At 42.9% G+C, this 144,179-nt stretch overlaps 1 protein-coding gene across 1 annotated transcript; it reads left to right on the forward strand.

Annotated features, from left to right (window-relative positions):
* Positions 1 to 68,507: 68,507 nt before the first annotated feature.
* LOC147735006 (olfactory receptor 5J3-like) lies at positions 68,508 to 69,443 on the forward strand. The gene has a single exon (XM_086953737.1). The coding sequence runs from the start codon at positions 68,508 to 68,510 to the stop codon at positions 69,441 to 69,443; it is 936 nt and encodes a 311-aa protein (XP_086809863.1).
* Positions 69,444 to 144,179: the final 74,736 nt, after the last annotated feature.

Genomic DNA, 144,179 nt, shown 5'->3' on the forward strand with positions numbered 1-144,179 from the left:
CTTGGAAGCATGCGATGATTGTGCCCCTGTTGAAAAAAGCTAACTCCGATCCAGAGGTACCATCTAACTTTCGCCCCATCTCCCTTCTCCCAGTATTTTCCAAGATTCTGGAGAAACATATATATGTCCACTTGCTTTGCCATTCTTAAATGGCTTAGGAAAATCCTCTGGATGCTCCCTTTGTCCACCAAAAAAACTGTAGTCCAAGCCCTGATAACATCCAGATTGGACTACAGTAATGTTCTGTACTTGGGCGCAAGCAAGGAAGTGGTATGCAAGCTACAGGTTGTACAGAACTCGGCTGCAAGATTATTCTGAAAACTTCCTAATAAAACTGCTATCTCAGCCTCACTACGTGACCTTCACTGGCTCCGAATTGACAGTTTTGCCAAATTTAAAGCCCTATGCTAAATGCATAAAATCGACTCCGGTGTAGCACCCCATTACCTAAGGGCCTTAGTGCACCATTATCGCCCCGCCTTCTTCGATCCTCCAATCAACACAAGTTCCAAGTCCCTAGGGTCAGACGAGCCAGAATGGGTGGACGCTCCTTTTCCTATCTAGCTCCCTCACTCTGGAACTCTCTCCCCAATCACTTACGCTCTGAACAACACTATCTCAAATTCTATAAAGATTTAAAAACCTGGCTTTTCAATCAGTAGCCCCCCTACCACTTTGGTTGCCTAGCCTTTCATCCTTCTGTGTTCTCTAGCGCCGGTAAATCTCTGGATAGCTGTGCACTGTACAAATGTAATATTAATAATATTAATAATAATATTAATAATAATAATAATAATAATAATAATAATAATAATAATAATAATAAAGAAGAAATAGAGCAATAAAAAGAAAAGAAAAGAAATCCAGGGGTGGGTCTTCTCAACAGGAGTCTTATGAAAGGAGGTACAACCTTAGGAATCATGATAACATTAAAAAACCTGACAGGTATTGGGATACTGATACATGTTTCTCTCATTCCTTTCAGGGTTCATCAGAAAACTCTGAGTGGGAAGGATGGTCAGAACACAGACATACACATCGTATTTCGGACTATGATATCAAGAAAGAAAGAAGATAAACCAAAATCAAAACCTGAATTTAAAAAGCCGGTCTTAAAGTTAGACATGCCAAGGATAACTGAGGACTCAACTTCTGAATGGGAAATGGGCTCTGACGATGCTAGACAGCTCCGCAGAAGCAACAATAGCTCACCAGAACCTTTTGGAATTTCTGGTGACAGCGGAATTGAATGAGGATATCATGGTGGAGACACCTGATACTAGGATAAGAGTCCCACACCTGCTACAAGTAATAACATTCCAAATGAACGGGGACAAACCCAGGAAAATGAAAGGTCTCTTTTTGGAGAACCTGTCTTACGGTTATGACATCCTTTTGGCTGAAAAAGTTTGGCAGCCTGAGATTGTCATGGAGTGCCCAAAGGGAGAAACAGTAATTTTACCAGCTTTACCAGTATACTTAAAACATTCACATGCACAGAAGTGGGATGGTGAGTCACCTCACCAAGTAATACAAGTAAAACTACTCCAACTCCACAGAGACAGTACCTCATCAAACAAGAACAAAGAAACAGGTCAGGGAGATCTTAGATCAACTTGAATACCAAGGTGAACTGAGGAATTGCACCTCTTTAATGAATAATCCTTTGTTTTTCATAATGAAGCCTCACAATTCACAGCATCTGGCTTTAGACTACAGACATCTGAAAACATGCACTAAGACATTTGCAATTCAGAATGCAAACAGTGCTGCATTAATGAATAACATTGTGTGGAAAAAATACGAAACAACACTAGATGTCTCAAATGGATTTTTCTGCCAAAAAGAGCACCTGAAAGCAGATATGTGACAGCATTCTCAGCCTTAGGTTCTCAGAATCAATTCTGGCAACTGCTGCAAGGGTATGAGAATAGCCCAGGGTTTTTCTCAGCAAGGGTAACAGAGTTATTTCTAAATGTTGATGAAGAGGCATTGTCCTATATAGATGACATTTATCTGATGGATGATGATTTAATGGATCATTTGACCAGGGTGAGCAACCTAATTTTGGGGATCGCTTCAGAGGGCTACACATTCAACTTTAAAAATAGCAGATCTCAAAGTCATATTTTTGGGATACAAGTTATCAAGTGAAGGGAAGAGCCTAGCAACTAACTTTTTAGAAAAGTGTGCACCGCTCCAACCTCCAAAAACTCTGAAAAACTGTTAACCTTTCTTTGATTTAATCAGACCTGATTTTTAATTAAGACATTGGACACAGATATCCTATGTTCCGTACAAGCTAACATGATAGCTTGCAAACATCTACATATACAAGTAAATACTACAAATTTGGTGATCCGTGTAATCGCAGATCAATCAGGGTACGCTTACCTAACCTTCAATGAAGGGGAAACAGTGCCCGTAGCATACAAATCACACTTGTACCCAAACGCCGGAACAGGGGAAACAAATACTTGTCGTAACTCCAGTACTGGCCTTAGCGGTTGTGACAAAGACAAGCGTTCCAAATATGAAAGCTTTACATCCGAGACGGATACAATGGGCTAAATTCTCTCACTGCAACAGATGTAGACTACAAATTTGATTCTACATTAAAAACACAAGTATTCTTGCAAAATGAACAAGAATATCCTCCCCCAAATGAAATAATCTAGATCAATATGAATACATTATTTACACTGATGGTGCTGCTCAGCTTGCCACAGGAAGTAAACGGCAATACAGAGCATCGTGTACGATTGTAAAAGGACGTATGCGGAATGGCAAGTTCCATTCTAGCAGTATGAAGACGTAGTCTTTAGGAGATTGCACGGCACAGTTGGCAGATTTAAAAGCCCTATCACTGGCACTAATGCAAATGGATCAGAAACTCCCCATACTTATAGTGTGCCATTCATTTGACTGTTTCCAGTCTTACAATGTCTATCTTCACTACTTGGTTAAGAATAGACTCAAAAGGTTGCACAACAAAGCACAAAAAGCACACAAGGGTCGGGGTCTGCCCACACCGGGATTACCACAGCAGTTTAATTACTGAAACAATGCTGTTGGTGGCCAGGTTTTACAAAACATACAAAGGGATTTGTTCTTAAGAGCGTCATCTGTCAGCAGATGAAGGGTTTCACCGTAGCACGTCCACTGCAAACACCACTGCAAACACCACTGGACCTCTCGCTTTTGTCTATTTGGACCACTGCTGCCCCTTGCATTTTGATGGGGCTTACAAGCACAACTTGGTGGCAGTGGATTCATGCTCTAAATTCCTGTGGGTTTGGCCTCAGTGCTCAGCTGATGCTCGAACTGCTATAAAAGAGTTGCAAGTCTTATTAGGCAAGCCTTATAAAAATTCTCTCTTGGAACCTAAATGGTTTTAGGGTGCGAGGGAGATGAGAAAGAGTATTATAATACTTGAAGGACTGCCCAGCTCAAATTTTAATAGTACAGGAAACGCACCTAACTGAGAAGGAAGGTATGTAACTTTTCAAGTCCAAGAAATGGATTGCCCAGGTGGCATGTACATCTCAAACAGCATGTACTAAAGGGTTAGCAATACTGATTAAAAAAGGAGCGGAGGTGATGTTAGAGTCCTTTGTCTCTAATGAAGCAGGAAGATGGTTAGTGGCTAAGGTTAGGATAGTATCCCGCCTTTTTACTCTTGCGGGCTAGTGCGGTCCAAATCAGGATGACGTTAATCCCTTCGGAGAATTAATGGCTGAGTTATTGAACTCTCCAACCCAATAATCTTAGCTGGAAATGTTAATGCAGTTTTAAACCAGTCCCTTGACAGATCATTTCACAGTAGGGCACTGCTAAACCCGAAAATGTCAGAGTTGATAAAACAGATGTTGGAGCAATTGTGACTATGCAACTTATGACGTCAAAGAGCAGGTACACAAAAAGGTTTTACCTTTTGTAATAAAAAATATAAACACCCGGCGAGATTAGATTATTTTCTCATTGATGGTGATATAAAATATGAGGTTCACAGGAGTGACCATGTGGGAGTTCACCTGTCCGATCACTGGGCAGTGATCCTGCAATTAAAGCTCGGTGAGCAGCCTGATCAATATAGGTGGATCTTAGACCATACAGTTCTCCAGGATGAGGGAGTTATAGAAATGTTGAGCAAAGAGACTGATGAGTTTTTTAAATACAATTGGGGCTCGGCTACTCCAGGTGTAACCTGGAATGCTTATAAGGACTTCCTAAGGGGAATATTAGGAGCTCTGGCGGCAGGCAAGAGGAGGATTTATCATGAAGCAGTGTAAGTACAAGAGAAACGACTCCGCTCTTTAGAAAAGGTTATAATCGACCCAGGGACAGAGGAGGATGTGAGGGTAAGGCTGCTGCAGGAAATAGCTCAAGTTAAGTCCAAGTTAGAAATAGTTCATGAAGATAAGGTGAGGAGTCGTTTAGCTCGTTTTGAGTACAGTGAAGGATGTAACAAGCTGATGTCCTGGAAGAAGAAGAAAAAGCAAGTAAGGAACCTAATAGACCAGTTTATATGCAAACAAACTGGGGCCCTGATTGAAGATATGTGAGGGATTGAGCAAACCTTTCCTATCCACTTCAGTAAAGTGTCCCGGAAAGACCAAAAACCAACAGAAGAAGAAATAAAGGAATGGTTAGGACAGGACTGTGCAACCGCCCTTCCACCAGACAAAGTTGGGCTCCTGAATAAGGGAATGGAAATAGGTGAAATAGATATGGTAATCAGACAGCACAAGAACGGGAAGGCTCCAGGGCCCAATGGCCTGCCTCAAGCAGTTTATAAGGGCCTTGGTGATACATTAACTCCCATATTGGCAAGGTTATTTAATGACCTGTTTATTTAAAGGTCCAGAGCATCCTGCTTCCTGGAAAGAAGCCACTATAGCTTTAATTCTGAAGCCAAGGAAATGCCCTGAAAAATATGACTCCTAACGGCCAATATCATTGTTAAATAGCGACTATAAAATCTATGCTAAGATCTTAGCTGACAGGTGGAATGGGTTAATGGCTGGAATAGTACATGTAGATCGGAAGGGTTTTATACGGGGTACAAAAATAAAAGATCTAACATTTACCTTGGTTGGTTCAAAAGAAAACAAAAATATAGTCAACAAAAACATGGATGTAAAAATATTGATTACAAAAATATTGACTCCCTATACTTAAAGAGGGAAGTACATCAATATCAACTCAAAAATATCGATGTAAAAAATATAGATGTAAAAAATAGCAACTTTAAAAAATAACATAACCTAAATTAAATTAATTAAATAATATTATTATTTTTATTAATAACAAATTAAATTTAATGTAATATATATGTTAACTAATAACAAATAAACCTAATTTAATAAATATTCACTTAAAAAAAACATAGGTGTCAGGCCTTGTATAGTTAGGAATTAGCATTTAAAAAACCATTGAAATTGCTCCTATACAGTTAGTTGTACTAACTATATTTCGCGCACCCGCAATCCACTGCTGGTGATGTCACATATTACATCATTCATGACATGGTCAGTGACATCACTGATGACATCACTGATGACATCTCAAATTACATCACTGATGACATCTCATTTGACATCACGGATGACATGCAATTTCAATGGTTTTTTAAATGCTAATTCCTAACTATATAAGGCCTGAAACCTATGGTTTTTCAAGTGAATTTGCAAGGTTTTTTAAATGCTAATTCCTAACTATATAAGGCCTGAAATCTATGGTTTTTTAAGTGAATTTGCAATGTTTTTTAAATGCTAATTCCTAACTATATAAGGCTTGAAACCTATGGTTTTTCAGTGAATTTGCAAGGTTTTTTAAATGCTAATTCCTAACTATATCAGGCGTGAAACCTATATTTTTTCAATAAAATTCAAAGGTTTTGTAAATGCTAATTCTATTAGCGGATAACGTTTATATATGTTATTATCCTTCTGGGACCACCTGAGCAGCCATCTTGTTTCTCAGGAGAAGTGAGGCACAAGAGAGCACAAAACAAGAGTGGAAAATGCAAAAAGGGGGCAGGGTTGAGACCCCCTGACCCCCTAGCCCTTCTCAGGGGGTCCCAGAAAGACCACCAAGTGCAAAAAAAAATCTTTTTTTTAAAATTGTGGGGTACTTGCACTGTATGCTTACCGTACGCGTGCGGGTACCCCGTGATTTTTTTATTTATTTTGCCCTTGGGGGTCCTGTTGTGACCCCCTGAGAAGGGCTAGAGGGTTAAGGGATCTCTACTCTGCCCCCTTTTTATGTTTTTCACTCTTGTTTTGGGCTCTCTGGTGCCTCAGTTCTCCTGAAAAACAAGATGGTGGCCAACACTTCCTGGGTTGGACAGTTTGGAATGTTGACAGTCGACTGCCAGCCAATCAGAAACTCGCTCGCGCACAGTGAGCGCATATAGATATATAATTTGCTCAAATTCAATTTTCTCAACAACTACTGTAGGGATTTTCACCAAATATAGAAAAAGCACTACTGCATACCTGTCCCTAGGATTTTGCCAAGTTTGGTGTAATTCCGTTCAGCCGTTCGGGCTGTAGCCATGTCTGAAGGTCCCATGGAAAATGCCATTTGAAAAATTTCAAATTCAATTTTCTCAAGGACTACTGGAGGGATTTTCACCAAACGTAGCAAAGGCACATCTGCATACCAGGCCCTACCATTTTTCCAAGTGTGGTGTAATTCCATTTAGCCGTTCAGGCTGTAGCCGTGTCTAAAGGTCCCTATGGAAATTAACATGGGGAAATCACGTTTTGGGACCCCCCTTTCGGCCCCCCCTTGACGAATCCCCCTGAAACATTCAGGGAAGGAGTGGAGCAGAGCTGGCCAGAATTCTGGAAAATTACACACAGATTCCTCAATCGGCGTGAAAGGTATTCCCAATAGAATGTTGAGCGCATATAGATATATAATTTGCTCAAATTCAATTTCTCAACAACTACTGGAGGGATTTTCACCAAATATAGAAAAGGCACTACTGCATACCTGTCCCTACCATTTTGCCAAGTTTGGTGTAATTCCGTTCAGCCGTTCGGGCTGTAGCCGTGTCTAAAGGTTCCATAGAAAATGCCATTTGAAAATTTTCAAATTCAATTTTCTCAAGAACCACTGGAGGGATTTTCACCAAACATACAAAAGGCACTGCTGCATACCAGACCCTACCATTTTGCCAAATCTGGTGTAATTCCGTTCAGCCGTCGAGCTGTAGCCTTGTCAGAATGTCCCTATGGAAATTAACATGGGGAAAACACGTTTTGGGAACCCCCTTTTTCTCAGCCCCGCTTGACAAATCCCCCCGAAACTTTCAGGGAAGGAGCGGAGCGCAGCGAGGCAAATTTAAGGAAAATTACAGGCAGATGCCTTAATCGGCTCCAAAGTTATTCCCAATAGAATGTTTGGAATTTCCTATGGTAACTAGGTCCTAACTATATATACCTACTGGCTATCGCCAGTAGGTAATAAACACAAAAAGAGTACATATACATATATTTACTTCAAATCATTTTATTAACTGTTATCTTTATTTAATTTATAAAAGTTATTAATTATATAAAAATAAAATAAACACATATACAAATAATTTAAAATAAAATAAATTATTCTATATTTAATTAACACATTAAACTATTTAAAATATTCCCACTCCAGCGAGTGCAACAGTAGGGAAAGGGCAGGATTGCGTAGGGGTAAAAATGACTATTCCCACTCCAGTGAGTGCAACAGTTGGTAAAGTGCTGGATAGCGTAGGGTTAAAAATGACTATACCCACTCCAGTGAGTGCAATAGCAGGGAAAGCACTGGATAGCAGAGGGGTAACATTTACTATTCCCACTCCAGTGAGTGCAACAGTAGGAAAAGCACTGGATAGCATAGGGGTAAACATTACTATTTCCACTCCATTGGGTGCAACAGTAGGGAAAGCACTAGATAGCGGAGGGGTAAAATGTACTATTCCCACTCCAGTGAGTGCAACAGTAGGAAAAGTGCTGTATAGCGGAGTGGAAAAGATTACTATTCCCACTCCAGTGAGTGCTACAGTAGGGAAAGTGCTGGATAGCGGAGGGGTAAAAAATACTATTCCCACTCCAGTGAGTGCATCAGTAGAGAAAGCGTGGGATCCAAAAACAATAAAAAACAAAACTATCAACATTTTTATTAAATGTAATTTCCAATTTTAACATAATAAATATATAAATGTAAATATATTATTAATAACAAATATATTAAAACATAATTAATTATACATTATTTAGCACTATAATATCCACAACACACACCTACAATTAATTACACAATTACATTTAATGTTTACTAAATAATTAATAGTAATTAATTTGAAAATATTTTACCACCCTTCACACCATTTACACATATAAACACCACAACACACACATAAAATTAATTACACACTTACCTTAATTCATTATTAATTGACTAATCGAAATTAATTAATAACTAATTATTAAACTATTATTAATTAATACATTAATTAATCAATTAATTTCATATAATTAAATTACTTCCCACCCTATTCTCCTATAAACCCACAACCCGCTACAGAACTCATAACACAAAATTAAACTTAAAATAAATGAATGACTAGAAAAATTCTAAAACATGTAATAAAATAACAAAGAATTTTTATTAAAAACTCTAATATGTCAACTATATTTTTGTAAATGATATTGATTGCAACTATATTTTTGTAATCGATATTACTCACCTGTCAGTCGATATTCTTGTCAACTATATTTTTGTTGTCGATATGTCTTCCAAACGATATTTCTGCGGAGATATTAATGTCCTACGATAATCCTTCTCTGCACTAACCCTGGGTGTAGTTTGTGTAGCAGCACTACATGTAGCTTCATGTAGCATACTTTAAACTTCACGTAGTACATGTAGCATAGCTGATGACACCGTGTACTTGTCTGCACTGTGAAAAAATTGCTAAATAATTGCAAATGGCATCCTGCACAGTGCCAGTTATGATAAAATAAGTATCTCTAGCTTTATATGCTAAAGAGCATATAGTACTTTCACAAAAGTGAAACTAAAAAATTAGCAAGCAGTGAGAGAGGAGATGATTTTGGGATCCTCCCTAACCTAGGGGGAGTACCAAACAGATGCCTTGAAAACAATAAATCACATCTTATTGAACAATTTGGTGGTGATCCCATCCTCTTAGGACCACCCCAAGCACAGTTATTGGCAACAAAAACATTCCATCTAAAGGCCCTGCAAAGCAATATGGGATGAGATTAGCAGTGGGCAGTGAATATTATATAGTATCCAATATCAAAATAATTCTACAAAGAGCTGCAGTTCAACTGGTGGTTACTAGATGTCCCTCACAAGTCAAATGCAAATGCTTGATGAAAGGGTTTCAATGGTTTTGCATTTGACTCATGAGGGACATCTAGTAACGACTAGTGGAACTGCAGCTTCATGTAAGAATAATTTCAATGCGTTGCATTTGACTCGTGAGGGACATCTTGTAACGACTTGGTGAACTGAAGCTCTTTGTAGAATTATTTTGATATTGGATACTATAATATTTACTGCCCACTGCTAATCTCGTCCCATAATGCTTTGCAGGGCCTTTGGTTGGGATTGTTTTTTCGCCAATACCTGTGCTTGGGGTGGTCCTAAGAGGATGGGACCACCACTGAAGTTCAACAAAATGTACTTTTTTGTTTATGCTCTTTGTTTTCAAGGCATCTGCTTGGTCCTCCCCCTAATTTAGGGGGGACTCCAAAATCATCAGCTCTCTCATTTCCTAATATTTTCATTAAAAAAAGTTAGCTTTTGTGAATTGGTCATATGCTTTTAAGCATGAAAAATTGCTTTTTCAAAATATCTGAGGATATTGTTGATTTAGCTGCTACGCTACGTGATTAAGCACAGATTTTGTACTGTGCTACGTGCAATTTCGGAAGATCTAGCCACTTCATACAAGCTCTCTCTGGCCTTTTTGGCTTTAGATGCCTCACAGGCTTTTGATCGGTTTAACTGGGCCTATTTAAAAGCTGTGGCAACATTTTTGAATCTATGATCAAACTTCTGTAATGCACTGGCGGACATTAATAAATCTCCAGAAGCCAGAGTTTTAGTTAATGGCTCCTTAACAGAACCTGTATGCATCACTAGAGGCACGAGGCAGGGTTGCCAGCTGTCACCCCTCCTTTTTAACCTCTATATTGAGCTGTTAGCCAGGAAACTCAGGGAGGAGCTGGCTATTTCACCCTTCAAGTTCAATGATTGGAATTAAAACCTGGGTCTATAAGCAGATGACATTCTCATTTATACCACAAATCTGAAAGATACTCTAGATCGAAATATGACTCTGGTGACCGATTTTGGGAGGATCTCGTTTTCTGAGATCAATAGGGGTAAAATGGAGATCATTACCTGGAATTTATAGTCAGGAGGGGCGGTCAAGAAAGAAGAAATTAGATATTTAGGAGTCATGATAACACAGGACATCAATAAAATCACTAAGGTTCATTTTGAGACAGTTAAAAAGGAGGCCTGCAGACTTCTGAAGATATGGTCCCACCTTCAGTTATCTTTTTTGGGACGGGTTAATTTAGTTAACATGATAATCCTCTCGAAGTTTTCTTTTTGATTAAATACCCCTCCCCTTCGGGAAAGAATGGCTAAAGAAGATGCAAAGCCAAATCAGAACTTTTATTTGGTGAAACAAACTTCCCAGAATAGCATGGAAAAAACTAAGAAGGAGGGTAGAGAAGAGGGGCTTGGCATTGCCGGACCTGCTTTTCTACTCTTGGGCCTTTCTTTTAAAGAATGGAAGAAGATTGTTTGGCAGCCCAAGCATAACCAAGATGGGAGGCATGTGGGCCACAATGTCAAATTTAGAGCCAGGAGGCAAACAAGGGTTTCTGTTCAAATACGCAGACCCAAAGTATTTTTAAAAAGTAAGCCAACAAATCTTAAAATATTTGGCTGAAATTTGGTATAAGGTCAGGAAAGTTTTCTGAAATTCCTTACCAGAGTCTGCTGGCCCCTATCTGGGATTCACCAGGTTCTCCAGAATGGACTAAAGATGCTCTTGCAAGACCACTATTACAGGCAGGCTTAGTATGTTGGGATCATATAATCATAGAAGGGGAGTTGATCTCTTGGGAAGGGTGTAATCAACAAACAGATCACCAACTATCTAGATTCAAATACTTGCATATGAGAAGCTGGTATCAAGCCACGGATACAAAAATTAGGAAAAAACTATCTGGAAACACAAGTCATGTTAGAGACTGTATCTAAGAAGGAGCCGGCGGCTATCTATTGGCTTATGATCAACTCATAACAAGGAGATTTCACTCTGTCAACAGAACTATGGGGAAGATACTTGCCGGAAGCATCTGTAGATCATCAATGGCAAGTATCTATGATCCTGTTATTTAAAATAGTTAAGCCTGCATACTTAGAATGAATTATCTCTTTTCCATCCTCAGAGCTTATTAGTCCCCCAAGAGACTGTCAAAGTTTGGGAGAGGAGGGGATGTCACCTATCCATAATGTGTTAGTATGTTGGTATGAAAGAGGATAATGTTCACATGCTTGTGGCTTGCCCAGAACTTCAGGTCTTTTAGAGAGACATGAGTAGGACTCTGTCTGAATGTATGAAAATCAACATCGAGGTAAGCGTTATGCATACTATTTCCTGCACCCCCCCCCCAGCGCCTTGAGACCCTACGGGTATGTAGCGCGCTTTATAAGTGTCACTGATTGATTGATTGATTAATATTTCTGGGCACAAAAAATCAGGCAAGGCTGATCTTTTATAGCATACTACTGGCACGCAGGGAGATCTGTAAACAATGGGTGGCTGCAGCTCCTCCAAGTTTTGAAAATTGGGTGCATTCTGTCAAACATATAGCCTCCTTAGACATGTCAGGCTCAGCCACCAATTTTTTTGGCTCCCGTTTCTTGAATAGTGTAAAAGATAAGTACTAGAAGTTAAAAATAAAGGGGGACCGCGGTGGACGAAAAAACACTGTCTGCCACTTTTTTTTTTGTCCGTCCGCCACTTTTTTTTCCTCCGGTCACCTTGCGGCCAGGGCTGAAAAGGGTTTATATGGTGGCGGTGTCTGATAGGATGGGCTGTTGCAGATGCCTTCATTGCCGCCACGGCGGGAATTGCTTGTGGGGTCCTGATGCAGGCCCCCAATGACTCCGGGGGGTGGGGGGTGCACATGGGTTGTACCAATGGTACCCCCCAGCAGTTCCATACTTAGAATGGCAGGCACCGCGTGGTGCCTGCCATGCAGTGCATGGAAGTGCACAGCATGCCTTCCTGCCATTGTGGCGGGCGGTGCTGAGTGCACCGCCCGCCACAATGGTTGGAATGCTGGATGCGCCTGCCACTGTAGCGGGTGCATCCTAATGCTGGCAACCGGACCCCCGCCCTTATGGCGGGCGGTCCAGATCACCGGTAGCATGACGGGCGGACAAAGTCCGCTCGTCATCCCAACGGCCCGCTAAGAGTCTTCAATTCGAAGTAATGAAGTTTCCAATAATGAAATGGAACTCTCTAAAAAAGAGAGGGTTTTTTTGTAACTCAGGAAGTGTGACTATCTGCTCAATTAACATAAATTTGTGGTTTACTCTATTCCTTATGGTGCAACCAGGTGAGGGGATTTGCCCTGTAACCCCTAGAGTTAGTGTAGGGGAAATCCACACAGTTACATATATAACCAAGTCCTGGGCACACATAAAAGTAATCATACACCAATAATGTATCAATACAATTCCAGTAGATTTGAAAGTGACAATCAGAGTTCCTGGTGGGTAGAAAGTTTCTGTGCCTTTATTCTATATGTCATTTGCGAAAGAAAGAAACCAGCCAACACGTGTTTCGTCACAATTGGAAATTAATTCCGCAACTTCCTCAGGGCTGTCTCATAGGAAATCCTTTTGACCGTCCTTTCTACTTTAGGGTAGATGAGAATTATTTTGTTCACCCCTGTCCTGATGAAATGCCACTCATCCTTCAGGAGAATCAAGGCATGAAACATGTTGACCGACAGACCACTTTCACTTTTCACCCCACAAATTGAGCTGCAGCAGATTTCATTTTCCTCACCAGCCATGACTCTCCTAATCAGTTTTTATTCATAGCATCAGTATCCTGTGAAAAAAGCATCTTCGGACACTCATAGTTATTTTTAGATTCACTTTCACTCTCACTCTACTCACCACATATCCGCTCCAACACCCCATCTTCAAGGGCCTGTCGGCAATCAACATTGAAGACCACCGGCAAAGAGCCCCTCTTCGGCTAACGAGGAGTTGCCCTATGATGAAGCATGACACCTCTCGGGGAGTGTGAGGTCCTTTGCTCCTTATTGGAGCTCTCCACGTCCTACCTTCCTTCTCCCACCTGGAATCCTGCTTTGCTTTGACCCTACAGACTCGTTTCATAGGAACTGCATACATTCTGTTTCACTTCAAGGTTTATGGGCATGTATGCTGGACCTACACTTAAAACACCCTTGTACGCATTATTGTTGTCATATATATATATACCTTATACTTCACTCCCCAGCACACGTCAAATTGCAAACTGGTTTCCCTATTATGGTAAAGAGCATTTCATTATATCATCATCATGCAACATAAATTTCGAAACAATTCTGTCTGGTTCTTTTTTCCTTTTATTTCCGTGTGCTTGTATATCAGTTGTCAACAGCCGCAGCCAACACGTGTTTCATCACTTTTGGAGGTGTAGTCCCGCGACTTCCTCAAGGCTAAATGCTTCAATTCAGTGTTCGATGAACAGCTGAACACAGTGGAGAGCGGGAGCGGCGTCTTTCTGAATAAGAATATACTGAGAACCCAGAATTAGAGTTGGAAAGGAGACTGTACATCTAATTGAATATCATGGACACGCTGCATACATCGGAACCCCAATGTGGTCGGAAGTATCACCACATTTCAAAATTTACTGAGGGAGTGAAGTATATTGTGCACAGAGTTGAGGCTCGAAATTTGTAGAGTTTTGTGGTTCTCTACACCCTTTAGCACTGTTTTGTATAAATGTTATATACCCTAATCAACCAGCGTGATTCTACCGAGAGGCGCCATAATTCTATTTGTAATACCACGTTTCGAAGGCCATATCTATATACCTGCCTATATTCATTGTTCTAGCACTATGGTAGAAATCTACCATCCATTTACTCTGTTGGTGCTTATAATCATTTACATCTGCTTCTATTTTATGGTTGTTTCAGCACACCAATTTTACACTGCAATGACACTGGTTCAATAAATGCTTATTGAAAATTCCCCCACCTTTTATTCTGTGTATCTCTCTAAGACAAAGTGAGCATGAGTGACTGAGTGAAAAGTACTGGACTGTTTCCTGATCCCTGATGGGACAGGGTTGTCATGCTCGATAGTTGCCAAGACCTATTCTCTCCTTGGTAAAAGGAGTTTACAGTGGCACTCTCTGCTAGCTGGTATACAGGCAAACATGCAAACATACCAGGTGGGGGTGTCTGGAATCAGCCTGGACACCAATCCCACAGTTTATGCTGTTTAAACAAGTAGATCCTATATAGATTTATAGGACCTACATGACACACCAACATGAAGGAATGACCTCCTATGTGAGCTACAACAGTGACTTTCTGTGGCCCATGACCTGCTACTCACATTAACCACAACCTCTTCACGGCTCCCACCAAAACAGATGGCAGATCCTCACAAGGACTTTAGAAGGTAAGTCTTCAGCAGGACAAACCTGGTCCCTATATCGAAAAAGGAGCTCCATGACTTTCAACCAGAACTTTTGAATTTACCCTGGTCCATCGCAACCATATAATGGGGAGTGGTGCTTTTTGCTTTATAGCACTATTTTCAACTCTATATTTCCTGTTCGACCGATTGGATTTATGTAACTCTGACGTCATTCTATTTTTTTCAAGTGGTTTACATTTAAAAAAAAGAAAATTATTTTTAGTGTTTGAGTACTAAATAAACACTTTAAATGTTGTCTCTGAGTTAATACTACAGCTTTTGTGCTAAGATACCACAGCATTAAGCACAGATTTAATTAGTGACTTTTGTGATTCACCCTGACAATAAATGTGTTTGTTTTTTGAGTGTGCATTTCACCCCTCTCAATTAATGACCCAATTTCTTACACTTTTATTTCCACTGTTCTGCGTAAATTACTCCACTTCACCTCACTCTCTTACTCATTCTACAAATTATATTTTACAACTTCTTATGTCTAGGCTGAGGCAGATAAATGTTGGCGAAACAGTTAGAAGGAAATTGGTGGCATTGAACTATTCTTGGTGTGGAAAACCTCAATACAAGATCATCTATTGACCACTGATAAACAGGATGAGATTTTTATTGGCAGATACTGCCAGCTCTTAAGGGCTTCTGGTCCACTGATTCACTCTCTGAACCTTGGGTACAGAGGCCTGCACAGGTGCTTCAGCATTTGCCCAGTGAATTAGGAATATCCCCCTCTTACTGTAATCCTTTTTAGGTGAACACTAATCCTCATCTCCACCCAACTAGGACATTCAGGTAATATGCTGAAATGATATGAAAATCAATTTCTTAACAGAGAATGAAATAGAACATATTTAAATTTAGGTTCACTGCTGAGTGGGCAAGAAATGGCAGCATTTTGAAGGGGCTTAGTATGACTGTTCACATTTAAGTTCCAAGGCTCCTTGTATCAGTTGGAAGTTGAGTTGGGGGGTACTTAGTACTACTAATTATGGGGAAAAAAATTGTTTAAGGTCCCATTTGGAATTCAACGCTCATGAGGTATATACCATTATTGTTGGATCTGGTCCAGTAGGTGAAAGAGAGGATCGAGCCTTAACCTGACATGAATCACACCGGCTAGAGTCATTTGCTGGAGGGACAAATGCAGGCTACATTAATAAGTATTTGGAACATCTTGATTACAGGGTGTTCCAAATAAGGAGAAGGTTGCTTGCTGACTAATATAAACTGATTCCATAAGTGGCATAACTGCTGCATCATCTGAAAGATCTGTTGTAACCCTATTGAAGTCACTTAAATTGATTTAGAATCAAATAAGCATGTTGAGATTAGCACAGAAAATCAAGTCTCAAGGTCCAACTATCTCGATTTGCATCAACTTACTAACCAATGTCTTGCAGAAAAGTATCAAAAGAAAATAATACAGTGGCATAGCGAGAACCTGTGGCCTCCCGTGTCGGCCCCTGAGTTTGCCATCTGAAGAGCATGGGAAAGGGGGTGGGTAGTGCTGGCGATTCCTGTGGTGGCTACCCAGCTATGGCCACAGGTAAGGGGGGGTCAAAAGCCGCCACCCTCAAAACATGTGCTATCTGGGGCAAAATACCCCTCCCATGCTACGTCACCGAAATATTTGCATATATGACAAGTAATCCCGAAAGAATTTGAAAATAAAATACAAATGCACAGTGTGTGAGGAGCATGTCTAGAAGTGCTTGACCGAAGTATATGTAAAAGAGTGCTTTAATTCAGCCCTTCTCTCAACATTGAAGCACCAAAGATAATTATGATGGTGTGAGCACCAGCTATAGATAGGCTGTATACTGCCAGAATTCAGACTGTCAACAAAATTGCCTCTTCCTGGTCTCCGTGATCGACATTCTCAAGGTGCTTTTAGCCATCACGTGACATGGACATGAACTGAAGCCGCATTGCACACTAAGGGCAGCATACTATTGACCATCATGGGTTGGCAGAGCTGGTGAATGTATCACTAACTCTTCTACTAACACTTACTAAACTCAATTTCTCCTAGACAGGGGATTCAATCAGAGAAATCATCATGTTGTTAAAAGCGTGTGCATTTGGGACAATACTCATTAGATTCCCAGAAGAAGCCAGTGGTGGTGCCTTAGAGGAAAGATGACAGAGAATGATTCCACAAGGACCTTACTGAGTGTTTAAATGTGCACTTCAGCAGGATCCAGGTATGCTTGAAACACAGGTGTGTCAAGATCATAGCTGTGCCTCTCTGCATATCTTAGAGCCTGCTGAGAATCGTGGTCCTCAGTCTCCTGTATCAGTTCTGATTTTGAGGATTTTTCAGTGAGTGGTGTTGTATTACTTAGATGCTTTTTCCGGGTTTCAATCAAAGCAGATAACAGCGAAATGTTTTTTATTACTATTGCTAAACTTGAATATCCTTGATTTGAATTGCCAGCACACCACACACATTGAATGTCCTTGCTTCTGAAAGCTCAGTCCACTTCTGAAATATATTTATTCCTTCGTAAAACATCAATATTTCTTTTTTAGCTACTCACTAGACTAAAGAGGAAATAAAATATATTTTCCAGCACTATTCAAGAGCACACACCTATGCAGTCAGATGTCTTAAATTGAAGAACTTTTGTTTTCAATACGTGTCAACTACAAATTTATGGAAACATTTTTAAAGTAATATTTTCGAGCGTGCATACAATTGATGTAAAACACAGTTTTAATTATGTGTTTTGGAAATTAAAATGCAAGACAGAGATACCGAATCTGTGACTATTGTTGTCTAGTTGCCTCTTCATCTGGAATACATTTGGGGATGAATCATATTTCTATTTTAGTTTCAAATATTTTATACGGCTCTCTGCACGAACTACTCGTTCTGTAGCTACATACACATCTCAAAGATGATTGAGATAGGCGGCACATAAAGATAATGACAAGGAATCAGTTTCAGTCAAATAGTTTTTCTTTTTAGAGCGTGGTCCATTAAAACCAACATAAATACAATCACAAAAACGGTAAATAAACATTAAAAATTCATAGAAATACATAGAGGGTTGAAAATGAAAAAAACACATAAGTAAACAGAATCCCAATACAAAAGAGTCTAATTCTGCACAACACAAAAACTGCTTATTAAACCAACAAATAGTTTAAAACACCCCTCACTGCAATAACACATATCCCAACGGCACAAGTGACCTTCAAGGATCTCATATTCATCCGTAGATTAAATGCTTGATTACGAATAACAATACCATATTTTACTAATGTTGACTTTACAAATACTTTCAGCACATTCCAAAACCATTGACACTCTAATAGTAGATGTGCCCTTCTCAACATACCGCAGATACACTTGCCCAAGCCACCGATAATAGCCGATTGTATCCTCTTATCAGCAAAACAAGGATGTATCTCAAATCTAAATTGTAAAACTGCGCACCTAAGCTTGGGACTAGGAAAGTCCTCCATGTATGGAAAGCAGTCCTCTTCAAACAAAGCCTTTATCAAAAACTGTGTGGAAGTTTCCCCCCCTTGATACCACAGTCCTCATCTCTGGCATATTTAGTAACCGTAACTCAGATTTGGAGATTTTTAACTCCATCTTCCTCTGATCCAGTTTTAATGTCAGCGTATCACATATTTCGATCATCGCTTGTCTTACCCGCAAAGGCTATTTGAATTCACTAGATTGGACCTCACCTTTGCAAAGGGAGGACATTTTTGGGATTCCTTCCCTCGCAAACCTAGCTGCAAAACCTAAATAGCTCCAAGTGGTAAGCTGCGTTTCCATCGGCATAGCCAGAATCCTAGCTGAAGTTGCCAGTGCAAGGAGTCTTTTCATGCATTTACCTTCTGCACAATTCCAGTCCAGTTTACCACCTAAGGTAAGGACTTCTGCTCTATACTGGAATCGAGCGTTGGCCATTGTGTTGTAGGGTGACAATATGGGGACCTCCCAACTTCCTGTTAAATTGCTGAAGGTCCTGCACTGAGGTCGGAGCTGTTGCTTTTAATGATTCTAAATGCTCTTTCCAGTTTAGCTTACCTTCAACCACATGCAATGGTAATAATACTTATCTACAAGCTCCACATTATTCTCTCACAAGCGCCAATTGAACCCAATATTTCCTTCCCCCAACAACATGATCTTTGTCTTTTTCAAGGTTACCGTTATTAACTTCCTTTAACAATATTTAGTACATTTCTTTTGGTATAATAACATGTTTCTGTCGAATCTTTATTGGTAAAGAGTATGAGTCTTCTCTTTGGAATCATAATTAAGGCCCCTGATAACAAACGCAGGTGGGCCTCTACCCCGCATGGACACAATGTGGGCCAGTGGGTAATATGTCCAGATGGCTGGCAAGAGGGGCCGTGATCCCTCTGTGTACTGTGTGCTGTGTTCTTATTGGCTGTGTGTTCCTAACTTTGTGAGGTATCTGACTTTATGATGTTTTGGAAATGCGTGCACCTTTCTGGCCATGTGTGCTTTACTGGGCCCAATCTGCCAAAAAATGGGGAGAGGATATAGCCTTGCAGCTAGAGCAGTCAACCTCGGACCTGGGGAACCGGGTTCGAGTCTCGGCAACGACCCTCAACATCCTGTGATTCTGGGCAAATCACTTAATCTCCCTGTGCCTAACAAAAGAATGAATGTGTTCATCTGTTACAAAACTGGTACTCATGTAAAGTGCTCTGATACACGCAACAACCCAAGGACCACCAACAACCATCAAACCCGCATCTGAGCAAGTGTGTTCGTGTGCTCATTGTGTTAGCATGATAAGCAAATGCACTACAACATCACAGTGTGCTGTCTTAAGCAGACATTCCCAAGTCACCTCAGTGTTAGCAGTGACCCTGGAAATTTAGCTACGCACGCATCCTCCTGCAAGCAAAACACAGGTGTGCTGGTCCGGCCTACAAAATTCAGCGCAGGTGTGTGCCTATCCAGCAAGGGAAACGGGGTGTCTCCCACAGGTCCGTGTGCAGGAAGTGCGGTAAGTGTGTCTCTATGTTCTGAAGTAGCCTGCCACAAGGTCCGCAGCAGACAATGTTGTACAGTGGCATCCATCACCACCAAACGAAACTCTCATGGTGTAGTTTGAATACCGAACGACATGCTGAAATAGGCATTACAATGCTGTACCGTATGAGTGCACAGGATACAACAGCGCACTGTAATAAAAAGTAGGAAGGCTCGAGGGAAGGAGGAGCAGCTGTTTGGTAATGTAACACACAATGAACCCGCCCATGTGCCACGTGCTGGACATCTCATCCATGATGACCGCACTCGCACATATCTAAAAACACTCACAATCGGCCTCTGTACACATCATATATGAATGCAACGTGATTTTCACTTCTATGCTCCTTCAGCGCTGTGATGTTGCCGAGTTCTGTGCCTTATGCTCCTTGTTGGTATGTTTCATTTTGGCCATTGTTTGTCTATACTTGTGCTGTACTTCACTGTACATGTATGCTATTGTGCCCATCTCCCCCGTCCCCCCGCTCCCTGCTTATTCCTCTTACTGCCACTCTTCTTTCTATAATTTTGCTCCTCGGCACATAAATACACATAAAGAACAAATCAGAATAGTTCCTCGATTCTTTTAGGTTTCAAAACCTCACTCTATTACTGTCTTTCTAATTTTCCATATAAAAAGTTTTTTTAATGTTCAAGTACACATAGAACTCAGAAAAGCGACGTATTCTATCAACACACTTTCTAGAACATTTTACAACACGTGGAGGTTAAAAGTTCACAATTGTTTTAAGTTTGAACAGTGCCTTCCAAATGCAAGTAGCAGGTGTGGTTGAGTTGAGAAAATGTTATCCTATAATATATACTCCACGTTCAAACTGCTTTTTCTTAACCAATCACAAAGATGCTTTTCCACAAAACGAACTTTTAAAAAACAATCCTTTTCATCACCCAATCAAGTACCATTTTGTATGCGTGAAGAAAATAGTTCCCCATCTTTAAACATATCTCTTATTCTACGAAGGAACTGCATGAGCTACAGAGGATGTACCATGTTACAACGCATACCGTTACAACTACCTACCATTACAACGCGACCATTACAACGCATACCATTACAACGCATAGCGCTTTGAGGTGCTGGATAGTGGTAAGTATAATTTACTATTCTAACTCCAGTCCCCGTGGACCCTAGGGAAGGTGTTGGATAGTAAATTATACTTATTCCCTATCCTAGAGCGCCCCCCAGCGCAATGCGTTGTAATGGTATGCGTTGTAAAAGTCGCGTTGTAATGGTAGTGCGGAGTAACAGATGCGTTGTAACGGGTGTATACCGCTACAGACATCTTTCCATACCTTCCAGCCATACCTTTAAAATGCTAGTGTGGATCATAGGACATAGCTATGTTTTCTGGTGCAAGAGGTATGCAGAACAGAGACGTATTGACTTAGACCTAGGTTTACAAAATGTGAACATTAAATTGTTTGCACATAGACGATTGAAGTGGCACCAATATTTTCTTTTGTTGTGCACTGTGGTGGAAATGACCTAGACACATTGACTGGGATAGGTTTGTAAATGCTTAAAGAGAACACCTTTGGACAATTGATGTTACGTTTGCATCAAACTGTCTTTGTATATTCCAATATATCCCAAAGACAAAAGTGGAAATGGTCCAAACAATTTTGTCCTCAGATTGAAAAATCTCGGAAGAAAGTCAACAAAGCTGTGTCTGCATACCTCAGAGATCACGAAATGGGGTCCATCTACAACGACAATATACGTTTTGATATGACTGATATCTACTGAAGTGATGGAGTATACTTCACAGATCAGGGAAATAGAGTTTTCCTGAATAACTTGAAGCTATGCATCTGCATTTATATGTAGCTCCAACTAATGAACACAAGGTCTCTTTTTAGAGCCACCCTATAACTTACAACTTAGGCCCATTATTTTAGGACCACATAACGGCAACTCCCGGACCCTCGCCAAAGAGTTTTCTCCACACAGCTGTGGCGCTGCAGCCAGACCATCTCACTTTCCAGCACAGAGCTCTGCTTTGATCCTTGGCTCTACTCACCCATAGGGGTGAGTAGTTTGTGCTTCACAAATACTGTTTTTACCTTCGCACTTCCTATACACCACTGCCTAAGCACCATATACAAGTTGGACAGGTGTGACACCCTGCCCAGAGCACATGACTTCACAGCTTAGCACACACAGTTTAGGCTCACGGTTTCATCCCCGACTCCAGCAGCAGCTGAATTGATTTTATATGCATGAATTTACCTTCGCACTCCCTCTATAACACCCAGTAAACACCATACACAAGCTACAATATACGTAACAAAGGTTTCTCCAAATAGCTATAACTACATGCTGATACTGCTTGGACAGATGTGGCACAATGACCAGAGAACATAACTATGGGAACAACAGAGGTCAGTTGTTCCCATATATGAACATAGCTCAAAAATACATATTGCTTAAGTTAGTCAATTCTTTTAGTGGTAGATTGTCTACGTTTCGACCCTTGAGGTAGGGAGGGTAATTTGTTCCTACCGTTGAGGTCTTCAGCATGGCAGGGCTGGGAAGTGCACAGTGGTAATGACGATCAGTGTGCATTCCCTTGTGGGCTATCATGTAGCTCCTGAAATCCAAAGAAACAATATGTATCCATTGAAAAGTGTGGTGATGGGACATCTCACTCCATGGACTTTATTCGGGTAATTGTTTGTTTTTCCTGGTGTCCTCCAGGAAGTATTACATTTTTGGGGGATACTGAGACTTTGGCTAGTGTTGCACCTGTGAAGTCCTGCCAAAATGGAAGTCAACTTTTTCCACCTGTATATCTACACAGTGGAGGAGATAAAAGCCTTTTGTAAAGAGAGGGTGCTTCCCGTGGAGAGAGGTTCCACAAGGGGGGATCTTGAGGCATGCCTGTATTCCCATGAGGCCAGAATTTGGGAAGCAAGACTAACAGATGATTCTGAGGAGGAGGACTTCTCTGACAGTGAGGGAGAGAAAGATGAGTGGCTCCTTGCGGCTGTGCAAAGCGTCAGAGAATTAGACCGGGAAAGCAAAGAGGGTGAGATCCGGTGGGCCTTAGCCCAGAAAGAAGAAAAAGGTGTAGCTCAAGAAGTGAGCTTTGCTGAGTTGGAGGTGGAGTCCAGCTCAGATGATGGCAGCATGGTTATGATATCTAGTGCTAAGAGAAAGGTACAAAAACCCAGAGATGTGGCGCCTGCCTTGAGGGAGGGGGTCAACATACACCAGGGGGTTCAGGTTTATGATGTAGTTCCAGTGGAGTGCAGTGTCCCTGAAGTAGATTGGGGGACTGGCACAGGGGACCATATTCCTAGTGGTAGGAGGGACACTCTATTGACTCTAGAAGAGAGGTACCAGGAGAGGGGTTCCCCCGTGGTAGACACCTTGGTGTGTGTGTGTCTGTGTGCGAAGACCAGCCAGAATAGTGTGGGTTATGTGACAGAGACAGCCAGATACAGTCTAGCCAGTCTCGGGAGAGTGGTGTGGGGTATTTGTGTGAGGCACTGGAGGGTGAGGCAAAGGGTAGCTTGGTTGACAACTGTGGGGGGCTGTGTGATTCATTTTATGTAGAGTATATTTTAAGTCCCTGTTTTCCAGAGCTATGCCAACACCCGGTGGAGTGTGAGTTCTCTGACCCCAGGGAGCTTGCGTTGGAGGCAGACCTCTTGGTGGATTCCAGAGAGTCTGAGGAGGCATTGGGGAGTGATCCCAAAAGGAATGGCACAGATATCTTCCCGACCTGTCAGGTGGAAGAGGTTCAGTGTAGCCCAGTTAGGTCCCAGTACAGTGGGAGGGGTGTAGGGGCTCATGTCCTGTCTAAGCGGAGAAGGCGTGAGTGTGGGACGGTGTGTCTCATGGTCCCCGAAACCCAGTCTCAGGGCCTGAAGGGTTCCTTAAGGGAACAACAGGTTGGGGACCTAGACTGTACTTGTAGGCCATTTGAAGAGGATCTCCTAGTGTCTGGGGAATGGAGAGTGCCTGTAGCCAGGCCTCCATCAGTTCTGGTGTCTGGCAGTGCAACTCCAGTTGGGAGGGTGCAGAAGTCCAGACTGAGGGGTGAGAGGGGGGAGGAGTCCCCAGTGGGAGAACCAGTGGGTCAGGGGCCAGCCAGAAGGGCTGAGTCTCCCAGGAGTGACCACGGTGACACCACTTCTGTCCTGGGGGATCTTCACGCACTACCAGGTGAACAGGGGTCTGGAGATCTGTGCCAGGCAGACTGTCACAGGACACATGAGGCATGTGTCACCCTCACTGGGGTAACAGTGAGTCCACAGAAGTCCTGGCATGCCAGGCAAGTGCACAACCGCAGATATTGGTCCCTGGGTTGGGAGACCAGGTTCAGGATCTGCCTGACATGGAAGGAAGGACATCTGTAACCAGTGTCCTGAGTAGTTTGGCTTAAAGGGGTACCTCTCCAGTAGGGAGGGTGCAGCAGTCTGGAAGGGGGTGCAGAGGAAGGGAGTCCTCGCCTCTGACCCCGGGGCAACCTGAGGGTTTAAACCCTAGGTTGGGAGACCAGTTGCTGGAGGGAGGTCCTGAACTGATTGGAGAGTTGTGTTCTTGGTTGTCCTGAGGGGCAGGAGTCTCACCCTGGGGATGGACTGGGCCACACCGTTGTATTGGCCAGGTGGGTACTGTCTACCAGTGTGGGCACATCAGTGAAGGAAATCCTGGTGCACAAGGCCAATGTTCCACTGCAGGGGTTGGTCCCTGGGTTGGGAAGCCAGTTTCAGGTGTTGTCTGACCAGGAGGCAATAGGAGCCTAGGTTTGAGGGTCAGGTCCGGGGTGTCCCCCCTGACCTGTAATACCAATTGCAGGATAGAACCCCTAAACTGGTGGGTGAATGGTGCAGGACACCTGCCACAGGTTTCCTGACTATTCTAGAAGGCAGTACCGCTCCAGGTTGGAGGGTACAGAGCTCCAAGGAAGAGGAGGACCGGGTGTGGAGAATCCCACCCCAGCTTCCTATCCAGCTGCCGGATAAAGGCCCGGGACTGGTGGGTCAGTGCCAGAGTGTCAGACCTGACCTGTCAAGAGAGGGAGTGGACAAAGGGTGCCAAGCACCCGGGGCTACTGCACCAAACCCTCTGACGCCACAGTGGTTTGAGAGCCCTGAGAGGCATAAGGCTTGGGTCTCATCCCTGATCACTAGCTGTGGTCACTGTGGCTTTCTGTCTGTCTGTTGGGACACACCTGTGAGCAAGTTACAGTTAGATGCTGCACAGGTGGTGTCCAGAGGTGAGGAGATGGGTTCCACATGGATTGGCATGGTGGACCCTGAGAGTATGGGTAGAGTGATACAACTAGGTTCAGGTCGGCGTAGAACAGGAATTGTGAGTGCCCTGCTGTTTGGGCCAGTTTCCGTGTTCTATCGCCTTAAGCAGGGAACCCCATCGAGGTATTGTTTGGTCTACCCTGGCTTTAGGCTGGAAGGGGGTTGTGTTGGAATTGGCTCTTTTTGCAGGGGTATTCCCAAACTTTTTGCTTCTACCTTCCTTATTTTCCTGGCTGTTGGCAATAGAACTCTGCACACTTTACTACTGCTGATCAGTGCTAAAGTGCATATGCTCACTGTGTATATTGTTATTGTAATTAGTTATCCCTAATTAGCATATTTGTGTTACCAAGAATTCCCTAGTAAAGTGCATTGAGTGGGCCTGCAGCACTGATTGTGCCACCCATATGAGTAGCCCTAAAGGGTGCCTCAGACCTGCCTCTGCAGTGCCTGTGTGCAGTCTGTGTACACTGCCATGTCCTCCTGCCTAGCCCTTCCCTTTTTGTGCATATTGGTCACCGCTATGGAAGGTCCAAGGTACCCCCCTGGGCAGGGTGCAGGGTATGTGAAAGGTAGAACATGTACTGGTGCAGGTGACAAGCTCTGGTAGTGAATTACAAAACATTTCCATTTTTTCACTATTGTAAGGCTAACATGGGGGACGTTGACTACAGTGGCTACCAGCAAATCTTTCCATAGGAACAAGATAGGACATAGAGTCTAGTATCCCTGGACTCAGAATTTAATAACACATCTTTTAGGAAAGGTTGTTTTTGAATCCTGTGTTTGAGAAAAGCACTTTTTAGAAAGTTGCTGTTCTCTTGTCTGACCTTCCTGTGTGCCTTGGCCTGTTTGTGCATTGACTGTCTGGTTTGAGAGTTACAGGGGCTGGGGATTCCCCAGGAGGCTGGCTGCGTCAGCCCTAAGCTGAATGACTGCATTTGCAACTTGAGTGGTGGGAGGAGATAGCACCTGGGCCTGAATAGGGCTGTGCCTGCCTTCCACAATGCTGGCTCCCCCTACTGATGGGCCGCTGACGACCCTGCCCCTTACTCTGAAAGGAAAGGAGAAGCCAGGAAAACAAAGTGCTCAAGAAACACCCAGAAATGGTTCAGACAGGGCTCAGGGCCCACTTGCACAAAGAGAACAAAGACTTTTAGGGGTATAAATACAGGACCCCTGACAACAGAAAATTAGATCTTCCTGGAATCAAGAAGGAACCTCTGTCAAGGAGAAAGCTGAAACTGAAGAAGGAAGATTGTCCAGCTGTTGCTCTGCTGGATTGCCCTGCTGTTGCTTTGCTGCTAAGGAGAGGGGAAGGACTTTGCTTAGTGCTGTGTCCCCTGGCTTGAAGGAATCTCCAAGGGCCTGAGAAGAGCTAGCTTCCTGTTCTGAAGTCCCATGAGCAAAAGGACTTCACCCCCAGCTTCCCCTGAGCTCTACCAAGAGATATCTGTCCTTCCTGGTGTGTGTGGCCCATGTGTGGTGCCTCTGGAAGTTGTACCTGTGCTGGGATGCTGGAAACCAAGATTTAAAGCCTTTGCTACAAAAAAATTATCACATCGCAGTGACAGTGCAAGGAAATTCTCGCCGCTACGAAGGCCGAGATCGTCGCAGCGCCTGTTGCTGCTGCCGGAGCCATCGCATCATTCGTTTGCGGGACGCACCAGACCAGTGCGGGAAGACTACCATCGCTGCGAGTGTCATCGCAGAGTCTGTCATCACTGGGTGAGATTGCCGCACCGCTTGCTTGCAGACCGCATCACGTCACTGCAAACATCATCGCAGAACCATCGCATCGAGAAGCTGGATCGCGCATCGTCGCCCCGGAAATCGTCGGGGCCCCTACGAGATCGTCGCATCGTGCCTTTGCGAGAACAAACTTCCTACGGAACCTACGCACCGGAATCCATACAAGTGGCCTTCCTCCCCATACAGACCGGGTTTGTCGCAACACGCCGCTGCCGCAGCGGGGTTGTCGCATCGCCTCCCCAAGGTCTCAGGAGCAACGCATCACTTGTTTTCCACCACTCCAGCTTCTGCTTTTGGAACTTTGTTGTAACTAAAGGTACTGTGAGCTAAACGTTACGCAACTGTGAACTTTTCACGCAACTTTGGGTTATTTTTATCGCAACCTTAAGAACTATTTTGCAATCATATTCTTGAACTGTGTACGTTTGATTTTTGTCATTTTGGACTTGTGTAGTTTAGATTAAATACCTTTATTTTTCTAAACTGTTGTGGAGTTTGTGGTGTTTTTACTGTGAGTGTTGATTCAAATACTTTACACATTGCCTTCTGATTAGCCTTGACTGCTCGTGCCAAGCTACCTAGAGGGTGAGCAGGGGTTATCTCAGAGGGTTTCCTCCTTACCCTGACTAGAAGCAAGGGTCCCTATTTGGACACCGGTACCTACCTCTGCCAACTGGAGACCCCCATTTCTCAAACCGGGTGACGGGTAGAGGATGGATTTGAGTGGGTTGTTATGATGGGTAGATGGATGTATTGGATGGAGGGTGGATGACATGGATAAATGAATGGGTGTATGGATGGGTTAGCTCATGCAATAGTGGATTAACTGTTAAGAGCAATCTGTACGTTCTAAGTTGCCTGGAGGTTTTGATGCAATATTGCAATAGTGCTATCATCCTGTCAATTATTCTAAAGCAAACACTGCAACATTTTTTAATAATGTACTTTATTTAAAGACTGTATCGTACTGTGTCACGTATATCATGAGGGACTTTGGAATAGGGTCATTTGCAGTCTCGCTGTATTTTCCGATTTTAATCAACAGTTGTAATCAACAGTCGCTTCAGACTGGGCACGCACCTGTAAAAAGAGGCATAGTGGCATGCACCAGAGGCATATTGGCTGCACGTGAAGTGTTTAATAAGCCCACGCAAGGTGCTGAGGTGCCTCCTTGAGAGTTCTAGAATTCCACACACATACGTACATGACGAGGAAGAATGGATGCATGCCGCTCCCCTCCAGCTTCGTGATATTAAAAATGTTTAACCGCATTTAAAATTCAACATATATATATAATAGGAAACCACCCTGGCTTATGGCGAAATTATAACATGCACAAAGAACCCCAGTTGTTTCCAGTATTGAAGCGGACGTCGCCACGTCACCTCAAGAGCCCTGCAGTTTATTGCGCACACAGTTGTAAAAGTGAATGCTGCAGTCATTCCATGTCACTTTGACATTGGTAATATTCTCAAAATTAAACCACTGGGAAATGGATTGCGCTTTTTCATTTACTTAGAGTTTCTTTACTGGCGCATAGCGCTTCAGGTCACACAAGTATCCTAGATGCAGTAACACGCGAAAATGGCATTGAAAATTCATGATTGGGCAACCTTTATTCTTGCAGACGCTTCAAATATGAACGTGTGCACATGGTTTCCATTTAAATGCTAGACTGTAGAAGAAAAATCGGCTTTGCATACTTTGTATTTGAGAATTTACACGGCTCAAATAAAAACATATTCTTTGATTTCATTAACAAAGCCAGGGCTCAGGCAGTGCCACATCAGTCTTTAGAGCGCTAAAGATAACAATGGAACTGTGAACTCCTGTGTCCATGGCAACAAGAGCTAAATCTTCTTTAAAATCATGGCGGCAATTCTCTCTCAAGTCATGAATCGGTTACAAAACAAAACACTCAGGGCCCGATTCACAGAATGAACTTAAGACTCAATCCTAAACTTACTACTATTTTGGAATTCACAGAATGCACTCACTACTTTTGGCATACACAGAATGAACTTACTACTTTTGGTATTCACAGAATGAACTTACTACTTTTGGTATTCACAGAAGTTATGATTCTGTCTTAAGTCTGTCTTAAGACAAAATCCTAACTTCTGTGAATACCAAAAGTAGTAAGTTCATTCTGTGAATGCCAAAAGTAGTAAGTGCATTCTGTGAATACCAAAATAGTAGTAAGTTTAGGATTGAGTCTTGAGTTCATTCTGTGAATCGGTCCCTCACAAAGAGTTTTTGAGCAAATAGCCTTGCAGCTAATCGGGTAATAGGAAATAATGTGCAGCTAATACACACATTCCAGTCAGCCGTGTGTTTTCTTAAAACTTTGCTCCGTAAGCCTCCCTTCCAAGCAAAGCATTGTAAAGGATAGAAAACAGACACTTATTAAATATAGAATAATACTACCTGGCCACTTTGAGTCACTATCATGCTGCAACACGCAAGCTTGTGACTCTTTGTGGGCGTTACAAGATACAGAAAAAGAATGGCTTTAATAAACAAGAAAGTGAACGAGTGGTGTGAGGCGAAGCTGCGAAAGTGAAAGCATTTGCAACCTGATACAACACAGATGGCGGCTGCAGGCGCTGCTGACTTTGAAGCTGGAGAACAGGGTTTGAACCTCTGCGTGGGCTGCATTATTTAATTATTAAGAAATAAACAGTGATCTTGGGGCGAGAGACAAATTAAAAAAAATATTACACATGGAGGGGGAGACAGATACAATAAAAAAACAAGGTTGAGAGGGACAAATGTAGCATCTGAAACTAAGTGCAAAAAACGGTGCCAGAAGATGTCTCAACAATAATGCTGCTGACTTTGGAACCGCAAAACAGGGTTTGAGCCTGGGCGTTGGCTACATCATTTGAGCATTATTTACTTATGAATAAATTAAAGGTAAATAAATAAACAGGGTCCGGTAAGTGCAGGAAGCTGTCAGATGTGGAAATTACCAGCAGCAAATAAAAAAAAGTAGTCCCTTAATAAAAGATAACAGCCAGCAGCGTATGTTATCTGTAGTTGGTCCATGCTGCTTCCTCCAGAAACCGAAGAAAAAGGAAGTGATGTATCGGGCCACAAGCCAACTATGAACAAGATAAGAACAGCAATGCCAGATTCCATCAATGGCAATCAACAAAACAAAGACAAATGCAATGGGTGGAGTTTCAGTAGGAATACTGATTACTTGATTCCTCGTAGAGGCAGCGCATGCGCTGTCTATGCGAGACCTAAAAAGGAAATGTGTAGAAGGAGCAAACAAAAATACATGAAGTTTTAAAAACATAAAGTTCGAATGGGGTGTCTCAGTGTATACAATCTTTTTATGCCAATTAGCATTAAGTCTCCTCAATGAGCTTAAGTGCCTAATTTTAGCCAAGGCCTTATCCCTCTCGAAAACTTCCACAACAATAGCCCACCACTCCACTAGATTGCATGGTTTAGGAAAACTCCAGACACTAGAAATAGCTAATCTAGGAGCAACCAGAATTATGGAAATTTGAATTTGAATTTTGAATTTTTAGTTATTTGTAAAGCGGACATACACTGAGCAGTTTCTTGACGCTATAGAGTTTCAACTGAGGGAAAGAAAGGACTAAGGATTGAAGGCTTGCTCAAACAGAAAAGTCTTTAGAGCTTTACGAAACTCCATATATGAGGGAGAGGATCTGAGAGGGGGGGAAGGGAATTCCAGAAAGTGGGTGCCAGTACCGAGAATTTCTGGCCAACAGATCGTTTTTTTCTGAACTGGGGGATGACTAGCAGAGACTTAGAAGAAGAGCGTAAGTCTCTGGCGGGGAAGTAATTAGTGATGGCAGAGTTGATAAACGCAGGGGCCGTGACTGCCCGAGCTTGGAAGGTAAGGCAACCAAGTTTAAAGAGAGCTCTTTGTTTGATTGGAAGCCAATGGAGAGCCATCAGGAGCGGGGAGGAGTGATGGAATTTTAGGAGGCCATACACCAGTGGGGCTGCCTGGTTCTGCACCATCTGGAGGCGTTGAAGTGCGTAGGCGGGAGCACCGTTGTAGATGATGTTCCCGTAATCGATCTTAGATAAGATTATGGCCATGACAATCAATTTAAGTGCGGAGAGGGAAAAAAACGGAATACTTTTCTAATGATACGTAAGGAAAAAATACAAGAAGAGACAACGGAACTTATATGGGTGTGAAGTGTCAAATGGTGATTGAGTGTGATACCAAGGGTCTAACGGCATTAGAAGGGGAAGGGGGGGTCCAAGGGAGTTGGGCCAAAAGGTAGGCGACCAAGGATTGCTGCAGCCTCCAGTCCAGATCAACTCTGTTTTATCCGGGTTGAGTTTAAGATGGTTTGCATTCATCCAAGCCCGGATAAACAGTAAGACCGACTGGAAGCTGGAGGCACCGAGTGAGGAGGGGGAGAAATTAAAGATGAGCTGGAGGTCATCAGCATAGTTGTAAACTGTGACCTCCATCTGTTGGAGTGCAAAAATGAGGGGAAAAATGTAAAGATTAAATAAAAGGGGGGAGAGGGAGGAGCCCTGGGGAACCCCACAAGGCAGAAAATTCGGCCAGATGGACTGCCTCTGTGCGCCCCTCCAGGAAGGATCCCATCCAGGCAAGGGCCTGTCCCTCTATACCCGCCGCCTTAACATGGGACAGAAGAATAGAGTGGTCAACCGTGTCAAAGGCGGTGGATAGAACGAGGAGGACCAAGGCCCGGGGGGTGTTGGTGTCAAGTCATTTCCTTAGTTGGTCCATGACTGAGATAACCACCTTCTCAGTGGAGTGGCGGGGACGAAAGCCCGCCTGACAGGGAGCAAGGTAGTTGCTGCTCTCTATAAAGGAGCTGAGTACCTGGGTGACGTGGGACTCTGCTACTTTTCCCAGGTAGGGGAGAAGGGATATGGGGCGATAGTTTGCAGGGGAAGAGGGGTCGGCTCCTATTTTTTTTAATATAGGAAGAATTGTGGCAGTTTTCAAGGGGGACGGAACAGAGCCTGAGGTGAAGCAGTTGTTTAGGAGGTCTATGGCGGGAGCTGGACACGCCGAGAAGAACTGGCTAAGAATATGTGCCGGGGCAATGTGGCTGGGGAGCCCGATTTAATGCGGCTAAGCAAGGGGGACAGATTCGCTGGTGAGGGGAGGGATGGAAGTGAGGAGACAGTTGTTTTCAGGGGGTTGGGGTGGAGTGAAAGTGGAGGAGGGGGGAGGGATGTTGGCTTTGATGAGGGCTATCTTGTCAATAAAGAATTCGTTAAGCGAATCACATAAGCCCTGGGAGGGGGGAATCTTAGGCAGTGTTCTGTCCGATGAGGCCAGCTCATGGACGGTGGAAAATATTTCACGGGGTTGGCATTCTGCTGCCAGGATGCATCCGGAGAAGTACTCGGATTTAGCTGTCAAGATGGCTACTTTGTATTCTTTAAACACGGTGACAAAATGTAGTCTGCTGGTGGTGCAGTATGTTCGCCTCCAGGCTCGTTCAGCCTGTCTTACCTCTAATTTTTTTGCTTTAATAGCAGGACTGAACCACTTGTTGGCATTATGAGAACGGTTGATGGTCAAAGGGGCCACCGTGTCACAGGCACTAGTGAGCCACCGATCAAGAGTGGCAGTCTGGGAATGGGGGTTTAGGTCTGAAAGATCAGGACAGGTTGTAGTTAACGTATTGCAAAGGGAAGGAATATCAACTTTATGCCAGTTCCTAGACCAGGAGTTCTTGGGGGGAGGAAGAGATGTTTTTTGGTTCAGGTCCAGGGAAAAGCAAGCAGGGAATGATCCGACCAGGCACAGGGCAAAATGGTAGGGGTGGACATTGGAATGTTGAGCGTCCAGATCTGATCTAAGATGCGGCCGCGGATGTAGGTGGGGCCTTGGACGTGCTGAGTGAAATTGAGACTAAGAAGTGATTGAGTGAAGTCTTTAGAGGTAGAATCCTCAGCGGGATCGGTGGGCCAGTAGTTGAAATCGCCCAAGACCAGAACAGAAGCATTATTGATCACCAAGGTGGCCAGTAAGTTCTGAAAGGCAGAGAGAAAGGCGGGGGATGACTGAGGTGGCCGGTAGGTTAGGACACAAGTAATAGGAGTCTTAGAGGAAATAGAGCGCACTACCAGACAGTCAGCTGCTGGCAGTGTGGGCGAGTCCAGGGACTGAAAGTGAAGATCCTTGCGCGTGATCAAGGCTACTCCGCCTCCCACTTTGCTCTCTGGACGATCGGCGTGGAGCATAGAGTAGTGGGATGGAAGAGAGGCAAGGTCGTTAGGCAAGGAATCAGGTTTATACCAGGTTTCAGTTAGAAACAAGAGGTCTGGGGAATTGGAGTCCAGAAGATCATAAATTTCAGTCTGATGTTTGACGGCAGATCTCGTGTTGAGAAGGAGGGCAGTTGTGGTGGAAGGGGTAGGAGTTAGTGGGATGGGCCCAGGGGAAGCAATGCCAAGTCTTTGGGCATAGGACAGAGTGGCCTGATTCAAATGCCAATTAGCTTGTAGTGAGCGCAGTTCATCAGTGGTATATGTCAGAGAATGCGCAGAGTGTTGTGCCCCGTGTCCCGGCCTGGCGCGGACAGGCGCAGACGGGCTTGCCTTAGGCGCGCCTTCGGCGCACATTCGGCGCGCCCGCTGCGCTCGTCCGCTGCGCGAACAAAAATTGCACATTATATAACGGACCGGAGGTAATGAAAGGGGGCGTGGCCTCTCGAGCAGCCTATGTGGGCGGCGCTGATGGCGGCAATGTCAGGGTCCCGCGGCACCGATAAACTCCGCTGCGCGGTAAAGTTAGAGACGAAAATGCACCCTGAGCAGTGGGGAATCAGCAGGTAAGAACAACAAGTAATAGGTTATAGTGACACTCAAATTTTAAAAGCACGAACAGATAAGACTACTCCCGGCTTCCGCCTCAGGAGGAAAACTCTATCAACCTGACGCTAGCATTCAGCGTCGGTTTTAAAGGTGATGGGGGCGTGGCCTCTCGAGCGAGGGGCGTGGCCTATGTGGAAAGTAGTGCACAGCATGCATAGCTTGGATCTCCCTTATAGCTCAACATGATCTCCTGTGTAGTAAAAACTAGATCTGATCCAAGGTGATATTTACACATCTGTATACCTCCTTGCCAGATGCTGATAGCTTTGGACATGTGGCAAACACATGTACAATATTTGCACCACATTTAGGGCAATTCCACCTATTTCTCAAATATTGAGTTCTTTATCGCCCCCAGCTCGCAATTATTTCAGGTGTGCAATATAACATGCATACTGTTTTTATTTCATTAGGTCCCGGGCATAATGGCAGAATATTTTCACCAGTAAGTAAAATCTGAATGAAGGGTTCAAGATACAGGGCAAACAGTAGTTGGTAAAGAGGGTATTCCTGACGTGTTCCTCTGTTTATATGGAAAATTGCAGATTGTGAGCCAGTATAATTCAATTTAGCTTGCAGAGTATAAGAAAGTGCCCTTACCCATGTAAGAATTTGTCCCTTCATTTCAAAATGACTAAGAAAAGGCCACAGACAACCCCAAGTCACACTATCAAAAACTTTTTTTGCATCTAATAGTATAATTCCCAAATTACTACCAAATTGTTTAGCCAAGTCAAAAGCAATTATGGCAGTATTAATATGTGCAGAAGTATCTCGGCCAGCTATAAAGCCAAGCTGTTGACAAACAACCAGTTTTGGCATCAGTGGAGCAAGACGATTAGCTAAGATTTTTGCATACATTTTGGCATCAGCATTGTTAAGCGAAATCGGGTTATACGAGCTGTAATCTTCCAGTGGTTTGCCCTTTTTCAGAAAAAAATACTATATTAGTAATATTCCAAGTTGACGGCGTTGTACTAATATCGCCTATCTCTTGAATGATCTTGGTAAAAAGTAGAGCTACTGTCTGCCTGAATATTTGATAAAACTCATTAGGTATTGAAACTTCACTCCTAGTTTTACCTACAGGGAGTGAATACAAAGCATCCAGAATTTCTTCTGACAATATCTCTGCACAAAGTTGGGCACCATCTTCTGCTGGGCGAGATGGTAGTGCTGCTTTCCCTAAATACTTAGAAACTTCTTCCTAAAATTATTATAGCGTCTGATGGAGCATAAATATCTTCATAAAAAGATATGCATTATCCAAGTATCATGTGAGTTTCTGTATAAAGTATGTTTCCCGATCTTTTAATGGCCTTTAATAAGTTCCTAGCCTTATTGTCGGTTAATATGTAAGCTAGTATCCTGCATACCTGCTCACTATATTCATATTGAGTAGATCAATATTTATTATAAGCAGCAACAAGTTTTTCTCTAAATATCCCTACTGCTGTTGCTTGTGCTTCTTCCAAATTAATATAAACCTGTGTCTGGATATAGATATATTGCCTAAGAGCTGTTGCATGACAATTTTCTAGGTTAGTTAACACTAAGCAAGCCACCTTGATGGATGTCTCCTTGTTTTTTTTTTAGCATATACATTGTTGTGTAATACCCCTTATGAATGCTTTCATTGAGTCCCAAATCAAACATAGTGAAGCAGGGTTAATAAGAAACTGAATAGATTCTGACAGCAGTTGCCCAATATGTTCAATATAATCATCATCAGTCAATCAATCAATCAATCAATCAATCAATAATCTTTATTCGATCATATTAAAAGGATCATAAAAGCACATGTAATTTATTTACACTAAACGTTTTATCCAAATTCTAACTTTAAGATTACAAATATTCCATTACAATTTCAGAATAAAGATGCAAGTACATAAAAATGTTAAAAAACAGATTCATTCCATGTGCTCAGTCTAGATACTTGTATTATTGTTAAAATGACTCCGTAACCAACAAACAATCCTTTTCCTATTCCTCATGCAAGCCCATAGAAATGATCAATGACCAAAGGAACAGAGTGTTTTAAAAAAAATATTGCTACCCGACACTGTTTAAAATTTATTTTCTTTCAAATTGGTTTAAGATGGGCAATCCTTTCCTCATCATATAGGCTACAAAATAAAAGTATATGCAGTTCTGGTTGTGCCTATAGCTTATCACATGGGCATGTACTAGATCAGAGTGATTATATGTTTTTTCAGGGTAGCCTAACTTGAGGGGAATCAGATTAGTGTGGAACCTCAATAATATAAATCTGTGATGCATCTTATTTACATTTGCTTCAGGTATTGGCGGGTTGAGGCCATATGGCCTGACTGCTTGTTTCTCTTTAGAGCATAAACATGTATCTAACCCTCTGTTTTGACACCTTTCTACAGGCTAGGGGTTCTTTGAAGAGTTCTTGGAGACCAATCTCCCTTAACGCTGAGTCCACATAGCTAAGCCACCAAGACCTCTTCCACATGTCCATTTCTAAGCAGCTCCTTAATATTATTTGACTCAGTGGAACTGTATCTCTACTCCAGATTGAGTGCCAGAGGAGAAGTGGGACTAGCTGTGTGTATTCTGAAATGTAAGGCAGATTCACTTTCAAGTGTAAAATACCATTTGTAAAAGAGAGAGGTAATCCAACTACAGATTTATAATATATATTCTCAACGGTTTATAGTGGTTAAGATTCAACCCTACCCCATACCCCAGCTCCATAAGCCGCTGCTGCCTTAACTCTGCCCTGGTAAATATTTTTTACCGGTAATAAGGGTTTAGCACCCAATTTTCTAGCAATGGATTTTATGGGATATATGACGGTACAACGCGTACCGTCACAACGCATACCTTTACAACGCGGCCGTGACAACGCAAGTCGTTACCACGACTTGCGTTGGGGGGGCGCGGATTTCGAATAGTTTAATTTACTATTCTAACACCAGTCCCCGTGGACCCTAGGGAAGGTGTTAGGATAGTAAATTAACTATTTTTAGACCTTGAGCGCCCTCCAGCGCAAGTCGTGGTAACGACTTGCGTTGTCACAGCCGCGGTGTAAAGGTACCGCGTTGTGAAAACATCGTTGTAAACGATGTTTACCGATTTTATGGCAACAATACCCTTTTCCATCACCATCTTTCTTCCCTCCATAAGTTTTGCCTACAACAGGTCTTTTCCAAAAAGTATGCCCATGTAGGGAAAAGAGTCTACTACCTCAATTTTTTCCATTTCTACACAGAAGTGTGGTACCTTTTCTTTTTATGAATCCCCTGCTATTAATACCTTAGTTTGGTTCACTTTCAACTCAAGTGCATCCATAAAAGAGACATACACAGTTATCATCCTTTGTAGCCCCTTCCTTGTTCTGGCGATTAAAACTGCATCGTCTGCATAAGCCAACAGTGATAGCGTTTGATTTTCAAAAAGCGTACATCCCTGTTAGCCACTGTAAGGACCCTTTCTTCTCAGTTTGCATACAGAGAGAAAAGGAAAAGGGCCAGTACGCAACCTTGCCTTACTCCTCTGGAGATTTTAAAAGAACGTTGTGCAATCTCCAGTTTTGGTGTAACACACTGATGCTGTTGCGTATGCATACCCCTTCCTAAGAAAATGTAGAAAGCTGGTTCGACCCTCATCTTCTCCATTATAAACCATAGCTTATCATGGGCCACGCAGTCAAACGCTGCACTTAGGTCCATGAAAGCCATGTATAATTTCCCCTCCTTCATTCTTGTATATTTTTCTATGATCAGTGCTAAGTTCAAGCACTGGTCCACAGTACCCCTTCCCTGCTGGAAGCCATACTGGGCCTGGATCAAGATCTAATTTTCTCTAGCCCAACCCTCTAGTCTAGAGAGGAAAATGTGGTCCACAAGCTTTAATGTTGTGCCAGGAGGGAAAATTGGTCTGTAATATTTTAGGTTTGCCCTATCCCCTTTCTTATAGATAGGTACTATAGCCCTGAGGACCATGAGGGGGGAAGCTGCCAATGCTATGCTATTCAAGACATTAGTTAATAATGGGATCCATAAATCTGGGATTTCTTGAAAACAATCTATTGGGACCTCATCAAGTCCTGGGGCCTTTCCCACACGACATGCGTCCAGCCCCACTTTGATGCTACATCGTGGGTTCTTAGGACAGGATTCAGGGAGAAAATATTCTCGAAATAAGATACCCATGCCTCCTCGTCGACATTTGTATCCAATGATGGATCATTAGTGCTCTTAAAATATGGTACATTTACCAGCTTCCAGAAATATGAGCTATTTCCAGAGATGGCTGCCTTATCCAGATTGTCCCATAAGTCCTCCCTGATTTCCTTTTCTCTAGTTTTTCTTGCTGTTTTATATTCTTACCGCAGCATTCTTATTTGGTCATAATTTCTGGGCTTAGCCTTTAAGGCACATAACAGAGCCTTCCTTGCTTTTGTGTATGCAGGGTCAAACCAACTCCTTTCTTTATCACTCCTTATTGCTTTTGTTTATGTTTGGGCTGTTTTTATATTTTCCAAAATGTTACAAAAAGCTGGTACAACTTCTCTTGCTTTAGCTTCTGGACCTAAGCATAATTGCATGTCTTTTTGAGTCTCTTCTATGATTTTTGAAACCAACTTAATTTTATCAATATGTGTCCATTTGAGCTGTACCCCATTCTTCCTAGCCACGATTGGTGTTTCAAAAGTGCTACAGTATTGTCTCCCAGGTACTAGTGTCTTCAGTTCTATTAAAACTATGGCGTGGTCGCTAAAGGTCGTAAATGAAGTGCCTATCTTGATTACCCTTACGGTAGGAGGAGCAGTCAAGAGTATATAGTCGATTGTTGAACCCGCCCCATTTTGTTGGAAAGTTTCCGGCAAAATACCTGTTTTGCGGTCTGGGTCAGAGATTATTTCCATATTTAAGGAGACTAATAACGTGTTTAGGCCGTTACGATAATCACTGTGTAAGAAGTGCTGGATGGAATTTCCCCTTGTATCCTCTAATCCACAAACAGGCAGTATATTATGGTTACAGGGGTGTATATTAAAATCACCTAACCATATGATGTTTATATTAGGAAACTTATTGCTATTTGCAATGTCAGAGATAGCTTTTTCAACTTTCCCCGCAATCGTGTGCATTTTTGCGCCAAATCTGTTATTATAGAAATGTATTAAAACTCATGTGCCTTCCTGTTGTATTTCCATTACCAAAATAAGGAAGTTTTGTTTTGATTTCGGATTCACTTTTACTTTGGCTGCTGTCTCTCCTTTTTTATGTTTGAAAGCTTTATTAAAGAACATTAAGGTAGGCAAAAGAAAACATCAGCAAAAAGACATAAAAGTGCTTAAACATAGTCTGAAGAAGTAACATTGCTAATGTCAACAACTAAGAAGCAAAAGCATTTTATGGGAAGTTTAAAGATACAGGGAAAGAAGGAAGAAGGGGAGGGGAGGAGAGAATAATGCTACAGCATATTAATACTATAAAGAATTACGGCAGATGAATAAATGATACAAATTATCAATACAAAATATACAGTAAAAAAAAAGGGTGATACAATATATGAAATCTGCAAAAAATAACAAATAAACAAGAAGGAGAGAGTGAAAGTCCTTCAATGGGGTTTAACATTTTTTGATTTGATGTGAGTAGTTTTTTTCAGAACCAATCGATCCAGGTACGTGGTGCGAGGTAACCAGTAAAGATCCACATTACGGATTGGTTTGCAGGAAGAAGCAAAAGCAACATCAAGCCTATGAAAATGGCATAAAGTGTTCCACCAACCGTTTATGGAAGTGTTTGTAAGAGATTTCCAGTTGAAAGAAATGCGTTGGAATGCAAGTGCAATCTGGAGATCATAAAGACCATGTGAGTGTGAAGGCAGATCTAAGGAATCTGAAAGACTACCCAGAAAAAGAAGATTGATAGAGTATGGAACAGAGAGGGTGAAAATGCGAGAGAGGTGAGACCAAACTGTTTCCCAAAAAGCAGATACAGCAGGACAGAGGAGGAACAGACGAAGAAGATTGGCATTTAAAGTACCACAAGTCCAGCATTTAGAATCAGAAGAAGATGTGAAACGGGATAAAGAGAAAGGAGAAAGATAAAGTCTATGTCATAGATAAAATAAAGACTGAGTGAGAGAGGCTGAACGAGAAGTTTTCAAAGTTCTGGACCAGAGTTTATCCCAGAGACCAAGTACAATCAAAATCCGCTTCCCAAGCAAGCTCCAATTTATTTTTGGCACGGTCTGGGTCAGGAGAGGAGAAGAATTTATAAATAAGAGATGCTTTAGGGAGAGAAGAGAGTAATACAAGAAGATGAGATTGAGGAATAAGTGAAGCTGAGGAAGGGAGAGAATAATAACGGTCAAGGCAGTACCCCATCAAAAAGATAATTGACCCACATGATATCTTTTAGTCTCCAAGACGGCCAACAAAGGGGTCTATTGTTTAAGAGAATAAGAGAATTATACCAAATGGGGGTGCTTAAAAATGATTCACACGTGATGGTTGTCAGAAAAATCAAGGGTCTTAAAAGAGAAGAAGTATATCTGAGTAAATCTTATATCCTGAAACTAGAAATTCAGATCGTAAAGGGGAGACAGATACTTTTGGGTTGGAAATAAAGAAAAGGATATCATCTGCATATGCAGAACGTTTCAGTTGATTGTTAATAGGGGGAAAGCCAGAAATTGATTTATTGTTATGAATAGAGGAAAGAAATGGTTCAAGAGCTAAAACAAAAAGAAGTGGGGAAAGAGGACATCCTAGATGTACACCCCGTTAAAGGTTAAAAGATGAGGAAAGCTGATCGTTTACAAGAACTGAGGCCTTGGACCATAATATAACAAAGAAATTAGGGATATGAATTTGGGACCAAAACCATGCCATCGTAATGAAGCAAACAAAAAAGAACAATCTACTCTGTCAGAAGCCTTTTCCCTATCAACAGAAATAGTCGCCAGAGGAATCAAGAGAGAAGAGGCTGTATTCAAGACATTAAGAAAAAGACAAGAATTATCAGAGGTGAGTCTGCCCTTAACAAAACCACATTGCTCCTTACCAATAAGATGAGGCATAAATGGGTCTAAACGTAATGCAATTAATTTGGCAAATAATTTGTAATCTACATTAGCTAAAGAGATTGGATGATAATTTTTACAAAATTTGGGATCACGGCCGTCTTTAGGGATAAGGCAAATGGTGGCGTCTTGAAAAGTGCCATCCACTTTACCAGAGGAATAGAATGATTGAAAGGGCATTAGAAGTTTGGGCAATAAAACATCAGAGAAGTGTAAATAAAATTCAACAAGAAATCCATGAGGGCCAGGTGTTTTACCTTTAGTAAGGAATTTCAAAGCCGTGGAAATTTTCGTGTAATGAAAGGTCAAGTTCAAGGTCTGGAAAATTGAGATGGGTAGTAGAAGGTTTAGGTAGTCTGTCAAAATAATTCTGAATAAGAGAGGGAAAAGGAGGAGATTCTGGTGTATATATCTGTTGATAAAACAGTTGAAATTGATCAAGTATTTCCTTATCTTTATGTAGGAGAGTATTATCAGTAGAATAAATGGATTCTATAGGAATGCATTCTTTACGAGATTTAAGATAGTTAGCTAAAAGCTTTCCAGACTTATTACGACCACCATAATAATGAGCAATACTATGAAGAAGAATTGAAGATGCATTATCAGAGGTAAGTTTATTGAAATCTGATTTTGCTCATAGAAGATCTGGTGACATGCATTTATCTGAATTATAACATTTATGTTCCAGAGTTTTTTTATGCGCTAGGGAGAATTTACATTTCTGAAGATATTGCTTCTTTTTACTAGAAACAAACTTGATACTAAATGCCCTGACAGTAGCATTAAAGGAATCCCAGAGGATATGAGGAGGGGTACTAGGGTCAGAATTAAATAGAAAGAAATCTTTAATAAAAGATCGAATAGAAGAAGAGAAGTTGGGTTCGGTGGGAGCACACAATTAAAATGCCAATGAGATAGCTTGGGAAGAGGCGGAAGTAAATCAAGATCTGTCACAATGGGGCCAAGGTCCGAAATAACTATGGGTTCAATGGAAGAAGATAGTACATTTTGAGATAAGGATTGATAAAGAAAAATATAGTCTAGTCAAGAAAAAGAAGTGCTAGGAGGAGAGAAAAAGGATAGTCCAAAGTATCTGGATGTAAGTGTCTCCAAGAATCAGCAAAACGTGACTGAAATGGTGTCTAGAAATTGTTTATGTGGTTTGTGAGGGATGAAGCTACCTGTGGATTTGTGATCCAGGAAGGGGTACACAATCTGATTGCAGTCACCACCTAAGAGAAACAATTCACCTCTATGTCAAATACCTTTTTCGTAATTGAGGGCCAAAAAGAATAGTCAGGTTGAGTAGGACCATCGACATTAAAAACAGTTAACGGTATCAAATTAACTAGCAATTTGGTCAAAATCCATTTTCCCTCACAATTTTTCTCCTCTAACAGAACCTTAGATTTCAATTTTTTATGACAACCCCATTCTTGGTATTGTTGGAGGGGAAAAATAAGACTGTACCAACCCAGTTCCTTTTTAATTTAAGGGATTCCATTTCAGTCAAATGAGTTTCTTGTAGATGGACTGTATCAGGGTTCAATCAATCAATCAATCAATCAATCAATCAATCAATCAAAGACATTTATAGAGCGCACTACTTACCCGTAGGGTTCAAGGCGCTTGGGGGGGGGGGGTGCCGTTACTGCTCGAACAGCCAGGTCTTGAGCTTCTTCCTGAAGGAGAGGTGGTCTTGGGTCAAGCGCAGGTCGGTCGGGAGGGAGTTCCAGGTCTTGGCGGCCAGGTAGGAGAAGGACCTTCCTCCTGTTGTTGCTCTTCGGATGCGGGGGACGGCGGCGAGGGCGTGGCTGGCTGATCGGAGGTGGCGTTTGGGAGCGTGGAAGTTGATTCGGTTGTTGAGGTAATTCGGGCCTTGATCGTGTAGGGCTTTGTGTGCGTGGGTGAGGAGACGGAAGGTGATTCTTTTGTTGACGGGGAGCCAATGCAGGTCTCTCAGATGTCCGGAGATGTGGCTGTTTCGTGGGATGTCGAGGATGAGTCTGGCTGAGGCGTTCTGGATCCACTGGAGTCTCTTCTGGAGCTTGGCGGTGGTTCCGGCGTAGAGGGCGTTGCCGTAGTCCAGTCGGCTGGTGACGAGGGCCTGGGTGAAAGTCTTCCTGGTCTCCGTGGGGATCCACCAGAAGATCTTCCGTAGCATGCGCAGGATGTTGAAGCACGACGAGGAGACGGCGTTGACTTGTCTGGTCATGGAGAGGGAGGAGTCCAGGATGAAGCCCAGGTTGCATGTGTGGTCCGTCGGTTTGGGTGCGGTGCCCAGGGCGGGGGGCCACCAGGAGTCGTCCCAGGCGGAGGGCGAGGAGCCCAGGATGAGGACCTCCGTCTTGTCTGAGTTCAGTTTCAGGCGGCTGGTCGTCATCCACTCGGCTACATCTTTCATCCCTTCGTGCAGGTTGGCTCTGGCGGCGGCGGGGTCGTTGGTCAGGGAGAGGATCAGCTGGGTGTCGTCGGCGTAGGAGATTATGTTGAGGTTGTGTTGGCGTGCGATGGCCGCGAGGGGGCTCATGTAGACGTTGAAGAGGGTGGGGCTCAGCGAGGATCCTTGAGGGACGCCGCAGATGACTTCGGTGGCCTCTGACTTGTACGGTGGTAGACGGACTCTCTGTGTTCTTCCGTCGATGAAGGAGACGATCCATTCCAGTGCCTTCTCCTGGATTCCGACGTTGCTGAGGCGCTGCACTAGGGTGCGGTGGCAGACAGTGTTGAATGCCGCGGAGAGGTCTAGGAGGATGAGGGCCGCTGTTTCTCCGTTGTCCATCAGGGCTCGGATGTCGTCGGTGGCGGCGATGAGTGTGGTCTCGGTGCTGTGGTTGGCTCAGAAGCCAGACTGTGAGGGGTCAAGGGATCCATTCGTCTCGAGGAAAGCGGCCAGCTGTTTGTTGACGGTCTTCTCGATGACTTTGGCTGGAAACGGGAGGGGCGAGATGGGGCGGCAATTCTTGAGTTCGGTGGGGTCCGCTGTAGGTTTCTTGAGTAGAGCGCTGAGTTCGGCGTGCTTCCAGCTCTCAGGGAAGGTGGCGGTGTCGAAGAAGGTGTTGATAATATCCCGCAGGTGGGGTGCGATGACAGCGTGGCGTTGTTGAAGACGTGGTGAGGGCAGGGGTCGGTCGGAGATCCGGAGTGGACGGAGTTCATCATGCGGATGGTGTCTTCGTTGCTGATCGGAGTCCAGGCGCGGAGGGTGGTGGTGGGCGGCGTTGCTGTGGTTGTGGCGTGCGTTGGTTGAATGCTGAAGCTGTTGTGTATGTCCGCGATCTTGTTGTGGAAGTAGGAGGCGAGGGAGTTGCAGAGGTCTTGCGATGGGGTGACGTTGTTGTTTCCGGCGTTGGGGTTGGAGAGCTCTTTCACGATGTTGAAGAGTTCCTTGCAGTTGTGTGCGTTGTTGTCCAGCCGGTCCTTGAATGCGGTTTTCTTGGCGGCGCAGATCAGTTGGTGGTGCTTCCGGGTGGCAAGCTTGAGGGTGGTCATGTTGTCCGGTGTTGGTTCCCTTCTCCAGACTTTCTCGAGGGCTCGGCAGTTCTTCTTGGAGCTCTTGAGTTCGTCGGTGAACCATGGGGCTTTCTTGCTGCCGAGTCTGCTGGGCGGGGTCCTCAGAGGGGCGAGTTCGTCCGCGCAGTTGCTGATCCACCTCGTGAGGTTGTCGGCGGCCTGGCTGGGGTTCGCTGGGCTGGCCAGAGGGTGCTGGCTCAGGGAAGCGGCGAGCTGGTCGGCTGTGATCTTGTTCCAGCTTCTTCGGGCAACTTGTTGCTGGTGGTGGTGGATCGTCGTTGTTTTGAAGGTGAAGTGGACGCAGCTGTGGTCCGTCCAGTGGAGTCCTGTGGCGTGGCTGAAGGCGATGTCTTTGCTGGATGAGAAGATGGCGTCGAGTGTGTGTCCAGCGAGGTGGGTGGGGGTGGACACCAGCTGCTTGAGTTCGAGGTTGGCGAGGTTGTCGAGCAGGGTGATGGTGTTGCGGTCGCCGTTGTTCTCCAGGTGGAAGTTGAGGTCCCCCAGGAGGATGTAGTCGGCGGAGGGGAGGGCATGCGGGCTGATGAAGTCGGCGATGTCCTCGCTGAATTGTGTGCGTGGTCCCGGGGGTCGGTAGATCAGGGTGCCTCTGAGGGTGGTCTTCGGGTCGGTGTGGATCTGGAAGTGCAGGTGTTCGGCGGTTGTCAGGGTGTTGTCGGTGTTGGTCGTGATGCGGATGGTGTCCCTGTGGATGAGGGCGATGCCTCCTCCCATCTGGTTGGCGGAGCGGTCCCTCCGGGTGATCTTGTAGCCCTCTGTGACCTTGAGTTATAAGAAGATAAATGGGAAAGTACTCTCTGACGTTTAATAGGGTTAAATAAAACCTTTTACATTCCAGGAAACAACTCTAAATTTTCAAATAAGACAAAATTGGTAAAAACAAAAAGTGCAAAAAGGTACACATTTATCCCACAGCCTACAGCCGAAAAAAGAGAAAAGTAATAGAAAGAGAGAGATATAACAGACAACTTGAAAAAGAGGGAGGAGGAGGAATAGAAAGTAAAAAATAGAACAAGTAGCATTAAAGGAAAAAGGAAAGGTGAAAACAGGGAAAGAAGAGGAAAGAAAGAGAAGTGGGGAGATGAAATAGCAGAGGAGACAGTACATATCCAAAAGGACGACTGAGAATGACATACCTGAAGGGGACATACAAGAGGGAGATGGGGCAATGGCAACACTCAACAAGACGGACTACCGGAGGAGTGGGAATCCAAATCGAACCAGGACATGAGTCAAAGGAAGGGCGCCACATGGAATTAGGGGACAAACATCACAAACCTGTGTAAGGATATAAAAGAGATAAAAACAAATGACAATAGTGAAACAACAATAAGGATGCAGATCATAATGGATATAACAAGCAAAAGTAGTTCATAACATATTCACAAAACTTTCAAAGGTAAATTAGAATGTGGAAACACCAGCAGGACCGCGTCAGAAGCATTGTAAGAGGATAAACAACAAATATAAAGTTAAGTCAGTTTGCCACTAGGAGAAGTAGAAGTATCCATGCCGCAATTGGATTGAATGTGAATAAAGTTCTTAAGTTCCCCAGGGTCTAGAAAAGTCCATGTGCGATTCTGATGAGTAACCTTGAAAATACATGGGTGGAACAAGCCATATCTAGCTCCAAGAGAACGTAAGGGTGCAAGCAGATTGAGAAATTCCTTTCTTCTGGATGTAGTGGCATTGTAGATATCTTGAGAGAGGAACACTCTCTGACCCAAACAAGAAACTTGACGTTTGGATCTAGCAGCGGAAAGGACTGAGAGAAGATCTGTGAATTTCAAGAAAAGGATGATGACTCCTTGTGGTTTTCGTGAAGTAGAAGAGTGTGGACCAAGTCTATGAGCTCTCTGAATGGTAAGAGAAGTTGTGGGTGGCATGCTCAGTAATTTTGGAAGAAAAGAAGTGAAAGAAGTAACAGGATCATCACCTTCCAGGAAGACCCTAAATACGAAGATTATTTCTCCTATTTCTATTTTCCAAATTCACAGTGTGCTGCTGGAGAGCTAGAACTGACTTTTCTAGAGAGGAAATGCGTTGAGCATGGGATAGTATCTCGATAACCTGTTGTTCCACAGATACAATTTTACTGTCCATAGATGACCATTTTTCCTTCAAAAGTTGCATTACATTGTTAGTTTCCTCGACAAATGGAATCTTCTCCAAAAATAATTCCATAGAGATAGGAGGTGACCATGAATCTGGAGACGGAGGATCCTGCTTCAAGCATTTGGATGAATTAATAGGAGGGGAGACTTCTATGCTGTGGACTGCGGTGAGGAGTAATGATTGGGCGTAGCGCCAGCCATTTGAATTACAGTAGTAGAAATAGGGGAGACTGAAGAGTTTGAAATCTGGACACCCTGAGAAGGTACAAAGACAAATATTAGTTTGCTCAATTTTCCCATTGAACCTTACAGTCAATTGAAAGATGAGTAGGTGAGCTGATGGTAGAGCAAGTTGAAGCAAGTTCCACAAAAATCTCCAATGATGAAAAGCACTGTTTGAAATTCCAATGCACTGCTTCTTGTTGAACATAGGAACCAGCGTGAGCAGCAAACATTCCAGAAGCGTTAGGTCCGTTAATCGTCAGTCGCGGGTGATTCTAAAAGGGCAGCGGACATGGAAAGCAGCACAGTAGAAGCCTTAAAAAGGTCTCACCAGTAACTCCAAAGGGCCCGGTGTGCATAACGGAGTGCCAGGTCAAAAAAAAAGGGAAATAAGCGCATTTAAAAGTCATAAGGTGGCATCTTGAACGGTGCCTTAACCACACCCCCCCCTGCTAAGTCATTCCTAATTAAGGTCAGGATGCCCCGCTTGCCCTCCCTGTAGTAGATGGAATTGCTTGGATCTGAAAGGATCTAAACCCGTTGAAATAAACTGGGTCCGGGGACCATATTTCTTGGAAACAGACTATTTCCTGGTCTTGGCTTATCTGTATTCAATTTGTGTCAGTCAGTTTTTGGGCAATACCAGCCACATTCCATGAAGCTATGTTCCATACATTTCTTAGTTTGTCCTGTTGTGTGACAAGAGGCTATTGCTCTTAGTATTAACCATAGTTTTGGGGGGTTGCCTTTCATTGCTCCTACGTGTACTTGTGTGTACTGACTGTAGTCAGTCACAAGCGTCAAGGTTGGACAGGGGCGCATATCTATTTTTGAGCCTCCAATCCATGGTCCCACTATTTTCCCAAGGTAAGCTCTCTGTTGGTTTTTCCTTAGGCTGTGAATCGCCCATCATCATTCCATGGATAGCGTGGGAAAGAAAAAAAACGCCTAGATTTACTTGTTGGCTGTAGCTGAAAAGAAAACAAAATAGTGCTGTGATCTAATGTCATTTTAGGATATACCTCTATCTTAGCTGTTTAAAGTAATGTATCATGAGCCCAGACCAAGTCTATCCTTTAATACTGCTTATGTGGGTGCGAATACTATGTGAAACCTGGGAGATTTCAATGTAAGACTCTTAATACATCCCTGAGTTGTGTAGGTGTGCTAACTCTAAAATAGATGCCTGTACTTTCGGTATCCTTATAGTTGTTTGCTGAGGAGTAGAGTCTATCGATTGGTTCATAACACAGATAAAATCCCCTGTGACTATTAAAGCCCCTTGCAGTTCTAATGTAGTTAGCATTAAAGAACTAAACATCTCAGAGTCATCAACATTAGGCCGCTAGTGTCCACTAAAGCAGAAATTTTGAGTTGAGCTATTGTTCATCTCCCCTTCGGATCTGATAAGACTTGGTACATTTTATATATAAGTGTTTTACTAGCTAAGATAGCAACACCCCTAATCTATATCCCCTGAACAAACACACAACTATTTGAAATCCGAGCTGATTAGGCAGTGCCCGGTCCTTATACTCCAAGTGGGTTTCCGTCAAAAAATCAAATGAGGTCGAAACATTTTTAGCTCCTCATGTACCAATTGACATTTATGACCAGCATTTAGCCCAGAGATGTTCCAGCATAGACATTTAATTACCCTCATAGTGTAGCGCGAAATACCTCATATAGCATGTGTTCTCCTGTAATACAGATAATTGCCCTAGTATAGCCTTTATTAGTGCTGTCTGTACCTAATACAGAAGCTTCTGCAAGCTGTCACTCTTCCCTGATACTTTGTCCTATCCATACAGTGTGCCCCTTGCTTTTAGCCATTGCCCACACTTGCCCTCTCCCTCCGGCCCTACACCCACCCAGTGTCTATGGAAAAGAATCAGCCTCCCTTATTGCTGTCAAAGTAGATAGCATTAAAGAGAGATTGCACACAGAGGGGAACACAGCCATAAGTCTAGTCAAATACAGTGGAAAAAAAAGAATTAAACAAAGCTAAGGAGAATCCTTACAGAAAAAAAAACAGTGATTGTGGAAAAGAGAAAGGAGGCAGGCCCATACAAGTGTGACAATTTAATTATTTGGAGGCCTCCTAATGTCATCTGACAAAAATCTCTTGGGCATCCTGTTCCGTATAAACCACGGTCTCTTGGCCATCTTTAGACATTTTGAAACAACCAGGTTCCTGCAAGAAAACCTGTGCCCCTTCAGTCTTTAAAGGATCAATAAACTGGTGTAATTTCCATCGCCTGTCCACTGTATTTTTACAAAACTCCAATCTAGTGAACACCGAAAAGGAATCCACACAGATAGGAGATGTAGGTCGAGCCTTAATTGAAACCGGTTGCGTTAATAAAAAATTGCCAACGTAAATAGGAATCATCTTGGAAAGCGTCCCGCGGGTATATAAGAGACTACTGACAACCTATGTGCCAGTTTAATTTGATCTGGGAAGCTTTTTTGAAAAAGTTGAACAATGTATGTACGGGTATCGGTGTCTTCCTCTCCTTCTGGAACCCCAAACAGCCGAAGGGTATTCAGGCATTGCTGATTCTCAAGATCCTTAATACTTCCCTGCATAAAATTAAGCTGGTTATCTTGTGCGTCTGAAGTTTTACTGATTTATTAACATAGTCTTCTGTGTCAGCTACTCGCTCCTGTAACTCCGTGATGTCTGATGCAAGAGAGGCCTCTTTGCTTTTTACCTCCATGAGAGATAGTTTAATCAGTGAGCTATCAGCCCTAGCTTGAGCGTAGTATTTGCGCTAGAGCACGCTCTGCGACATCGACTAAAGAGACTGCTGGCTCATCTAGTGTGGAGGGAGATGCACACCCCTCCGCTGTAAAGGGCAGCACGACACGGACTGCAGCCTCCAGAGTTGGTCATCCAATAAAAATGGTACTTCAATCAGCCAAAGTTACTGAGGTCATTAACCATGGAGGTTGACCGCTAATTTACCAGAGACTGAGATAATAGAGGCAATATTACGGTCTGCACTGTCAGGCACCAGATATAATGTGACAGTGAATGCTGTGCTGAAGCTATCTTGGATGTAGCACAGCCAACTTATCAGTGCAAAGATAATACTTCTTAATGCATGGATGGGCTACCATCGAAGTTAGCAATTTTACCAGTAGATCAGGCTGCTAGGGGTGGCACGATGAGTGAGGGGATAATAGAGCAACCCATTAGCCTAGTAACAGGGCAGCCAGCTGCCACCCACCAAATGCACACTTATAATCAGACATTGCTGCAGTCTGGCACTATTTTTGAAAGCCCAACTGGTTTTAACATGGATGTGGTAAGTGGTCAAGAGGGTAAAGTAATTTCAACACTATAGCTTGAGCTTGAACATTTAGATAGCTCCTTACCCACTAATACTCCTGATTTACTTGGAAATAAACCCAGCAGTGGGGCCAGTCGACACAAAGCTAATACCAGATGGGACAATTTACTATAAGCAATGAGGGGTCCTATGTCAAATCAGCCGACATTTCATCTGGATACAAAAAAAGCAATACTAAACCTAAGGCCCCAAGATCTCATTAAAAAAATGAGTTGACTAACACGTGTCATATGACAAAGCAGCATCAGCTCTGATAAGTTTGCCTCGGTTAGCAATCCTCTTTGGTAATTGGTTACAGCAAAAGGGTATCACATTTGATATCACAGCTTTCTGGTTCTGATCCAGCAATGGTAACTGGTTCAAAACATAGACCTCAAGGCGCTGCTCAGGGGAATGCAGCTACAGATTTTATGGCATCTATTATAAGCGAGACTTTGTTACATGGGACTGATCATTCTCCTTCTGCCTCCTTAACTCCCCCAACGGCTATAGAAGAGCAGGACCTAACTGGTCTGCGTACAACACCGGATGAGTCTTCTCTCACAGTGATTCTTCAAGCATTGCAACTCCAGAGAGAAGAAGCGCAAGAATACCATGCTCAAGTTTTTTTCTGAGCAATAGTTGTACTTTGGACAATGATTCCAAACAAGTGTGTCTCTACCCTAATGATGTCTTCCACCATGATTGTCAATTATGTGTCTGTGAATGTCGAGTTTATTCTCCCAGCTATGGTTTAAAAGCAAAACAAAAGGAAAAGTCGGAAATAAAAGGACTGTTGGGTAAATGAAAAAAAAAACAGGGAAGGAAAATTATAGGGACAAAAAATGCCTAACAGCTTCTGCCTGCTTCTTAGAAAGGCAAAGCGTCATGATAGGGCATGGAGTGAGTTTTTTAATGTGCTCTGCAGGTGTGATTACTTAGAACATTACTATCAGGTGCATAACTTACATATTGTCTTTAAGATGCAAGGCTATACCATGGAAAAAGGGGTCTGCAGTGTGTTCACTCTAACAAAACACTGCTGAGAGATTGCCCAGATGCAAATATATATCAATTTGGCAGGGAGTATCACATCACCTAACCGCCAATGGGGTGTTATCCAATGACAAAGGATTAATCATCGCCTGCGTAGTAGAACCTGTGTTAAGGATGGATCTAGCTCTGTCAAGACTGGCAGTGGTTTTCCTGTTCAATATATTAATCAGAAAGGAGTTATTCTGTCAGGCTGACAAATGGATTTAAGCTCCAAATTTGGCAGATGGACGCTTGACCATCTAATTATAAATCAGCTCTGTGGTCTCTTTTCTGGAAGTCATATTCCTTTGGTGGGGCAAAACTACAGGATTTAGCCAGAGAGGTTTCTTTTAAAAAAACATTTTTTTTATTATTCATCATCAGAGAGTACAATTCCACATGATTACAATCAATTATTTCATTCCGAATATTCATTTCTTTTAGCGGATGTGCATCATTATGAACAAGATTAAAAAATAATTTCACAGATCATTTAAGTCTTTACACAAACAAGCTAAAGTTCATGAAAACAAGAAACAAAAAAGTGAGAATCATTTTAATGCTATAAACTAATGTTGTATAATGAATTACCCCTCTATTCTTAATTTCCAATGCTCTACCGGTGCCCAGATTCGTTTACCTAATTGCATCGCTTTACGGCTTTTTTTTCATACAATGATTTCTCCAATGTATACATTGACAGCATTCTTGTAAGCCATTGGTTAAATGACGGGGATTAGGATCCTTCCACAAAGTTGCTATACAAAGTCGGGATATAGCCATTGCAATATATAAGAATTCCTGATGGGGGATATCCTGCCCATCTCTCCCTATACCCAAGATCATAATCTCGTTTGTTAAGTTAATCGATATCCTTAATTCGTCCCTAAAAAACATTTCGATTGCCTTTTTAAAAGGATTTAATTTTGGACATGCTGAAAACATATGGATAGTATCAGCTTGTGTACTTTGACATCTGGGACAAAATATTCCACTAATTCCCCCCCATTGTGCTATTTTATGCGGTGTATAATATAATTCATGGAAGGTTTTGTAGCATTGCGCTTGTAAATTAGCAACTTTAAGAATAGAATTAGCAAACTGCAGCGATTTTTCCCCCTTGTTTCCCACTAAGTTTAACTTCATCCTCCATTTAGCAAAATTTGTAATCCTGTCGTCTTCTTTGCATTCACTCAGCGCCCCGTACAATTGTGAGATTGAGCAGTCCTTCTCTTTTTGAATATATTTCATCAAATCTTCTCTTTCAAAATGATCTCCCCTAGGCAGTTTCCTTTGTATTACTGATCTGATCTGCAGGTATTTGAAAAAGTCTCTACGATCTAACTTATATATTTGACAAGCCCTTTCAAATGAAATTATACCCGTATCATCTATAATGTCACCTATAGTACAAACCCCTGCACTATCCCATCTTTTCATGACTTGATCATGAAACACTTCAGGGAGTTGCTCATTTTTATATAAAGGTGTATAGAAATTCATCCGTCCCAGCTTAATTTTTTTCCGAACCATTGACCATACCGATTTGGTTGCTGCAAACACCTTAAACGTTGTTCTTTTATAGTAAATAAATTCTTTAAATGTAAGTAATCCTTTATTGGAGTCTCTAACTAATAAATCTTATATATCTGGTATACCAAAACCATCCCGCCATCTATCGTTGGTATTCCCCCCTAGAACTCCTCTAAGATACTGTAAAGATGCTGCTAAATAATATCCTTTAAAATCTTGAACTGCTAAGCCTCCCTTTTCCTTAAGTAGTACCATCTTTCTTATGGACCGCCGAGTTTTGCCTTTTGCCCATATAAATCGATTACAGACCCTTTCAATATTTTTAAACCAGTTATTATGAAATATTAATGGAATAGTTCGAAAAAAATATAACATTTTGGGAAGAAACATCATCTTAATTACATTGCAGCGTCCAATTATTGTAAGATGTAAATTATCCAACTTATCTAGATCTTGTTTAGCCTTTCTAATTACCGGAGTAAGGTTTTCCTCCACTAACTTAGATAGATTGGATGTTATATTTATACCCAGATAGACAGCTGAATCTATTACTCTAGCATCATCTATTATGGCAAATTGATTAATGACTATCTGTGTTTTAGTTTGGTTCAGTTTGCACCCAGACCAAAGCCCATATTTTTTTGCTTATTTTTCTATTTCCACTAGCGCTGATGCTGGGGTCGATGATGTGATTGCTAGGTCATCTGCATAACCCCAAATTTTTGTCTCGTAGCCATTCAATACGACAGGGCATATGAGCCTATTTCTTTCTACATGTCTTATGAAAGAGTCAATGTAACAAGCGAAGAGCACCGGTGAACAGGGACAGCTCTGTCTAGTTCCTCGCTTGATGTTAATATTTTCGCTATGTTCCCCCGCTACTCTTACTTTTATGACTGGGTTTTTATATAGCGCTTTCAATCCCCCTAAAAACTTTTGCCCAAAGTTGAGTTTATACATTGTTGTCCAAAGAAAACCCCACAAGACTTTTTCTGCGTCTAACAATATTAAAGACATAGGGTCTCGTGAGGCTGTCGTTCCACCGAACAAGGTAATAACTCTTCTAATGTGATCAGCTGTCCCCCTACCTGGGATAAACCCATTAGCCAATATTTTCGAGTAGGCCTTTGTATCGCTATTCATCAGGCTAATTGGCCTATATGACCCTGGGTCTGTGGAAATTTTATTCTTTTTTAAGGACCACCATTGTCGCTTCACTCCAGGAATCGGGAGGTTCAGCTCCTTCTTGGATCGTGACCATAAGTGTAGCGATATCCCCCTCTAATATTGTAAAGAATTTCTTATAAAATTCTAAGGGTATTAGGTCAGGTCCTACAGCTTTCCCTGACGATAGTCCATTAAAAGCCAGTTGAATTTCTTCTCTAGTAAATTTTGTCTCCAGTCTGATTCTATCTTCCTCTGTAACTTCATCTAGTGCAGCCTCTTCCAAATATCTTTCTATTTTGCTCTTTCATGGCTCTTCTCCCTCTTGATTATAGAGTTTCTTATAAAAATTCTGGAACACTGCGCAGATTTCCTTTGGGTTTTTAACAACCACTCCTCTTTCTGTGATCATTTCAGTTATCTGTCCCTTAGTAACTGCCTGTCTAGTTCTTATCGCCAAGATGCGTCCAACTTGCTCATTATATTCATATTGCACTTCTCTTCTTGCTAAATACTTCTCGGCTGCTCTTGAGCTATATACTTCCCCAACTGCTGTTTTAGTAATAGCTAATTTTTGAGTCACCTCTGTCACATCTCCTTTCACTACAAGAGTCTTTATCAGATCTTCCTCCAAGTCCACCACAACGCTAATCTTCTTCTCTATTAATACTTTTTGCATTTTATTGCGTCTGAGAGAGTAGATTAAAGTTTCTCCTCTGATACCGGCCTTCATCGCATCCCAAACATCCTGTCCAGTTAGACTCTTACACCTCATTGTGGACATCGCCAACCCAATAATAAATGCCATTGTCAACACCTCACTGTCCACAGCCAAAGTCCCCCCAGAGTGGAAACTGGCAGCGGTGAAACCACTGCAAAAAAAACAACTCCCTGACCCCACCACATTGTCGAACCTACGGCCCATCTCACTACTTCCGGCCCTGTGTAAAGTCACAGAGTCAATTGTAAATAAACAACTTACTCGTTTCTTGGAAGATAGTGATGCATGGCACCCTAACCAGGCAGGTTTCAGGGTCCAACATTCCACCGAATCGGCCCTCCTGTTCACCACAGAAACTATCTGCTCAGCCCTAGACCAAGGTAAGAAGGCCGTCTTGATTTTATTAGACCTATCGGCGGCCTTCGACACGGTCTCACATGCCATCCTATTAGACCGGCTAATAACATCTGGCGTCACAGGGACAGTGCTTGAGTGGATAAGAAACTTTTTAAGTGACAGGAGGCAAGTGGTGACCCTGGGGGAATTCTGCTCCAGTGAAAAAGCGCTGTTGACGGGAGTCCCGCAGGGTTCGAGCCTGAGCCCGACCCTGTTTAATGTTTATACCGCACCCCTGATAAAATTGATTTAGTCATTTGGCATAGACGCTATAGCCTATGCCGATGACACACAACTTATCCTGGTAATGGATAAGGATAATCAAGCCTGGGAGGAAAATCTCAAAGGTTGCCTAACGGCCACCTTCGAATGGATGCGTCTAAACCATCTGAAATGCAACACAGGCAAAACAGAGATCATGCCTATTGGCCCAAATAATGAGTTCATCCCACGATTATGGTGGCCAGAAAAAGCTGAAATACCACTTCATACAACCAACTTGGCCCGTAATCTGGGGGTGCATTTTGACTCTGACCTGTCTTTTAGACAACATGCGGCTAGAGTGGCAGGCATGTGCTTTGGGGTAATAAAGGGACTGAGAAAGTTCTTTGATCTTCTGCCCCTTGAAGCAAGGAAAACAGTTACGGTTGCACTAGTAACATCACGCATCGATTACTGTAATAGCCTCTACGCTGGTACAAATAAAGCTGTCACACACAAACTTCAGATGGTGCAACATGCAGCTGCGAGGTTGGTTTTAAAGTGGCTGAAAAGATCATCTGCAACCAAAGCCCTTAAGGCATTGCACTGGCTGCCTATTACAAAAAGGGTCTTGTTCAAAGTACTCTTAATTACTTTTAGAGCTGTCCACAACTTAGGCCCATCCTACCTGAGGAAAAAATTCAGCAGATACTGCCCAACCAGAGCACTGCGTTCTTCAACGGCCAACCTGCTTACCGTCCCAAGTTTCAGACTTAAAACTCGAGGGGGTAAATCCCTGGCGGTACTGGGAGCAAAAGAATGGAATACCCTTCCCCCCCAGTTGAGATTACTGGATAAAGAAATAGATTTCCGTAAACACCTAAAAACCTGGATCTTTAATCTACAAGATACGACTGCCTAAAGCCTAGTGTAATTCGGGTCTCGGTCAAGTAAGCATAGGAACTACCTAACATCTGGTGGTCCTTTCTGGGCGCCTAGATGCTCCTTGGAGCGATTGTCGCGCGTTATAAATTGGTATTTACATTACATTACATTACATTACATTACAACTGAAGGTCGTGCCGTACCCCTGTTATGTCCCAAAAATTCTTTTAACCACTTTTCCATAAGGGAAACATAATCAACATCATATAATAAAGCTCTCTCAAATGACCAAGAAGTTAGATTTAACATTGCATTTGCCAGAACCATCTCCAAAGCTAAAGGGTTGTGATCAGACATTAATCTTGGTAGTTTTGTGATTGTAACGATCGGTAGCAGTGCAGGTGAGATCAAAAAATAATCCAGCCTTGCTATTGTCTTATGTGGAGCCAAATAATATGTACTGCCTCCTCCTCCCATAATCTGCTCCCATGTGTCAATTAAGCCATTATCTCTCATAAGATTAACCAGTGCTCTATGACTTCTTTTATTCCTTCCTTTAAACCTACCTACATCATCCTTCCATAACACTAAAAGACCATTTATGTTTAAATCACCGCACACTATGATCAGAAGTGTCCAGTTAGATAGCTGTGCAATTATTTGGCTGAAAGTATCAGGATCATCCACAGTAGGTGCGTAAATTGAACATAGAGTAAAATTCAAATTATATACTTGTAATTCAGCCAAAACCCATCTGCCGTGTTTATCTGCCTGATGTTTTTTCAGCTTAGCACTATTTCCCCGAGCCAATATCGCTACCCCACATGTCCTCGTACCCTGAGTACTGCATACCAGAACCAAATAACCTAATTGCTTTAATAAGTATTTCTGCGAGAATTCAACGTGTGTTTCCTGCAAGCATATTAGGTCTGCTTGCAGTGCTTTAAAATATTCTTTCAACTCCCTTCTTTTTCTCGCCTAATTTAAACCACAGACATTAATTGTGACTATGTGAATGAGATTTTAGTTTTTCCTTTTTTTCCTTAGCCATTTTTTCTCTAGCTCTTTTTTTTTACCCTTGTTCCATTTAGTAAACATTCTGGCTTTTTCATTCAGAATCTCTGATTCGTCCCCACCACCACTGTACCATAGTTTCTTCTTTTCCTGGTGATGAATTTTTTCCCTCTTTTTCCCCCCTTTTAACAGAGCATCCCATCCCCCCACCTTCTCCCCCTCCCCTTCCCCCACCACTTCTTGAGGCATCCTGGGACCTAAATCCATAAGTGTGGGCGGCCGAGTGCTCCGGACATCACCGCTCGCTCGACCACCTGATTTGTCAAAAAACTTTAAATATATAACATCTCAGATGGCTAGCTTTTCCCTTCCTGTTTTCTTAATTCAGTAAGTTCGAGCAGGTACGCCTCCGCTTGAATCTCACTTACGAAGTTCCTTAAGGTTCCTCTATAAAGTCCTCTTAAACGTGCTGGGTTTAGCAAATGAACAGTTGCTCCGATCTTTTCAAATGGGGCAAAAAGTTGCCGCAACCTCCAGCGACGTTCGACTGTTGCATGAGCAAAATCCAGATGAACAAAGAACTTATTCCCTTGATATTCTTTTTTACTCATCGGTCGGGCCAGGTCATAAATTGCTTCTCTTAAGAGAAAATTTCCAAAGCAGACCAGCATGGCTCTTGGATATTGGTTTTATTTTGGAGTTTGTTTGGGGAGTGTTAGAGGAAAACGATGAGCGCGTTGGACTTCACGTTCTAGTTCCCATTTTTGAAGTTCTGGCATAAAAGATTTTAAGAGGTTGATGATATATCCCTTCGGATCGCTTCCCTCTGCACCTTCTGCAATTCCCAAAAAGCGTAAGTTATTTCTCCTCCCCCCGTTCTCAAGATCCTCCACCTTTGTCATTAGATCTTCGATAACTCCAGCTTGGACCTTTTCTCGACTTTGAAGTTTGATAACATCTGCTTCCAGATTTTCTGTGAGGCTCTCTACCGATGCCATTCTATCCACTATCTCGGTGCAAGTGTTATCCACCTTCTGGATGGCGCCTTGAAGTTGTTGGATAGCTTTGTGATTCCTTTGGCTGTCTGTTTTAACATCTAGGTGAAGATCCTTTATGGTCTACAAGACTTCACTCAACGTTGGTTCCACAGAAACCCTGTTTTGCCAGTTTCATGATATTGTTTTTCCTTATATTTTTCACCTGCACCAATTTTCGGGTTTCTAAATTCTGTGTCTCTTATAGATGTAGGAGTCAAACTTTTCCGAAAAAGTCTAGATTTTTTTCTATGTCTGATCCTGGTTACTTCCCTGATCTGTTGTTTAATAATCCATGGGTTTGTGGAGTTTTCTATGTTTTGATTTTTTTTCCCTTCCGCTTTCTTTTTGAATACCAAGTCTCGACCAGATCCGCTATTGTTCTTAATGTCTCCCTGATCTGTCTGATAGACTACTTCCAGATTAGCAGTAGGTGAGATTTCGTCCTCACTGATCGCACTTGAGTCCCCACTTGAGTCCCCAATTTCACTGAAGATTGATAAACCGGTTTCATAAAATTCAGAGCTAGATCCCTCCCGATTTGTGATTTTTTATCTCCAATTGTGATTTGTCCAGTATTAGGCATATAATCCAGATCTAGTTCCGCATCTGCAATCATGTCTGTGCCTCCGCTATATAAAGTGACTTCCTCACCAGGAAGCTTATTCTTCATTGCATCCTGTAGCGTACCATTACAAATGCTGTTACTGTTGCTGCTATCCTTTTTACTGCTTTAATTCAAGGCTTCCTTTGAGATTGGTACAAATATAGTTGAGATCCTTGATTGTGTTTCATCACATGATCCCATTAATTTAGCTGAGGCCTTCAAATTTTTAACAATTTGTACTCTTTTAGCCTTTTTAACCAGAAGCTCCATCTTGTCATCAATTTGATCATCGGACTTTTCTTCGGGTGTACCTTCGTTTAGCTGATCTTGTTTCTTCTGTTTTCCCCTCTCAGTCTCCTTCCCAGCAGTTTTTGTGACATTTTTATTTTTACTTTTACTTTTCTCTGTGTGGTTTTTATACTTTGCTTTACCATTACCATTGCCATTGCCATTGCGATTGCCATCCATATTATCATCCATTCCTCCTTTACCATTTCCATTTCTAGCCCCTTTGGCCTCTTGTGTCTTCATTCCTCTAGTTTATGGTCTTCTCATGGAGATATTGTTTTTTGGTTGACAGGTCACCGTTTGTTTTAAACTGGTTCCATGGTCCCAAGTTGCTGATGTGCTTTCGGCACCTGCTTTGGCCGCTTCATTTTCCTTGATCAACTCAGTTATTTCGCCCTCTGAGAGCATCTCTAAATTCTCTCCGGTTGCTCCTCTGCTGAACGCTTCACTTGTGGCTATTTCAGAAATTTTTTGTACTATTCGTGTTTGAATCTGTGTTTGAGTCTGTAATTTAGTCTGTAATTCTAATACCACTGTACAAGTTCCTTCAGGATCATTGGGGTCATACAAATCCGAAGTATAGCCTGATTCTTGATTTTCTTTAAAGAGTCTTATTGAAATCTTATGTAACTTTATCCCCCATTCAAATTTTCTTGAGCTTTCACGCAGTTTGTGCTTATCTTTATATATTTTTATACAAAGGTGCTCCTTGTGTTTACTTCTCCCCCCCATTTTTCTTGAGAGAATAAATTGGGATAAGCTCATATAGACAGGCAGTTAAGTTTTGTAAGCTTTTGCCCCTTTGTTTTTTTTGTTTTTTTCCTTGCTTGTATTAACTGTGTTAGCTTCTGTTAACTTTTGTTACCTTCTATGTCTCGCCTTGCAGCCCCCAGAGTGAGCAAGTAGCTGGTAACAGGTAATTTATAGACACAGTGCTCTGATGACGTCTCCCTCGGTGATCGGCAACCGACAGCAGACAAGCGAAGCTTGCATATACGGAGCAGTGGGAGTCCCGAAAATTTCCAGCCGCAGCCGCAGCGTTTGTTTTGCCAAATGAAGCCCTCCCCTGCAGAAAAGAAAAAGGTGCGTGGTCCGTGTCACCGTACACAGTGCACAAAACCCGCAACACAAAACCCAATGAGTCCAGGGAGGCCGGGGCCGGGGCTGCCGACAGCCGAAGGTCGAAGCAGGAGAGAAACAATCCTTGCTCCCAGGTTCGAAGCTCCCACTCTCGGAGATAATCCTCGCCCTCTTTTCCTAATGCATCACTTCTCGGAGTTGAATTTTTTAAGCTCGAAGCACCGGAGCAAAGCGATGACAGAAGCAGCTAGCCATCAGATATTCCTCAGGACCTGGAGCGAGACTGGTGCGACTGCTCAATTCGCCGCTATCTTGCCAGAGAGGTTTCAATGTCATTAGATGATGCTAAGCATGTGACCAGCTGTATTGGATTTGCTATTGCTGAGAGAAATGTAGCAGGAGCTGCAGCAATGTCATTCCCACCAGCAATACACATTCTGCAGATAAGCTGGCACCTAATTCCCAGTCTGCATAGAGGTCAAGACTCATACAAGAGAAGCCACAAGCAGGTTCCAGGGCAGATCCATTTAGAACAGGTCAGCTGGGCTCTTCCAGAAAGTTTACTTCTTGCCCCTTTTGTGTCTCTGTAGCTTAAAAGGAGATCAGCAAACTGAACTTTGGAGTCCACTTCTCACTCCTGGGTCCAAGTGGCAACAGGTCCAGCCTTTGGGGGTTCTCCTTACAGGTCAAAACAGAAGGTGCATTCTTTCATCTGTCTTCCACATGTCGAGAGGTGTTCTGAAAAGGGCACTGAGTGAGTCAACTTTATGCCCAGTGCCAAGCTATGTTTGAGAGAAAATCCTGGCCACTCCCCAGTGAATCAGTCAAAGGTTCCGAGAGTTGACCCTACCCAATTGTGCTGCACTTACTATGTGATTTACTGAACGCTATCCCACAGTGCTCCTCTCGACCTAAAACCAACATAGCAGACCTTTCCTCACCTGTACAGAGCTCCTGTGCCCGCTCAGAAATATGGCAATGGTAATGAGCAAACCAACCTTTGTGGTAATTCCAGACCAGTTCTCGTGTATCCCCAGGGCCAGACAGGCTATAGCGGGCAGCAGGTATTTCCCCGGTGGGCCGCTAGGGTGGGGGATGGTTTCGGTCCCCTGGGGGCCGTTTTTGTTACCGGGGTCAGTATTATCGGCCCCCTGTAACAAAATCGACCAAAACCAGCCATAGCCAACTGCTTGGCAGCACGCCCCCCCCCCACCCCAGGGGGTCCGGCAGAGCAGTTTACCAGGGCCGGTTTTGGTTCACAGTACAGCCCTGGGTATCCCCCTAACTAAGTTCGGAGACAAGCCAGCCATGAAGACAAAAGGAGGCAGGCTTAGGTGTGACCTATATCTTCAAGGTACTGGGATGGCAACCTTTGAAGCTCAGGAAGGGGCTGGGAACAGTTCCCCAAGCCATCCAGCTTGGGGAGATAACATTCCCGACACCCAAGCCGTTTGTCCACTTGCTACTAACAATTTATATCCCACCATAGGGAAGCCATCAACATTCTGGTGACACTGAGTACTGGCAGAAAGACACATCTGGCCCAGGCAGAAAAATGACAACTTTCTAAAATAGTCATTTTCAAAATAGTAACATAAAATACAATTTGATCACTGTTAGATTTTAAATTACTATTAGAAAGAGTACTTGAATCTTTTTTTCTAATATTCCCCAACTAACGTTACGCTGTTTTATTGTTGTAATGTATCACTGTGCCTTCCTCTGGGAGAGCCAGCCTTGCCATCATGATAAACAACTTTGTAGATTTCTGACTTCTAGGACATGTGAAACGCAAATACACATGTCCTTCTTTTAAAACACCATGCATGCTGTCATAATTGCACGTGGGACCTACTTTAGGGGTGGCTTATAAATGTTAAAAAAAAGGTTTAGGAAAGGTAAGTGGTTTATTTTGCTAGGTCAATCTGGCAGTTTGAAATACTGCACACCCAGTCTGCAGGGGCAGACCTAGAGAAATGTTTTGCATTTTCACTTTAGTGGTGGCACAATAGTTCCTACAGGGCAATGGGGATGTTTAACTTACAGGCCAAGGTTACACTTTGTACCATACACTAGTTTGTATAGGTAAGTAAAATATGAAAACATTTTCATGGCAATGGGAAACATGCATTGGGGTTATGTTAGCAGTGCCCCGGGGACATAGTAAAAAAACAGCAGCACCAGTCCAAAAAATGTGTGTGAGCAATCCTCTTACAATTATGTTAATGTGGCTGTTTTTTCTGCCTTTTTAATAGGTTATTCTCTTACACTGATGGTCAAGATGATAACACAAGACTTCCTTCTGAAGCTAAGAATTCCTTCTCTCTTTTCTGCTTATGTTTTTTTCTTCAGAATTGTGTGTGTATTTGTACTAGCAAAACATATCTATAACTATAAGCAGCAGAAGAATGGATATGTTTTAGTATCCATGCTGCTGAGTGCCGATTGGTGTAGGAGTTTGAATTACCCACATGGGCTGAATGATTGGCATTCTTGGCTTTATTACAATTTGTGCCTGAAATTGTTGGTACAACATTGATGATGCAGGGATACCATATTTTATATAGTTGTAATATCAATTGATCTATTTCTATCAGAGCAGCTTCTTCATTTAACCACTTGGGTTGATATATTACCAAATACTTCATTCAAAGAGGTAGAAATTTCAGTGTGCATTTCCAAAATTTTGTTGGTCATCCAGGATGAATGGAGCCCGCTTTAGTAATATGTTGTACAAGCATTCTGAGTGTAAATACCCACTAAGGATGGATTCACGCTAATTTTGCCTTTAAGCTTGCTGATGTAGTAACACAGCACTTGCACTGTAATGGTGTATGTACATGCCATACATGACCATCTGGATGAGCTCATGTAACCTGGAATTTTGAAGTAATGAAATCAGCCTGTTGTAATTCCTTTAGCAAGGTTACATTTGTTTCATCACTCTGATCCCCTATGTGGTGATATAGCACTTCTACATGTTAGATATTTATGATTTATGTATCTAGGAGGATGGACTTATGTAACTTTCAGAATGTATAATCTTACTACAATTACAAATTGGAAATACTATCAGTGTTGTCTCTTAGCGGAGTTACAATAGTGATGTGGGACTTCCATAATTCACAGTCACTTTCAATACTGGCACTTTAGTTTTAACTCATGATTCAATTGTAAGGCTTGACACATTTATAAAATGTAATGCTCGGGGATATAGATAATTTTTTTTCATTATTTATAAATTGTGTATTGTGAATCAATTGTGTGCATACCCATGCCTGCAAATTCCATTATGTCCATTGCCATTATGTTATTGTTGACTAATTTTCACATGCTGGGAGATGGTGCCTGTTTTTTTCTTACTTGGTTTGTAATGCTGGAAAACATTTTCACTGTCTATGACACTGTTAATACACTGTTGCTACCCATGAGCATGATACTCTGGCTGAAATATGTAGGTTTGTGTCTCCACACTGAAAAAACACTTTGCATCAGAATTGCTGTGGGCACAATTTGAGTACAGAATTTTGGTTTGGATATAAATATATATCCAATCCAAAACTCATGCCAAGAAAAAGGTAATGGCCATGTAGGAAACACCTTTGTTTCATATATCCATATATAGAGAAGAGTGCTTATATATAAAAATAGAGCAACCTATTTATTTGCATTAATGTGTACTCACAAGTAAATAAAACTCAAAACCAATTTGATGTGAATTTATTGGGTATCTGCAACTTCTGTCCCAGCAGTTCCAAAAAGTAAGTGATAATTTTGAGGACACCATTAGTACAGTCCGTCAGGTTGGTGGGCAGTGCCCCCATCAGCCCATCTGTATGATGGGATGGCTTACGGACATAAGTCGTAATGGGGAAACCCCTAGGTTTGAGCAGGTCATTGTCCCATCATCTGAGAAAATAATCGTTATGTTTAGTTAGACTATTAAATCTTTTTCAAGGAGGTTGGTTGGGGATGAAGGCTGATATAGGAAATGTCCCTCTATGTGGCCGCCTCCCACATCCAACAGTAGGGGTTTTGTGAAGGGGACCCTCATAACCGTACTCAAGAACCCCTGCATGTCCATAGAGTCTTTGGATAGGGGGACAATCCCTTCTTTTAGGCATGACTATGTTGCCCTTGTGTCAGTCAGAAAGCTGTAGTGTGTGTTGTCTAATATTACCTCCACAGATGGTGTTGCCAAGAGTATAGGGCTTGTGAGGGTGTGTGTGTGTGTGTGTGCCTTTCACCAGATGCAATACCAACCCTTGTTGACCACTAGGTTTATCTACTTCTGGGACAAGATGAGGAATTGCAACCAGGTCCCGCCTTTGGGAGGTGAACTTTCTTAAGTCCTTCTACTACATACGTTATATTTTCTGAACCGCTCTGGTGATACCCCATCAGTGCTGCTGCCTTCTGTGCCATTGCAGGTACAACTATTCTACCTGTGCCGCCCACTCCCAGCTCAGGGATATTGAGGTAATGCCTCGATTCTCCCTCAACTCCTCTCAACACTATGTATCTTCTTTCTTTATTGTGCCTTTTTTTCCACCCCGCGAGGCATCGGTGAATGTTGGGAAAGTTCCCGTTAGGATTTGCCTTTCCATATCTGATGCAATCCTCTACTATCAAAATGTCTTTTGGCACAAATTACTCCCTCCAGGACTGGTCAAATTCATTCTTCTTCTCAGTCCAGTCTGAAAGCAAGAATCCGAATGGGTGTTGAAACATCTCACCTTCTTCCCATGCTATTATCTCTCTTGGGCTCCCTATAATATGTCATGTGCTTGGGTGCAGCAGCATCCACCCTTGTCCCTCATGACTACTTGATAATGCTAGGACTCATCATCTATTGGCACTTCTGTTCCATTAAGTTGTGGATAATTGAAAGATTGAATTTTGAAAAACCAGGCTTTGCAGTGGCAACACCGTCAACGATCGATTGACATAAGCATCCATGTTTGTTTAGAAATTCTTCGTTGGAGAAGTCAGAGGTAATGAGCTTTAGGTCCTGTGTATAGACTATCAGGAGATTGTTTATAATTAGGGGAAGGAAATTATTTGTAGACTGTCTAATGGATCTAATCCCTTTTCCTTTTTCCCTTCGAGCTATATGAATAAACAAAGTTTTCCTTATCCAATCATAATTGTTTTTTATAAACTTTAAGCACAACTTTGAGTCTTGCACACTTTTTATAGTATTATATGTAATTATGTTCATGATTATGTTTTATCTCCTATGATTCGCACATGTTGGTGAGAGTCAATATATTAGTAAATGTACACTATAGACAACACAAGTCCTTGAAAATGCTTCGGAGTGGTACATTTGCTTGTTTTTATTGTATAGATAATATAGTAGGAGAAATGTAAGATACCTCCCTGGGCTTTTTTGAATTCGAAAATGATAAATTTAAAGAGTAATTAGTCTTCACGTTGTCACTTCAGACCAGTTCCCCCTTCATCCACCCGTTATAAATTAAAAAATATCAGATCCTGAAGAAGATGGATTACTAACTTAAACATTCCTTCGAAACGTACGTCGACCAGTTAAAGTGTGAAACCCAGCTATCAGCACAGTCATCAAGGGTTGATTTAATTACCTGATTCTTTCCATCTGTGCATGCAGTGTTGTTCTGGGGTGTAGTGTGTGTGTATTGTATGTAAAGGATGCAGTAGTGGATCATCTAGAGGTGTGTATGGATGCAGGGTTGTGTTGAATGATATTGTTTTACTATTTACAATTTTACTCATGTTGCAATAAATTGTGTTTTATGTATTATATTTGACCAATGGTAAACAGTGATATTTTTGCAAAAATTGAGTGGTTTTTTGATAAGTATTGTGTATCTGTTTCCAATGCAAAAGATCAGATAAATAAGTACAGAAAAAGGAAACATATTAAATAAAATTTCGAATAATGACCTATTATCTTTTTGGTGGAGAAAAATGATTTTTGATGCCCTATGTTTGAGCTTTCCTTAGCCAGTTATAAAAGAAATATAGGTCTAGAGGGTTTTTCTTTTTTGCTGTTGTGATTGTATTTCCCCCAGTTCCCTGACCAGTTAAATAATTTGAACTAGGGTGTTGCCTTGTCTTTTTTGATTAAAAACAACCCGCCACTTGAGCTTCGCCTCCTGCCACTGATCTGATGAACTCTCCAGCTCCCAAACTGAAGTGTAAAGCCACAAAATGTGATGATTCACAAGTTACTTGGAAGGGGCTCGGCGGTGAACATGTTGGAAATATACTGAAGGGCAGGGACGAGGGCTTGGACGACTTTTGGGCTCTGCTAATGCAAAACATAATATCATGCTCACTGATTGATTGACCCCACTTTGGGACAAAATAACAAAATTGGTGGTGGACTCAAGAGATATGTTTGATAGATTTGAGAGAATGTTGTCCTTTTTTAATAATGCCTCTCCCTCCCTCCCCCACATATCCAATCCATGCCCTCTGACTTGTCCCCCAGTACTTGCAAAGCCACACTCCCGGCAGCCATAAGTCAGAATACCTCTATTCAGGCCATTGATCGTCACGCCAGTGGTAAGGGTTTAGCCTCTGCTAGATGGTCCATCCTGACTTGCTTCTCTGTAGCAGCTATGCAGCCCCTTGGCTCTGCCAACACTAGCCCCCCTATTCAAGTAATTAAGCTCCCTCCAACCTGTTGTCCTCAGTGTTGACAGGGCTCCAAGGACTTTCTTCCTCCAACCAGGAAACCATAGGACAATTGATCAACAAGGTCTCACACTGGGTAGGCATAAATACTAAATATAATGCTGCAGGCCTCTGGCATATCCTGCTGGATAGGGACTACTGGATAGGGACTACTCGGAAATCTTATGAGGAAGATTATGTGATCATCACAATCAAATATCCAGAAATAGTACGAAATATTCGGAGGTGCTCTTCCCAGACTTACTTTCCTGAATCTGGTATTAAATCTCTACCGCTGGGCTTCTTTTATAGACCCTCTCAAAGTTTTCCAATCAGGGCTCAGCCTAAGCTCCTCTGGTGTATGTTAATGACCCAGATTGACTTCCAGAGAGCAACAACAGAAATACAGCTCCGGACCTTCCCCTAGGGTCATGGGAAGTGATAAATACTGAGGTCCGGCCTCGGCTAAATTTAGAGCATTAACTTAGTAGGTCATCTTCCCACGGGGCAACAGACCCTCCTGCAGGCCATATAATTCCCATTTAAGTCATGGTACCTGGAAAAACTAAACACTTGTTTCATGGAATGTGGCTGGCCTATCAGCAAAGTATTCAGATGAAAGGTGCAATTTGTTTATTAGTCTTTTATTTGTCTTCAGGAAACGTGTCAAGTTGAAAATATTTTATTCTGAGAGTGTTATAAAACATTTTTCTGCCAAGCTTTGGGCTCTAGAGCAGGAAAAGCTAGTGGGGGCTTAATTATTTTCATAGCCCTCAAGCAATAGACAATAAAGTGCAACTCCAAAGTGTTTCAGGGCCTTAAACTGGTAGTTGGGGCATACTTTTGCTTGGCAGTAATCAATTATCATAACGCTAAAAATGGGAAGCCAGGGCCCTAAAACCGCTCAGCCTTAAGTAGTGCTATTGATTCGCTGAGGAGAAAGGGCCTCGCCCAAGAGAATCTTATCTAGGTGGAAGTTTTTAATTGTTATTTGTGCCCAAACTCACTATATTCTCTGCACAGTCCCAAAACCTGTGTGATCAATGAGGTCATGCACATGGAGCACACCTCAGAATGTGCAGAATTGAATAGGTGTTTACAAACTTATAATCTCATATTCACCCTGGATAAGATGATACACACCTTTAAGTCTGCTATCACTCCAACCTAAAAGGAAGGGGAAGTGCTATGATTATTGAGCTCATCTTTGTTTCAACCTTTTTGGGATGGCCCTCATATTTTTTTAACATTGTACACAACCCCTTGACCGTAGTGCTTGAAGGGGTGGGGAACCAACCTGAGCACCACCGAACACCGCTGGGCATATTGTCTTCAACCGACCAGGGGAGGCAGCTAGGCTGGTTGCAGACAGATGCCAAGGCTTTTTATAGTGCCCTGTTTAAGACCTGACAGCAGGAGATTCTAACTTGCTAAGACCTTACAGCCATTGGTGAAGCAATCTTAAGTTCCTTTATTTCTATTGCCCATCCTTCCAATGTATCACAGCATATAATTAAGCAATATATTGATGACTTGCAATGTCTGTATAATGTTCCTTTAGGGATAGTTTAACCCACAGTTCATACTACAGACCTTTCCTTTGCTTACAAGCTAATCATAGCTGGTGATAGCATTCCAATTTTGTTATTTTACACTTTATTGAGAACACATTGTTCTCTGTTAGTCCCATTAAAATGACACTCACAATCTATTTTGTACTCACCCAGGACTTGTAGATCACAATTTTTAAACTACCACTTAATAAGGATTTTACTCTCTCTTGAAAGTCTCTAGTTTGTTTGTTAGATATGACATAGCTTACCATCAGTGCATAATGATTATGACATTGTTATGCAGATGCTACTCGTGCCCAGCAGAATCCATTTTGAAATATGCATTTAAAAAACCAGACGTCACTGAAGGATTTCATCCTCTTAGGACTCACTGAAGACCAACACCTCAAGATTCCACTCTTTGTGCTCTTCACTCTGGTTTATTTAATCACCCTACTAGGGAATATTGGCATAACATCATTGATTATTATCTCTCCTCGTTTGCATACTCCCATGTACTTTCTGCTCACTGCCTTGTCTTTTGTGGATCTCTGCTACTCGACTGTGATAACCCCCAACATGTTGGCCAACTTTCTTTCAGAAATACAAGAGATTGACTTTCACAGATGTCTGGCACAACTGTTTTTCTTTATTACCTGTGGAAGTACCGATGGTCTTATCCTGGCGATAATGGCCTATGACCGGTACAACGCTATTTGTAACCCATTACACTATCCTACTCTAATGACCACAAAGGTTTGCATTTCTCTAGTAATCACAGCAATTACAGTTGGTTCAGTTAATTCCCTGATACACACTCTTTGCATGTTCAGACTAAAGTTCTGTGAAGATAACTTGATCGACCACTTCTACTGTGACATTCCTCCCCTGCTGAAGATCTCCTGCTCTGACACTACTGTAAACGAGATTGTACTGTTCACCGTTGCTGGTTGTGTAGAAGTTGGTTCTCTTTCCGTTGTCCTCATCTCATATACTTATATTATCTGGACAATCATAAAGATACAATCCTCTGAAGGTAGACAAAAAGCCTTCTCCACCTGTGCCTCCCACTTGGTTTGTGTCACTATGTTCTACACTCCAGTGCTTTTCATGTATCTACGACCCAATTCCATCTACTCTGTGGGTCAGGACAAAGTGGCATCCGTGTTTTACACAGTTATAATCCCTATGCTCAATCCCATGATATATTGCCTCAGAAATAATGAAGTCAGAGGATCTCTTAAATCATTAATACAAAGAATGTATTTGCATTGATAAACATTCTGATTAGACTTAACAATTACTTTTTAAGTTTTATGAAGCAGCAGTAGATTCAAGGATGATTTGTAATGATACATTTTCCAACCTCACAGGTGCAGGATCTGTTTATAAAATTAATGCTACTATGTTGATAGCATGGCTTACATATTTTCATGAACAGTTTCCAGCAGTGAAAATTCATTTTTGTACTTCCTCCACAAATAATTGGAATGGCAGCTTCCACAAACTTAAATACCAAGGACATGACTCTGCCACTCTGTCTCTCTTCTTATGTTTTTCAAGAATATCTGCTGGGAGCATCAGATATTTAAAAGACTGGAGAGAATTTAAGTAACATGTCCTAGATGGCTCTAAGCTTAACAACAATAACTGGCATACCTTTGCAATATTTTTTCGTAACCAAGTCACAGTACTTTAGAGTGAAACACTTTTAATTACTGTAATCAAAACACTCAAGGAATACGTACCTCAAGCAAATGTTCACTAACACTTCTCCAAGGGGCTTGGAAATAGTTATACCAGAATATGGTCACTGTCTCTCCAGAATACACCAAACACAAAAGTGATGCTTGCAAAAAGTCCAACTACTGGCAAACTCTATGGGTGGCATTCTAACCCATTGTTCTTTCTCCAAACCAAGCCACCTCAGATTAGACCCTTGTCAGCTTCATTGGTAAGAAGATGTTTAAGTGATTTCTTGGTTTGATGTCCAGCAATGCAATGCTTCTGATCTAAGAGGCATTAATAGGTGGGTTGGGTGCTGTTCAGTAAACTTGTAAATCTCTGGAGGAAAGAGAATATACCTACAAATTTTTAAATCAATCACTCAGGTATCTTGTAAAGCACAACCGCTCACCGATAAAGGTCTCAAGGTGCTGAGGGGGGTGGGGGAGGGGATCTGCGGTTCCTTTGAAGAGCCAGGTCTTGAGGTTCTTTCTGAATTGTCGCAGCAGTGGTGATTGCCTGAGGTGCAGAGGCAAGGGTTTCCAGGTCTTCTCAGCAAGGTTGGGAAAGGATCTTTCTTCAGCCGTGGTCTGATGGTTCCAAGGGATGGTGGCTGGACCAGTTGGGTGGAGCTGAGATGTCTGTTGGGATTGTAGAAGAAGAGGCAGTGATTGAGGTATGCATTCCAACATTGTGGGGGGCTTTGTAGCTGTGCGTGAGGAGCTTGAAGGTAATTCTTTTGTTGATAGGTAGCCAGTATAGGTCTCTCAGGTTGCCGATGATGTTGCTGCAGCATGGAATGTTCAGGATGAGTCTGGCAGAGGCATGCTGGATATTCTCAACTTTCATTAGGAGTTTCTGGGTAGTGCCGGCGTGGAGTGTGGACCATTTGCTTGAAGTAGGTGGTGGTTCACTTGGAGATCTTATAAAGTAGAGAGCGTGTAGAAGCAGGAGGACAAAACCGCATTGATGTGGCAGTTCATGCAGAGCAAGGAGTCCAGGATGATGCAGAGCTTTTGTGAATAGTCCATGGGTGTGGGGCGGGTTCAGAGCGCTGCTGGTCACCAGATGTCATCCCAGATAGAAGGGGTGGAGACCAGGATGAGGATTTCAGTCTTGTCTGAGTTAAGCTTGAAGCAGCTGTCCTTCATCCAGGTGGCAAAAGTTTTCATCTCATCGTGGAAATTGCTGTCGGTTTGTATGTGAGGGAGAGAATCAGCTGGGCGTCATCAGCATAGTAGAAAATGTTGAGTCTGTGGCTTTAGGCGATGGCTGCAAGTGTGCAATATAGATGTTGAAGAGGACGGGGCTCAGGGAGGATCCCTGAGGCACTCTGCATCAATCTCTGTGGGTTTTGAGTTGAACGGTGGAAGTCTGACTTTCAATGTTTGGCCAGTGAGGAAGTAATAGATCAATTCTAGGGCTTTGTTACCAGTGTCATAGAGTCTTATGCAGAGGTGGGAGACAGTTTCAAAGGCAGGTGTATAAGAGCAGCAGTATTGCTCCGGATAAGGAGGGTGTGCATCTCATTAGTAGAGGTGAGGAGAGCTTTCTCTGTGCTGTGGTTGCTTCTGAGTTGTGTGTTGACGGCTTTCTTGATGACTTTGACTGGGAAGGGGAGCACAGAGATGGGCTTGTATTTCTTGTGATCCGTCGGGTCAGAAGAGGGTTTCTTCAGCAGGGGGTTGATATCTGCATGTTTCAAGTCTTATGGGAAGGTAGTGGACTCATTGGAGCAGCTGATGGTGCGGTAAAGTTCAGGTGAGATTGAGGTGCTGGCTCTGTTGAAGATGTGGTGAGGGCTGGGATCTCAGGGGGCTCTGGAGTGTATTCTCTTCATGATCCTGAATGTGTTGTCAGAGATGAGGGTGGTCCAGTTGGGCATGGTCTGCTGGGGTCTGAAACCAGTGGGTGTGGAGGATGCAGGTGCAGTTTGTGGGTCTTAGGTTGAGAAACTGTCATAGATCTCCTTGACCTTGCAGTGGAAAAAAGTGGCGAGGTTGTCGCAGAGGTCTTGAGAGGGGCAAACGTCTGCTGTCTCTGTGCTAGGTTTTGCTAATTCTTTGACCACGGCTAACTGTTCTTTGCTGTTGTGTTCAATGGCATTGATGCATTTCTGTATGGCTGCTTACTTTGTTGTTCTGATGAGGTGGTGGTGTGTGGCGACAGCGGTTTTGATGGCTGCGTGGTCTGCGAAGATCTTGCTGCTCCTTAATCTTCTCTCGAGTCATCTGCAGGTGTGCAGGGGAAAATAAGCTGGCTTTCTAAAGGGTTGCTTGCCTGAGGTCTTCCTGAGGGGAGTCAGTGTGGTGATCCAATAATGGAGCATGCGCTGTGGATGTCAGTGGTGAGGTTTTGCTAGGGGAGGTGGTGAGCTGGTCTCCGGTGACCTTGTTCCAGCTTCTGTGAAGATTGCAGTGGGCATCGTGGCATATGGTGGGTTTTCTGAAGAAGTGGGCACAGTAGTGATTGGTCCAATGTGGCTCGGAGGTGTGTCTGATGGAGATGTTGCTGCTTGCAGAGAAGATTCGGTTGGACGTGAGTTGTAGATGGGACCAGTTGTTTGTGTCTGATGGTGGCAAGGTTCTCTAGTAGGGATGAGGTGTTGTGGTCATCGAAGTTGTCCAGGTGGAAATTGAGGTTGCCGAGGAGGATGTAGTCCTAGGTGAGAGCATGGTAAGCAATGAAGTCGGCTATGGGATTTCTGTAGGCAAGTGTGCCGCAGAGGGTGGTGTTCAGATTGGACTGGATCTGGAAGTGGAGGTACTCCTTGTTAGATGAATGGTCATCAGAGCTGGTTGTGAGGTGGAGGGTATTTTTGTATACAATGGTGATGCCTCCTCCCGGTCAGTAGATGCAGTTCTGGTGGATGATTTTGTAGCCATCAGGGATGTCGATTACGATGCCAAGACTAAGGTGAGTTCATTCAGGTTTCCATAAAGTAGGTGACATCAAGGGAGGTTGAGTTGTGCAGGTCCCAGATCTCCACGGCATGTCCGGGTATTCAGTAGGATGCATCCTGAGGAGGTTGGGTCTGGTTCTTGAGGGTCTTGTGGTTGGCGGGTCTGGTGTGCTAAGAGAGGAGAAGGGCAGTTGCAGCAAATGGACAGGTCGCTTGTGTTCTTTGGTGATGTAAGGTGTCAGGCAGTAGACCATCCAGGGTTGAGTGTATGGAAGGTGCTGGAGTCATAGCGGGGATTGTTCAAGGACCAGGGTCTTGGCTCTGGCTCTGGGTGCAATCCAAGCACAGTTGGGCACAGATAGGCTTGCCTTTTTGTGCGCCAGAAATGCTGCTGCATTGCGCTGCTACTAAGTAATGTTTAGGGAGGGCTGGACAGCTGGGAGGCGAGAAGTGGGAAAAGAGCTCTCAAGGGGGAGGGCATGGGGGACGGCCAGTGGCAAGGGCACAGAAAGGGGAAAAAAGCCTCAAGAAAGTGGAGAAATTAGAGAAAGTGAAGCAAGGATATATAAAAGAAAAGTAAAAAAGAGAGGAGGAGCAAAGATGCTATAAGCAGAAAAACACAGGGCAGAGTGCAACAGCTGAGCTGAGATGCTCTCCACCGGACTACCACAGATAAGGGCCTTGATCTAAAGAACTGAAAGTTCATGGTCAACAACTACCAGGTAGAGCTGTGCAGGGAGCGGAGCAATTTACTGAAATGTCTTTTTTTTAGACATCTGGCTTTAAATGTGTGTCAGACTGCCATGTAAACTTAGATTTCATGTCTAAAGTTAGACTTCAGGTCTGAGCCTGGAACTCTAGGTGTAAACTTATACTTTAGGTCTAAAGATAGACAACAGGTCCAAAGTCAGACTTTAGGTCAAAAGTCATACTTTAAATCTAAACTAAGACTTTAGGTCTGAAGTTAGAATTCAGGTCTAAGTTTAACTTGTAAATTTGGCCCAAAAATGTTTGGTATTTTGTTTACCTCCTTTGAAGTGTGCCCCAAATGTTATACACAAAATCCCAGCAGACCTGTCAAGTAGAAATTGACACTGGTTTGACACTGTAATGTCAAACAGGATGCTCTCAGCCCCACTCCTTTGGTCACTCTAAATCACTTCTCGGGCAGCTATCCCTCTCACTGGGATTGGTGCCTGAACAACCAGAAGGATATAGAGAGGAAGGTCCAGGTGTGAACTACATTTGACTATGGAAGTGGAGGGCCTCTTGAAGTGTACCAAGATTGTGGGCACCTTTACAGGCCATCATGTAAAGGGGAGAAAAACACCTCCCCATACCCAAGGCTCATTGTCAATGTCCAGGAAACAGTTCATATCATAGTACAGGGTACCGATTGAGCTGTATAGCGACAGTTGAAAGCTTACAGAAATGCCTTCAGAGGTTTAAAGCAGGCAAAAGATACATTTTCTAAAATAACCTTACTGTAATAGTTAGATACAATTCAACTTCACCATAAGATTAGATTTTTATTACTATTAAAAAGAGTCCTTGAAATTTTTTTTCGAGCTGTTCTCAATCTGAAATTACCATTATAATTTATTATACCACAATCCATTATTTCCCTCTGGAAGTCACAAGTTTGCCACATTCGAAATAGCTGTTATGCTTTTTCACTATAAGGACATGTGGAATATCAAACTTCTACATGTCTTACCTTTAAATATCATGCACCCTTCTCTATGGGCAAAAGCACATTAATTAAGGATGAATTATTATTTAAACGAAAGTTTAGGCCTGACTAAAGTGTTTCTTTTTACAAGTCAAATTGGCAGCTTAAATCAATACAGCCAGGCTACTGATTGAAGGCCTACAATCATGGTTGCACTTTCAGTGCAGTGGGTGGCACAATGAGCTCAGAAGCTCATTGGTGATATTAACCTTAAAGGGAAGCTGGGTACATTGTGGGTATCATATACTAGGGACTTTTAGTTAAGTTAAAAATGCGAATCAAGAGTACATGAAAGGAGGAGCACAAGCATGTTGCTACTGGATAGCAGGTGTAAAAATGGAGATATAGCCCTAGAGGTTTTTCTTGGGCTTTAGCACTCTATTAGCTTCAGTTAGAAATACAGAGGATATGTGGCCCACATAGTTCCTACAAGTTACATGGAAATAATAAATATTTTATAATGAACAATCCCACCAAAGACCCAGTCAGAAAAGCATTTTGTTTGTGGGCTACTGAAAAAAACATCCTTCATAGATGGATGTACACAAGAAATCCATACTATATTTAAAATCAATTTAATTGAATATTACAAACTGGTTCAAATGCAGATGATGTGAAAAAGCATAATTGCAGTTTTAAAGATTATGTTGAAAATAATGTTTCAATGTATGTAAAAATGATTAAAATTGGCAACATACCAGATAAAAATGTATAGATCACCTTTTGATGGAATTTCATGTTTTTTTTCCTGGCTTTTGACTATTTTAGCACCAACATTCAAAATGAAGCAATGTTTTCTCAATCTGACCGCTTGATTTGGGAAGAAGGCCATTCTTTGTCATTATCATGCCATTGTTCATTGAAGAAACAGATACATAGTAACAGAAAGCATCCATGTCTGACCTTCGCACAGATTATTTATGCATTTGACGCTACCTCAGAATGTCTTAGGCTACACTCTTAACAAAAAGACCCATGCACAGATGTTCTTTGCTATTTCTTAGCATTATTATAGAAAAAAGCTTTGTGATTAGTGATGTAACATGTGAATATAAATTGTATTTTATTGCACATTTGCCTAAACTTGTTGTATTTCCCTCTATAAAACATATTGCAGAAATACAAAACATATCAACTTATAAAAAAAGAATAATTTTCCTATGACAGTGTGTCATAAAAAAATGAAAAAAACAATGACTTTCTAGGTGATCATTTGCAGACAAATGTATATTGAAAGGAATGCTCACTGAGGAGTTTCAGAAGCAAGGACAAAATATGACTGTACCACATTTTATATAGATTCTCTATGTCACTCTTAGAGAAATGTAGCTCTGTCTATTTTGGGTTTTTTCTATGTTCCTAAAAAGCTTTGTTTTCGCTAAATGTAGTTTGGCTGGTGAGAAGAAGTCTAGAGACTGTAGGGATTCTTAGAAGTATGCCTTGGATCATGTTTTTGCCAATATTGAAGATGAAAATTTTAGAAGGCGGGAAAGGCACAGCAATTGGTTTTTGGATTTTGGAATTAAGATTAAGGTTGTGGTTATTCATGAAGACTATTGGGCCTAATTTAAAGTTTGGCAGAACTAGTAGTGTCCTTTGCAATCCTGAGGGTACACTGCCACACAATTTACAGATGAGCATCCACCCTGTGGTCTTCTTAACACCTTGGTTTGTAGAGGTATTCTCCCCCGGTGCTGCATTCCCATATTTCCATTGTTCATGACGAGCTCAGCTCTTCATCAGCACAGCTCAACCGTGCCTCATGATGAGCTGAGCTCGTCATGAGCATCGAAGCGGTTAATTCTTTGATAGGCACCGCCATCACAGCAGTTCCTTCAGTAAACAAAACGTTAGGGCCATATTTATGTTAAGGTTGTGTCACTTTTGCACTTTTTGCACTGCGCAACATGGTGTATGTCGGATTCGACCCTACATTGCGATTTATCAAGACACACAAGGCCACCTTGTCTGGCCCTGAGTCGATTGATAAATACAGAGTAACAGCACAGCGCTAATTGCTGTGTTATGTTATTCTACCACAGGGAGGAGTTCCATGGGCCCTGCATAATTGTTGCCATTCAACACCCATGGATTTTGATGCATTCCCAGATTTACCAGTACTGGCAGGTCTTGGAATGTGCCAAAGAGCTGCACCTTTCTCCTTGTTACTTCCTCTTTCTATATGAGCTGCATTCTTTGTTGCTATGTGGTCCCATCTTGATCTCCCCTCTAATGCTGTACTTTGGTCTTGAGGTTGCAGAAGAGGGGGCTCAGGGTCCACATCTTTGAAAACAGTCCTTCAAAGTGATGGGTAATCCGCTCCGTGTGGCTACGTTGTGCAACATGGCTCTAGTTGCCACAATTATGTGGGCTGTCTCAGGCACTTACTGCTGTGTACCTCCACCCTTGTGAAGATACCAAAATATTGATTTCAGCATGACAAATCTTTTTTCAAACACTGCCTGGTACATCAAAGAGCAAAGTTGTACAACCCTTTGGTTTTGTTTGCGGCAGCTAAGTATGGTGTCTCAATCTAAGGCCTTAACACATATGCACCTTCACCTGAAGCAAAAAAACATAAGTATGAGCATGTCTAAACTTTGGACTTGATGAAAACATTCATATGCGGCATTGTACAGCGTCACATAACCTGATAAATAGCCATTATCAAATGCAACTCTTTCAAGGCTTTGGTGTATTCCACTGTACCTGAAAATATATGAGTAATGGGTTCTCCCTGGGTATTTTACCACTATATCTAGTCATCATATACAACTCATTTATAGAAGGGATGTGTATTTTTCCTATAATGCAACCGGTAATATATATGGGCTGCAGGACAAATAGGAACATGTGTTAGATCTACACACCATATAACATGGGGGAATTTGGCATCAGGTAAATGATCAATTATGTGACTTGAATAGGTATGTGTATCTGTTGATGTTTATGAGCATGGCATCTATGAACTTACAAGTTCATAAATGGGGTGTTGTAAATAGACACTGTGCAACACCCCACCAGCAACCACAATCACAGCCTCTTAGCTGTCAGAGGCCAACAGGCACAATGAGGACAACACTTACACAAGAGTGAGTATGGAACGGAGTATGGAAGTGCTAGGCAGGCATAGTACTGCTTTCAAAATGAGGTTTCACTATTTCAATTAAATCAAATATCGTTGCAATACTCAGCATGAATTTTTCACAGATTTCCTCCTCTGTCTGGTAGAAAATGTGAAGCCTGTTTCTAAATAGCCTATTCCGTTTCCTCCTGCTCCTCCTCTGCTGAACAGTAAATAGTCTCATCCTCCTCAGAATCCAGTAGAAAGCAGCCATTGTGGAAACTCCTGATGCATTTTGGAACAGCTTTTATAGTTTGCACACAGTTCCACCTATTTTGATTTTGTGCTAAATTGAATGTGGAAACAGGAGTTTTTGCGACAGCCTCTAACCTAACGTTTGCTAGTTTTCAAATACAAAAATCAGTATTTGAGACTAACAAGTATAGGTCAATAAACATACAGTCACAAATTGGTTGCATCGCACATTTGTATTCGCAAATGGCGTTCGTACATTTCAAATCACCACTTTTTCTGTTGCTTACCTATTTGTGACCGATTTAAGAGTCACAAACAATGTGTTCATCCAGTCCTAAATAACTATGACCATTTTGAGAAATTGGATTGTTGGTTAAGAAGGGTGTAAGCCCTTCCCAAGCAACAGCCACAATCCTTGGTAGGGTGAGCCAAGAAAGTCACAAAATGAACCTGTGATTACCCTCTGGTAAAGTTTTCATGCTGCATATATTAAAGTCCCATACTAATTTAAAAAATAAAACTTTAATAAAATAGTTCACACCAAAATGACAAAAATCCTATCAGTAGAACAGGAGATAGAGCATAAATGCAAGAAATGCCAACTCTGGATATCTGGTTGTAGTGGGCAGGATCCAAGTCACAAAGTTAAGCTGACCACTTTTGAGCAAGGGCCGGATAACATACTGAGTTGAGTCCCTTGCTAGAAGTACGTTGATTCCTGGTGAGTCTAGATGGGAAGTCCTTGCTTTGGCATGATGCGGCACAAGACTTGATGAGCCATTGATGGGAGCTACAATGTGAGGACGTACATAGAGATGCTTCAAGTTGAGTCGAGGTTATTGGAGCTATTGATGGGAGCTTGCAATAAGGAGTCTGGCACCTAGATGCACCATACTGCATTAGTTTATGAAATCGCTGGTGCAGTGAGATGCACCAGTGCTGAACTGAGAGGCATCGAGCTAGGCCAGTGGTTGGCATCAAGATGCATTGCACTGTGCTGGTGCTTTCAAAGCAGGCGATTAAAAGCTTCAACACGTGGTCCTGTATCGAGATGCGTGGACCTGGTCTGGTTGATGGCATCCAGATGCATAGCACTAGGTCATTGTTGCGAGATGTGGTCCTGCATTAAGATACAGCATGTTCCATTATCCCACAGGAGCCTGTTATGTCCCTGTGGCTCAGAACAGCATGCCAACTGACCAGCCTTGGGAGACACTGATGGCCCTGGATTCATGTTGTAGATTCAGTGAGGCTTCCTCAGACAGTATGGCAGATGAGCAGTCCATATAGTAGCAGAGCAGCAGGACAGCAGAGCAGAAGAGCAACTGGACAGTCCTTCTTGAAGCAGGGCAGAAGAGCAACGGAGTATTCATTATTTTGAGTCTTCCACAGGTGATCAGAGTTGGGTTGAGGCTCCGATTTTCATACCTGGTACCAGCTTTGAAGTGGGAGAAGCTTCTGGTTTTTCCCCCAAGAGATGTCAGGAATGTTCTGCTTCCCTGCCTGGTCCCAGTCTGTTTGAGGACACAATAGGCTAGTGTCCATTTTGTGTGAGCTGAGCCAGTGCCTTTGAAGTGTGGTTGATAACAGCTTTGTCATTCTATCAATTCACAGATGGCCCATCCTGCCAACATGCAGCCCTTCTAATGTGATGTTGTCTTTGAGGAATACACAAATGCCAACTGCCAACCATACTATGATAATCAAAGTCTGGAGGCCGTAGAGTATATTATAGAAGGTTTAGTGGATCATAGTTCCAATGAAATAAGATGATGGTTAAGCCCCACCAGGAGCAGCATCCTGGTGCTAAGCCCATAACTAACTGTATCCCACTAACACTCTTATTCCAGATTACCTCACACTCTGGCTGGGTTGCTGTGGCATGGAACTCTGGGGAGGATTTAAGCAAGGGAAGCAAGTCTCAACACATCTTCCCCTCATAAGGAAACAATAGAATATACCAATAAAACAATCAAGTCCCACAAATCAAAAGGACAAAAGATGCTACCACATTGCGAAGGTGCAGGTAACCCAAAAACTGAAACAACTCTCCTTTCCGCAAACAACATACATTCACACAGGACCAGCCTGAATCCTGCACGGAATAACACTGGAAAGGGTAGCATTGAGCTAAAAAGCTACTTCAAAACAATGTAACTACACACCCACTTCTCCTCCTGCATCATAAGCAGGACAAAAAAAGGGTGGTCACACGTCATACAAAAATTGGACCACACACCAACTTCACACAACAACGTGACTACACATCGACTTCACACAACGATGTGACAATATACTATATAGCAAACAGGGCATGGGAAGGAGGGGCACACTACACTCCTCCTCCTGTATCACAAACAGGACCTAGAAACGTCACTTCACACAGCAATGTGACTACACACCCACTACACCATATACCTAGTGATGTGACCCAGGAACAGGCGGCAGGTACCACATGATTAGGCAAGAAAAGGCCAACTTTCAACTTTGCATAGGGCCATGTCTGAAATGGGGTGGCAGAGTCGGCTAAAGAACGGTGATGGATTAAACCCAGATCTGTTGACTGGGTGTGAGTGCTTGATTGGTTCAGATGCTCCGTCCAACACCACCCCCTTTTGTACCGCTTTGTTTGCCATAAGTTGGGAGGGTATGCTCAGACGTGAGTCCCTTGCTCACTTTGTCACTGGATTCAAGCAGGCCTGACTGAAGACGGCTGTAATGCCAGAAACTGGTCCTAGGAAGATTAAATCCGGTCAAGGATGTTTGGGCTGGACTGTTCGCATGAGGCACAGGGTCAGACTGATTTTCATATGGCCATGTCTGAACTGGGGTGGCAGAGTGGGCTAAAGAACGGTTATGGATTAAACCCAGATATGTTGACTGGGTGTGAGTGTTTAATTGGTTCAGATGCTCCCTCCATCACCACCCCCTGTTGTACCGCTTTGTTCACCATAAGTTATCAGGGTATGCTCAATCGTGAGTCCCTTGCTCACTTTGCCACTGGATTCAAGCAAGCCTGGCTGAAGAAGGCTGTAATGCCAGAAACCGGTACTAGGAAGCTTGAATCCGGTCCAGGGAAGGCATACTTCGGGCTGTACTGTTCCCATGAGGCACAGGGTCAGACTGATTTGCATATGGCCATGTCTGAACTGGGGTGGCAGAGTGGGCTAAAGAACGGTGATGGATTATACCCAGATCTATTGACTGGGTATGAATGTTTGATTGGTTTAGATGCTCTGTCCATCACCACCCCCTTTTGTAACGCTTTGTTCGCCATAAGTTGGCAGGGTATGCTCAGATGTGAGACCCTTGCTCACTTTGCCACTGGATTCAGACAAGCCTGGCTGAAGACGGCAGTAATCCCTAAAACCGTTCGTAGGAAGCTTGAATCCGGTCCAGGGAAGGCATGGCTTGGCAGTTCGGGATGGACTGTTCCCATTAGGCACAGGGTCAGACTGATTTGCATATGGCCATGTCTGAACTGGGGTGGCAGAGTGGGCTAAAGAACGGTGATGGATTAAACCCAGATCTGTTGACTGGGTGTGAGTGTTTGATTGGTTCAGATCCTCCGTCCATCACACCCCCTTTTGTACAACTTTCAAACAGTGGCATTTTTCCGATTTGTGTATAAAAATTACCATTAACGAGATTTTTAAATTACAATTTTTCAGAGAGCAAACATGATTTTCCTAGCCACTCCCAATCAAATGTTATCACTTATTAAATAAAATAAGGTAACCAATGTGCTTTCTGGGAGAGGTAGGCCATGCAATAGTGAAGAATAAATATTAGAGCTTTTCACTAGTAGAACATGTGCAAGTTAGCAATGTTCACCTTTTCAAATACAATGCAGCCTCCCTCTGGCCTGTTTAGGACCCACCCTGGGTGTGACTTATTTGTATTAAAAAGAAAGGTTAATGTCTGACAAAAGATGTATATTTCCAGAATGAAATAGCAGTTTAAAACTGTACACTCACTCTTCAATGGCCCTCCTGGGTCATGTTTGAAATGCTACTTAAGTGTGTGGCACAATCAGTGCTGCAGGCCCATTTGTAGCATTTGATTTACAATCCCTGGGTACTTGAGTATAAATTTACTAGGGACTTACAAGAAAATTAAAAGTACCAAATGGGCGTTAACCAATTTTATTATGTTTAAAGAAGAAAATACAGGCACTTTAGCAGTGGTTAGCTGTAATAAAGTATGAAGGGTCCTAAGGCCAACAAAAATGGATTCAGCAACACAAGAGGAGTGATGGCCAAATTCTTGGTGAAAGACCACCCTAGGACTACCCTAAGGCTGACAGGTCTAACAATAACATCTGCTCCAATCTGCATTATCAACAGTCTTGTTAAAGTCTAAACTAAATTTCAATGTAGATCCGATTCTTGACTCTTCTCCTTCTCTTATCTTATTTCCTGTTTAATCTTCTTAGTTAGTACTGCTTCATCCTCCCACATTCTTTCATTTAGCTCATTTACAGAGACCTTCTCATTTTGACTAATCCTTCAGGTTAATTCATGCTGAACAGAGTTAGGGAGGTTTGCATTGTTACCACGGTGAAAAATTCCACCATATATTTACATAAGTTCATTCGCTTATAAGCTTTTGAAAATCGATGTGGTTGTTGGTTGTCCATAAATACTCATTTGATTTTTCTATTTTCGTTAATCTGGATTGGAAAAGCATTTCCCTCCAGGAGACAGAAGTCTAATATCCACCCAACTACAGAAACTGCTATGACAACCCTTAAACTACTAGGACAATCTTACAGCTTTTAAGCTCCATGTTAATTTTGTCCAGGTCAAGGGAACTATCTTCTCCTAGTTACTTCAATAGGTTGGTCATCTATTCCTTCCATTTTGTCTCACTTATTTGTCAAATATAAAGGTGCAATCAGCTCAGTAAGCTGAATTCCTAAGGTCTCTAAGACCCTAGGATATCACGAGTGCAAATGCACTTTGTGAATCAGACCTAAGGCTTCTTTTGGGGCCTCACCAACTCTGTTTCTGCTCTAAAATAGGTCTCTGCAGCCTGTTATAGTTTTGCTCTCTAGGTGTTTCTGAACTCTTGATGTATCCTGAGTCGCAACTTCCGGTGTCGGTTGATACACGTTGCTCAGGATTTGAAAATATTTCTTCTTACATGAACCCGGAGTCAAATGTTCAGGTCATGGCAGGGGGCACTCCATACAGCTGGTCTTCCAATGTCAACCTGCTGAGGTGGCACTATTCAATACTTGAAAACTAGGTCATCTGTGATATTCACAAGTGCAGCTGCTGGAATAGAGGGCATTCTCATCATTCTTCCAATCAATAGTACGTTTGTTGAGAGTTCTGTTCTTCTGCATGGAGTGCTTTGATTGGTCATGAATACCATTGGAGTGCATCTGGCCATTTGAGAGACGTAGAAGAGCATGCCTTGTCTTCAATGCCTGAAGCTTCTTGTCTGTACCTTCAAGGGAATCTCTATCCAGTCGCAAAGTAGCTGCATCACCACATCCTTAAATTGAGCCCCTTGGTATGACTCAAGATGTACCACCATCTCAAGCCATGACATCAATTACAGTAAGAGTTGGAAGCTATGAAACTATTATATTTCACGATGGGATAGGCCTCAAACCCGCAGAAAAACAAGCATAAGGCAATTAGTACATACCTTAAGTTCACTACATTGAGCATTTTCAGGAAATCTAGTTGGAGACGGTTAAAAGGACCATAGGACTTTCCTATGTGACTTACAACAACTCATTTCCTGACCTTCAGCATTTCACACATCATGTACAGCTGTCACAGATTCTCAGCCATGACATGAAAATGAGGATTGTACCAATACCTTTAGAAAGTATGGACCATACCTCCTTGACTGACATGGGTCAAGCTTTTCAATGCAGAGTTCAATGCTGGGATCCACCGTACTGCATCAAAGTCTGCATAAAGCTGCTGGTGACCCAAGACGCGATAGTGCTGAACTCAGATGCATCAAACTAGGCCATTTGTTGGACTCAAGATGCATCACACTGAGTTGGTGGTAGGAAGCAGCCAATCAAAATCTGCAACACGTGGTCTGGGCTTATTGCTATCATTGAGATGCTTTGCACTAGGTCAGTGCTGCGAGGAATGGTCCTGCCTTAAGATGTATTGGGTTAACTTGTCACAGAAGAGCCTGCTAAGTCTTTGTAGCTCTGAACAGGCAAATGGAGAGGCAACAAAAACAGTTATTAAATTTGATAAATCAAATTGATGAATTGAGACACATGTCTAAATTGATGTGAAAAATGTCCAAATTTTAATTGATTTCTCTTGACACGATGATAACAGCCAAGAAACTCAAAGTATGAAGATCAATGAAACAGCACGAACACAGCCTCAAAATATGATGTTCAATAAACCAGCACGAAACAGTCAACGCATTTCACCCGATAAGGGCTTCCTCAGGGCAGAACAAATTCAGATAGAATATCGTCTCATAGACAAAAGCCACAGCTGATACGAGTCATCAGCAACCAAGCTCATTGAAGTACAGATGATGTGCAACATTCATGGTGTTGGAAAAACGACAACAGAAGATGACTCAAATGGAGTACCAACTTATTTATTTATTGATTTATCAGGCTTCTAAAGCGCGACAGCTACCGAAAAAGGGTTTCCCGGCGCTGAAAGATACTAAACCAATGAGCAGATCATAAAGCTCTGAGGAGAGGCGGGAGCAACTTACTGATTAAAAAGCCATGTTTTTATGGCTCTGCAGAAGTGGATGTAGCGAGTTTCCAAGCATAAATTCAGATGGAGAGAATTCCACAGTTTGGGGCCCAACAGGGAGAATGATCGTCCCCCAATCCTGGCTCGGCGCACTTTGGGCACACAGAAAAGGTCTTGAGATGAAGATCTCAGGCAACGAGCCGGCATGTAGCAGTGCACGAGGGCTTGTAGGTATCTGGGGGCATTTCCCCATTTGATTCTGTGCATGAGGCTCAGTGTCTTAAATTTGACTCTGTTTTCGATTCTCAGCCAATGGAGTGCCTTAAGATGACCAGACATTCGTTCCATTTAGTGACACTTGCAGAGTAGTCTTGCAGCGGCATTCTGAACAAGTTGAAAGCGTCTCATGACTGCCTGTGATGACCCCAAGTAGAGGACATTTCCGTAGTCTAAACGGGAGGTGATTAGAGCGTTGACCACGGACTTTTGTGTGTCGTCAGGCAACATCCAGATGATTTTCCTGAGCCACCTCAGAATGGTGAAGCAGGTAGATGTTAAGTTAGTGACTTGGGGCTCCATGGTTAGGCCATTATCAATGATAATGCCCAGATTGCGTACTTGGTACGACGGAGTGGGTAAGGAACCCATTTCTGAGGGCCAGTGTCTTGGGTTCCAAAGATTCTGATTTGGACCCAGTATTAAAACCTCGTTTTTACTGCCATTCAGTTTGAGCAGATTATCACTCATCCAAGTTGCAATTTTCCTAAGGCCTATCTGCAGGAGAGAGGAGGAGTCATGATCTCCGTTAGAGAGTGAAAAAACAATCTGTGAATCGTCCGCATAGGTGAACATGTTTAAACCTACTGCTTCGGTGATCTGGGCGAGAGGGGTTGAAAAGCAGAGGACTCAACACCGAGCCCTGGGGGACTCCATAGGGGGATAGATGAACATTTGAGGCCGAGGTGTTAGAAGTGATCTGAAATGTCCTTAATGTCAGGAATGATGCAATCCAGTCCAATGCTTTGCCCCTGATGCCCATGGCAGAGAGTGTTTTTAACAGAATGTTATGGGAGATGGTATTGAATGCTGCGCTGAGGTCAAGAAGAATCAGCGCAGCGGCATCCCCTCTGTCAACCAGAAGGTGAAGATTTTCCATCACCCTGAGCAATGTCGTCTCTGTCGAAAAGCCAGGGAGAAAAGGGTGAAGTATGTCATTCACCTCCGTGTACCTAGCAAGGAGACCATGGACGTGTTTCTCCAAAACTTTAGAGAAAGCAGGTAGGAGGGATATAGGACGAAAATTGGCCAGGATTTTAGGATCTGCCGATGGTTTCTTTAGCAGTGGTGAGACCATGGCATGTTTCCACATAGATGGGACCTTTGCCGTGGAGAGAGATAGATTCAAAGTCTGGCAAATTACGGAAAGTTGTGGAGTATCCAAAAGTCTCAGTACAGAGATTGGGAGGTGGTCGATTGGAGAGCCAGATTTCACTTTCCCTAAGATAACTCGAAGGCCCTGAACGTTTATCTCAGGCCAGGATGTAAGTGGCTCATAGGACAGGACTGGCGAAAGGGAGGTGCCCTCCTCCCTCGGGCTGAGATCTGGGTTCCTCGCGGCTTGTGCCTGATGCTGTTTGACGATATCCTGATAGATGGTCTCAATCTTGTTTGTGAAGAACTGCGCCAGTTCTTCACATTGAACATCATTCAAAGGAAGGGGTTTGGCTGTGGTGTTGGAGCCCGCTAAATCCTTTACTAGATTGAACAGTGTTTTAGATTTGTTTGTGTCCTCAGAAATTGTCTTCGCCACGTAATTGGCTCTAGCTGTAGTGCAGGCTTTGTGGTAGAGCTTAAGTTCATTTCTTTCGTCCAGTCTGCGTTTGGTTAATTCAGATGGTGCAAGCACTAGAGTATCTGTAGTCAACTTTATTTTCTTGCACCCATCAAAGTATGGAAGTGAGTGCTCTGATATGCAATACACTTGGATAAGTTCTATATTAAAGAGTCGTCCTCATCCAGTATGAGAAGGGATCCAGTCGTAGCACCCTCCTACGCGCGAATTAAGCGCCAAAAGAAAACATTCTTCTGGCGCTTAATTTATTGTTTCATTGGGATAGGACCCTCCTACCTTGCTGAGAAATTGGTCTGGTACAAACCCTCCAGAACCTTAAGATCTAGCACCAAGTCCCTCCTGGTACAGCCAAGGGCCAGAACATCGAGAATTGGATGTAGAGCCTTTTCCTACATAGCCCCCCAACTTTGGAACAAGTTGCCTACTCATCTACTGTCTCTATCCAATCATCAGGCTTTTCGTAGGGGCTTAAAAACCTGGCTCTTTCCCAAGTAATTCCTCACCTACCCCCCCATACACCTGGTTGTCATTTGTTGCTAAGCGCCTTGAGACTCAGGTGAACTGTGCGCTATACAAGAAACTATGACTCTGACTATGACTATTGGAACTCACCTGGATGGACCACCACATCTTATGCTGCTTACTCTGCACATCACATGTGAATAACACAGTGTTCCCTTCAGCAAATGGCCCAAGATCACCCACAGCAATGGACTCACACCCTCAGCACTGCTAAACCACCAAAGGAGCTAGCTTGTACATGCCAAAACTCAGAGCATGAACAAGTGGGTGTAAACAACTAGAAAGAAGATGGCGAACCAGCAAGAGTGACTGTCAAGGAGCACAGAACTCACAATTAACAGAGACTCCCAAGAGCAGAACAAACTGTAATTCCCAACTGAGAACCTAACTTAACCCTCAACTGCAAGGGAGACCTAAGCAAATTCCACTGGGGAAAGGGTATGAGGATAGAGAAGAGACTGCCTTTACTAGATCTTCCTCAGCACACCGATACCTCTCTCCATTCTGTTGCTTTTTCGTGTGACTGGAATATTAGAGAGTTGCTGGGTGAGCTGTACCATAAATAACACTAATTAATATTCTTCACACTGGGCCCGATTCACAGAATGAACTTAAGACTCAATCCTAAACTTACTACTATTCTGGTATTCACAGAATGCACTTACTACTTTTGGCATTCACAGAATGAACTTACTACTTTTGGTATTCACAGAAGTTAGGATTTTGTCTTAAGTCTGTCTTAAGTTTGTCTTAAGACAAACTTAAGACAAAAGCCTAACTTCTGTGAATACCAAAAGTAGTAAGTTCATTCTGTGAATGCCAAAAGTAGTAAGTGCATTCTGTGAATGCCAAAAGTAGTAAGTGCATTCTGTGAATACCAAAATAGTAGTAAGTTTAGGATTGAGTCTTAAGTTCATTCTGTGAATTGATTTATTGTTTAATATGTTGAATAGTTCTTTAGAGGAGTGGGATGCTTTGTTGATTCTTTGGGTGAGATAGCTGGATTTAGCTTCCCTTATGTTTTTCAAATAGATTGAATGGATCTGTTTATAATTTTTACGATGTTCCATCGTTTTTATTTTCCTCCACCACCTTTCTGCTAATCTATTAGCAGTTTTCTCTATTTTCAATTCCTCCGTAAACCATGGGGAGTCAATAGATTTTACTTTAACTCTTGTTTCGGTAATGACCTTGTCCAGTGCAATCTTAACACATTCTTCCAACTGGTTGACCATTAGGTCAATGTTGTTGGTTGTATCATTAAGAGGATTAAAGTGGGTCTCAAAAGCCTCCAGTGTCAGTTTATGCCAGGGCTGTATGAGCCTGAAATCTGAACACTTCGAAATCCTAGACTTATAAGGACCAGGGAAGCTGAATTTCACTATAAAGTGGTCTGTCCAGTTCATAGGCAGAGGGGGTTCACAGGTGAAACTGGGCATATTAGTAAAAATTAAGGGGCAGATTTATGAAGGGCTTGCGCCACGTTTACGCCGCCGTTGCCTGACGCAACGGCGCGGAAACGTGGCGCATCCCTGAGCCCTATTTACAACGTGACGCATCCAGGAGATGCGTCACGTTGTACAGCACTGCGCCATGAGGAGGCGTTCCTGCTCATGGGGGGGCGTTCCTGCGCAGGAACGCCTCTTGAAAGTGGCTGAGTGAAATCTATGAGATTTCACTCAGTCACTTTCAGGGCAATGCTGCGTCAAAACCCTGCGCCTGCTTGAAGCAGGCGTAAGGCTTGAGGCAGCATTGAAATAATAGGCCCCCCCAGAGCATTGCTGGAGCTGCGTCGCGCTTGCGACGCAACTCCAGCAATGCGCCACATTTCCGGCACAGATGCGTCACGCATCTGTGCCGTTTTTGCCCCATGGTGCGCCGCATCATAAATGCGGCGCACCATGGGTGGCGTAGCTGTGGCGCATGTTAACTGGCGCATCCCTCGGGATGCTCCAGTTAACATAAATCTGCCCCTAAGTCAAGAGTGTGCTCTGCCTGATGGGTGGGTCCTAGAACCCTTTATTCCTTAGATGACAGGAGTCAGTGTTGTGAATACGTTCCATGTGATAGTTAAAATTTCCTATTAAAATGAAGTAATCAGTGGCTATCACATGTGAGGCAATAGTGTCCAGAAGAGCATTAACAAATTTGGATTTTTCGCCCGGGAGTCTTCAGACCAGAGCAGCTCTTCCCATCGTCGTTTTGAGATGTGTAATGTTGACTATAAGAATTTCAAACAGGGGGTTTGAAAAGGATTCGAGCAGGGAGATACCAATCGGGCCTTAGCAGCCACTGCAACTCCACCTCCTCTCTTCCCCTCTCTATCTTGTCTAATAACGTGGTATTCCTGTGGGAAAGCAATGGCAATATCTGGCGATGTTTGGCTGTGAAGCCACGTTTTTGTAAGGAAACATATATGTGGTCGTTTATTGTCTAGTAGACTCTATATCTCAAGGGCATGCTTGGGGATAGACCTGGAATTTATGTAAAGGGCAGAGAGAGATTTAAGGTCTGCAGATTTCACGGCAGGTATGGGAATCGCAGGGGTGGGCATGGACACTAGGGAGGCTGCAGTAATAAAGGGGTTGTTCGTGGGTGTGCAAGGCAGGGGTTGAGGATAGTGAGTGGAGGCCGCAATTTTTGGATTGAGAGACATGAGTTCTTGCCTGGAATAACGAATCATATCTGTGTGGCTGACTTTGATTCAGTTGCTGGATGTGAAGGTGGGGTCAAGGGTGTTTCCTGCTCTGTGTGTTGGAGCTCTGATGATCTGCTTGAGGCCGATTTTGTCTAGTTTTTCCAAGAGGTCGGCAGTGTTGGCGTTGGTGGAGTTGTCTAGGTGGTAGTTCAAGTCTCCCAGTGGTGTTTGGTTTCAATGGCAAGAAAGGTGGCCTCTATGTGAGTATGCCTTTGATGGTGATTTTGGTGTTGGCTTGGAGCTGTAAGTTCACGTGTTGCATGGTTGGTGTGGTGTCATCATTAGTGATGGTGGAGGTGATTAATTCCTTCTGTACGATGGCGATGCCTCCACCACGTCTTTTGGGGCGGCCTCTGTGTTTCATGTTATAGCCACTGAGGGTTGCCATGATGATGCCTGAGGACAAAGTGGGGGTGAGCCAAGTCTATGTAAAGAAGGTCACATCTGGAGAGATGACAGAGATGGTGTCCCAGATTTTGGTGGCTTGTTTGTAGAGTGATATGGCATTGATTAGGAGGCGGTACAGTTGAACAATTGGGGGGGTCAGTGTCTGGGGTTGTGGTAGTGATGGTTGATGTGGTAGTGGCTAGTGGCCAGTTGGTAGTGAATCAGCAGTGGATGCAGGTGAAGGGTCCCACTGTAGACCATAGTGATGAGGTGAGCTATCTATCATACATAAAAAACTGCTCATTACTATTCACCATAACATATTTGTGAAATAGCATAGATAAATCAATTCAAAAAATTATTTCCAAGAATTCCAACAGTAACAACATGCTACAACATCGATCCTTAATTTCATTGATACAGACCTATGGCATTTAAAAGGTTGCAACATTTACATCCCTCATGATTCATAACATTTTCTAATGATCGTTGCAACTTTAATAAACTTAATCACAGCAGTGCAAATGTCTAGGGTACCCAAAGAGTGCAGAACATTAGAGCCTTCAATATAGGTTCAAGGCCGTTTTTTTCTCAACAGTGGGACTAGAATTTTTCCCCTCAGCTGTTCATAAAGGGAGCTGAAAAACATAAAGTGCAGGGTACTCTGAGCCGCCAAATTATCACAAGGGCTGGGTGTGAGTTTGTTGACCCAACCTGACTGTTTTGGGAAGGAAACTAGAAAGTGTAGAGTGTGTAAGCAAAATCTGGTTAAAAGAAATCAAATCCAGGCATTAACAGTGTAAGTTAAATAAAACTGCTCTTGTGCATGGAACAAATGTGAAGGACCTGAAACCTCTCCATGCGAGCGGAGCTCACTCGCCCCAAGAATAATACGTCTCTTTTATAGTTATGACGTTAATACTAGTTGGGTTGTCATAATAGTGCCCCAAGCCTATCTCATGGAATCTATCTCTCACAAATTTGAATACAATCCTTCATAATGTACCTTGTAAACATTAAATCTTCAAGCAGCCAAAATGTTGCCCATAAAAACAGCAGGCAGTATTGATTCAGTCCTATAGAAATTGCAGCCCCATCTCACAGTATGTTACACCCTGGCAGAGACTAGGAGACCCCAATTCAAAGTATTATTAACATTATTCCCCAAGAAATTAAAGTTAGGCAGCTTATCAATAGTCTTACCCATTACAGCAAACGTCCTTGTTTTTATCGATTTGGGGCCACACACCATAAAATAAGATTTAATAAAATTGACTTTTAAGTCAAGGGCTGACATAATATCTGTAAAAGCATTATGTGACTTTTGAAGGCTGTTTGCTGTCAAAGCCATTAGCACAGTGTCATTTGCATACAATAGTAGCGGGCCCGGGTTGCCACCTATTTAGGGAAAGTCAATTTCCTTGTCTATTAAAATTGCATCTAGGCCATTGGTATACATCAAAAAAGGAAATGGAGGTAAAATACACCCCTGCCGAACACCTTCTGTAGTGACAATAGGCCTAGTCTTATCCCCTGGGAACCATATATTATAGCAACAGTGCTAGAGGTATGCAGCTTGTGTAAGAGGGAAATCAGAGGTTATTCAACACCCATTTTCCTCATTAGTGTCCACATCTTCTCCTGATTAACAGTAGAAAAGCGCTGGAAAAGTTCATGAAGGTCAGGTGGATAGAAACCCCCCATGGCCCTCGTGTACTTGCCCTTAATCAGGGACAGGTTGGGGCACTGCTCGGTTTTGTTTGCAACCCTCTCCTGTAGCCATATTCTGTCCTCTATATTATCCCTGTGTTGGTCGCTCAGGTTTCGAGTTGTGCAAGCCCGACCCTCCCCAAAACCTTAGTCGTAGCATCAATAAGGGTAATTGGCCTATGGCAGGCAGGATCACTCCTGTTACCCTTTTTGAACACAGGAAACACAATGGCCATCTTCCATGACACTGGGAAGGGGGCAGTCACCACTGATTTTGAAGACATTTGTCCGGAGGGGTGCCCAGAGGTTGGGGTTACTTTTAACACATTCGGTGCTCATGACGAGGCCACGTGCGGTTAATTCCCTGCCTGTGCGGGAGAATTAATTAGTGGGCGGGTCTGTGACGAGCTCAGCATGAGCACAGCATGAGCACTGACGAGCTGAGCAACGAAGGGGTTAAACAAATCTAAAGGGACCTCATTAGGGTCTGGGGCTTTCATACAGATTCCTTTTGCTAAAGCCTCCTCAACATCAGCCACACTGAAGAATGCACTAACTTGGGCAGTCCAGGTTAGGTCTGACGGTGGATCCTCACTTTCCTCCTCTAACTGAACACAGTATGGATTAAATATAGCCAAGAAATGGGATTCCCAAGTATCCCCAAGATCAGAGAGACCATATGCCCAACCTCATCCATAAAGACATTAATGATATTCCCAAAACTTTTAGAGTCTTTGAGGACACTAGCGCTCTCCAAATATTTCCAAGCTAATCTCCTCAGTTCTTCTTTCATTTGGTTAATAACACTTTTGTATGTATGTTTGCGCTTTTTATTTGGGTTCTATGATGAGGATTGGCATAACGAGCTATTTTAAGATTCTTTTGGGCTCTGGAACACTCTGTACTAAACCGCCGCCTCTCATGGGGTTTCCTTATCTCTATGGCTCTAGTATGTCTTTTAGCTACATCTGCACAAACCAGTTTAAATTCATGAGTGACCTCATCTACGGGAGTGTCATGTTGAAGACATCTCATAATAGAGTCCACATTTTCTGCCACAATATTTCCCTCAAATTCAGTAGTGTTTATTTTACCCCAGTTTAATCTTACCCCTTTGTTGCAGTCATATTGAATGAGCTGACCATCACCTTTCCCTACCGGGGCTACTATGCTAAGGGAAATGGTGAGGGAATTATGGTCATTGGTGTTGTTTGGATCCACCACAAAATTGCCAACAAAGGGCAAATACCTCCTCGAGATGAACATAAAATCAATAAAAATTCCCTTATCTCCTCCAACATAAGTGGGTCACTGTGCTACAAGGTTAGTGGCCGAATCATTGATAAGACCCAGGTCATTATCAATAATATTAGAGTTTAAGGCCTCGCCCTGTGGTGTATGAATAAAATGCGACTGAGTGTGGTCCTCTATGTCCAGCAGCCCAAATACTCGTTTTTAGTTCTAAGTATGCAGGAGGTAAAGTTAAAATCCCTCACCCAAAGAATACATAAAAGCTGCCACTTCACTGAGATAGTGTTAATTTCTGCCTGTAGGGCTGTGATAACATGACAGCTATGTTGTAATACCAGCTTACCACCAGTAACTTGACCCGCATCAGGTTAGAAATCCAAATTAGTTGGTACCCGGCAGAGGAGTTAACGCCAAAGGCTTGTACAGATCCATATTTTACAGAAATTAGTAGCACCAGCCCTCCTTTAGCCCTCCCTGCCAACGAGGGTGTTGCGTATACGGTGAAGGAGCAATAGCCGTCCACCACAATATTATCCTTATGCCACGTTTCCTGTAGGCAGATGATGTAAAAACCCCTAATATACTCTAATCACACCTCATTGGACAATTTATTGCGAATACGAGCAATATTGCAGGAGATATTTCCAAATGGGTGAATAGTGTGTTTCTGATTCGCCATGCTCACCAATGTGGAATTATTAACAGGCATAACAACAATAGTTCCCAGGCTGGACCCCTCTCCTCAGGAGTTATCATTAGAGATAGAAGTAGAAGGCTGGGAGCACTTTTCAGATTGAGCTATGTTATTGGTAGTGCCAATGAGGTTTTGTAAACGGGTACCAGATGACAATGCGGGTGATTTGCTACCAGTGTCAACAACATCTGAGACTCTATCTAAACTAATGCGTTGTAAACTAGATCTTCTCGTTTAAGCTGTACTACCCGTAATTAGGGGCAGTCAGTTGATTTCACTCAAACCAGAGAGAGCATCAATACGGTTAGAATAGAAAAATTGGGGGATCTATTCTGACGTATCAATGAAGGCTGTTGTCTCATGTTGGTCCCCTGGTTGGGAGCATAAAAAAAACAAGTGGACAAACTTTAATCAATTCACTAGATGAATTTCTGAGATGTGTTCGGGGCGAAATGCGCAAACCTAGCTTTGCTAGAATTAAGCACAACACAATCCCCCTCCACACATTTAGCCATATAGCCCAACCAGCACATCTGCCTTGCCATAATAATATGTCCAGATCAATTTCTTTGCAAATTTTTTCCCTAGAAAACCAATGTGCAGATTTGTGATGAGGCTCTGGCGACTTTCTTGTTGACCAGGAAGGAGATGGGGGACCCCTGTCAAGATAACTGTGAACGGTGTGCAATCTGGGGGTAGATCTAAAGTATAGATTGCACTCCGCCCACCCTGAGCACCAGACACTGGGCCATTTGTATTTGTATTTGTGAAGCCTTGTGGCGGCCTTCCCCCACTCAGAGTACCAGGACTCACTTAGTTAGTAACCCCATGTCCTGCTTTCGGTTATCCCCAAGGAAATTATTTTCCTGTTCCAAATCCCCAGATGTCATAGGTATTGAATTATTATTGACGTTGATGAGGGGGAGCTCTTGGGAGGAGGTCTGGGTATTTGTAATAAATAGGCCACTTATAGGGCCCGACCCACTCAATCACACTAATCACCCAAGAGGGTATTCAGGGAATTGGGCAGCTGTGTAGGAGTTAGGTCCCGGAGGTGCTTATGTGAAGAGCCAGGTCTTCAGCTTCTTGCGCAACTCAAGATATGAGGAGGTGGAACCAAGACAGGAAGTTGGTGGAGCCTATGGAGAAAGTAGGCAGAGCCACAAAAATAGGTTTGGCCACCTAAAAAAATTGAGCACCTGCACTTAATATTTTCCAAATTAAGCACTGCCCACCGCTACAACTCAACCACCCTCCATGCACTCAACCCCGGAAGAGACACTGACTGTGCAAGATCCTCACCGAACACCACCCATGGGCAATTCTTATGCAAACCCTTCCACAGACCCTTCACCATCAACAAAGCTTCCATGACCGCTAAAGGCCCGCCTGATGCAAGTACCACTGAAACCCTGACTTGCATCCTTCTCAACGTGCACTCCCTGGAGGAGGACACGCCATCGCACACATTACCCCCCTCCGTCTCTCCACCTCCTGCACAAATAACCCACACAGATCACCTCTACTTCCAGATTCAGACCAGCCCCAGGACCACGCTACATGGCACCCTCATCTAGAGACTGCCATGACCGCGCACCTAGGCCGCAACTACCATTGCAGAGCTCACCGCACCCCACACCATCACCTACACGGACTACATTCTACTCGGGACATGAACTTCCACCTCGACAACTGCAACGACCCAACTCCATCACTCTCCTCGCCAACCTCGCCAACGTAGGAATGAAAAAGCTCGTCAACACGCCCACCCACAGAGCGGGTCACACTATTGACCTCATATTCAAAGGAGGAACAAACACCTGCTTTAGCCACACCAGCCAGCCCCTCTTGACAGACCACCACTACGTCCACTTCACCTTCAACACAACCACTGCACCCAAGCCCGCCCCGTGCCTGGCACAATGGAACTTGGAGCAAGGTCACAGAGGAACACCTCAACACCACCCTCCATCAAACCGCCCTGTCGCCATGACCAACACCAACACTGCAGCCAGGGAATTTCACCCCTGGGTTTCCTGTTGTGCAGACAAACTCTCACCCCTCCGCCTCCCCGACAAACAACGCCCTCTGAATGACGCCTGGTTTACCACATAACGTCAAGAAGCCAGACTCTCCTGCAGATACCTAGAGAAAACCTGGTAAAACCAGAAAACCACGGAAGCAAAGAACAACCACAAGAGCGCCCGGAAGGAATAGCACCAGCACATAAGAGACGCCAAACAGACCTTCATAAGAGACAAAGTCCAGACCAATGTGACTAACGCCAAGGAACTGTTCAAAGTCATACAGCAGTTCGCAAAACCCACCTGCAAAGACACAGACGTCACACCTTCCCAGGATCTCTGCAACAAGCTCAGCTCCTACTTCCATCTGAAGATCAAGGCCCTCTACAACAACTTCAGTGAACCAGCCACCGACACCACCCCCCTACCCACTGCCGCCAACAAGCCGACCATCATGTCTTGGGATCCCGCTACCGTCGAACTCATCACCGCGACCATGAAGAAAACACACTCAGGAGCACCAACGGACCCCTTCCCACTGCACATATTCCACAGGGCCGCCACCATCATCGCACCCGAACTAGGAACTACTATCCACGCCTCCCTCAGATCCGGTATCTGCCCAGATGACTGGAAACGGGTGGAGGTGAAACCCTCCCCAAGAAACCAACGGCCGACCCGACAGACCTGAAAAACTACCGGCCCATCTCTCTCCACCCCTTTGTGGCCAAAGTCACTGAGAGACCCGTAAACCCCCATCTGACCACCTTTATCGAAGAGAACTCCATCCTAGACGCCTCCCAGTCTGGAATATGCAGCAACGACAGTACCGAGACTGCCCTCCTCACCACCACTGACGAAATCCGCATGCTACTGGACATGGGACACACTGCGGCCCTCAACCTTCTAGACCTCTCCGCAGCCTTCAAAACGGTTTCACATTGCACGCTCATAACCAGACTTCATGACGTGGGGATACAAGGAGCCGCCCTCGACTGGATCCAATCCTTCCTCTCTGGCAGAACCCAGAGGATTTGACTCCCTCCCTTTCACTCCGAAACCACGGAAATCAACTGCGTAGTACCCTGGGATCACTCAGCCCCACACTCTTCAACATCTACATGGCCCCCCTCGCCACCATCGTCAGACAGCATGGGCTCAGCATTGTATCCCATGCCGACAACACACAGCTCATCCTCTTACTCATGAAGAATCCCGAAGAAACCAGACTCTGCTTCCAGGAAGGAATGAAGAACGTGGCAGCCTGGCTGAAAGACAGCTGCTTGAGGCTCAACTCAGAGAAGACCAGGGCCTCATCCTCGGACCATGCACCACCACATGGGACAACACCCGGTGGCCCTTTACCCTCCGGAGCCCACCCACCCCTACAGACCACGCTTGGAACCCAGGCATCATCCTCGACTCCTCTCTCTCCATGAACCGCCAGTTCAAGGCTGTCACTTCCACCAGTTTCAACTGCTTTTGCATCCTCTGTAAGACTTTCAAACGGATCCCCTCTGACTGCAGAAGAACCATCACCACCACACTCATAACCAGCAGACTGGACTACGGCAACGCCCTCTACACCAGAATCAACAGAACTCTTCTTCACAAACTCTAAAACATCCAGAACACTGCAGCCAGACTCATCCTCGGGACTCCTCGTCACAAGAACATGACCCAACACCAATGCGGCCTCCACTGGCTCCCCGTTGAGAAGACGGTCACCTTCAAACTCCTCACCCATGCCTACAAAGCCCTCAACAATATTGGACCCAAATACCTCAACGCAAGGGTATTCTTCCACGTACCCATAAGGGACCTCCAGTCCACCAACCTCAACCTAGCAGAGATCACCCTCATCCACAGAAACAAAACCAGAGGGAGAGCCTTCTCCTACATCGCAGCCGAGACCTGAAATGAGCTTCCTGTGAACATTAGACACTCCCCGACCCTGCACACATTCAGGAAGGACCTCAAGACCTGGCTCTTTGACTGATCCAGAGCGGCTTCCCCCACCAGAGCCTTGAGATCCTCACGGGTGAGTAGCGTGCCCTGATTGATTGATTGAATGCTTATCCTTGCATATGTGCACATATGTGTACTATCATGTGCATGTTGTATATGAAGCTGGTGTTGTGTCACTCCTTGAAGAATACTTTATCACCATGGAAGACATTCCCGGTGTCACAAAATGTATATGTTGCCCAAAAATGAGAGGTTTATCTTCGGCATAATTCTGACTATTCCTGACATAATGTTGGTCCATCTTTATATATGTTGGTCATCCTTGGCCTAACTATGGCAGCTATGCTTTTTATATTGTTGTGAGTATGCTTAGCCTAAATGTGCCCATCTATTACATATTTGCAGCCATCCTCAGAATAATAATATCCATCAAGTGTTGAAATTCATGGCACAATTGCTGCCTTGACATGAGTAGCTGGGCAGGTGGAACAGAATCTGTCAATGTGATGCTTTCTCTATAGGAAGATCACAAGTTGCCATTTGGTGCCATGCATGAAATCTGATTTTTGGAGCAAAAATTGAGATTTTGTTTTCAGTAAAACAACAACAGTCTTTGTGTGTTTTAACCCAATATGGAAAGTGCATATTTGATGGAAAAACATATATTTTGAGAAACAGAGAAGTTTGTAGAATTAAATCCACATCTATTTATCTTGAAAATAAAAATGTATATTCAAGGTACCTAGATCTGAAATTAAGAAACATGAATTTGATACTTATATGAATATGCACAGTTATGTTATCAGAACAAAAACAAGCCGCCACTTACCTGAGAGACGCCGCCACTGCCAGGAGTCATACAGGGGCTGCCAGTCCCTCGGGATCACGCCGCCACCGCCAGGAGTCATTCTAAAGCTGACAACTCGCGCCGCCGCTCCGGGACTACGATTCCCGGCAGCCTACGCTGTGGCGCGCTCTGTGACACCGCGAGAGCGCCAGGAGGCGCACATAAGCAGCGCTGCACCCGGCGGAGTGGGGGATACGAACAAAAGCAAGCCGCCACTTACCTTAGAGACGCCGCCACCGCCAGGAGTCATACAGGGGCTGCCAGTCACTCGGGAGCACGCCGCCACCGCCAGGAGTCATTCTAAAGCTGACAACTCGCGCCGCCGCTCCGGGACTACAATTCCCGGCAGCCTACGCGGCGGCACGCTCTGTGACACCGCGAGAGTGCCAGGAGGCGCACATAAGCAGCGCTGCACCCGGCGGAGTGGGGGAGACAAACGAAAGCAAGCCGCCAATAACCTGAGAGACGCCGCCACCGCCAGGAGTCATACTGGGGCTGCCAGTCACTCGGGAGCACGCCGCCACCGCCAGGAGTCATTCTAAAGCTGACAACTCGCGCCGCCACTCCGGGACTACAATTCCCGGCAGCCTACGCGGCGGCGCGCTCTGTGACACCGCGAGAGCGCCAGGAGGCGCACATAAGGAGCGCTGCCCCCGGCGGAGTGGGGGAGACGAACGAAAGCAAGCCGCCACTTACCTGAGAGACGCCGCCACCGCCAGGAGTCATACAGGGGCTGCCAGTCACTCGGGAGCACGCCGCCACCGCCAGGAGTCATTCTAAAGCTGACAACTTGCGCCGCCGCTCCGGGACTACAATTCCCGGCAGCCTACGCCGCGGCGCGCTCTGTGACACAGCGAGAGCGCCAGGAGGCGCACATAAGCAGCGCTGCACCCGGCGGAGTGGGGGAGACGAACGAAAGCAAGCCGCCACTTACCTGAGAGACGCCGCCACCGCCAGGAGTCATACAGGGGCTGCCAGTCACTCGGGAGCACGCTGCCACCGCCAGGAGTCATTCTAAAGCTGACAACTCGCGCCGCCGCTCCGGGACTACAATTCCCGGCAGCCTACGCGGCGGCGCACTCTGTGACACCGCGAGAGCGCCAGGAGGCGCACATAAGCAGCGCTGCACCCAGCTTCGCGGGACGCGAGCGGGACGCCCGGGGCTAAGCCCGGGCAAAGGGCGGCCCTCTACGGCCCTCATCGGCAGGAAGAGACAGGGACAGGGGCCTGAACTCTGACCAAAATCTCTAAGTAAGTCATCATCTCCAAATAGAGCTGCAGTGGCCGAGACAGCTCCTTGAGTCCTACATAACACAGATTTATCTAGGCATTATTCGAAAAAGCCGCCCTTCAATATGTCTAAAGTAAAATCGAATGTCCCTCTTAATACCATAGATAATTATATGGTTCAGAAAGTTGCAAAAATTAACAACGACAGGAGATCATCACTGGGGTTGAGCCTTTCACCTGAATTGCCATTTGACAATACGCCTTTACCTACTCCTGCTTTTGACATTAGTAATGAGGTGTTTCAGACACCGGAGAACAACTCATTGACTCAGCTTCTAGTAGCTATTGTTGACTCAGTTCCTGAGAGCACACCTGACGAAGAAATAATACTGCTAGAAGAGGAGCCCCCAGCACCGGTCCCAGCACCAAGAGTAGTAAAGGGAGGGGAGAAGAGCACATCAAAACGGGGCGGACTCCGCTCAAGAAAAAAACGTCCCGATGCATCCCCACTAGAAAATATTGGTGAAGACACAAGGGGAACTTCTGGAGGGAAGGTACACTTGGATGAAGATCAATTCATGAAGTTGTTAAATGCCCTAGACAATAAGATCAAAACTATAACTAAGCCTCTCCTAAGTAAAATAGATCAGCTGACGGAAGAGGTGAATAGGCTGGGGGGTCTTCTGCAAAAATCAATAGAAGAAAAAGTGAACACTCCAATGCCGAAAACACTTATAGTTGAATCGAAAAATACCCAAACCGCCCCCAGGTTAGAATTACTTGAAAGCACTCCTCTGATCCCTATGGTGACTACTGATCTAGGGAGGGGGGGCCCTAGGGATTTAGATATCAACATTGGTGATTCTGAAGGGCCGAGTCAAAGGGACAGAATGGTAGATTCTAATCTAGAGAAGGGGCCTGTAGAATTAAATGTAGAGGCATCTCCCTTAATATTGGTTTTGGCAAATGTCCCCCATTTGGAACCAGGGCAAGTAGAGAACATCCCTTCCCTGCTAAATAAATCACTCCATTGGTTATCAAGGAACATGGCCTTTACCCCGGGAGGTAGGGACCAGTTGGCGCAAACGCCAAATGTTGTTGAAAACATAATTTAGGCCACAGATGGCATTGGAAGAAATTAAAAACATGTTGTTTTCTTTTTTTGCGGTATTTCACTTTTTTTCAAAAAAACTATTATTTTGGTGGGGTAATATTTGATGTCCGAGGAGGACGTGTGTTGTCGTAAAAATTGTATAGCTTTTTGTATTGGGCATTGCTGAAAAAATGGTAGGGTTGTCTTCATTGTTTACCATACCTCTTTTTCTGGCTACTGTGTGTGTGTGTGTGTGTGTGTTTGCCATAGGTGACCATTTTGTTTTTGTTCTCCATGCCATGTGGCCATTTTGTGCAGCCAGCCTTAAGGCATTACCATAGGCCTGCATGTGTTCTTTTGTATCCATGTCTCCGGTGGCCATTTGTGTAGCCAGCCAGCGTGCTTATCTCATCGTCATGTGTTCTTTGTTGTGTCCATGACTCCTTGATTGTTGCCATTGATTGACTATGCGGCTGGTTGCAATTTTTGTGCAGCCAGGCAGTGTTCTTATGCCATTGGACTGTATGATTTCTTTTTCATCTATGCGTCCTTGCTTCTTGTTGTTGTTTGACAATGTGTCTATTTTGTTTAGCCAGCCACAGTACATTTGCCATAGGCATGATGTGCTTTTTGTTGTGTCCATGCCTCCTTGCTTGTTCTTGTTACTTGACCATGTGGCCGGTGGCTATTTTGTGCACTTAGCCAGTTTGTTAAACCCTTTGCTTTTCCAGTTTTCAAAGCTGTTTTCTAGGAAATCGATAGAAGGTGGCTATGTCATTTTTCAATTAACTTTTGTATTTACTTTTCTCTTTATTTATGTATGTATTTAATGGTTTTATATCCCCCCACTGCATGCCTGCTGTAGGCTCCTGGCACACACCATCATTCATTTTTTTAAGATTGTCATGCCTTATTTTCCTATGGACCCTCTGACTGCCGTAGGCACACACCAAAATTCATTTTTTTAAGAATGATTCAATTTTGCTTAAACCTTCTGCCTGCCGTAGGCACCGCCAGCTTTAATTGTGTGGGGATTATTCAATTTTCTGCTGTTCCCTCCTGCCTGCCACAGGTGTCTCCCCTTAGAATCACATGAGAAAAACAGTTACATCTGTATGTTGTTATCCTGATTGAAGAATTATTTTATCGTGATGTAGTCTGACTTTGGAATGGATACACTATTGGTGTTAGTTATTTGGGATTATATTGTCATTACTCTAATTCAAATAACAAAAATACCACGTTTTACTAAATGTTTTTCTTGCTTGTTTGATTTTAGGTGCACATCAGGCATCCTTGTCAGTACTGCCAAACAGAAATTTGGCACAGAGTGAAATGACCACAACACATAAGCCGCCTCTCTACCACATGTGCAGCTAAGTGTCAACTGACAGAACTTGAAGATGGCCCCAAATGAAGTTGCTGCAAAGAAAGTGGCCATAGAGGAGGAGAAGAAGAAGCAGATTGCCACCACAGGCTTGCCTCCCTCCTCCTTTTTCAGGAAACATTGTGTGCCTTCATGAAGTGATAACTGATCTTGTCCCCCTTATCAAGGGCCAGTAGGCCATCCATCCCCTTGCTAGGGATCTGCTTCAAGCGGCTAGCCCCCAATCATCTCCAGGATCCTATGTATCTTCAAAGCCACCTCATACACTTTAAACTGCTTGTCGATGTCATCCTCCACAACAAAGTCAGGTCCCTGACCTTTGGGAATATGGACCAGTTTGAGTACACTGCAGGTAATAATGCTGGGCATGCCTGCCTGGCTTTGAGGTCCAGCTATTTGAAGCTCCTTTCATGAGCCAGACATTCTGAGGCCAGTTTCTCCTAAATGGCCAGGTCCCTTTACCCCATCTTTATTGTGGTCATCTCCAGCGTGAACTCCCTCTCTGCCTACCTGTCCACCTACTCTCCTGGGAAGAGGCCTTTGGAAGATAGGCTACTCTTTGCTCTGGCAAGGAACTCCAACTCTGGAGGTAAATCATCCCCCTCAGCAAACTGCTGTCTCTTGGCGCTTGTGTACAAATCCTCTTCTTTCTTGTCCACATCATCATCCCCATCTGTTGCTGTAACAAGTGACTGGTAGACTTCCACTCAGGCCATCAGTGCCCTTTGGAGCTTCACATTCCTGGTGCTGCTCTTTTATGGAGGACCCATATATTTGCATCACTACTTGAGCTAGGACTCAATGGTGGCCTGCTAAAACTCTATACTAACAGGTGTGAATACAGAATTGGTTTCGATATGGAATGCTGCTAAAAACAATATCAATGTATGGTACTGCCCAAACACAAGTCCTGATCCTTACTGCTGATATCCAATATAAGATGTGGGGCTTACTGGTTGATGAATGTGTGAGTCCTGGTCAAGCAACAACCAAAGTCCTTGTTGCGGTAAGCACACAAAAAAAAACAAATTAACCTGTTCAAAACCCCCTGGTAGCTTGGCACAGAAGAGTCAGGCTTAATTTAGAGGCAATGTGTATAATATTTGTGCAACACTTGAAAACAGTGATAACGTGAAAACACCACACAAAAAGGATTCCACACCATGACACAAATCCAATCAGTAGAACTGAAGATAAGGAAGTTTTTATCACTCCAAAAAGTACAAAGTGCCAACTGTGGATTTCTGATCAAGCTGGAACAGGGCAAAGTCACAAGTTCAGGCCAAAAGGGATGGAGTGTGGGCCTGCTACAGGGACCAAGTTAGGTCTACTGAACAAAGTTTCAGCGCCAAAGATGCATAGGGAAGTCCAAGCGATCTGTCAGGTGAGATGTGGCAAGGCTGCAATGCAAGGTCCTTCATCATTGTTGAGAATTTCATCAATGAGGGCTTGCGATGCGAAGCCAGTCGTTGAGAATACGTCTCACAGTAGAGGCAATACGTTTGTTCTGAGGAGCTGCAAAGCTGTGATGGGGAGTCTGGCATGGCTGTTGAGGCTGCTCTCAATGAAGGATGCAAGAGCCTGCACTGAAGATGCATTGTGTTGTGGCAGTTCGAATGAAGTAGGGGGCTGAAATGTGGTTAGGGTTTTTGTGCTGGTGCAGGTCCATGGAGCGGTAGCAAAGTATTGGTTCTACTCTGACTGCAATATGCAGTAGAGGTTATGTGTCAGTTCTGCTGTATCCACAGAGCTGGCAGAGCACCTTAGGTCTCTTCCAAGGGCCCAGAACTGAGGTGGCACCACTTGGCAGGGAAGGCTCACAGATGGCAGAGTCCAGTTGCTGATCCAGGTCCAGGTCCCGGTGCTGGGTTTGAGGTTGTGGGAGCCTTCTGTCTCTGAGGCTCAAGTCAGGAGGTCAGCGAACGAGCCTTTAAAGTCACTCTGGGGTACTCGATTTTAGAGGTCTAAATCCAGTACTTCACACTTACACAAGCAGGCAACAGTTCAGCAAGGCAGCTGTCCTTCAGAGCAGCAGTCCAGCAGAGATAGAGTCCTTACAGCAGCAGAGCAGTCCTTCTTAATTGCACAGTATCCACAGGTACATTAGTGTACTGGACTGTTGGTGTCTGAGTTTCAATATTCATGTCCGGTCTTGTCTTTTAACACCTTGGCTGCTAGTGGTTTTCCCCTCCTGTGCTGAAAATACTTGAATACTATAGAATCATGACAGGTCAGCTCGTCATAAGCACAGCGCAGGTAACACCCATGATGAGCTGACCTTGTCATGAGCATGGAAGGGGTTAAGTGGGAGAAGGTTCTGGAGGACCCCCTTTGAAGTGCACAGGTGCCACGCCTTCCTTGCCCTGGCTCCAGAATAACCAAAGGGAGTATTCAGCCCTCCGTGAGAGGACATGACATTTTAAAGTGTAACTGGGACTCGTCCCTCCCACCCTGCCAGTGATGGCCCATTCAGGCACATCTAAGCTGCCTTCTGTATGTAGCTGTCTAGTAACAGCACACAAATCCCAACTGTCAACTATACCCTATCATATGACCCAGAGACGGGATGCAGGCATAAAATGATTAAGGCAGGAGAATGTCAATTTTCCAAATTGTAATTTAAAATCTGACTTCACTTTAAGTTAGGATTTTCATTACAATTCCAAAAACATCAAACATGAATAAGTTACATGTTCATATCTGGAATTACAGATTATTAAATGAAAGAAGGTAACTCCAATGTTATGCTGTGGGAGAGGTAAGCTTTGCAGTAGTGAAAAGCGTATTTATGAGCTTCTAATTACCAGGACATGTAAAACTTAAAAGTACATGTCCAACTTTTTAAATGCATTGCACTTTTTCCCCTGGGCTGTTCAGGGCCTACCCTAGCGGAGACATATGTATTCAGTCAGTAACAGCTTTATTCGATTTAAGATTCAAATCATAAAAGCATAACGTTCATGAAACATACATTACAAAAACACAAAATATCTACAAATTAAAATTAAAATATGATCCTCATCCTTTAGAGGCAGATTCCTGGCTAATTATGTTCATTTCATTGGATTTAAGCATTTGGGACTACACCGTTACAGCTGAATGGTCCCTAAATTAAAACAATTAAACACAAACAGGGTGGATCTATTGAGACTTTTCCATATGTAAATCAAGCGTGGCTGTTATACAATGGTTCAAAACAGTTAAAAGTGCAGCCACTCAATGCGCGGATACTTCCTTCCATCCAGTGGTTATGCTTAGCAGTTGGTCTTGTTAAGCGAAAGCATGGCATGGTAGGATAGAAGTCATATAGATCCCAGGTGGATATAGGGCCATCTCCTTTTTGGGGCTGCCAAGTCTGAAGATATGGGACAACGTTTTTGTTCCTGAATTTTACTAGGACCAGGTCCCCCGGGATATCTATTGGGAGGGGTCCTAGCCAGCCCACCCTTCTAACTCTCATGATATTCCCATCTATAGTGGGGGGCAGTGGTCTATTTTTTGTTAGCCAAAAAGTAACCTTATTCAATAGGTCCTGATGGCTCTCGGTTTTTCCACTTGTGAGTGCTGGCACACCTGAAAGAACACAGACAAATGGAACGGCCTCCGGTGGTAGGTGAATGTGATTAAGTGATCTTAACATATTGCCGTGGTTAGAAACTGTCCCCTTATGGAATGTTGGATCTTTGCTCAATCCTAATCTGTCGGAAGTGCACTGTGCTGGTGTAGGGTTAATGGATACTCTTGAAGTATTTGGCACTGGCGTGAGTGAGGCTACTGGTTGTATTTGGACCTTAGTAATTTGTGCAGATTGTTTGGACACTTCTGTAGTAGCGAGAGACAGGGGAGGGTTAGATTTAATAAAGCTTTTTATGAGTGTTGAACTGGCCTGGATTGTTTCCTCTAATTCCATGAGCCTATCCCCTAGAATGTTCATTTTTTCAATCACTGGGGATATTATAGATTTGACCAGATGTTCAATCTGGGCCAGTATTTTTTCATTGATGGGAGGTGCCAAAAAATTTGATTTGTTTGGATTCAAATTTAAGTTTGAATTAGAGGCGACCATTGGGGCTGGCGGGGAAGTGGTAGTGGCCAAGAGGGGGCTTGAGCACAATGTAATTTGTTTCGCCTGGGTTCCCAGTTTTGTAATCCCATTTTGCTTTCTTTTAGCCGGGGGATCCTGAGGGGGCGCTATATTTGGGGTGATATCTTTTGCAGATAGTAAAATGGAGGTGCCTAATGGACTATCATTTTGGTGGGAAGATGTACTAATCTGGGGATTAGTACTTGCTGTGTGGAAGTTAAATGCGCCAATTTGCTTTGTTCTTTGTTCCAGCGAAGCATAGTTTGTTTTACATATATTATTTAGTTCCTCCACTAGAGATAGATTTTGTGCTGTGTCGACTACCTGTAAGGGAGATTGCTTGTTGGGTGTGCTGTCTATGAGCGGGGATAGTTCCAAACTCTCTGTTTCATGGGATATGGGCAATATTGTCCTGGTTAGATAATGGTCAAGTGTCCCATTCACCGAATCCCTCTGGGGGTGGCATTTTTGAAAGCCCCCTTGCGAGTCAGAATGTAGCTCAATTAAATAACAGCGAGGACCAACAACTGCAGCAGGATCTTGTAAGAACAAAGGTCACAAAGTCAAAATAACCGTTTAGGAAAAGCTGTAGATAAGAAAGTCCGAGACTTTACCTCCTCATGTACTGATGCTAACGGGGGTGGCCCGTCCCGTCCTCCTCAGGCCTCTGATGGCCACAGATGGTCCTGCCCTTGTCCCGGGCTTCTCCCGCGCGCGTCCCGCGATGCGGGAGGCGTTCCAATCCTTTCAAGCGCCTCCGGGTGCTGCGGTCCCATCACAGTGTGGAAGCCGTTGCCCTCACGGCTGGAACTGCGGCCAGGTGAGCCCTGCCCTGACGTTTCCCCCCACAGCATCCGGCGCTCCAATCCTTTCAAGCGCCTCCGGGCGCTGCGGTGTCGTCACAGGTGCGCCCTGACCCCCGGGGCACCTGGGAGTAGTGGTGCCGGGGTGGGGAGCACAGAAAATGCTGGAGCTGTTGCCCTCACGGCTAGTGCTGGTGCGCGGTGGGGAGCACGGAGAGTGTGGAAGCTGTTGCCCTCACGGCTGGAACTGCGGCCAAGTGAGCCCTGCCCTGACGTTTTCCCCCCGCAGCTCCCGGCGCTCCAATCCTTTCAAGCGCCTCCGGGCACTGCGGTGTCGTCACAGGTGCGCCCTGACCCCCGGGGCACCTGGGAGTAGTGGTGCCGGGGTGGGGAGCACAGAAAATGCTGGAGCCGTTGCCCTCACGGCTAGTGCTGGTGCGCGGTGGGGAGCACGGAGAGTGTGGAAGCCGTTGCCCTCACGGCTGTAACTGCAGCCAGGTGAGCCCTGCCCTGATGTTTCCCCCAGCAGCTCCCGGCACTCCAATACTTTCAAGCGCCTCCGGGCGCTGCGGTGTCGTCACAGGTGCGCCCTGCCCCCCGGGGCACCTGGGAGTAGTGGTGCCGGGGTGGGGAGCACAGAAAATGCTGGAGCCGTTGCCCTCACGGCTAGTGCTGGTGCACGGTGGGGAGCACGGAGAGTGTGGAAACCGTTGCCCTCACGGCTGGAACTGCGGCCAGGTGAGCCCTGCCCTGACGTTTCCCATATGTATTAAAAAAGGCAGTCCTGAGACATGTGTAAAAGTGTTGCTGATGTGGGTTGCACAAACAGTGCCCCAGGCATAGTAGCATTTCATTCATAGGATCAAGGCAGAGGTAGTGCCAGTTTACTAGGGACATATAAGCAAATTAAATATGCCAATTGTGTATGTGGCAATCTTACCATGTTTTAAGGAGAGAATCCAAGTACTTTAGCATTGGTTAGCAGTGGCAAAGTGCACAGAATGCTCAGACCAACAAAAACAAAGTCAGCAAACCAGAAGGCCTGAGCGCACAAGGTTTGAGGCAAACCAAGAAAGGAGACCATGTCTAACATAAACAATGTGGGAAAGTTGGTTGTTAGTTGAATGGGGGAACACCTGTTTAAGCAAATATTTCAATTTCTTAGATACTAAACACGAAATGCTTACCAGTTGCCAATTAAAAATCAGTAATAAGGCAATACAATGTTATTAGTTTTTGGACAAAATAGATAAAAATATGTAGGCACAAAAATATCACAGTTTTTATTTTCATGATTCAGCAATATTGTGAAACAGGAATTTCATTGACCAACATGTTGATCTTCTAAGGTAATATATATCAATGTTAAAAATATCTATGTTGTTAATATCGTTTACAAAAATATTGTTTTTGATTTAGGTGTGGGTGCTTATAGTGTTATGGGGTGGGATGTGATTTAATTAATTAATAATAAAATTTTAAGTACATTATTTATTTGATATGTTATATTTCAGGTGCAGGTTGTGGGTTTTGTAGAGGTTAAGATGGAAACTTATTAACTAAGATGGAAACTTATTAACTTATAATTATTTTTATTGCATTTTTAATAAATATACATTATTTAATGGATAATCAATTATGTACATTGGGTAATTCAAATATTTGAATGTCATATTTATGGTGCAGGTTCTTGTGTTACTAGGGGTGAATGGTGAGATGTCAATTAATTATAATTAATTGAGGATTAGGTGTTTATTGTACATTGTCTAATTATAATATTTGTATATATTTTAGGTGTGGGTTGTTCGGTTTTTAGGGGTACAGGGTGGGAAGTTAATTAAGAAATATCTTATTGCTAATTTATTATTCGTTCGTAAATAATTATTTAGATGATAAATATGTAAATTGTAAACTTATACTATTTGTTAAATAATATTTTAGGTGTGGGTAGTTTAGTTTGTAGAGAAATAGGGTGGGAAGCTATTTAAGTAAAAAGAAATGTAAAATTATTTGTTCCTTTATTATAAACGTTGTTGTATGACTTATTACCTAATATGTTAATTGTTGTATGCTTTTATATTCCAATAAACATTTTATTGCGGTCAGACGAGCGTCTGATGGCCATTGCCTTCGACAGGTGTCCGACCGACTAGATGTCGGCACTCCCACCTGCCCGATTGCAATGCAACTGCCATGCAGGCTGTCGGAAAACTGCTCTTTCCATTGCAACTTGTGTCTAGAAAAGGTCAGCAGCATAAGCGGCTGTGGAAATGGGCACAGGGTGCATGGATGGTTGGAAGGGCACCAAATGTGACCCTCTGGGCCTGGCCCTCGGGGTATAGGCTCTGCAAGGTGCCCGCAAAATCCCATGCTGTTTGCCTTTACATGGGTGTTGGACCAGCTGAGGAAAAAGGGCAATCCTTACGATGGTGCCTCCGCCGGAATTACCCCCATTGTAGGGAATTTCACTCGAACAACGCTCCAATAAGCTCTCTGAGCCTGTTGGAGCGCCTGTCAGTTCCTCCACCCGCTGCGCTCCAACTGACCACATCATTATGCAGCATTAGGGACGCAGCCTCAGATGTCAGATAGACTGCCACCAACTGCTTGTCTCTGGTGATCCAGCCGACATCATAATCTGGCCCATTGTCTGCCATTTCAATTAAGGTAATACTATTTTTTATAAATGATAATTATTATAAATTGTAATACGTACGTAATTTGTTTATTTTGTAAAATGTTAAAGCCTCATTTTAACATTCACAATGTAAGTCCCACAGTAGTAAAAAACGAATGTATGAATTTTTCACTCTAATAAAATATTAAGTACATATCCAAACTTTTAAATACATTGCACCCTGCCCTAAAGGATACCAAGGGCTTACTTTATGCAATAATTGGGGTTTGGAAAGGGTGCTATAATGGAAAGTCAAATTGGCAGTTTAAAACTGCGCTCAGGCTTCAATGTCGGCCTGGGACATGATGTAAGGGGCTTCTGAAGTGTGTGGAACAATTTGTGCTGCTGGTCCACATTTAATTTACAGGCCCTAGATATATGGTATACCACTCCACAAGTGACTAATAAGTAAATTAAATTTGCCAATCAGGCGGGAGACGTTTTTGCAATATCCATAGAGAGACCACAAGCCCTTTGGCACTGGTTTGCAGTTGCTAAGTGCACAAAGTCATAAAACCAACCAAAACGATTTTCAGCACAACGTGGAGGTAAAAGACAAAATGTTTGGAGGAAGACCATCCTAAGACTGACAGGTCCAACAAACAATATGCAGAATACCAAGGAAGTTACTTTTTGTTGTTTCAACAATCCTCAGCCATACGTATATATGTATTATGTGAAAGTCAGAAATGTGTGTGCAAAACGTCATATGACAGTACAGCTTTAATATAAATAAATTGCAATAAGTAAATGTCTAACTTACTTTCTGTAATTTAATTTAAACCTTTATGACATTTTGCCATTTCACTACAAAGTCAGTATAGATTGAGGGAATTCAGAAAGGACCTGTTCACGCCCTGATTGGCGACAAAGAGTCCAGTATATCAGTGAGTTTCGTGTAAATTATTTCCACCTATCCCAGAACTAGAGGAAATGAGAGGGGAGGAATAAGGGAAGGGAAATAGTGCTACTTTTCTGTCATAGCCTACTAAATTTGAGTTGTGAAATCTGTTTCTCTGAAATGAACAGGAATTAGCAGAAATGAGACACACACAGAAGAATGTTTATTCTTTTGTTCAGTTAGAATTCTTAACACAGTAGCAAACATCTCACTGCATGTGTTTAAGCATTCTAAATTGCTGTTTTAGAAAGTTGCATATACCAATCTTATGAGAAATTGTTTGCAAGAAACTATTAGCTGAATATGCATAGGCTTAATTTTGCTCAGAACAGCCACATATCCTCTAGGGTATTTAAAAGAGTCCTGCGCCACTGGAGTGTCACTTTTTTGATGCATTGGTAGCACAGGCCTCTCAATCATATCTATGAGGTGATGCAGAGCAGCCGCCTTAAGGCTTTGCAAGGCCTCATCAAAGTGGAGTAAGGCAAGGCTGCACGGACAGCGATGCATTGCTTTACTCTGTGTCTAGGAGGCGTACCATGGGTGCTTCTGTGGGGTTTCCCACTCAACATCCATGGATTTTGATACTGCCCCAGATTTACAAAATTAAATAAATCTGTGAAGTGCCAAAACTTTATGCCTCTACAGAGCAGGTGTTACAAGAAGTGTTTTATTTCTCCATATTTATTCATCTTTCCATGTGTTCTGCATTCTACAGCACACATAGAATGAGGTATATACCTCTTGTGATTGTTTTTGTGCAGAATAAAGTGCCCATTCATGCAAAAAAAACATTCATATCTGCAGAGAAGACACCCTTGCACCATGGTGTGCCGGTGCTGACTGAAAGGACAGGAATGCACTTTATTGCATACGCAGTGCACAAAGAAGACTTGTGGTGCTGCCTACACGAATTCCTCGTAAATTAGCCCTCCTGTTTTTCATATTTTTACTGGCATTTTGGGGGCATTTACCTGTGTCTTTTCCTGCTACCACTGTCCCGCAGTTGGTCTCCCTCTGCCGCCGCAGCTTCACGCCAGAATAGCATGGCCAGCAGCGAGGGGGGACTACAAGCACCGGCAGCCTCTGCGGCAGGAAGCCGCCACCGCAGATTCCGCACCGGTAGGCGCATAAAGCAGAGGACAACCCCGGTGCAGCGGGTGTGTTACCGGCATTTTGGGGGCATTTACTGTGCCTTTTACTGCTACCACTGGTCCCACCATCCCGCAGTTGGTCTCCCTCCGCCGCCAAAGCTTCACGCCAGCATAGCGTGGCCAGCAGCGAGGGGGACTAGAAGTACCGGCAGCCTCTGCGGCAGGAAGCCGCCATCGCAGATTCCGCGCCAGGAGGTGCATAAATCAAAGGACAACCCCGGTGGAGCGTGTGTGTTACCGGCATTTTGGGGGCATTTACCTGTGTCTTTTCCTGCTACCACAGGTCTCACCGTCCCGCAGTTGGTCTCCCTCCGCTGCCGCAGCTTCACGCCAGCATAGCGCGGCCAACAGTGAGGGGGGACTACAAGCACCAGCAACCTCTGCGGCAGGAAGCCGCCACCGCAGATTCCGCGCCAGGAGGCGAATAAATCAGAGGACAACCCCGGTGGAGCGGTGTGTTACTGGCATTTTGGGGGCATTTACCTGTGTCTTTTCCTGCTACTACTGGTCCCACTGTCCCGCAGTTGGCCTCCCTCTGCCGCCGCAGCTTCACGCCAGCATAGCGCGGCCATCAGCGAGGGGGCCTCTGCGGCAGGAAGCCACCACTGCAGATTCCACGCCAGGAGGCGCATAAATCAGAGGACAACCCCCGTGTCGCGGGATCGCGCGCGGATCATGGCGGGCAAAGCCAGTGCAAAGGGCGGGCCGTCTGTGGCCGTCAGGGGCAGGCAGAGGCTGGGCTGGGCCCCCCCCCAAGCACCTGAGCGAGGTGAGTGCACAACAAGTATCATGGGGAAACGTATAGTTTCTACAACTACCTCGGGCCTCAGGAGTTCTACTATTATGACACCTTCCTTTGAAAGTATGCTTGAAAACGCGGTTAACATGGTTAATTCAGAGATCGAAATTAGTGAGAGAAGACTCTCTATGAGCCAACCAACATCTCACCCACATATGTCTTACGGACTAGAGGAGGGTGGTTCAATGGCACCTCCGCCGTTATCACTACTAGAATGATCAATAATTTTACCCATTATGGAAAGTTACCTGAGGGGTCTGTGACTGATAAAGATATGATAGATATTCAAGACTCTCAGCAGGGGTCCTAAGTTAATAATACCAGCGTTATTACCCCAGCGCTAAATACAAAGAATGTGGGCGAGAAAAGGAAGAGAGGACCATCAAAAACACCTATTAATAAGAGGAAACAATCTCCCTGCAAAAAATCTCAACCTACCCCCCTGAGTATGTGGTCACGAGGAGAGTCTGGAATAAGTGGGGTGTCAGTCAGTTCGACTGTGCAATCACACAACAGCACTGTATATTTGACCACAACAGAAGCTGTTTCCCTTTCTGCCTGCACACAAACTGAAATATTTGTAAACGGCATACACAGAAGATCAATTGAAAATCTAATTGACACTATAGTGGACTCTACTTTTAATCGTCTGAAAAGTCTAATGGATAAACAATTTAATGTCACTTTTAAACGCTTGGATAGACTGGAAAGCCTGGTGAAGAAAGATGATGTCAAAAGAAAAGCGGTTACTATCATTGATCAAATCAGGGGGGAACACCTCTTAAAGGATATGGAAGCAGTTAATAAATGTACTGCCGGGGGGAGTGGTACTTGTATACCTTTTGGTACCAATAATGCATGTGAAAAATGTGAGGGTAAAAAGAATAACCTGTCACCTACTCTCATGCCTAGTACTGTGGTTAGTAATATACTTGTCGGGAATAGGCTCCCTAGCGAGTATCCACCTCCCACAGCAGTCCCGCCTGCATTGCCTGTGCTAGGACCCACGAAATCGGCAATACACCCAAGTAATAAGCCAATCCCTGCTAGACAGGTTAAAAAAACATGCTGAGGCAGTTCTTCATTTACCCCCATAAGCATGCCCTTATACCACTATTCTAGCTGGCGTACCCCCACTTAAAGAAGATCAAAGTGAGTCTTGGGACCAACTCAAAAATAAGTGTATGGATTGGTTCTCAAAATACAAGGGGACAGGGAGGGAGATTGCTAACGAAATCTTGATGGTGCGACGGGTGGGATGGGTAGGACCTTCAGCTAAGAACATCATGGTCGACTGTATAGTCGTGAATTTAAGGCACCCTTCCCTGGTGAATTGGTTAATGAAAAGCTCAACTGACCTTTTCAGTACTCCTACACTTATTACTCTACTAGCATTGGGTTTCTTTTACAGACCTCCACAGAGAACATGCAACTTAGCCACCCCATTATATTCTACATATAATTGGATCACTGCTCTGTCCGACCTGGAGAGACTGGACTGACTACCAAATATACCTTTGAATATTGTAGTAGGGTCAGTTGATTCACTAACGGACCGTTTGGCTGTTATCAAATCTAGGTCCATTGATATCCCTCTAAAAGTTTGTTTGATAGAACCAGTATCAACCTGTCCTGTCACTATTGAACCACGACTTTTAGACCAAAACCTAAATATACTTAGTCAGAACATCGCAGGTCTAAAATCCAAACTGAATATAGCGTAATGGATTAACTTGGTTAGTAATTTTGACATCTTAATGTTCTAAGAGACATGGTGCACCAGTGGCCTGTTTCTTGAGGGATTTGTCTGTTTTGATAATATTGTACCCAGCCCCGAACTTGGTCGACCTATTGAGGGACTATCCACAGGGATAAAGATCTCTGCAGGAGGTAACATAAAACAACTGGAGACAAATGATGGAAATTTTCAGGCTATGATCTATTCTCAGGGGATTACGTTCTGTTTAATAAACTTTTATAATAATGATTTTACATCCCTGCCCAATAGGAATTTTATTAAATTATTTGAATTTATTGACAATTTGGTAGCTGAAGAGTGGTATGGCAAATTGGATGGAATCTGTTTGGGGGGATTTCAATGCACATTTGTGGAATAGAATAGATAACCCTGTTGTCACTCCTGTCCGGGTAATTCCGTGCAAAAGAGGGGACGAATTGCACAATTTCCTATCCACTCGGGATTTAATTAATGTAATGGACAAGGTCGGATGTGAGTCAGATAGAGGCCTATTGCCTACCTATAGAGGACGTGGATGATCATCTACCATTGATTATGTTTTTATATCCTCCTCTATTGAGAATTGCTTAGTCAAGGTTGAAGTTTTAGGCAACTATTAGATTTTTTAATAAATTCATAAAACGGAAAGAAACAGGGGCAAAGTACCTGGTAGCATTAACCAATAAACTCAAAGTGATTTGGAAGGGCATGGATAATAAGGGCCTACTTGCCTTTACTATAAAATCCTATCCCCTATTAGTGGAGACATGTTTGTCTAGTAGATGCTCAGGTACAGAGATCGTTCAAGCCTTTACCGGGATATGTGCAGGCTTAAAACACGAGATCTCTAAACCTGTCACGAACCTGAGTAAAAACCCCAGATGGTTCAATGGCACCTGTTTCCCGGGCTAACAGAGCACTTCGTAAAACATTAGCTGGTGAACCTAGGGACACAACTTTTGTGAGATTATTGAGAGAGCGCTATAAGAAAGCAACTAAATTACTCTCAGAGGAGATACTGAAGAATCGGTGGTACTCCCTGGCCTGCGCTGCCACTCTTAAAGATGTAACTAGGTTTTGGAGTGAGGTAAAAGCTATGAGGTCTATGGGATTAAACATCAATCCCTTAAACTGCAATATAGCTAGTAAGTCATGGGAGGAGCATTTCTCAAGAATATACACAGCTCCCACGACAATTGACATTCATCTCCCAGTCACTAAGGTTGCCATATCAATAACTGAAGTTGAAGACGCCATATCTCAAAGTGCAGGGAAAAAAGCCCCAGGTTCTGATGGCTTGTGAATTGATCTCATCAATTCTGAACCCGACTTCTGGTTCCCTCTTCTATGTAATGTTTTTAATAATTTGACCAACTTCCCTATTCCAAAAACGTGGTCAACCAGTATAATTGTGCCCATTTTTAGGAAGGGCGACAGATCCAACCCCAGTTGATATCGCCCAATATCTCTGATAGATAACACTTTGAAGATCTTGGGCAGGGTTGTTTTTAATAAGATTAGGAATTGGGCAGAGGAGAATCAAATTTTAAATTGTTGTCAGCTGGGTTTTAGGAGTAAAGTTGGAACTGTTGAACAGTGTCTAAATTTAAACCTCATATTGGGCAAATATACCATCGCTAAAAAAGTTCCATTATATTTGGGTATAATGGATTTAACCTCAGCCTTTGATTTTGTTAACCAATCACGTTTATGGGAGATTCTTTTAAATTGTGGGTTGGATGATGCACTTGTTTATTTTTTGGCATGTTTGCACAGAGACCTGAAAGCACGGGTGGGGATCAATAATGAAGGGGAGGTCTCCAGGGATATTTTAATTGGTAGATGGGTTAGACAAGGTTGTGTCTTAGCCCCTCTACTTTTTATCCTTTATATAAATGAATTAAATAATTCCCTGTTCAAACTGACATGTGACGTACCCAAAATTAATGGTAAATTATTCCCCATACTTTTATATGCGGACGGTTCGGTCCTTATGGGCCGTACACCAAAAGCACATCGCACTTTAATTACAGGTTTTGTATCTTTTATGGTAGATTTGGACCTTTGCACCAATTTTAAAAAATCATACATAATGTCCTGTGCTCCAAAAAAACACTGCATTAAGCACATAATGTCGGGAAATGATTCTTTAAAAAGCACTAGCACGTTCCCTTACTTAGGTTTAATTTTTTCAGACTCAGGATCATGGGAACCACATATAGCCCATGGTAGAAATAAACTTGGCAAGGCGGTTAACTCTATCATCAGCTTGCGACAGCCTAAGAAGGTAGAGGTGGTGATACCTCTATTACAGATTTATAAAACCCAATGTGTACCAACGGCAACTTATGGTGCCGAAGTGTGGGGGTGTGTAAATTGTAAAGGGATACAAATTGAAGAAAATAGATTTTGTAGAAGGGTACTAGGGGCACGAATTCCATCGCCTACTTATATATGCCATAAAGAATTAAATTTACATTTTGTGGAAGATTTTATTAAATCTCGACCAGCATTATTTTGGCTAAAGATATGGCGGAACCCAGCTGCAATTTTAACTCAAGAGATAATTGCATATTGTCTTAAATGTGATAGGGGTAGCTGTATACCTTGGCTCGGTGCAGTACAAAATAGCCTAGCCAGCTTGAAGCTGGAGCATGCCTTTCAGCACCCCTTAGCTGCAGACAGTATCAATTTAAAAACAGTGAGAGGGGAAGTATATGACTTATACCGTAAGGAAAGAGGAAACATTGAGCTCTGAAAAGCATCAATTATCAGATATATCCCTATCTTGGTGTTATCAAGCATTGAGTATCATATGCCACAAGTTTATCTCAGAAAAAATATCGGGAGATGGAATAGGAGTTTCTTTTTCCGTCTCAGGAATAACAGTATAAAATATTCACTTTGTTTCCCGATTAGTTTCAATAATAATCTGGAGGAGTTGAGCTGTCCATGTGGCATTGGTTGCAAACAAACACTGTTACATGTTCTGTTTTTTTGCAATCTTTATGTGAGATACACCAAACAATTTTTAATCCCTTATTTAAAGGCATACACAATATTGATTATACTCTTGCATACCAGGAAATATTGCAGCTAGGATGTGATGATATGATTTTCCGAGTAAGTTTATTTTTGCAAGCTGCGGTACGCTCACAAGCCTCTATGAATACACCTTAAAACATGTTATTTATTTGTAACTGCTCTCTTAATAAGTTTATAGTACACTGCTTTTTTTGCACATGTAATACCTGTTTTAGAGGATTTAACAAAAATGTTTACAAAATTTAAAGTAATGTATGACAAGAGAAGAATTACATTATGTCGTACTGCACTGAAAAAGCAAGAGGCAAACAGCACCAGTATGTCTTCTATGTTTATGCTTTAGAATACGTCACATCATGTGCATCATGTGCACTGTGGGTGGTCAGTTTATATGAATTTGCACGAGATTTGAAAGATTATGAGCTGGGACAAATTTATGCATTTTCCCAAAAATTCGATCATGCAAAAAAACTGAAGATAAATGATAAAAAAACAAATCCAAGCTTATTGGCCAGTACTGCCAGTACATCCGGAATAGAACAAACCATTGATACAGATGGCGACAATGTATCTGTGTCCAGTTTCTCAAGTATGGAAAGTAGCAATCTGGCAAGTTTGGGAGATAATTTAGTTTTGAATCTAAGCAAGGAGATCGATTTTTTAGTCGAGGACAGGATAAAAACACTTCGTCCAAGACAGAAGAATGTCCAAGGAAAAGGAGGAATGCCAGACGCAGGGCAAGGAGAAAAAGACAAAAAACAGCAGCCAAAGAGAAAGCAGTGGTTCAAAAAGGAAAAATTATAGATTTGACAATCACGAATCTGTCTTCAACCACGTTAACAACTGCTGAAGAACAACTACTTGCCCTAGGACTCAATTTAAGTCCAGAAAGCTCCTTTAATTATGTCAACACAAGAGACGATGTTTTCTGTTTTATTCGAAAACTAAAATTAAAAAACTGTTCACCATTAAGGAAGGAGGCAATACCAATCAAGTCACCACTACCCAGTCAAATGTCCTACCAACACAAGTGTTACAAGAAATGGATGCACAAAATCTTTTAACCCTCCATGAATTGGCAGTGTCAGGATCAGATCAAGTTGATCTACATGATGGAGGATCAACAAGTACACAAGAACGCCTTGGAGCGATAGGAGTTAAACAAAGGGGAGCTGGGGAAAGTCCCTTTAAACCCAAAAGTGTCTTTCTACCCAACATGCCTAAAGACGCAATAGACATTTTTCATGAGTGCGTTGTGGAAGACCTGAAGAAATTAAATCGGACTGTGCAAAAACATCATCATAATACAAAGAAAAATTATAACAATGAACAATATGCCAAGTTGATGAAAAAGTTATCAACATCAAATAGATTGGAATACAAAAAAGCATAGGATGAATTAAAGAAACTACAACATGAATACAAGAGAAATGGTTTGATATCTCTGAATGAATTCAAGTAACTACATGTAGAACATCCTGTTGTACCAATCCTATACCTAATACCTAAAATTCACAAGATGGTCCAACCCACGCCATGCAGGCCTATAATCTCCGCAATCAATAGTGTGGCGGAACATGTGTCCCAATATATAGAATTTTACCTTCAGGACCATATGAAAGGGCTTGAAAGCTATGTGAGAGACACAGGTGATTTTTTAAACAAACTTGGCAAAATTAAGTGGAAAAGCGATTGGTGTCTAATTACATTGGACATTGAATCGTTGTACACAAACATTGAACATGAGGCAGGCCTACGTGCAATTAATTACTTTTTTGGGTACTAGACCATGTTAATAATATAGTCACAACAAAATGATCAGTGAATTGACTGCGTGGTGTTTAAATAACAATTACTTCTTGTTCAATAAAGAATATTGGAAACAGAAGCGAGGAGTAGCCATGGGTTCCTGTTTCTCCCCCAGCTACGCGTGCTTGCACGTAGGCTGGTAGGAGAAGCAGGTCCTAGAGGGCACACACAATAGACACAAAGTGAAATATTGCTTTCGTTTTATCGATGATGTTTTTGCAATTTGGGAGGGTGATGTTAAGAGCGCAGAAGAGTTTGTAGAAATTTTAAATGTGAATTCTTGTAATCTACATTTTACATCTAACATTAGTGTATCCACTGTCCAGTTCCTTGATGTACATGTGACAGTCACTGATGATACTTTAGAAACAACTTTTTTCAGAAAGAAGGCTGCGGGCAATAGTGTGTTGCACGCAAGTTGGTAGCCTGTAGGTGATCTACTAAGATTGAAACGCATTTGTAGCAGCAGAGAAAATTATGAGAGCTGCGCAAAAGAAATGATGGATAGGCTCGGAGATAGTGGATATTCTAAAATTACTCTCTCTAAAGCATGGGCCAATACTGAGAAGCGTTCACGGGATTCATTATTGACCCCAAAAGATTTAGATGATGGTAATACTAATGAAAGTCCTCGTCTTAAAACTACTTTTAGTAAGCAAGAACGAAAAATTAAAACCATCGTCAAAAAGAATTGGCCAATTGTCCTAACAAGACGGTGTACTTTCCAGTAGATTACCTAAGTCACCATCAATTACTTTTAGACGAGCAAAATCTATGAGGAGTCAATTAGTTAGATCAAGTCCAGAAATTAAAACAGACGGGGTTAATTTCATGCAAAGAAAGGGTTTATATAAATGTTCATCATGCCAAGCGTGCAGATTTAGTGTTAATACAACCCATTATACCACCCCATTTTCAGACAGGAGTGTAGCCTATTATGGATGCCGCACTGAGTATGCTGTATATGTTCTGGCATGCACCTGTGGGCTTTGTTACATGGGTAGTACGAAGCTGCAGGTGTATGTCAGGATATTGCAGCATCTCAGGGCAATCGTCAATAATGATACTGCCTATCCGGTGCAAAGACATTTTAGAACAGTGCACAATAATAATTTAAACTGTCTGTCCTATTTTGTGATTAATGTACTAGCACCAATGAGAAGAGGGGGAGATAGAGAAAAATTGTTGAGAAAATTGGAAACTCAAACAATCATAAAGTTAGACGGTAAGAACCTGAATGGGTTAAATAACACAGAAGATCTGCACCACTGCTTATAGAACTCCAGTCTAAGAATAAATGAATGTCAGGATTAAGCACAATGAAATCTAGATATGTCCAGTGTAATACGATCGATAACAAAGCAATAACAGTAACAACATTGAAAGATTGAATATACAATAGAATATTTATGCATCTATACCGCTGAAGAAATTTTAACTGTAGGTTTTTAATATAAATGTTTGGGTATATTTCTTAAGGAATTAGCACTGTATCTCACTTTAAGCACTTTATAATTCACAAGCACTTAAAAGAGCCTTAAGTGACATTAAAAACTTAAAAACTCTCGATTCATATTATGCAGCAATTCCGAGGGATCAGATATGTTGAATATGTTGCACTTTCTAAATATGTACAGATAGTCATGAAGAATTGCTTAAATAATTTTATGGAATTTTATATATTTATGGTTTTATAACATAAATTATATATATATGGAAATACATTTTAGGATTTATCAATTATGTTCATATTTTAATATGAGAAGAGTGTTTATTCAAATTGGAAATTTGTATATATGTCTATTTATAGCAGAATGTTGCACAATGTTTTTTGAAATTTTGGGGTTGTTGCAATAAGGCATTTACGCTGATTACAAGAGTTTATGTTTGCAACATTTAAAGTAATGTATGACAAGAGAAGAATTACATTTTGTTGTACTGCACTGAGAAAGCAAGAGGCAAACAGCACTAGTATGTCTTCTATGTTTATGCTTTAGAATACGTCACATGATCACGTGCACTGGGGCGGGCAGTTTATATGAATTTAAAAATACCACATTTGCTGCCAAAACTTTGTGTGAGCATGAGCACGGCTGTGCTCGAAACGCGTCGCAGCAGAGCGGGGGAACTATAAAATTGCCTTCCTGCCTGGTTCCAAGAGGTCCGCCTCCTTCATTTCCAGAGAATGGTTGTTTGGAGGATTGTTACTGTCAAGGATTTAAGAAATATGTAACTGCCTACTCTGTACTTAGTCCGAAGTTTACATCTGCCTATTTTGCACTGTGTACAAAGTTTTCTACTTGCGATTTTGCACAAAGATGCTGCTAGTCCTTATGTCCGCTATATGTTTATATAGCATTATATTTGCACTTTATTGCTATCTTTTGCACACTGATTTTATGCTATCTATTGATTGTTAGACTTGACTTACCCAACCCTATTTTTCATTACTTTTTAATGTACTTTGTTTGATGATTGTATTTTATGTCCTACTGGCGGTCATGATTGTACTTTTATGGATATTTTATATCCGAATAAAGACCATTTGACTTGACTTGACTTTTCATATTTTTTTCTTTGTCAAAAACTGTGCAGGGGTGCAAGACTTACTGCACAGCTTGTAATTGTGCTAGGTGCAGTAACAAAGGTTACCACGCATATTGCACTTAATGGAGCAAACCTTAATCAGGACACAAGTATCTGGTTTTTGATGTATATTCAGCAGGTGTAACTCAGGCATCTGCACCCCCTGTGGTGTGTGGTGGGGGCTTAGGTCCAGGGTGCCCCTCAGTACTGTACTCTGACCTGAGATCTCTTGACTGACCCAGAGGGGGGAGGGGGTAGTCCATGTAATTTGCAATTGGAGGCAAGTTCTGTTATGTCACTGAGTATTTTGTAAGGCAAATGTGACACTTTACCCATAGGTATTCAGGGTACTAAAATGTGCTAACACAGGAGGGATAATACAGAGTTATCTGACTGCCCTTTTACTAATAATCAAAGGCGTGTATCCCTATAAAAACCTTTCCCTGGATTTTAATTGGCACTCATACAAAGCAGTCATTCAGTGCCTTTGTTTGGAACCCAAAGGCCTCCTTGGGAATCATTACAAACGTTACCTCTCAGTGCATCTGAGCTCACTAAATACTCCAAGGATTATGCAGCATGATCCTTGGGGCTTCATGCAAAGTATAAAGGTGCACAGAGCAGAGGCACCAGCAGTCTGCGGAACTACATCCAATATGCTCTGCTGCACATCAGTAAGTTTTTTCTTTTCTTTTTTTACTTTGCAGAAATCAATGTGCTTTTCAAACCTGCTGAAAAATATACATATGCGTTATGATTGTGTGAAGACGAGAAAGAGGCATGCATAGTGATTTATTTTATCACAGAAGCAATAAGTAACACCCTATGCATGGCAATGGTGGTGGTCATTAGCACTGAGTGCATTTTTGTCTCCTCCATAGTTAAGCAGGGATCTCGAATTTCAACATGCACCTACTTCACAAAGCTTCACAGTTTCTTTCCCTTCCCAACCTCCAAACAATGTTTCTCCGCACACCAATATATGTTTGACACTACTAGGGAGTAGGTAAAAAAAAAATCTTTGCAATGTGCTACTTTAATTTTTTATTATCTATTGCACCCTGGAAAATGTATGGAAAGTTTTTTCTTTTGCAGTTTACATTTTTGTGAGTTCTTCACTATTACAAAGCCACTGCGAAAAATAGGCTTGTTAACGATCCAATTACTACAGAAAAATAAATATGTGAGGAGATACCACTTGGCCTTCTCTGAGCTGATGGCAACTGTATACACAATTCAGTACGGAGGAGAGAAGGTGGAGACAAGGGTGAGAGAGGAAAGAGGAGGGGGACCAGCCCCTCAGCAGCAACACACTGACATTCTATCTTCCTCCCTCCTTGAATATAAGATACAAATGGGTCACTCGTAGGTGCCAGTGACCTGTGAGTTGAACTCTTTGATAAAGTCACTTTAAGAAGAAAATAAGAAAAAGAAAAACATTTGTTTGCAAAAAAATTAAGAAAAAAACGGTTATGCCTCATTCTGACTAGTTTGTGTAGATGTTTGTCAGGCCAATCAGTGGAATCAGGGGAGAGAGGGAAGCAGCACCAGACTGCCAGACCTGGGCAGAACTGGGGATCCACCCCCGAATCCCAGTTACACTGGGTGATGGTCGGATTATCACCACCACCATGCGGACAACTGGTCAGCAGGTGACGTCACTGGAAGTGCTGCCAGCCTTACTGGACTTCTTATCCCCTTGCTGCTTGAAATGCCCTTCCTTCCTTGATTTTGCTAGTTGAATACAGAGATAGATAATGGCTGAAGCTCGGCACAGTCAGGTGTGCTAATTGATCTGTGCAATGTTATGTATTCAAAGCTGCTTAAATCTCCAACAGAAGAAGCCAGGATCATGGTTGTCTATATCCCAGTTGAGTTTGTTACACATTGTACACGTACAAAGGGGCATATTTACATGTTCTGGAGCAGGGATGCGCCAGAACAGATGCGTCATGCAGTCCCCTCCTTCCGCCTCCACAGATGCACCGCATTTACAATGGGGCGCACCATAGTGCAAGGAAGGGAAGATGCGTGACGCATCTTGTGGCGTATGGGCGGCGCATTGCTGGAGTCGCGTCGCAAGCGCGACGCAACTCCTGCAATGCACAGGGGCCACCTATACTCAACGTGGTGACTCACTCCTTACGCAGGTGTAAGGATTTGACGCAGTAGCGTCGTAAAACTGACTCAGTGATATCTTGTAGATTTTACTGCGTCAGTTTTACATGGCTTGACATGAAGTGTCTTCAGTTCTAACGACAAAGAACATCAAAATATGTCTCCCAAACTCTCTAACATTCACCTTTAACAATTTTTTCAGAAATACATTTTTTTTGTTGGAAACATCAGCTTGCGAGTTTCAAAAATTACTACAATAGCATCCACTCTTGAATAGCTCAGTGCCATTCTGGACAAATAAGTTCAAATACCAGTAGCAAAACCTTGGGCCTGATTCACAGAATGAGTTTAAGAATCAATCCTAAACTTACTACTATTTTGGTATTCACAGAATGCACTTACTACTTTTGGTATTCACAGAAGTTAGGATTTTGTCTTAGGTTTGTCTTAAGACAAACTTAAGACAGACTTAAGACAAAATCCTAACTTCTGTGAATACCAAAAGTAGTAAGTGCATTCTGTGAATACCAAAATAGTAGTAAGTTTAGTTTTGAGTCTTAAGTTCATTCTGTGAATCGGGCCCTTTGTTTCAAAGTACCCATTTCTCAATGTTTGGTCCCGAAACATAAGGTTGTCATTCTCCCACATACAATACTGTTAGACAAGGAGAGACCCTTCATATCATTTTATAATAAAAAAGGGATACGGCCAGACTTATATAAAGAATGGTCACAATATGCGAATATTGACCACTATGCAGCCACGGCCCATGGTGTGGCCTAGTGGGGGGGAGTTTCGATAGACGGTTTTCAGGGGAAATTAATTATTTATTTAATTTCCCCATGTCATTGTCCAGCAAAATCCCGCCTCCCCGCCCCCCACTGGTCCCCTCCGCTTTTACCTGCACGACCGCAGCTGCCACTATGGGCCTGTGACATTCAAAATCATCAAAGGAGTAACCACAATTTGAAAGAACAGGCCACCTTATTGGCAGGGACAACCAGAATGTAGCTTATATTGAGTAGAAATATTTCAATGAAAAGAGAGTAGTTCCCAGGGAGCCAGCCAGATGGCTAGAATATCCAGACACATGTGAATGATGGGCCAGTAATTCCCCATGAATAACCAGCAAGACCCAAGGAAGGCTAGGAATGTGTCATTGATGGAATATTCTTCAGGGTATGCCAATAATGTTCTTAAGAGTGTGCCACCTTGCCATCATTTCAAGGATACCATCATGTGTTTAACTGATATCTAGAACATGGAGAGTCATCATGATGTGGTTAGCAGCACTTCCATACAAAAACCCAAAATAAGTCACTGATGGACCATTGTGACAGAGTTACCCTTTAAGTGATATGCCCTCCCCACTCTGGTTCTAACTGGAAACCTGTACATTGAAAGGCACGCTATTTAAAAAAAAAAAAGAAAATGTTTTTATTGCATGTTTGTTACTAAGAAAACCTTGTACACCTCACAGTCCAACTGTGGAACACTTCTCATGATATTGTACATTTCTTGCAAATAAATGGTGGCTGGTCAATGGACAACCGGTCGATCATACACTCATGGAATTTAAGATCAATAACTATTAAACCATAGTGCATTAACTCAGTGCCTTAGCTATCTCCCCCCTATCTCTGCTTCCTCTGTGCCGCGTTACCCTAATTGCCAACCACTCCCTTCCTGCCCATCTGTGGGCATTCGCCCCACTCTAACGAGACTCTCCTTCAGAAAGACCAGAGCTGTTTGATGTTGCGTCCACACCCCACACGTCTGACTAACATGCAACACACCTTAAGTGATTGGGACTAGGAAAGCCTTGCGTACGTCTCTCCAGGAGCCTACAAGAAGTTTTTATTGTTTACATCTGAAGCCCTCGTCCTGCAGCTCCATCTCCTCTGCTGCAGGCCACTTCTCCATTTCCTTCTTCCATATACTATGTGGTGGTCCTTCTGAGGACATTTTAAATGCGGCGCACCATGGGTGGCGGAGCTGTGGCACACTGTGGGATGCGCCAGTTAACATAAATCTGCCCCATTGTATCCTGTCCTCTGGGCTGACCTGGGCCTACCTTAGGCAGCACCTTAAATAGTATTAAAATGGTAGGTTTGGGCTGGTCAAAAGGTTTACTGTTCCAGGTCAAAATATCAGTTTAAACTGCACACTTAGGCTACGCGATAGCAGGCCAAAGACTTGTTTAAGGGGTTACTTATGTGGGTGTCACAGCCAGTGCTGCAGTATCACATGGGCACATGAGCTGCCACTTTACCAGGGATTTATAAGTAAATTAAATAGGCCAAACAGGTACAATTCTATTCCACTATGTTTTAGGAAAACAGCACAAGCTCTTTAGCACTGGCTAGCAGTGGTAAAGTGAGTAGAGTACAACAAAAACAAAGTCTGCCAAAACCAGAGGTAGGAATGCAAAACGTTAGGGAGAAACTATGCCAAGGATGCCAAGTGTAACAATATCTGTACTGCTTCATTTGATTGCTAATTCCCTATAATAATTTATTATGCAACTACTCTTTGCTTTCTGTATTGTACCTGAATATTTATAATAAACCTTCATGGTTTCATTTCATTCCTGATTCTTGGATTTATTTCTTGAAATGTATTTTTTTTAATTTATATTTGGGTGTTGTCTAGGGACACATTGTCTCATACATGCTTGAAGTTTAGACCCATCCAGGATTTTGCATAGGAACTGTGTCTGCCGAGATAGCATCAACAAAACCAATGTACACACTGTTCTCAGGGCGGGTGAGTTTGTGAATTATTTAGATGCCACAATAGTTCCTGAGATAACAAATGAACTATGGTACCTCCTACTGTAAGGTTTTACTGCATTTACAACTCTTTCCTGTTATTTAGGGGCACAATTATCCAAAGGGAGATGAACACGAAATTTGTAGTTGAAAATATATTGAATTTACTGCTTTTTAAGGAACAAATATGTCTCTATCCATAGATCTCAATGTAATCTATCATATTTTGCATGTCCTAAGTGATACCTTAAAGGTAGAAAAAATAGTGGTATGCATGAAAAATATGTCAGTTTCTTGACACCAACCACTACACTGGTCAGTGATTCTCTGATGTTATAGTAAATGTATTGCACAGCCTACATAAAAAGAACTGAGCAGAAGGAGAATATTCTAATGTAGGTTTGAAAAGCTTGAAGCATTTCTTGGAGAAGCTCTTAGCCTGCATTCAGACGTCGATATTTCACCGTCATTGTGACCTCTCTTGCCTTTGCCCATTTCAAACCAGCCTCTTTCTATCTCGAGATTTTTACATTAACTAGTGGAATTAAATGACGCCCTCTGCCCATCTGACCCTGGCGTATCTCAAATATGCTGCTGGTTTATATGAAAACATTTCTGGAAGGGAAAGAGTGGAAAAGAAACTAGAGACCTGCAGGCCAATGACCCCTTAGTTTGTATACTATTTTCATGCTGCACCAGCTCTGAGAGACAGTCTGATGGCTCTTGCCTGTTTTAATGCTTAGATATCACACACCACATGTTATGTGTGCAACTGGGTCTTGCAGTCCCCGCAGATCTGTACTGAAAGATAATGAAGAGATTTTAAGGCTGGTGGGATACGTCTATTAAAATTCAGATATAAGAACCCGTTTGCTGCATAATTAATAATACACAGGATTGGAACCGCGGAATAGTCTTCTATGGTAAAAGCAATAAAGTTCTTCTATGGTTAACAAAGCCAATAGGTCTGGGGTTGGTCGTAGTTGTCCTGAACATTGCTAATACTTTTTTGCAATGTAAATACTTTAAAAAACATTATCGCTAAACTATTTTCGTTTGGTCATCTGTGTGAGCAGACACACGCATGTTTATGTGCACACATGGGTGGCCATCTTAGAAATAATATAGTGAAAAGATTTTATAAAATACTTGCAAGATGCCTACCCTGGTTAGCACAAGAGTGCACAGGAGCGCATGCAGCTGGTCATTTTGGAATAGTCCAAAAGGACATTTAAATAATTTAAAATGGCCACAACAGGTAACTACTATGAGCGAGGAAAACGAAGTGCCAGGGCACTGCCTGGAGACCTAAGAGGCCCTCAGGCAAAGATTTTTATTTTTAAATGACAAAAAGGATAACAAATAATTGAAATGAAAATTGGGTAAGAGGTACCTGCACTGAAAGAGGTTACTTTGTCTTAGGATGTGCACACAAATCATGACATTCCAGTGGCTGAAGTGCACTGAACAATTAGCCTATAAGTAAAATGTGGAGAATATATGCAGACTTGGATATCACTCAGACAGTTATGCACTGTGGAGTTGATCCACAGAGCATTTTCTATTAGTTGATCTGCCTTGGGTCTGTCTTAGGTTTGAATCACCCCTTGAGTACCAGACACGATTCACAGATGCTTTTCTACTAGTAGATATATCTTTTAACATTATTAGATGTGATTTGAACATGAGCGTCATGTTGCGTCAAGTGCCTGATTTCCAAAAGGTATTTACTTGAGAAAGTTTTCTTTACTCTTGGAAATTAGTACTTTTTTGTGGCCTTAGTTCAAAGTAGTCTAGTAATCTTTACTTTGCATCTTCTTGCACAAAAACAATCCTGCCAACAATGGTGCAGGGGTGCCTGTGTTGGCGCTAGGCTGCAGAAATGGCGCCAGTGCCAGAGTAAAGGACAGAAATGCACTGTATTGCTTAAATAAAGTGCATTCCTGGCCTTTCTCTTTGGCAAAAGGCAGCGCAGCAAGCAGAATTCTGGCGCTGCCGGATGCCAAATCCCCCTAAATGAAGGCCTGTTAAATTTTATGAAAAGTAATTTTAAGACTGCAGACCTCCGTATATAAAAAGATGGGACAGACCAATCTTTTTATGTGTGGAGTGAAGGAAGCTGACTCTTCATATACTATACTAAAGTAAGATCTCCAGAGTTATAGCAGAGGCTAAACTAGATAATACTAACAGCTCTCTTTGTGTTATTGTGGTCGAGCAGTTAGGCTTATCAGAGGGCTGTATTAAGCATTTAGGGGTAGATTTACAAGAAAGTGATGCACCTGTAGATATGGTCACTTTCCTTTCACCACCATGCAAATCCCTTGCGTCACCATGGATGTGCTGTATTTACAATATGGCGCACCATGGCACAGGGATTGACAGATGCGTAAGAAATTCTTATGTATTTGTTGACGGAAAAGTCACGCATTGCTGGAGTCGTGTCGCTAGCACAACGCAATTCCAGCACTGTGTGTTGCAGCCTATTCCCAATACACTGCGTCACTCATTAAGCCATCTTCAAGCAGGCGTAAGGTTTTGACGCAGTGGCATCCTAAAAGTCATGCAGTGAAATCTTGAAGATTTCACAGCGTCACTTTTACGAGGCTTTTCTCCATGGGAACGCCTACCTTGCATACATTATACCTGACGCAGGTATAATGTCACGCAGGGCTTTACAACCTGACGCATCTCCCTAGCTGCGTCACGTTGTAAATGGTCTGCAACTTTTACGCCACCTCTAGGACACAAAAGTGACGCAACAACGGTGCAAAAGTGACGCAAGGGGCTTGTAAATCTGCCCCTTATTGTAAAAACTCAGGCAAGAAATTATGTCACACACTCAAAGACTCAATCCAGACCAATTGTTGTATGAAAAGTTATACTTTGTATTTATTTTAAAAACCCAAAGGTCACTTAAAGCAGGTAAGAGCAATACTTTCAAAGTATCAAGAATGATTTTCAATAGAAAATGCAGTCCTGTTTAAAAAATGTCAATAACGCTTCGTACAGTTATGAGTTTATTTTGTAATTGTAACAAAAATACAGTTTTATAATTCAATTAATTGTTAGCAAGTAGAAAGTGTACTACAACAGAGTTTAATGCATTCCTTTTGAGGAAAACAAGGTTTGAGACTTACAGTTAAATACTCAGATTGTCTCCAGTTTGTAGCACAGACACAGGCTAAAGGTCAGGTAGGTACAGGATTTGCACCCTCAGCGGCACAGGGTCGGCTGGGTGCAGGAGTAAGAGAGGGGATGGAGGCTCAACGTAGTGCAATGGTGACAGCGGGGTACTCGAAAGAGCACCTCTTGCAAGCAAGCACCTTGTGGTTCCAGGCCAAGGCCCAGGGATCAAGGTTGAGCACAAAGGGGGTGCCATAGGAGCACAGACAACGCACCACCAGCGGCACTCGGGCGGCCGATTGTAGTGTGCACATTGTTGTTGTGTTCCCAATCGAACTCTATAGAGGATGTCGGTTGAAAAAAAATGCTGCAGGCTCATTCCAGGAATTGTAAGAAGGTGTCCTGCAACTAGAGAGGTAGTGAGGGGATCCCAGGATACTGTTGGTTTGGCACATCAAGACCATGGGTCGGCGGGTGCAGGGGTGTCTTTTGGCATCGCGTTACTCTCACCAACTCCGGTTGCGGTTGGGTGGACTCTTCAGGTTGAGACTGCAGGCGTTGGGAGGAGATCTTGGAGATGTCAGCCACCGGTGCAGAAGAGGTCAGGATCGCCAGAGAGACTTCACAGATGAGTTGGTTCACTCGTACTGGGCCCATCGGTGTCCAGGGCAGAATGGGTAGAGGTTGCGGATCAGTTCGGCCCCAGAGTCCTTGTAGTAGAGGGTTTTGGTGGGACAATCCATGCCCCTTGTAGGAAGAGAGTCTTTATTTAAGGTTGCCGAAGCTCTGAAGAGGTGCTTTCTGCAGGACACACTGGTTTCTTCTAAGTAGGAGGCAGGCCGGTAAGGCTGGGGACAAGTCAGTTGTCATCTTCTCCTTGCACTGCTCTTCGGTCCTTCTTCATAGGTTGTCGTAATCTGAAGAGGCAAGGTTCAGGGGTGCCACTAAATACTTGATTTAGGGATGTTACAGGGGTGTACAGGTCCCTACCGTGAGGAGTCTTCAAGAGGATGAAGGGTCATATAATGGTTGTTTCTCAAACTAGCTTTCCTTGAAACAGTTTTAGGGGACTCCTGCAACCTGGACCACAGGGTTTTGTGAAGAAGTCTTGCTAAGTCCTCTTCCTGGAGGCATCAAAAGTAAACCAGTGTGGTACCCATATACTCCCCAATAGCTTTGTATAGAAATGTAATGAGGTGTCTGTTAACCTCCGCACATGAGGTATAGGGTGTACATCACCTTCTGGGTAGGCGGTTCTTCTTCCAGCGCTCACTATAGTGATTGGAGTGCCACCAGAAGTTGCCCTTGTGTTAGGAGCTGGCTGTGGGGGAATGTTACAGTGTTATGTTCTCGGGTTAGGCCCATGTAGCGAAGCAGCTTATTTCTAACATTGTCATATTTTTCACAATAACATTGTGGCTGTGTTCTTTTGCATACATTTACGTGCATATAAATATTGGATTAGTTTTACTGAAACTACTTTTTTTACAGATCTAGCTTCGCATAAAATTATCACCATGCCTTGAACATCAAGTACAAGGCCTCTTTCCGCACTGTGTACAAATGTTGTTCTATCTTTATCCACGGAGTGACAGAGATATCCACCCATCCACAACATCACTAATCTACAGGTACATCACAAGGCTGCTTTCTATTATAAAGAATGAGTATCCCAATAGATTAGCAGAGGAGGCACTTTAATTTACACCGAGGGTCCCTGCATGATGAGATTTCACCACACAATAGTCTAATATCTCTGTGAGAGGGTGTCCAGTTCATGACCAAGACGGGCTCCCACCTTATCTTCCACCAGGTAATGGGGTTGGATCATCCCATGAGGATATTCTTGGCTTCAGACCTACTCACATTCTAGACACACTTAGATTAGGGTTATTCATAGTAGGGGTACCGTAGATTACTGCATTGTTTATATGCCTGCATATATATCCAGTTTTAGCACCATGGTATAACTTATCTACTCTTTACAGTGCTTGTAATAACTGTTGTCTGCTTCTGTCTACTGTTTATTGCAGCACATGTCCCTATACAAGAATAATGTTGGTTCAACAAATGTATTGAAAATGCTCCACTTCGTTTTCTGTATATTTGTCTGAGCTCGAGTAAGCACTAGTGACTGAGTGAAAGGTTCTTATCTGTTTCCATGATCCCTGAGGGGTCAGGGTTGTCAAGTTCAGTGGTTGCCAGAAATCATTCGGTCCCTGGAAAGGTTAGGAGGGCTTTTGGCCGCACTGTGAGGTAGCTGGTCTCTATGACAACATATACTATGGAGTGCATGGAATCAGTGTAGGCACCTCGCCCAAGGTTTATGTTGGCCAACAAACGCACAGATCTATTGGATTAGTAGGACCTACACAACATGGCGCCCACTGTTGGTTGGGTTCCTATTTAACAGTCTTTCTGAGTAGTTCAGTTGCACTTTTCCCAGAGAGCACTACTCACCTCCAAACCAGAGACGTCTGTGGAGGGAAGAAAAATCTGCCTTAGCTGAGTAGGTATACCAAGGTATTGGCTGTAGGTTATTCAAGCTTGTATGATAAAAATTCTCCCCATTGTGCTAACCCTATCTCCATAAATTAATTTGAGGAATTTCTTCTTTCGTCACACAATGTTCGAACATGGAGATAGTGGTGAAGATCAAGAAGCTAGATTAAACATTACAGAAAACTGCAGACATGCAATTACTATGAAATGATCACAGCAACAGGTGGAGAGGTAAACTTCGTGGTTGAGGCACATGAAGCATTCACAACAGAGGTATTCTTCTCTTGTGTTAATTTCCCCACTGCAGATGCAGATGCAGATGCACATAGACAATTGTTTCACACTTACATTGAGGATGAAACACCAGACTAATACTTTCCATATTTGGACATTGAAATTCTGTTAATGTACCACGAACACATAAATTGGTTTAAAGGCACCCTTCCCCATATCAAAGAAAACGTGAGACTCAGTCCACTCAGTACAAAAAGAGAGACTTGGCTGGTCCTACCTGCTGATACACTGCATACTGGTAATTTAAAGGCAGCAGAAATAACAACACTATACAAAGATCTAGTAAAAATGTATATAAACCTCATGCAGTACATTATGCTAACACTCACAGTTAACCCTGCACGGACGTTTCAGGGTGCACAGCCACAATTAGCTTCTACGGCTATCAGCCCTCAAACGCTGAATGCCAATATGGAAAAGGTTCCCAACAGTCAGGAGCAAATTCTGTTCTGGATAGCACAGAAAACAAGTCTGCTTGAAGCAGCTTTTCCCTATATGGGACTGCAGGATAAACACAGGATATTAACAATTTGCTTGCCTAGGTGGATGGCTCCCCTGGTGGAAGATCGTGCCACTTGGGGTGTAGTCTTCACTTCAGTTTACACCAGAACAACTGGTACCCCTTCAATAGCAGTTTTACCTGAAAGAGGTACAGAATGAGTATGAGGAAATCTATGCCCCGGACTTAGGGATGAAACTTATTGGCAACTTTCCCGCAGAGCAACTATTATGTTAAGTGCCATAAAAGGGGTAGCAGCAGCATTAGCTATACAGCAACACCTGAGGAAATTCACTCCAGTGCAGCAGGAGCAGGATTTGCCTACAATTATCGAAAAAAGCTATGCTACGCTAGGCAGAGATAATTTGGGAGCCAAACCTGGAAAACCTCAGACTAAGGGTAATTTTGAAAAGGATAACTAGAAGCAAGCACCTGATTCTTCAATAAAGAAATGAGATAATAAGCAAAAAAAGTATAAACAAAATAAGACACAATCACGGGGTGGGTCTCCTCAGCAGGAATCCACTGACAAAAAATATATTAAAGAAACTGGGATTATATTAGAAATTCTGACAGGTATCAGGATACTGTTACACGTTCCTCTCATTCCTTTCAGAATTCACCTGATTCACGTTTGGAGAGAGATGGATGGTCAGAGTGCCGATCAGAAAAGTGCATGAAGTTGAAAAGGAAAACACATTGCACTTCAGAATTCAAGAGGACAAACTAAAGACGCAGAAACCTCAATTAAAAAAAGATGAAAGTAGCAGGGATAAAATAAGAAATGCACATACTACTGAGGACTCTGCTTCTGCGTGGGGGTTAGGAAGTGAGGATGCTGGACAGCCCATCAGAAGTCACAATAGTTTGCCAGAACCTGATGGATTATCCAGTATTATTGCTGAATGAGCATATACCAGTGGAAACACCTGATACAAGGGTAAGTGTCTCAGATCGTTTATATGAAATAATTTTCTAAATGGAGGGGGACATACCCAGGAATATCAATGATCTCTTTTGGGAGAACCTAACCTATGGTTACAACATCCTTTTTGCTGAAAAGGATGGCCACCTAAGTTTGTAATGGAATGTCTGCTAGGAGAAATGCTAATATTACCTGCTTTCTTGGACCTCATTCCAAAATCAGTTAAACATTAATTTGCTGAGGAGTGGGCATTAACACTAGGTCCTGCACTTTATCAAAATCATGTTGGGTAGGATGACGAATCTCCTTATTATGAAATCCCAATAAAATCAGTTCCTCAACCCCAGAGACAGTAACCAATAAAACATGAAGCTTAAAAAACTATTTAGGGAAATACCAGAACAACTTGAATACCAGGGTGTAGTAGAAAACCTCATCCATGAATAATACCTTGTTTCCTGTAATGAAACCAGACAATTCACACCATCTAGTTTTTGACTACAGATATTTGAACACTTCTACACACACATTGCACTACAAAATGCACATAGTGCCGCACTAATAAACAACATTGTGAAGAAGAAATACAAAACAATACTAGATATCACAATTGGATCATTCTGCCAGAATATAGTGCCTGGAAGAAGATATCTGACTGCATTTTCAGTGCTACATTCACAGCGTCACTTTTGTCGCTCCAGCAAGGATGTAGGAAAAGCCCAGGGCCTTTCTCAGCTAGAGTAACAGAGTTACTTCAAAGTTTTGATGAGGAGTCATTGTCCTATGTAGATTATATTTATCTCACAATTGATTAATGGAACACCTGGCTAGAGAGAACCATATCATTCTTGGGTTTGCTTACCTGGGATATAAATTTAATAAAAAAAAAATCAATAATTGCCCACCTCAATGTCCTGTTTTGGGGATATGAGTTGTCAAGTGAATGCAAAATCCTGGCAGCACATTTTTGCATAAAATACACACTGCTCCAACCTCCAATGACTCTGAAATTTTGGCAGAACATACATTTTGTATTATGTAGAATGAGTAAAACCGTTCTACGACTTAATTAGACCTGATTTTTCAATCAACCATTGGGCACAGGAAACCAATAAACATTGTACGTTCCATACAATCTGATATGATAGCTTTCAAACTTTTTCACACATGTGTAAACACAACTAACCTGGTGATCCGTGTAGTCTCTGGATTCACCGTGTACACCTATTTCTTTTTCAATGAAGGTGATGCAGTAGCAATTTCATACAAATCGCATTTGTACACAAATGCTGAAATGCACTTTCACAATTGTGCAGACTGCTGTAGTGAGAGAGAGAGGGAGAGAGCACTGACTCGGGGTAGGCACATAGTTGTTACCCCAGTACTGACCTTAGAGGTCTCCACTAAAGCAAGTATGCCAAATGCTAAAGCTTTACACCCAAGAAGGATTCAATGTTCTAACTCTGTCACTGCAACTGAATTAAACTACATACTTGATTCTCCATTACAAACACAAGTATTCCTGGAGTACGAACAAAAATATCCTCTGCCAAATGAAAAAATGTCTTTAGATCGTTATGAACCCATCATTATACTGATGGATCTGCTCAACCTGTCGTAGGAACACAGTACCAATATTCTGCAGCATGCACAATGGGAAAGGGACACATGCATGATGGAAAGTTTCTTCCAGAAAAAACATACACGCAGTCACTAGGGGACTGTATAATGCAGTTGGCAGAAATTAAAGCCCTGATACTGGCACTACTAAGTATAGAACCCGAAATACCCACACTCATAGTGTGGGATTCATACAACTGTGTCCACTCCTATAATGAAACCTTCACTTGTGGAGAAGTGTGGCTCACCGGTTAGAGGAGGCAGTCCCTGATGCAGAGGTCAGACCCTGGACCAGGGTTCAATCCCCGACGCGGCAGGGCCTTGAGCGAAAAAATGTCCACGGACTCTATAATTCTCGCCTCGGTGCCTACTCAAATCGTGGGTTCACACTCTGCTACTCTGGACAATAGCTTGCTTAATCTCCACTACGGCCCCACCGTGATGGGATGCCTGGTCTTCACCTTGGGGATGCCCAGTAGGGGTGATCTCGCAGGTAAAGGCCAGGACGGGTTCCCAAAGCAAGCGCCTTGAGACCTTACGGTGAAAAGCGCTATATAAGAACGTATGATTTATGATTTACTTTTGGGACACAATGGATTTCAAGATTCCAAGAGTTTCACAATCAAGCACAAGATGCTTTGGGAACAGGTGGCAAAGCTAAAAGAATGCTTTCCACAGGCTCATGTTATACACACATTGAGTCAAAGTGTTGGCATTCATGTTAAAGGGAATTCCATGGCTGATGAGGCTGCAAAGGCAACAATTCTCACTTCTCACTTTGCTGCAATCACTCGTTCCGTATGAGATGAGACAGAGACAACATGGTGGCCATCAATGCTGCCTGCAATGACACCCACCATACGAAAGTCTTTCTAATCAAGTACCTCTACACGTTTGATGCAAAAAACATTCTGTATGCTCAGATTCAAGGAGTGGGGGATAGAGTAATACCAAACACTGATGGTAGATTGGGATTAATACTAGCTGCACAAAAGGATCTGCGATCAACACATGCAGGGATTACTGGTACAGCCTTGTTACAGAAGCAAAGCTATTGTTGGACAGGTCCAACAAAACAGACTAGGAGCTTTGTCTTGAAATGCGACATTTTCCTGCAGATGAAACACTCCACGGTAGCACGTCCACCTCAGACACCTCTCTTCATTTTAGAGAAGCCTCTGGTGGTTATTTATTTGGATCACTGTGGTCCCTTACACTCAGATTGGGCTTATAAGTACATCTTGATGGCAGTGGATTCCTGCTCCAGATTCCTGTGGGTTTGGCCAAAGTGTTCGGCTGACACTGTTATATTGGAATTGTGAGTCTTCATCAGGGCATATGCACTTGGCACACTACATTCAGACCAGGGCATTTGTCTATTAGGCTTACAAAGAAGCCATGGGAAGCTTGGGTATTGCCTTGCAGTACTCCTCCTCCCACCATCCTGGAGGAAATTCGGTAGTTGACAGGAATAACTGTAACTTAAACCAGTCCTTAATAGCAAGGGTATTAGGCTTCGGCCATGGCAGTTGGGTCAATCACATATATGAGGTCCAAAGGGCACTCAATATTGTGACAAGAAAATCCCTGGGGGGTTGCACTTCTTATGAACTCCTACTTGGTGTGAGAATGTGGGATCCAGACCTCGATATTGTCAGTGCAGTGGCAGCGGAAACACCATTTGACATCAACGTTACGACAAATTTGCTTAAATATATGGAACAGTGCATCTTAGAAGAGGTCTCCGACTGTGTCTGAGAAGTGTGCTTGCGTCACTGAAAGCTGGTTGGCTTTGAATATGTTGGTGGGCAAAGGGCCCTGGTACGTTTTGGAGGTGAATAATTGGGGGTGTATGGGATGACCCTATTCATCAGATGGAAAACCCTAATTAGCCATTTTAGGGCGATCCACCATATGGGACCAAGAGTAATGTATCTTGATAGTGGGGTGTAGGAGCTCACATATTAACAAAAGGAAACGATTCCCTTGGCCAAATATCACATACACATTAGTTATGAATATCCAACATTGAATATGTACCCAAAGTTTTGTTTCAATTATATTTATTAAAAAGGTAAAAAATATTTTGTGCACAATCTGTCCCACAAAATACATAATTACATGAAAATTAACAAACATTAAAATCATTACTTTCTCCTTTAAAAACACATACATAAGCAATATGTCATCCAAAAAAAAAAACAATAGATAAACATTTTTTCAATTATGACCAGCATAAATGAGACAGACAATTGTAAGACCCAACCCTTGTCAAATACAGTTGTACATTTAATCATAATCAAGGACACAACGTTACTAAATTGATCCAATCAACATTATGCCTGTTTGTGCCAGTCCTTGAATTGTACTTTTATCAACAACGTTGACGCGTTTCGATGGCTCCAATCATTTTTATACCATCTTTATCAAAACAATGTATTTTCTGTCTCTGAGATTATAGCAATAGAATATTCTTTGCCCCTTTTCATACAAAAGATTCTGCGGTGTCTTGTTGACACAAATTCTTTACATTTTTGGCTCTTCAGTGTGGGTCGCCATTTAAAGGTTACTCTCATTCCTTTACGGCTCACCCTCTTCACGAATTATGCATGTTTGTCTCTTGCTTAAACGTAGTTAATCATTTTATGGCCAGTATTGCACCGTGTCAGTTCCACCGGCAGAGAAATTCACGTTTTCCCTCTTCTTAAAATTAATCCCCCACTTCCCTAATATTGTGGGCTGCAGACTGAAATGCTCGCCAATTACCCTGTTCCGGGTTTCTTTTTATTTCGTATTTTGAGAAGAGTTATTTCGTGCTGCCGGGTGCCAGGTAAAATTAAATTTAATGGCAAGGTCCATGTTGGTCCTGTTGGAAGCTTGCTCTCTATATAGTGCACTAAAAACAAGTACACTATGCAGAGAGTCCAGTGAGTCCCAGACTGGTATACAGAGGCAACGGTAGATAATACTAACTCTCATTTTGTGGTAGTGTGTGCGAGCAGTTAGGTATATCAGAGGGTAGAGCAAAGCATTTGTTGTACTCACAGAAGCAATAAATAAGACACAAACTCAAAGAATAAATCTGAGACCAATTTATAAATAAATAACACTTATTTATATAGATATATTTTCAAACCAAGAACTTTGTTCACAGGTAAGTGCTGAATTTCTTATTAATTATTCTCATGAGGACAATAGTCCACATTTGTGTACAATTAAGCACAATCGGCCCTATTCACAAAAGTAAACTTACACTTTTGTGTAACTTTGCTACTTTTTGGCATTCACAAATGTAAACTTAGATCAAAAGTCTAACTCAACTACTTGTTGGTATTCATAAAAGTTAACTTAGACCAAAAGTCTAACGTTACTACTGTTCTGTATCGGGGGAAATGCATGGGGGTTCTGTCATACATGCTGTGCAAGTAAAATATAGAGCATGTACTTTTATGCTCTGCATTTCCTGTAAGTGACAAAAGGCTACATTCGTTTTTCACCATTGTGAGGCCAACTCCTCGCATATGCCAGCATAGGGAAGTCCTTTCTTAAGATACCTTTAAGCTTGAAGTCCTGATCAGAGAGGAGTAGCTTTTGCATATATGTAATAACAAATCCTCCTCATTGGTAAAATTGAATTTAAAATTACTGTTTTAGAAATGTCACTTTAAAAAGTGGATTTTTTGTTTGTACTGGCAGTTCTTTGTGCCTGAAAGCCTGTCTCCAATACACTTCTGGGCTGGGTGACATTCTCTCTAGACAGCCACAAACACAGGAAGGTGATGCTCATCTGCATTCAGAGCACTTATATGCATCCTGACAGCCTTCCTTGGCAGGAAGGGTGAGAGGTGGCTCATACTTACATCTTAATACACTGTGTCCTGTCCTCACACAAAGCACTGCTTTACCCCCAGGGTTACCCTGATAGACAGGACAGGGTTTGAAAGGGATCCTTGTGTACTTCAGATAATTCTTTTGAAGTAATCCCCTACATCAAAGCACTTCAGGGTTTAAGTACTGGGGGCCTGATTCACAGAATGAACTTAAGACTCAATCCTAAACTTACTACTATTTTGGTATTCACAGAATGCACCTACTACTTTTGGCATTCACAGAATTAACTTACTACTTTTGGTATTAACAGAAGTTAGGATTTTGTCTTAAGTTAGTCTTAAAACAGACTTAAGACAGACCTAAGACAAACTTAAGACAGACTTAAGACAGACTTAAGACAAAATCCTAACTTCTGTGAGTACCAAAAGTAGTGAGTTCATTCTGTGAATATCAAAATAGTAGTAAGTTTAGGATTGAGTCTTAAGTTGATTCTGTGAATCGGGCCCTGGGGATCTGGCCCACCAAATCAGACACTATGTTAGACTTCTAACCAGACACTGCTGGCTCTACATGTGCCCATTGCTAGAAGAACTGCTGCGCTGCCAGGATGGACTGACACTTTGCTAACTGCTGCCTGCTTAGTGCTGTGCCACAAGAGGGTTTGCCACTCTGCGACCTGCTTGTCTATTAGTGTACTGACCGGTAAACCCCAAAACCAGAACACTGCATGCCATTACATTGCGGTTGTTACAACAACCGCATTGTTACAACGTATGCCATTACTCTGCAAGTGAGAACAATGACTTGCTCAAGGGGTCAGAACGTGTTGGATTTTAAATCGAACACCTTCCCTACTGGTGCACAGACTGGATTGGAATAGTAAATTATACTATTCCAACATCCAGTGCCCTCCCAGAGCAAGTTGTGTTCTGACTTGCAGAGTAATTGCATGTGTTATTTCAACACAGTCTTTGTAATGACTGTGTTGTAATGGCATGCAAAAAAAGCATGCATGAAAACGATGCATATTCATACTGGCCTGCTATCTCTGTGATGTGCTCACTACCCGTGTTCCCCAAGGGCTCGTTGGCTTGCCTCCGTTCCCTGAAGTTTCAGGGCCAGAAAAGACTTCAAATTCCCCTGATGGAAGACGTTATTCTACAACATTTGTGCAGTATGCTCTGACCTGCAATTACGAGTGACTTTATTTTCCAATCAACCAGTACGCTTCCTCCTTTGCTGAGGGCTCACTGCTCCAGCAAAGCCCACTGTAACATGATGCCCTGGTGTCGAGGGGCGCGTCCTGAGGTGCGAGGCTCATTACCTTCTGCACATCCTTGCCCCACAGTGCTTCTTTCATCAACCACCGCTGAAGATCCTGATCAGTTCATGACATGGGCCCTGTTCTCATAGCCCACTGATAACATGTGCAGCAGACTCCTAGATTCACCAAGGCACTGTGGGCTTATATTTTCCACCAATGCTCCTAGTTACTGTACTTTACCTAACCTGCACTCCCTTGTTGGTGGCTTCCCATGGCCTGAGTGGCACACAATTTGGGTGCTTTCTTACATTTGATACTGGGCAGCAGCCTCTGTGGAGGCCCCTGCCTTCTGCATTTGATAATTTCTATTTGGTCCAGTGTGTCCTTGCAGAGAAAGACAGGGAGAGCCCTGAGCATTATATTTTTCTCTTGTGATTTAAAACTTACTTATCTTGAAAATCATATTTCATTTATTTTAAGGTTTTATAGAGCGCAAAACAGACCCGTGAGGGTATCAGAGCGTTTTACAGGCTTGAGGGTGGTATATAAAGCGTTAGGAAGGGAGGGAACGATTTGGTAAGATGGGGATACATTATATATTATACAAGAAAAGCATGAAGTTTAAGGTCCCGGCTACAAGAAGGATAAAATGTTAACAACGAGAAGAAACTTATGAAAGAAGGCCTGCAGTCTCAACTCTTGGGTGGGATGCCCAGGAGTGCAGTATTAGGTATCCTTCTCAGAGCAGTGGATGATGTGAAGGTGGAGGGTGGAAGCAAGTTGCTACGGTGATTGCGACGTAGTCATCAAATGAGGTATTTGTCCATTAAGAAGATTTTGGTTTCCTTTTTAAAGTGTGCCAAGGACGGAAAGTCTTCTATGGCGGTTGGGAGGGAATTCCAGATTCTTGGAGTGGCTCCAGAGAAGGCCCGATTGTAGGTTTTTTTCTTGCAGAAGCGGGCTGGTTGCAGCAATAGGTCTTTGGCAGATCGGGAGTTTCTGACTTCTCCTCCTTGTTTTGATAATAATACAGAAAGCTATTTTTTATAAACCTGTGTTACTGTGTGTTGCACAAACACTTTACACATTGGCTCTTTTGATAAGCCTGTCTGCTCGGCTCAAAACTACCAGAGGGTGAGCGCAGTTTATCTGATTTGTGTATTACCCTGATTAGAGTGGTGGGTTCTGCCTTGCCAGAGTGTATAATATAGCCAAGCAGAAAACCCTTTTCTAACAAGGCACCATAAAAATTATCTTGCTGCGTATTGCATCTCTGTGGCCACAGAGGAGGTCCGCCAACTGTCCTTTCGAGTCCACATCTTTGTCTTTGGTATAAACAGGAGCAGGTTCAGTCTTCATGGCTCCTCTCTGGTTACAGCAAGTAGGATCCATGCCTTTTCTGATCATGCACAGGTCCAGACATTTTCTGAGGATGGTTCCTTGGAGAAGGGGGGGGGGGGTGCTACCTCTCTCTCCCTAAAAATCAAGTGTCCTCAGGGGATTAGGTCCCTGGGACCCTACGATGTCACAAAGAGGAGGACCACAGCCTGGCACAATATCCCAATCCTGCCCAAACCTTTGTGTCACTGTCTGTGAAAAATGCACAAACACCAATAGCAAAGCCATTGACAGTCATGAGACCCAGTTCACTAGCAGATGTCACAAATAGGTTGGGACAAGAAAATAAATGTCAACTTTCTAGAAGTAGCACTTTCGGAATTGTGGAACAAAAGCTGACTTTACCATTAAAGATGATTTTAACTTAGAATTCATTTGGGCCTAAATACCATATCTCTATCTGTTACTGTAGTGTAGTTCCTATATTCCCAATAGGCTCTGCGCATTGGAATAATATATTCAGCAGTGTAGACGTAGGACTGAGGTTGACTAGGTCTCTACTGACTATATTAGACTTAAGGTTTGCCAGCTAGCTCAGAGGTCACTAGAAACTTTCTCGAATAAACGAGGAGGTGTTTAACCTCCCTGGATAGACAAGAAGGGATTAGCTTCTGACAACCATATAACATGACAACTTTGCTCCCTCAGAATTAGAGTGTATCTCTAGAGTTGTGTGAAAACAATAGACAGCTATTTTACTCAGTCAATCATGCATACTTAGTTTCACCAGAGTGCAGAGAAAAGAGAGACGGGCGTTTTCAATAAAAAGTGTACTTTATTGAGCAGTCTTCTTTCTCATGCAAGAGAAATGAATTGCCATAATTGCAATACTTAATGTAAAGTAAAGATCATGCAGTAAAAGGAGTATTATGAAATAATATTGTAAAAGCATTGATATGGTTTCTTAGCCATAAGATACTTTAAAATGGATAAAATATATACATACATATATACATTGACTAACGTACTCAACTGGTGCTTCTAAATACGCCTACCCCGGTGTACCTGACCTAAGCCTAATACGTGGGAAGGAGTAAGTAAGTAGCAGTTTAAGTTAAGTTGGTTTTGCCAAGAATCTGACTCAAGAATTCTCTTTAAGGGTTTAGTCAGCTCCGTACCTGGGTAATAGAATGCAGGAGGTCTGGTATCTCTCTTTCAGGACTCGATATCCCAGCAGCCTGTGAAGGCGGCTGAGAACACCGGAGCTGGATTTCTCGGCAGGAGAAAAGACAGCGTCTCTCTCAGTGCGTCAAAAGGGAGGGGCAGCGTCCGTGAGCTCTCGCATCAGCTGGGCTCTCGGGCAAGTAGATAGCTGCTCGGCTCCAAAACCACCACTGTCTGTTTGCTTAAGGCAACGTTGGTATATTTATACCTGAAAGGTGCCGGGTTTGACGTAAGGTTGGACATAAGACGTCAATAAAGATGTCACTAAGAACTGGCCGTTCTTACAGTGCTTCACAGGAGTTCTAGGACGAAATCAAAACAAAAGCAAATGGGGATTTCCCAGGTTGCTGGAGGTTTGGATTCTTTAGAGAACTTGTTGTGCTTTCTAGGAGTCCGGGGAAGTAGCCTTGCTTAATGTGACTGCTTGGGCTACAACTAAATATGGATATGATTCCTATGCCATTATAGGGATATTATTGATTATAACCGTACAAGGACATAAAATAGTAATATCGATTTAGGTTCCTAGATAAAAACACAATATTTCTAATCTAAAGTTAGCACTTATTAAATGTAATAAGGTAACCCTGTGTTAGTCAATGGAAGAGATAGGCCTTACAACGTTAACTAATGAATTTAAGACTTTTTCACTGCCAGAACTAGTAACACTTAGTGCACATTTCCTATCTTTAAATACAATGCGCTCAGCCCTGTGAGCTTTTAGGGCCTACCTGATGTGTGCCGTGAAAGTATTACAAATTAAGGTTTCGACAAGCCAAAGATTTATTTTGCCAGGTGAAAATAGCAGTATTAAAAAGCACAAGATACCTGTCATGCCCCGAGGACCCAATCAAGGCGCCT

Source organism: Lissotriton vulgaris, chromosome 1_2 (genome assembly GCF_964263255.1).
Source record: "Lissotriton vulgaris chromosome 1_2, aLisVul1.2, whole genome shotgun sequence".
NCBI lineage: Eukaryota > Metazoa > Chordata > Amphibia > Caudata > Salamandridae > Lissotriton > Lissotriton vulgaris.

Bases quoted from the DNA above. Each gene is read 5' to 3' on its own strand.
- LOC147735006 (XM_086953737.1), top strand. From the start codon at position 68,508: ATGCATTTAAAAAACCAGACGTCACTGAAGGATTTCATCCTCTTAGGA.